The following is a 144,179-nucleotide window of genomic DNA, read 5'->3' as shown; positions in this document are numbered from 1 at the left end:
TTCCCACCCCCACACCTGCCACATCTCAACACCATCTTAAATGTCAACATTCCCACCTACAGTCTCCCTTTCTGTGTCATTGCAGGATAAACTCAACCACAGCAAGCATGAGTTGTTGCAACTGTCTGGAGTCATGATCAAGCTCAGAACCTTCACGCAGACTCCATAGGCTGAATGGTCTCTTTCTGCTCTATGGGGATTCTATGGTTCTACTATAAATTAGTCCTTTCATGAAGCCATACTGACTCTGCTTAATTAGATTATTATTTTCCAAATGTGCTGCTATCACTTCCTTAATAATTGATTCCAACATTTTTCCAAAAATAGACGTTAGGCTAATTGGCTTATAGTTATCTGTTTCTTGCTTCCCTCCATTTTTGAATAGAGGGGTCACATTGGCAGTTTTCTAATCTTCCGGTGCTTCTCCAGAGTCCAAGGATTTTCGGGAAATTACAACCAATGCATCCACTACATATATAGCTACTTATTTTAGGATCCTAGGATGCAAGCCATCAGGGCCAGGGGACTTATCTGTCTATAGCTCCATTGTTTTATCTAATACTACTGCTCTAGTGATGGTGATGGTACGTAATTCCTCCTCCGCCTGTAATATTCAGTATTAATGGAATGTTCAAAGTATCTTCCACCATAAAGACTGATGTAAAATATCTGTTTACCTCCTCTGCCATTTCTTGTCCCTCATAACTTTTTTTTTAAGGGGGGGGTCTATGTTCACTTTGACCTCTTGCTTCCTTTTGATATATTTAAAGAAATTCTTATTGTCAGTTGTTGTCTGGGTGGCTACCTGCAGTCACACATTTATATATCCAACCATGATCTCGTGGCCAATCTTTCAGCTTCCATTGCAGCACAAGCAGGATCGACCTAACATTTGAGTACTGCATGGAAGCTCAGACTGCTGCCATGATAGCTCCAGGTATCAATGTGCAGTGCAGCTTCCAGAACATTTTAGCACTCGTACAATCTGCTCTCTAAAAGATATGCTTATAATGTGCCTCTGCAGATACAGGCTGGAATTCCCCAACCTCACCTACGGCTGGGATTATCAGCTGTGAATGGAGATTCGGCTGAGCAAGAAATTCTCTGTTCTTACTGGCAGCAGTGGTGGGGGCATATGAGACAAGAGAATTTCCGGCCATAGTGTCTGATGGGAGTTTTTCTCCACCTCCTCCTCAGAAGTTTGTCCTATTCTGCATGAATCAATCATACTCAATACCATGGGGAATAACTCTTGCCCCACCCATTTCTGGAAGTAATTGATTTTTGCAGAAGGCTTCATTTCAGAAAAACACAGCAGTAACACCTACCACACCACTTCCTGTGCACCACTGAAACGTCAATCAACTATAGGAAGCACCCAATACTTTCAGAATGTTAGGGACAGCTGGAAAAAAAAAATCAATTAGCAATTTACTTGTAAGTGGTTGAATGTTCTTTAAAATGGTGCTGGTGGATGTCAGGTCTTACCTACTGGTGAATGTGTTTCCAGCTATGTGATTTCAGAGGGTGTTAGCTGGAGAAGTTAGTTCCAATACAGTAGCCTAGCAGTTTTGCATTCAAATTGACATCGTGATCTGTCTGCTCTGCAGTATCATTTACCATCCTAACTTGGAAATATATCACTGTTCCTTCGCAGCCGCTGGGTCAAAATCCTACAAGTTCCTCCCCAACGGCATTGAGAGCTAATCCACAGCACATGGATTGCAGATTTAAGAAGGCAGCTCACCACCATCTTTTCAAGGACAACTAGGAAAGAGCAATAAATGCTGGCCAGCCAGCGACACCCATGTCCCACATGTGAATTAAAAAAAGTACCCAATGGGTATTCATTACACACAGTAAAATTTCAATCAATATGGCATCCAGCTCAATTTGCATGGTCATTGCAGGTGTCATTTTGGAGTTTCTAAGGGTACTCTTAATCCCCCAAAAATGGGAGCTAATGAGCACAATTTTTCTATGCCTTCAAGTGAGTCTTCTCTGACTTTAATATGTAGGTTTGCATTTGTTAATGTGCTTCAGATAACCAACTGAAAAGCCAATCTGTTAATTATTATTAAGCTACTGGAATTAATGTAATGCCTGCACAGGATCTGTTTCCTCTCTGATAAATAAATAATGCATCTCATTGTTTGGATCCTGTATTCATTTTAAAGCTATGAAATAAACGTGACAAAATACATTAATATGATAGATATTTGAGTCAAAGTTCAAAACTGAAGCAACAGTTGTTCTCGAGTTTCACAATGGACTCCCATTGTCTTATAGAAATCATTCTACTTGACTCCAACAGTGAAATATCAAAAAGATTGCAGCTATAATTAAGTTCACCCTAAGTAATTGACTTTTATATGTGACCGGTTTATTTCTGTCAGTCATGTAATGCTGAACTGATCAATCATACAGCATTGTTAAAAGTTATATTTGTCAAAATGATTAATGTGTTAAGTTTGGTTCAAAGATTTGAACCCAAACCTGACTCCACAAGGTAAATAGAAATCATTAAACTTACTTTTGGATGGTAGCCTCCAGCATTCTTTTTCAGAACTGCTGATTTGTCTCCTGGGAACCTGAAGAAATTATATTGTGCATAGTGTAATGTTTCGTATACTGACTTCTCAAAGGGATCTGAAACAGGCAATGTCCTCTGATTAACATGTGTGCTGGGGCTAATATTAACTTCAAGCATTTGTCCGGGGCACCTACTGAGCAACCTAACCAATATGATGGATGGTGTACTTGCAGCACCTAATCAGCATGCAGAAACCACTCACCTTCCGCATTAGTTTCATGCCTGTAAAATGGAGGAACACCATTGAATTTTTCAGCTTGGTTAGCCTTGGAGGACCTCAGCAGAGGCAGGACACCCAAAAACACAATTTATATCAGGATCAGTCATCTTTTCAAAGGAATTAAAGTTGATCTCATTGTCTAGAAGTTGCATGTTTGTGGAAGCACTCTGGCCACGTCCTCTATTCTGGTTGGCAGTTGGTAACTAGTGGAGTGCCGCAGGGATCGGTGCTGGGGCCTCAACTGTTTACCATTTATATCGATGATCTGGAGGAGGGGACTGAGTGTAGGGTAACGAAATTTGCTGATGACACGAAGATGAGTGAAAAAACAAATTGCGTGGAAGGCACAGGGAGTCTGCAGAGAGATCTGGATAGCCTGAGTGAGTGGGCGAGGACCTGGCAGATGGAGTACAATGTTAGCAAGTGTGAGGTTATCCACTTTGGTAGAAATAATAGTAGGAGGGATTATTATTTAAAGGGCGAAAAGCTGCAGCATGCTACGATGCAGAGGGACCTGGGGGTCCTTGTGCACGAGTCGCAAAAACCCAGTCTGCAGGTGCAGCAGGTGATCAAGAAGGCAAATGAAATGTTGGCCTTTTAGGAGGTCTTGCTGCAACTGTACAGGGCACCGGTGAGGCCACAACTGGAGTATAGTGTGCAGTTTTGGTTGCTGCGTTTGCGAAAGGATATATTGGCCTTGGAGGGAGTGCAGAGAAGGTTCACGAGGCTGATACCGGAGATGAGGGGGTTAGCTTATGAAGAGAGATTGAATAGACTGGGTCTGTACTCATTGGAGTTTAGAAGGATGAGGGGGGATCTTATAGAGACGTGTAAGATAATGAAGGGGATGGATAGGGTAGAGGTAGACAGATTCTTCCTGCTTAGAAAGGATAGCAGAACTAGAGGGCACAGCCTCAAAATAAGTGTGGGGGGGGGGGGAGCAATTTAGACCAGAGTTGAGGAGGAACTTCTTCACTCAAAGGGTGGTGAGTCTCTGGAATTCTCTGCCCATTGAAGTGGTGGAGGCTACCTCGCTGAATATATTTAAGTCATGGATAGATAGGTTTCTGATAGACAAGGAAATTAAGGGTTATGGGGAGAAAGCAGGAAAGTGGGACTGATCCACTTCAGATCAGCCATGATCTTGTTGAATGGCGGGGCAGGCTCGAAGGGCTAGATGGCCTACTCCTGCTCCTATTTCTTATGTTCTTATGTTCTCTTTTGATCTGATTTGTTTGTTTTTAATAGGAATTTCTCTGGCGTTTCAAATTTCTTGCATGTTTCTTTGAGAGATTATAACTCCCCATGTTACAGCAATTTCTGTTGAGCATTAGCTGCCGTGTCACTTTATGTCATCTGGATCAGATTAGGTTGGTTCTTGTTAACACAGGGATTCCATGTCAAGTGTTAGTATTAATACTAAATTAAGCCATTCTGCCATTAGTATGACCCAGCACCAGTTGGGTGACCTCAAGGTAGATTTTCTGAATGGTCCATGCATCTGACTGTTTCAATCTGGAAATGTTTGATTCATTGTATTGCTTTCCACTTTTCTGCCAGTTTCTTCAATTTAATTTTCATAGCAATAGTGCGGAGATGGTAATCAGTGGCAATGTAAGTCCAAACACTGCATGAACATGATATCAAAAATTTATGAAAGCAGCAATGACCTATTGATTCTTTATGTTGTTACTAACTGATGTCCAGAATGCTTAATGCTTGCCTTTATGGATAAATAAGGTAGCTTCTTATAATTAAGCAGTTATGTTGAAATAGGTGTGGAAATATTTCACCATTTTCATTTCCCATGTTCAATTCTATGTGTTCCTATAACTTTAAAAATATTCTTAATTGAAGCTCAAGCTTTTGCATTCAAGTTCAAACCTGTAGAATTGAATCTCAACTTTCACAGATGGTCTCCCATTGTCTTTTGTGTTTTGTGCCATCATGTCTATAATATATTTAAATGATCATGGTGTTTCCCACAAAAATCTCCACCAACTATAGGTCCATCTGGAATCACCTTCCCCATTCACTTCTGGTTCATCTCCATTGTGAAAAGTGTGAGCATAGAGTCCTAGAGGTTTACAGCACGGAAACAGGCCCTTTGGCCCAACTTGTCCATGCCGCCCCTTTTGTTAACCCCTAAGCTCGAACCAATTGCCTGCATTTGGCCCATATTCCTCAATACCCACCTTACCCATGTAACTGTCTAAATGCTTGTTAAAAGACAAAATTGTACCTATCTCCACTACTAACTCTAGCAGCTTGTTCCAGACACTCACCACTCTGTGTGAAAAAAATCGTCCCTTTGGACCCTTTTGTTTCTCTCCCCTCTCACCTTAAACTTATGCCTTCTAGTTTTAGACTCCCTATCTTTGGGCAAAGATTTTGACTATCTAGTTCATCTGTGTCCCTCATAATTTATAGACCTCTATAAGATCACCCTAAGCCTCTTGCACTTCAGAGAAAAAAGTCCCAGTTTATCCAGCCTCTCCTTATAACTCAAACCATTAAGTCCTGGTAGCATCCTGGTAAATCTTTTCTGCACTCTTTCACTAATATCCTTCCTATAAAAGGGTGACCAGAACTGTACACAGTATTTCAAATGTGACCTTACCAATGTCTTGTACAACTTCAACAAGCCGTGCCTGTATTCAATGTTCTGACCAATGAAACCAAGCATGCCGAATGCCTTCTTCACCACTTTGTCCTCCTGTGACTCCAATTTCAAGGAACTATGAAGTTGTACCCCTACACCTCTTTGTTCTATAACTGTCCCCAACACCTTACCATTAACTGAGTAAATCCTGCCTTGGTTTCATAGAAATCATTGAAACCTTACAGTACAGAAAGAGGCCATTCATCAAGTCTGACTGACCACAATCCCACCCAGGCCCTACCCCCATATCCCTACATATTTTACCCACTAATCCCTCTAACCTACACATCTCAGGACACTAAGGAGCAATTTTAGCATGGCCAATCAATCTAACCTGCACATCTTTGGACTGTGGGAGGAAACCGGAGCACCCGGAGGAAAATCGTGCAGACACGAGGAGAATGTGCAAACTCCACACAGACAGTGACCGAAGCTGCGAATCGAAACCAGGTCCCTGGAGCTGTGAAGCAGCAATACTAACCACTATGCTACCGTGCTGCCCATGGATGGGTTTAGGATGGGTTTAGAACGATAGAACAGTACAGCCCAGAAACAGGCCTTTTGGTCCTTGTTGGCTGTGCCGAACCAGTTTTCTGCCTAGTCCCACTGACCTGCGCCTGGACCATATCCCTACACACCCCTCTCATCCACGTACCTGTCCAAGTTTTTCTTAAATGTTAAAAGTGAGCTCGCATTCGCCACTTCATCTGGCAGCTCACTCCACACTCCCATCACTCTCTGTGTGAAGAAGCCCCCTGCTTATATTCCCTTTAAACATTTCCACCTTCACCCTTAACCCATGTCCTTTAATTTTTTTCTCCACTAGCCTCAGTGGAAAAAGCCTGCTTGCATTTACTCTATCTATACCCATCATAATTTTATACGCCTCTAACAAATCTCCCCTCATTATTGAACCAATGATTTAGGATGATTGGTTGGGTCAAGGAGAAATATCAACAGACTGGTTGAGTCAAGTTGAACTATTTTTATGCTAGAATTTCTCTGGACTTCTATGTAAAACTCCCTGCACCAAATTGCACTCTGTAGGCTAGTCCCATTTTCTTGAGGCTAAAAGTATGTCAATTCAAATGGTGCTTGAGAATTTGCTATTGCTTTTACTTTCAACAGCTGCCACTTTTAATTTTTAAGATGGCTCTATTTAGGCCAATGAAGTATTGAATATGGATGCAGTATTTATAGAATCATGGAGTCCCTACAGTTGCAGAAAGAGGCCATCCAACCTATCAAGTCTGCACCAACTCTCTGAAAGAACATCCCACACAGGCCTTTCCCTCTGCCCTATCCTCATAACCCCGTATATTTACCATGGCTAATCCCGCTAACCTACACAGCTTTGGAAACTAAGGCATAATTTACCATGGCCAATCCACCTAATTGCACATCTTTGGAGCACGGGAGGAAACTGGACCACCCGGAGGAAACCCACACAGAGATGGGGAAAATGTGCAAACTCTATGCAGACAGTATCCCAAAGCTGGAATCAGACTCAGGTCTCTGGTGCTGTGAAGCAGCAGTGCCGTATTGGAATGGAAGATTTCATTGCTTACATTTCTCCTTCATTGAGTATGATTTTGCATCTTGATCCAATGATAGAACTGCAGACATCACATTTAAGCGCACAAGACAGAAGGAGACCACTCAATGCAAAGTAGTGGTTTTCTGATTTGTCATCTGGATGTAAAAATTGATGTTGTGGCTCAGTTTCTTGCAAAATAAATTGCCTATTTTCACTCTTGGATGAGAACAATTGGATTGAAAGTTGGATTGTGTCCAGAGCAGATGGCCAATCAACAACGTCAGTTTTGTGCCTAAGAAGCTGTTTAAAATCTGCGCTATCACTTCTTGACTCACCCTTTTCTCAAACGGTCAGGCAAATGAGGCCTGGGAGCTGTAATATGCAGGGCCACACTCACATACTTCTGGTCTTTCCCATTCAAAGTCGATAGGCGCACATAACAGCCTGTATCCCAGGTCAGCATCCTTTGCCTTGGCAACAGGTAATACTATGCTTGTTATATTGACCAATCTAACATATCTTGAGCAAGATTTGGTTCTGTTCACAATTTCTGTAAATCTCTTGTTGGAGCTCCTAACAGCATTTTGTTGAATGAATGCATCTACTGTTGGCTTCCTTAGCCCTTCTGGCAATCATTATAACTGTTTTGTTTCCAAAATTGTCTCCCTGTGAAATATTGAATTATAGAACCATGTATGTGGCATCCTGTCCACAATGGACTGTTGGTCCCATTACTTTAATTTTACCTCACAGCCCTGCAAACTCCCCCCTTTTAAATATTCATCCAGTTCCCACTTTAAAGTTAAAATAGAATCTGCTTTAAAAACACTTTCAGGCAGTGGGTTCCAGATTTTAGCTACAGGCTACATAAATAAATGGCTCCTCATTTCCCCATTGTACTTTTTCCCCAGTTATGGTACATTGCTGTCCTCTGATTACAGAGGCAGAAATCTATTTCATCAATATTTAAATATCATAGCTGTATTTCACTCTTTGGATTCCAGTACAAACCTTACTCTGGATCGCAGATGTGGTGCTCAGTGCTGGGACTGACAGTAAGGTCAAGAGGAAAACAGGATCATAACTAGAAGAGGTCTAGATAAGTTTAAGAATTTGCATTTTTACAGGATTTATTTGTTGGGCAGCAGGAACCAAAGTGTGTAACACATAAATTCTGAGCATTCCCTGCCCAGGTGTTATTGTTGCCACTCCCTAGCCACAATTCCCATCGGACACCCCCAAATGACTTGCCTTAATGCTGAGATTGTTCCTTGTTAGTAGTTTCCTACCAGCCAATGTCTTACTCCCCCCTTCAGTAGGAGATTTGGCTCCAGTTTGCAAATGAGGCCTAGAAGCAATAATCTGTCAGACTTCACCCTCACATACCTTTGGAACTTCTTTGCAGCAGAGTAGACAAACCCTTGCTGAGCTGAATCCATTGTCTATTCTTGGAGTTCAGCCAAGTATTCATAATGAGCCATCTGCAAAAACAGATAACTGGCCATCTACTCAACTGCTTTGGCTGATAGATTTGCCATTTGGCCTTATTAGGAATGCTTGACAGGGGAGATATGAGGTGATACGGAGAGATTTTAGAGCTATGGGGGGGCGCATGAAGGAGGTCTGGGGGCTTGATGGGAGTTGGAGGTAGGTGGGGGGGTGTAGGGGGAGGGGGCAGGGTGTGTGATGTGGGCTAACGGGTCTAAAAACTATGATTACAATTGGGCTGATATCCCAGTAAATGGAGACAGGCCTCCTACCCTGCTGGTCCTGCCATTTGCCTGCTCCCGTTTCTACATCAGGCCTGTCTCCAGCGACAGTAAGCCTGTTTCAGCATCTGTCCATCTCCAAGACATGAAAATATAGTGGACTGGTAGGCTCATAGAATAATAGAATCCCTACAGTACAGAGGGAGGCCATTCAGCCCATTGAGCCCACATTGACAACAATCCCACCCTAACCCCATAACTCCACATATTTACCCTGCCAATCCCCCCGAAACTGGGGTCAATTTAGCATGGCCAATCCACCTAACCTGCACACCTTTGGACTGTGGGAGGAAATCGGAGCACCCGGAGGAAACCCACACAGACAGGGATCCAAACCAGGAATCAAACCTTGTGAGGCAGCAATGCTAACCACTGCACCACTGTGCCACCACTCCTGTAGCATGGAGACAGGATTGTGTGATCTGAAAAATTGCTGAGTCCTGGTACCAGTCTCCTTGTCGAATATCTGGCCATTAATCTCTACTTCCTGATTTAACTATCCTAAATTTTAATCAACCATGCTTGATCCCTACATTGTGGGTCCTTTACCTTGGCTCTGCAATGTCCATTTTTAAAAAATATGTATGGTGGAATAAATATAAAAGTTATTGACTCCAAAGAACAGACACTGACTGGTTAATATATAATTTTATTGGTTGGAAGTACGACAAAAGAGAAACAAATGAAACTTCCAAAATGGAAAAAATAACTGACATCATCCCATTTCAAGTTAAACAGTGTAAAAAAGAAAATTAATGGAAACAATAATTTCTGATGGGACTGTTTTGTGACAAAAGTATCTTATTACAATCATTGTGCAGCCATTCATGAAATACCTCAAATCCGTGGCTGCATTATTCTAACTTGTGTGCTGTAAATCTGTTTAGCATCTGCCGCCATACTGACTTCACACTTCCAAGCAGTTCGATACATTATAGTTAGCAACTTGAAATTAAAAAAGTATATTTAATTCAGCAGCTGAAAGTGGAAATTTCATTGCCCACAACATCCTGCATATCTGGGCAAAATATCTGTGAATGGTACTCTCATGGCCAGTGACATTTTGTAATGTCTTAATAGATCTGACTTATTCCCAGGCTCTTGAAATTACCTACTCATCCGCACATGGCCACCAACTACCATTGAAATGAAGAAAAGGAGGTATAGAAGCGAATCTGATCGGTTTATAAAGAACCCTTTCCCACATTTTAGACATATTGTCATCTCCACACCAGTTCATGTAGGTTTTTTTTTTAAATTGCAGATCTATTACGTATGCTCAGCACTGGAAAGTTAATCATTTTCAAAGTGCTGTAGTGACTGCCAATATAGCATGCAAAAATGTTATAGCAAATAATGTAGACACTAGCTTCAAAGATATGAGTGGAAAATGAATGTTACGTTCTGTTACTTAATCTAATGTAATGTAGCTGTTTATCTGCCTGAACTGCAGCTTGGTAAATTCCTCTTCTTGGAGCTATTTTATTCACTTAATTCCTAAATTAAAAGAATAGAAAACACAAGCAGCCAAATATGTGTGTGCTGAACAAACAGGCCAAAGGTTTCCGTGTCAATTATTCTGAATTATGAATTATGGAGTAAAATAAATTAATCCATTGTACATTTACTTTTGATGCATTGAAAGTGTATTTTGTTACAAATAACATTCCAATATTAATGTTTGGTTTGGGGGCAGATTTCCTCTGTTAAGCACAAATGTTAAATCATTGTCTGGGCTGTGAGGAAAATTGAATGGAAAACATCACACAGCCATAATGAAACTCACCTGATTTTACATTGATTTTAATGCTTTAATGTCCAAGCCCAAGTGAAGAAATTTTCTCTGATCAATGTGAATCCTCAATACAGCACTTTGAAAATTCAATTTTTTCCAAAGGTGAGGTTGGACACTTGGGCCATTGAAATAATTGTGTCCTCTTCTTCAGTGGCAATCAGGTTGGCATGACAGAATGAGGTTTACAAGGTGGCCAGTCCTGACCGGGAAGCTGGGTTAAAGTTCAATGGTATCATTCCTCACAGTCACTATGCACCAATTATGGTCTCTGACAGATTTCTGGTGAATGTATCTCTTTCATTTCAAATATTATACGAGATCCAATTATGTTTACTCACCAGAAAATTCTTCAACAACTTTTGAGGAAAATACAATTGATTCCACAATTAGTAATGTTAGAGAATAGTAGAAAATATTGAGTGTTGTCTTCATTTACAATCAATGATGACATTTCTTAGCATTTCACTAACATTAAACTTTTCTTTCAACTTTACACCCAGAATGTGTACCCATACTAATCGCAGGATATTTTTATTGTTCTATGTTTAGAGTGATGTCCACGAATAATGAGGTTTGCAATTTCTGATTGATTCTATACTTTTAAGTAACTAACTGCATCAATGCTTGTCTAGTATTGATAAACCATTAAACAATGAAATTGCTGGTGTTATTATTCAGATTATAGAACCCATTAATCAATAATAATAGATTTTTCTTTTGATAGATATTTCCCTGTCATGCTAAAATTGTTACTAATACTTATATTGCAGGTTGGTATTGCTCGGAAATAATAATTACATTGACAGACCACTGCTTTACATATGAAAAGATTCAGAGTTTCATAAAAGTTTACAAAAATATTATTAAACAGACTGACAGAATTTTACAAACATATTAACATGCATATGTGAAAGGTAATACTGCTGTTAGCCTTACCACAGGTGCATAAAACAATATGAGATTCAGGTAGGATGTAAAAAAAACTGCTGTTTAGACTTTATCGTTGTAATGACAGTGAAACTGTTAGCTTTTGCTGTTGTTACTCTGTGAAATCGATGGCAACTTCTGGCATCCCCACATGCGTGGTTAAACATAGAAATCCGGAACTTGACGTCAGGGATACCCTGCTCCTGCACAAGATGAACTGTTTCTGTTTTCACAGATGCAATGAGCAAAGAGTCAATGACTAATGTTAACTTCAACTTTTTGCACCCTATTCTCACTACAAAAAGATAATGAAAATGTTACACCTTGTCGAGCAAGGTATAACTTGAGTTTTTAACGGTGGACCAAGTCATAATTTCTGATGAACAACCTCTCTGATCCTGAAAATCTGATTTCAGAAGTATGGAGGGAGTGTCATTGTCCCCATTTCTTAACAAAATTTCCATGGGGTATTAAAATTGAAAAAAATCTTTTTTGGAAAAAAGTTTGTGATCCTTCAGCTTCTACTTTAATCCCATTCTCTCTATGAATTGAATTACGAGTGATAATCTGTGCTTTTCATTTACTAGTTTGCTGTCTGTGATAATTCTTCCATCTGATTGAATGATCAGCCTACTCAATGACTTCACTGTTCTGGACATTGGAGGTTCCCCATAGCTGCAGTGAGAATGAAGCTTATTTTGTGATAGAGGAAATTGCTGCCTTGGCGCTTGATAAATCTTTGCAGGCAGATTTGTTCTCATTCAGTGTGAGCCCTGTTCCTCTGCCCTTGATAGCAAAATCTGACACTACAGATAAATGAAGGTAAGCAAAGATTGCCTAAGCTACTTACACGTTATTGAAGTGAGAACATTTTTTTGTAAAGTTACTACTTATCACTTGTCACTAGTCAATTTACACTAGTTTGTAATCAAGTAAGTAATAGTTAACTGCAGCAACTTGGGAAAGAAATTCTAACTGTTTGAAGCACTAAATATGTGTGTAGAATTTAGTATTTACTTCCAGGTGTTGAACAAAAGGTGGTATTAATAACATAATTTAGAGCCTCATAGGATGGTAACAGTAAAGAGTCCATTGTGTCCCTCTGCAGGGGAACTCAGTTAATATCTCTTCGATTTTTTTCCCCTTAGCCCTTCAAAATGTTCTGTGTCAAGTGTTTATCCAATTTCCTTTTTAAAGCAACAATTTAATCTTCTTTCACCACACCACAGGCAGTGCATTCCAGATCCTCACCACTCATTGCACAAAAATACATTCCCTCACTTTGGTATTGTTTCTTTTGCTATTCCCCACAAATCAGTTTCTTCTGATTGCCAACCTTTCACAATCAACTCTTCCTAGACCCTCCTATGGTTTTGAGCACCTCTATTGAATCTCTTCTCAAAGGAGAACAACTTCATCTTCTCCCATCTATTCTCATAACTGCAGTCTCTTATCCCTGGAACTATTCATAGAATCATACAGTAGGAGGCCATTTGGCTCATCGAGTCTGCACTGACCACAATCCCACCCAGGCTCTCACCCCATGCATTTACCCTATCTAGTCCCCCTAACACTAAGGATCAATTTTAGCATGGCCAATCCACCTAACCTGCACATCTTTGGACAGTGGGAGGAAACCGGAGCACCTGGAGGAAACCCATGCAAACATTGAGATTTCCTCAGGGATTCCTGTAAACCTTTCCTGCACCCTTTCCAAAGCCTTCACATCTTTCTTAATGTGCAGTGCCTAGAATTGCACACAGGGGGCATCTTGGCACTACCCACCAGGCATAGGGCAATGCCAAGGCTGTAGGGCCTAAAGGGAGTGGGGTCTCTGTGGGGGCAATCTGTGGGGGTGGAGGGTCCTGCTGCCACTCTGCATTTGGGCTAAGTGACAGAGGGAGATAGGCCAGTGATTGGGGCTAGACAATCAGGGGAGGGGGGAGATCAAGGTGGGCTGGTGCGCGGAAGGGTTGGGGAGGTCTAGGCTGGCCTGGACATGTTTGGGGGGGTGCCAGCGATCGGGCTGTGGAGGGATGGGAGGGTCAGCAGTATGGAGGCTGGCAGACAATGGCCACTACACATGTGCTGATCTCAGTGCTGACAGATTGGTACATGCGCAATGGCCCACTCAGTGCTATGCTGGGAATAGCCCCCGCCGACTGGATTTTAATCCACTGAAACTCTGCTGAAAAGAACCAGCGTAATTAATCCCATTTTTATACAAATTCGCCACTTAGAATGTTTTTGGGAGAATCACCCCCACATTCTAGTTTGAAGAGAAGGGATAAAAGACACTGTTGCTGGACAAGCTTTCAGTGTACAATTGTTATCACATGCAATGCGAGAAAGTGGCAGGATGACGGATGAGGGACAAATTCATTTCACCAGTGATAGGAAATGTTGATGATATCACTAATATCCCCATTAAAATGTGTGGACGTCTGGAGAAAACACATTGCTGGGAATAGAGTACAATATACAAAGTGCATATACAGTGCAGCAATGTGGTCATTGGTAGTCACAAGTGCATTTTACAAATAAAGAAAGGCAGACTTGAGTTTATACAGTGCACTTCATGTTCAGAGAACACCTCAAAGCATTTTACAGCCAATGAAGTAGATTTGAATTGCTGTCATTGTTACAATGTCAGAATAGGAGGTTACTGTAAAACTGTAACATATTGTTGTACTTGCCCTAATTAATTTACTTACATTTGCAAAAGTAAGCTATTTATGAAACTAGCTTTTGATTTGCAAATATCAATATCATATCTGTATACATTAACCTTGGTTTCAGGGATAATTAAATATTCAGTAGTTCATGCATTTGTGAAAATTACTTTAGGAATAGCTTTCTTCTAATGTGCTATTTGATGTCAAACTGCTCAACACACTTCATTTTAAGGATTATCTTAGTCTATGATAAGGTTTCTCAAAATCAATCATTGCCATCTAGCTCATTATTCTCTTCACTACCAATGTTTGACACAGTATGTTTCAAAAATGAATACCACTTACATTAATTCCCTTAGAAGGGATATTTCAGAAATAACCACAATATGTTAAGACCTTATGTCTTTTGGTTAATACAGCTAGTGCCTACTGCCATTCAAAACCAGGTAGAATGATAGACACAGCTCTGAGCAATTGTACCTGTGTTTCTGAAACTACTGTCTGTCTGGAATTGGATTATGGACAGATTAACATTTCCAATGACAGTAGCCAGAAAGAATGAGTTCCTAGACCCAAGCAGACAACCATCAAAGCATCCCTGAGGAGGTCAAACTCATCAACTCATTACTTGTGACCAACTAAAATGGAGAAGGCTTACGTAGGAAGGTGCTGAACACATTGAGAGAGTTTACCTGGAATGTGCAGGCATGAAACCCAAGCATTGAAAGGAGTAGAAAAGCCTCCATATAACCCATAAAACTCCATTTGCCCCACATGTGTCAGAATCTGCAGATTATGCATTAGCCTGATCAGCAATTTCAGAACCTATCAAAACAAAAGGAAAACAAGTTAGCCTCAATCTTGAGGGACTGTGTAAGCAGAGATGACACAAAGACACAAACCTCTGTGGCTCTCAAGTGAAAGAGGAAGGGAGGATTCACTATTGCTTTGAAGTCAAATATTGCAGCCAATTAAAGCACAGAAGATCAAATAAATACCAAATTAAATAAGTAAACAGCTAATCCACTTTGCTGATTGAGAGGGGAATATTGGGAGCCTCCGAGGAGGATATTTGATTTGGTTTGCAGCCGGTCTAGCTCTGACAGATGCTCTGAGTCCTATGGATACTAGTGTTCAAAGACGTTCTGTTTATTCCAACGCTGGCATATGTCCCATTCCAACTAAAATAGAGGATATTAAAGCTATGCGAGTTCCAAAGGTATGAATGATTTTCAAAAATGTCTAGGCCTCTTTAATTTCTTGTCTCCATACATCCCAAACTTTGCTCAAAATATCTTCATCACTAAAGGAATTGTTGAAGAAAGAAATACCTTTCCTGTGGCACAAAAGCCACCAATATTTCTTCAAAATATTGAAATAGTCATTATCAGAAAAAAATGACATTGCAATTTATGACCCTATGGAAACCTGCCTCACAGAAAGCTCTGGGAGCATGCAACTCCAAAAAAGCAAACCAATTGCTTTTGCTTCAAAATCTCTGTCCATAATTCAATCAAGTTGCTCCATCGTGGAGCAGGAGACATTAGCTTTAGCGTGTGGAACTATGCAGTTTCATATCTATCTATTTGGCAAAAGATTTGTGGTAGAGACTGGCCACAAGCCACTGGAGATGATTTGGTGAAAATGATTGACCAGTGCACTGCCAAGGTTGCAATCTAACTTAATAAAGATTCAAAGTTATGGAAGATTAGGCACTAGCCAGGTAACCTGATGATGACATCAGTTACACTTAGCAGGTTGGCTAACCTAGTGAAAGCAGTTGATATATTTTTAGAATTTCACGTTGACTTAGTTGACATTGAACTTGAAAATGTTCTCCATATTGATCTGGTACATTTTGTTCAATGCAAATGACAGCAGCTACAAGAAGATAGGGCAAAAGGTTCTGCGCTAAACAAATCACAGTAAAGCTTCATTGAACGATGTGTCCATGAACACAGGAGCCTATGGAACTGAGCCGCGACAGATCAGCCATGATCTTATTGAATGGCGGGGCAGGCTCGAAGGGCTAGATGGCCTACTCCTGCTCCTATTTCTTATGTTATGTTATGTTAAGTGAGATAACCTATTAGTAGGGTATGAACAATGACATGGAAGGTGTTGTCAATAAATGAGAGGCATACAGTCCAAAGATGTGCAGGCTAGGTTGATTGGCCATGGGGGACTAGCTGTAGTAAATGCATGGGGTTACGGGGAGAGGGCCGGGGTTGGATTGTGGTCAGTGTAGACTCGATGGACTGAATGGCCTCCTTCTACATTGTGGGGATTATACGATTCTAAGGTGACAATAATTTGTTTGGAACAAAGATCCTAAGATGTAATCCCACACAAAGATGAAAAATGTAAATAAGAAAAAATTAGATTCACTCCAGCTCCTTATCCACTCTATTGTCCTCTTATATTAAGGATAAAATTGTAAATGCAACCACGAATAATATTCCAGAATGACGATCCCACAAAGCACTGTGTGCAATTAAACAAACCTTCAGCTGGCGAGGGGTGGGATGATGGGGGGTGGAGGGTGGTGAGGAAGGTGCAATCTTAGGCCTGCTTTAACTATCCATGCAAATGACAGCAAAGGCTCAAAATCTGGAGGTTGCAGTTCTTGCCGGCGAGATTGTGATGTCGGATCTTACCCGGCCCTCACTGGTGACCTTCATGCCCATAACGTCCATACTTTACATGAAATTAAATGAGTTTTATTATCATTAACCCACACACTCACCATATATTGAACCTGCCATATAATAACACTGGTGCAGCCAACAACAGGTTCACCTAGACATGAACCTGTCACAGGAGTCACCCCAGGTGGGGAGGGATGTGGCCAGGTAGTGGCCCGGCAATGCACCCTGGCACTGCCCCTTGGCACAGGTTTGCACTGCCAGGTTGGCTCCATAATCCATACCAACCTGACTGTTTGTGGCCTAGAAGCAGTTGGAGAAGCAGGGCATGCAGAGATGCCGTTAGTGACGAGGGAGTTGGATGCCAACTCTGAGTTTGGGGTGAGGTGGTGGTGGTTGAGGGACCTGATGATCCTGGTGGGGGGAGGGGAGGAGAGAGAAGTGTCCTAAGACTGGGTGGGTGGAGGGTGGGGAGGTGGTGGGGAGTGCAGGCAGGGGAGAGAAGTGTCGACTTTGATTGAGGTGGAGAGAAGAGCCCCTGAGACCGCCATAGTGGGCAGAGGTGGAAGTTTATTCAGCCCTTTAGAGATGGTGCCCTGATCTCAGTCCAGCCGAGTTTTACAGGTATTCAAGGTCCCGGCCCCTGAATGACGATGTGAAACAAGACCCTTGATTTCCTTAGGCAGAGTGTCATAAGATCCGGAGAGAAATGTGATGTTTTTCTCTGGTGAGAAACACACCAGTTTTCCCAACAAAAAAACCTCTCTGCCCAACATTTGAGTGTGTGATCAGATTACATTTATACTTTAGGGACCTTTTGGGTGGGTTTCTCTGGCCTCCTAGCCATGTGTTTCTCAGCATCAGGAGGTGGCACACTTCTTTTCAGTGGAAGGGTCTTCTGGTCCCATTGCTATTAATGGGGTTTCCCATTGATTCCATCTCAGATCACCGGGAAACCCTCAGCAGGATCAGATAATCCTGCCAGCATGAATGGCCAGAGAATTCCAGCCATAGGTTCATCAATTCTAATCACTTATCTAATAGTAATTAATAGTAATTGTAAATCGTTATACTAACCCCTGATGAATTTGTCAAGCACAATTTCCCTTTCTTAAATCTGTGCAGACTCTGCCTAAGCATATTATGATTTTCTAAGTGTCCTGATACCATGGAGGCAATTCACAAAGAAATTTTAAGTGCCAAATTCAGGTGAAAACAGGAGTAACTCTTGCTGTTTTTTTTGTGGGATTTGCAGAATGAATCTCCTGCATTCTGTGCACAGCACAGTACCCCAGCGAGATTTGTTTTGAAAATCCAGGGACTGCAGGAGAGGTCAGCAGCATAGCGCTGAGTGGGCCGTCGCGCGTGTGCCGATCTGTCTGAGTGGAGATCAGCACATGCAGATTGGCCCTGCGCTGCCTACTTTCCGATCGCTGGTCAGCTCCATCGCTGGTCAGCCCCGTGAACCCACAGCGCTGCCACTCCGACCCCACCCCCCCACCACCCCTGATCGCAGCCTTCCTGGACCTCTCTGGGCAAGCCCTGACGTCCCCCCACACCAGCCAGACGTGATCTCCCCGATCACCCCTCTAGCAGTCCTGACCTCTCCTCCCACCTCTTGGCAACCCCAACCCCCCTGGCAGCCCAAGCAACCTCCCAATACATGGATCGCTAGTCCTGATCACCCCTTCCCTCCTTCTTCCAGCGATTCTCTGAGAGAGTGGCAGTGGACCCCCACTCAGACCATCTCCCCCATAATAGGCCCTGGCTCCCAATTGGCCCTGTCCCTCTGGCCTGCTCCTTTGACATTGCCCGATGCCTGGTGAGTAGTGCCAAGGTGCCTCTTGGACATTGCTAGTTTGCACCTTGGCCAGTGCCAGAGGGCCAGACTGGCATTGCAAATTTGGCACTGCTGAGGGGGCATCCTTCCCTTATTCCTGACCTCCTGGCAGGTCCTCAATGGCCTCTGTTCACTCCAGTGAGGCCAGACTGCCTGTTTTCCATTCATGGTGGAGGGGAACACTCCTGGCTTGGAGGGAGGTGGGGTAGGGGAGAAGCTAATGGGTCCAGAGACTTCTGTCCCGAGCCTGCTAATGGGATGCAAAAGAGAGTTTCAATATTTAAATCAGCTTTCCGCCGATTTACGGCACATTGCTGATAACTCCAAAAAAGTTAGCCATGGAGGTGCAGACATCTGGGCACCCAGTAGGCTGGGAAATCGTTCCTCCATGCTGCTGATTATACACTCTAGCATTTTCCCAAATACTATGTGACAATAATTGGTCTGAGATTTACCATTATATCTGTCTCCTTTTCTTGGACAGTGTGATTGTTTTGCTACCTTTCAATCCACGGGTCCATCCTATATTCTAGGGAATCTGTAAGATCAAAACCAATGCATTCACTACCTCTGTAGCCACTTCAATTTCAACTCTAAGATCAAGGCCATCAGGCCCAGAGATTTGTTGACTTCTGGTTCTGTTAACCTCTCCAGTACTATTTCTTTCATAACACTAATTTCTTTAATTTTTTGATTCTCACTAGAGCCTTGGATTCAACAGTTTCTGAAATATGTTTTGTGTGTTCTACCGTGAAGACAGATAGAAAATCATCTTGTTCCCAACTATAATTTCGCCAATCTCTGTCTCTAAGTGGCCCACATTTCTGTTGCTCATCTTTTCCATTTTACATACCTATAGGTTTTTACAATCTTTTTCATGTCTCCTGGTAATTTTCATACTTTCAATTTCCTCTCTCTTTATCAGTTTCTTTTTTTGCTAAATTCTAAAGACATCCCAAACCTCAAACTTATAATTCCTTTTGGCAACGTTAGAAGGCTGGTCTTCTAATTTAACTTGTCTTGTGTTGGGTAATCAACATTTGGACTACTTTTCCCATTGGGTTTTATTTCTTAAGGGAATGCATATACGTTGTAAAGTATTAAATATCTCTGTAAATATTTGTCATTGCTTACCTATCATCATTGCTCAAATTTTACAGCTGTTCATGTCCTGTTGCTATTGCAATTGAGGACAGATCAGGGGCAGGGGCTGGGGAGGTCAGGTAGGCTGGTGATCTAGGGTTGGAGGTGGCCTGCAAAAAACCAAATCCGGAGGTCAGTGATAAGAACATAAGAAATAGGAGCAGGAGTAGGCCAACTAGCCCTTCAAACCTGCCCCGCCATTCAGATCATGGCTGATCTGAAGTGGATCAGTTCCACTTTCCAGCTTTTTCCCCATAACCCTTAATTCCCTTGTCTATCAGAAATCTATCTACCCGTGACTTAAATATATTCAACGCGGTAGCCTCCACCACTTCAAAGGGCAGAGAATTCCAGAGATTCACCACCCTCAACTCCATTCTAAACTGCCCCCTCCCCCCCTTATTTTAAGGCTGTGCCCTCTGGTTGTGTTTTCCTTTCTAAGTGGAAAGAATCTCTCTACCTCTACCCTATCTAGCCCCTTCATTATCTTGTAAGTCTCTATATGATCCCCCCTCAGCCTTCTAAAGTCTAACGAGTACAGGCCCAGTCTATTCAATCTCTCCTTATAAGCTAACTCTGTCATAGAACATAGAACATAGAACATAGAACATTACAGTGCAGAACAGGCCCTTCGGCCCATGATGTTGCGCCGCCCAATTAAAAAAGCAATGACCCTCTAACCTAAACCAATCCCTTTCCATCCATAAACCTATCCACGGATCTCTTAAATGCCCCCAAACTAGGCGCATCTACAACTGCAGCAGGCAGGGCATTCCAATCCCTCACCACCCTCTGGGTAAAGAACCTACCTCTGACATCCGTCCTATAACTACCACCCCTTAATTTAAAGCCCCTCGTGCTAGCTTTCTCCATCCAAGGAAAAAGGCTATCACTGTCCACCCTATCTAAACCTCTAATCATCTTGTATGTTTCAATAAGGTCCCCTCTTAGCCGCCTTCTTTCTAGCACTATGCTGCCAACTTCTTGGGTGGAATGAATCCCTGCCCCCCACTTTCTGGCATGAATCTCTCTAAGGTGCTCTGTGAATGCCAGAGATTTGCTCAGCTAAATATGCCCAAAAAACAGGCAGGAAATCCTTGCGTTTTCCTGCCCATTGGGCACTTAGTCCTTTTTGTGAGGATTCCAACCAATATGTCTTGCAATAATCTGAACTAGGATGTTCAATCATCGATTGTGAGCACATTTTGCAGATGGTAGTCATGGATGGCGTGTCAGTGCTTGACACTTCCAGGAAACACTGGTACTTACAAAGTAAGGGTTGGCAGAGCAGGGGATGGGGAAGCTGACAACACACTCCCTTCTACTAAATGTCCTGTTAAGCCTCCTTGAGGAGCTCATTAATGGGTTGGGAAGAAGAAGAAGGTAATTTTCAATTTGCAAAGGTATCATTTCTTGACAATGCAATCACTAGATGGTGCATTACCAACACATTCGCAAATGCAGTATCATTGCCTGAAACACAAACGTGGAGTTTGCACATGTGCACAATTTACCTGGTTGTGTTGGCACGGCACACTTCAATTCGTAAATCACTTAATTACAGCAAATGGGTGCATGCTAGTACACAGTTGTCAGATTCAATTTGAGGAAAAAATAAATGTTTTTTATGAAGATAAGTTTTTCCAACTAGGGTTTTTTCCTGCGCTATCAGGCATAGTGAGGATCCTGGCCCTTTGAAGTCCTGCCTTTTCTGCAGCTCAGTGGCAGGTTCTGTCACGGTTGTTGCCTGCCTTTGGTGATCATGCTCAGCAGGCAGCTGCCACCTCCAATTAAAACTTGACACTATGAATTGGGCACCAAGCTTGCTCTCAACCCAATTAGGGCATCTGTATTTGACGATTACATTTAGTGAGCCGTGCAGATGTGGCATAGCGTCAGTGGACCTGGAAATGATATGGGCATTGGATTCCTGATCCTGGATCAAAAATAAAAGCCACTGTTCCTGGTCAACCTGGTAAAATTTGTACAGTGTTGAGATAATTTTCTCCAATGTAACTGAAATGGACTCTTTATAAAAAATGAAACTGATAGATTCAATTGAAACACAGACAGCAACTGAGCACGCTATGACTGAAGGCATTAATTTCAGTGAAGTATATAACCCTGCTCCACATTGATTAAATAATGAAAGACCAGAGATCCAATTTTCATTATAGATAAGAAATAAGTTTGTTATATTTTGGTAAATTGCATGGTAAGCAATTGGTGATGCTATTTATGAGAAACTTCATCATATCAGAGAGGAACATAAGATCATTGCTATCCTATCCATTTCAGTAATAACGTTATCTGTTACGAGATGACTATTAGTCATTTCTTTGCATTCCTTAAAGTAGTTGTTGAAAACAAATCATAAATTCTAGAAATACAGAGTAGGAGGGTACTGTTGTAGAGATGTAATAACACTACGGTGTGGGTCTTTCATCCAAAACAAAGAAAGAACCCACAAGTTAACATTTCTGGCATGTATTCTTTGTTAAAAACAAAGGCAGAATGAATGGACCCTTTGATAAAGGTTCCTGGAACATTATCCTATTTGCTAGGAATACAGCACCACAGTGGTTATGTTACTGGCCTACTAATCCAAAGCCCCAATCTCATGATCCACACATGTAAATTCATATCCTAGTGGCAACTAGGGAATTTAAATTCAGTTAATTAAATACATTTGGGATTTTTTTTGAAAAGCTAGTGATGGTGATGATGACATTATTATGTTGTCAAGGAAGCCTATTTGGTTCACTATATGTCTTTCAGGAAAGAAATCTGCTGTCCTTACCACATAGAGCAAAATGGTTGAGTCTTAATCACCATCTAAACTGACCTAACAACTGCTCAGCTGCACAGGGATGGGGAATAAGTAACCCACATCCTGCCAATGAATTAAAAAAGAGTTATGTTTCATCAACGTACGCTGTATGACCTAATGAGCATTATCAGCATTTTTTGCTTTTAGTTCAAATCTCCAACATCTGCAGCTTCCTGCTTTTAGCACTTATTACTCTTTGTTAATGTTCCTACAATATTTGGAATATACCTGCATAGCATTTGAAAATATAATTTTTGATGGGATTTCAACAGGAAAATAAGATTTTCATCTTATTTTTCAAGACTCATTAAATAATAAGCAAACTATACGGTAAAAAATGTTTGCAAGGTGTACGCAATTGACAAGATTTATAATACAATTTCTGCAAAATAATTAGAAATCTATGGTTTCAATTTTTAAAAAGTTGTACTAAAATAATGGCTGATTTCCTCTCACACAGACCTTGTGTATCAAGTACACATAATTCTTAAATGCCCTTTGGCTTAGTTACAAGAGGGATAAGGGTGCTCTTGTTGTTGTTGTCAACTGCAAGCCTCCAAAATTACTATTTCATGTTTATTTTACAGAAGACCAAGTAAATCTTCTTGACAACTTCATGAAAAAAAATGTCTGTGCATAAGGCTTTGTATTGTGAATGTTTTCTGATAACTAGCTTTTAGTCATTAGCAATTCTTTGTGGTGGTCCATTTGTTCATGCAAAGATATACTGTTTCCTATCGAACTCTCCCCAGTTTGTCCATCATTTCCCCATTCCAGTTCAAAAGAGGAAACTGCCAAAGAAAGAAGGTGGTGAGAAATAGTACATGGTAATTTTTTTTCCCTTAAACCTTCACATCATGATTGACAATTTACTAATTAATTTCAGTATTTCACTTTCATTGCACTCTTAGTGTCAGGTGGAACAGGTTTGTTCTTTTGAAATCATATTTCGATTGCCTGTTTAATGACAGAACATTTCAAATCACCCATGCTTCCTTAGTTCTGTCCTATTGGCCAGCCCAAGCTGTCAGGAGTGAAGTAAGCTCAGACCTTACCAGGGAGTCAAACCACCTGTTTTGTGGGTCTGTTCTGATGCAGATTTTTCCAGTGATGTCTTGTTCAGGTGTTCAGACTGTGGTGACGTGATCAACCATCCCTGAATTATCTCGTATCTCCACGCATTCGATTTCCTCTTTCCTTTCCACGCGTTTCTTTTTCTTGTGTCTTTTCTTGGATGGAGGAAAAAATGTTAGAAAGACGGGTAATATAACAAAACAATGTAGGAGTGTACAGGTGGCTGTGAGAAGTAAGCACTTAAACAGTGTGAAGGTCAAATTTGAAGGCACAAAAACCAGGGGCATCAACCCTAAAAGAAAACAAATATTACTCTGCAAGATGGCTGCTCCATTCCATTCTAAAGAGTTTTTGATACATTCAGTCCTGGTGCGCTCTTTTTCTAATACAAATGTAAAAAGCAGAGGTGTACAGTGGTCTATGGCATAGTTCAAAGAGTAGATAAGGCACAAGATTGAGATGCTGTCCATATCTACTTTCCATAGTGTCATCAATCCAACCACACCAAACTCCATTGATGTTACGCTAAGGATCACCCAAACATTACCCAATGCATTGATTACCAAAAAAACAGTCAACAGTAGAATGATCAAGACGCTTACACTGGAGTTCAGGATGGGGGAAGTGATGGAGGAGCTGTATCGATCCATGAAAACAAAGGTCGGATTGAACACTATATATTTTATCCTCGAAATGAGGGAGTGTTTCCGTAATGTTTCTAGTAAATCAATCATTTCTTCATGTATATTCTCTGCAGTTCTAGCCACCATGTACACCCGGGAGGCTATGATGTCTACTTCCTCAGATGTCTTTGAAAAAATGATATCATCCATGTAGTTTTGAAATTCCGGTTGCTTTAGAAATGAATTAGCCAGAATGTTGATAAAATCACTTTTGGTTAGTACTGTAACATTCAGTTTTTTCAAATACTGTAAATAATGCTCAATCCATGAGATTCTGATGAAACCCCTGCTGATTACTCGCAAGTCTTCCTGTATTGTTAAATTCCAATATTCTATTGGCTCATAAATATAAAAACCAATGACTGGGCTGTAGTTGCTGAAGTATTTTTGCTGCGTTATTGTAAAGGAAACACTTTGTGAGTCACTTGCAAGCAAATTAATGAGATTTGATCCATTACTGATTTGTAAACATCCCATGAAGGAAAATGACACATAAATCAGGTACAGTAACACAACAAAAGGCTTGACATATGTATTAATGATCCATTCAGTGTAGTGCTCTCTCAAAAAACGCTGAAGGAAATGTTTTTGATATGGATCACACTCATGAGAACCAGACTGCTGAAATCCATCGTTCATCATAGTTTTGAACCAGACTGGCTTCGAAGCCAGGTATTCAGGTGAAGGAATTCGACAGCAAAAGATACTGTGGTAGCGGTTTTGTTCCAATTGCCCAGCAAAGACCAAGCACGAGCCATAAAAGGAAACAACATAGAAATAGTTTACTAGGACAGTGACACACATGTTCTGACAGAAGATTTTAACAGACTCAACATTTGTGAATGGGCTGGCACCCATTCCGAAGGTAATGATATAGAGGGAGCTCGTCATAGTGTAGGACACCATTGCATCAGAATATGCAGCTGCTATTCTTTCCTTAAATGGCTGATCTTCTTTTGTTCTACGCCATCCAGCCAGTAGCTCAAATATTCCTTTAGTTCCATGACCTTACAGAAAGTAGAATAAGTAAAGTTAGCACATAAAAATTCAGTGTGTATAAGCATTTCTACTGATGTCTTCAACATTAGTGTCGCGTGGTTAACCTAGTGTTTCATGTCAGTACATTATTATCAAGATTTGGCCAGGAATAACTTTCAACACAAAAAAATCTCATCCTTCCATATCATTTTAGGGTAATATGTGTGCAAAGTGAATTGCTTATTTTGTGGTACAATGTGGAAAGATATGGTGAGGAACACCTTTGTTTTCAACTGAATCAATAGGATGTGCAGATTCATTATCAGCAAAACAGGGAAAAGCCTAAAGACAATTGTCTCAGCCCAGGACTTTGTGAAGGTAAATTTCTCATATCCATGGGTAACACATAATAGTTATCATATCTTTATTGTACAAAATTACAAGGAACATTTAATAAACTTGAGCTTCCAATACAGACTACACATATCTGGATTGCATTGTGGAAATTTAAAGATTGGGAAGGTTCGATCATTCTACTGGCTGGGGTGTCCTGTGGGGACTATTGACGTCCTCACCAAAACTCCTGATTTGTAATCCCAGTATGATTCATATATTTATTGTGACAAACTCTCTCCATCTATAACACATTAAGAATGGTGAGGGGTGAGAGAATCCCCAGTATACTGCGCCTTTGGACAATGCTGTCAATGTAATGTTATGATACGACAGGGTACCAATTGTATCATAATACACTGAGTGAAAGGTCATGCTCAGCAGAGAATGTGGAAGGACTTGAAATCAGGAAATGTCACCAGAGGTTGTTTTTTATTGGAAAAGAAAGCAATAGATTCCAGTCTTTGAAATTTATAGAGGAAACATTTATCTGTCACCCCTCTACTGAGCAAATTAACATTTCCTAAATCCCCCACTGAGAAAGCTTTTGGCTTCATTGCCCTGTCATTGAGCTATTACTTTCCCTTGCTAAACCTTCCCTCCCCAGAAAGTTTGTTCTCTGCTAGCAAATTTCTGACCACCAGTTCACCCCATTGAGTATCATTCTGCCCCTTGCTGAGAAAGTTAAAAGCCACTGAAGGGTCAAAAGACATTTTAAAAGATATATTTCAGTTTCTTTATATCCCCCTTTCTTTTCCTATCTGTCACACCCCCTCACCCTGCCCTCTCAGAGTGCAATTGGTTGAGATGCATAGAATCCCTACAGTGCAGAAGGAGGCCATTCAGCCCATTGATTCTGCACTGGCCACAATCGGCTATATTCCCGTAACCCCACATATTTACCCTGTTAATCCACCTGACACTCGCGTCAATTTTGCATGGCCAATTAACCTAACCCGCATATCTTTGGACAGTGGGAGGAAACTGGAGCACCTGAAGGAACATACAACAGATGTGGGAGAATATGCAAACTCCACACAGGCACTGACCTGAGGCTGGAATTGAATCCAGGTCCCTGACGCTGTGAGGCAGCAGTGCTAAACACTGTTCAACCTCCCCTTCTGTATGTTTACCTTTATCCATTTCCACCCTCCTGTCTTTTTCTCCTTCTCATCCACCTCTCCCCTACATTGGTTCTCCCACTTCAATTATTAGAACTGGGAGTTCCTCAAAAGATTTAAGGTAAAAATGGATAAGATAGAAAAGGCAGTAAGACCTATAGCAAAGTTCAATGTTATCTTAAAACATAGAGTTGAGCCATGTTATTATGATGACTGGGGACAGTTGGAAGGGAAAGAAGCAAAGATTTGAATATCAATGGGAAAAGTTTGGTTAGGAAATTCGGAAAGAAGAGGTTTTGAAATGTGTAACTTGAAGTAAAAGATCTCACTCACATCAGCTGCACATAATATCTGGGATCAGAAGGCTCTGTAATGTAATTACAGAAATGTATTGCAGAAGATTGAGATGCTGTCCACTACTTTCCATAGTGTCATCAATCCAACCATAGCAAGCTCCATTGATGTAACATTAAGTATCACCAAACATTAATCAGTCAATCTTAAAATCAACCTGGGCATTTCCATTAAATATGTTTTACTGGAATGACAGCGTCTCTACAACAGATCAAAACAACAGCGAGGATGGACAAAAGAGAATTCCCATTAGAAATGTTTATGCAGCATTTTTTGAAAGTATGCAACTCTATTAGAAAGAATTTCAAACTGTTATTGCCATAAGTGCCTAATTAATGAAATTCTGGAGATATTGCTCATGCACCTTTCCCTCACAACAATACCAAAACCTGTCACATGACATAATTGTAATAAGTACTTAGTCAACATTTAATAATCTGTCCATACAGCAATAGACAAAACTTGTACGACATGACAAATTACTCTTCCTGCAGAGACTCTTACTAAAACAATGGCAATTGATGCACCCTGCGAGCCACAACATTATACATCGCAGGAGCCACAAATCTGGCGCTGGGGTCTAAAAGTTCAACATAGGTTTTTGGTGCAACTTCATCTTTTGGTGGCAGTAAAGTGGGACAGAAGGCAGATTAGGCTGACTTTCTGCCTCAAAATTGATCCACTTGAATTCTCCTTCCAGCAATGCACTTGCCAGGCGCAGACTGAACTCATTTAGTGATTTTCTAACGAAGCCAGCAGTGCTGCAGCTCCACGATTTATAATTTGACATTTGCAACAGGTTCCAGATAAATTAGACCTAGAATTCTAAGGTGCAGTATTCCCCTTGGTCAGATAAGTGACGAATTTGTCAGAGGAGAAACCGGACTCCTACCTGTCACTTACTACATGAGAACTTGTAACAATGTAATGCTCTTTCTGTGGCAATAAAGGTGACCACTGTAATCAGCATTTATGGCAAAAGCTTATTCGGGCATGTTTTGGAATTTCAGAAGTACAGCTATGCTTTTGACTGTTTATGGACACACCTTATAAAGTTGAGAGTTGAGAAATTCATCACTATTGGCATCATAGTAAGACAGCAGCAAGATAGGACCATGCATGTTAACAGAAATGCTAGTTTTCCCAAGATCCAGGATACAATAGATAATGTCTACATTGTTTTGTGAACTCATATGGCAATCTCCTCACCTTCCTCAACAGATAGGGGTTCCACTCCCACGAATGCACGTCATATGTGATCTCACATCAGTGAAAGTTATGCTGCAAGTTGTTGCAATCTTCTCATCAATTTCTTCAGAGAAGAAATTTATGTTACTGAATAGCTTATGGGTGACATTGTGGTGATCAGTTCTGACACAGGGTCGTCAGGATCACAGAGCTGAAACACTAACTCTGTCGGATGATTTTGAGCCTGCACTCTCCATGGAGGGGATGATGGCATGTGCTCTCAATCTGGAGAGCGAGATTCACGCCAGCAAATTTCTGAGTTCTGATCTCACCGGCCCTTTACTGGCAGTGTGGTGTGAAACACACTGCGGGACCACAGAAAGCTCATTTCAATCCATTAGCATATCATTAGCAAGCACTCTCTCTTCGAACTCCCCCCTCACCCGTTAGTCAGAGGTGCTTCCATGCCGGCACCATCTACAAGGGGTTCACCAAGATGTGGGGGTCTCCCCGGAGATGTAAAGGTAAGTACAGCCCTCAGGGGAAAGGGACATGGCCAGGCAGTAGCCTGGCAATGCTCCCTGGCACTACCCATTGGCACAGGTTGGCACTGCCAGATTGGCACCATGCTCATCAGTGTGAATGGCTGGTCAAACTCTTTTGACCAGATACTTGAAATGGTCCAGACCATTTTAAACGCCGATCATCATACTGAAGTATAAATTTTATACTGCAGTCCAGAAGCCATCTCTGGTTTAGGGCAGCATGGTGGCACAGTGCTTAGCACAACTGCCTCACAGCACCAGGGTCATGGGTTCAATTCTGGCTTCAGGTGACTGTGTGGAGTTTGCATATTCTCCCAGTGTCTGTGTGGATTTCCTCCGGGTGCTCTGGTTTCCTCCCACAGCCCAAAGATGAGCGGGTTATGTTGATTGGCCATGCTAAATTGCTCCTTAGTGTTGGGGGATTTGCAGGATAAGTTCATGGGGTTAAGGGGATAGGGCCTGTGTTGGATTGTAGTTGTGGCAGACCTGACAGGCCAAATAGCCACCTTCTACACTGTAGGGATTCTATGATGTTTTCATGGCTAGATTCAAAAGGTTAGTAGAGCACTGTGAATTCAGCCCAGCTTAGCAGACATGTTAAGAGGCGACTTGCTCAGTGGAAGCAACAGCCTCACAATACAGAAAAAGCTGCTGGTTGAGACTAAATTCTCTGTAGAAAAAGCCATAGAGATGCCCAAGCAACTGAATGTGCCGAGCAGGGTATAAATGAACTGAGGCATGTTCAGTGAAATGAACTGTTTGTTGCAGGAAATTGCTGCAGAGGTGAACAGCCTGAGCGAGATGCAGGAGAGCCTGAAAGGGGTAGTATAGCACCGGGGGAGTAAGCTTGTTTTCATTATGGGGAAGATTACTCCCAAGAAATATGCTAGTGCAAGAATTATGTATGCCTCTGTTGTAAAAGGAAGGATCATTTACTTGAAGCTACAATGAGTCCATTTGACTGTACTACAGTACTCTGTTCCCTTTATGCTTTCAAATATCCAAGACTGCCACCTGATCAGACCTTTATCACCCAGCAGCCATTCCTTGGATTGACTTGGTGGCTAAAAGCTTGTTGGAATAGTTGAATGACATTGTAAACGCATCACTTCTGTCACAAAGATAGTGAACGTTCACAGCACAATATGCCAAGTGTAGTTGCCCATCAACGGCACATTCAGTGAGAGGTAACAATTGTCTTTGTGGCACACAATCATGTTAATACACAGCATCCACAAAGCCATGTGCTCAGCCATTAACACTCTGCCTGTTGGGGAAGTTTGCTACCTTGACTACTTCCCTATGTTTGGAGAGAAGACAATGAAGTCCTCTTTCTTGTTACGAAGAGCCTGTGTCACCTCTCTGATGCGGTGGACATGAACTCAGAAATGCCTGACATTTTGCCTGTTCCAGCCTGGAAGGACCACAAAATGAAGAAATTCAGAGCAATGGTCATCTTCATGACCGCTGCCCATTCTGAGACTGCAGGTCTGGTTCCAAGAGGTAATAGAGTGCTGTGACTATCTCTTCACAAAGCACAAACATTGAACACACTGCTTCTTCCTTAGTTGTATATAAGAGAAGTGCTTCTGGAAGACCGTGGGTTGCTAAGGCCTCTGACTGACAGCCCTTCTCCTTGCCCTTCCAGCATGAGGGGTTTGTCCATTCATTAATGGCCTCTGCACCATCTTTTCATGTTGCAGCCAAGGGTGTCTACCATCCATTTCCAGGAACCAAGCAGTGTGCTCAGTGTGGAATAAAGGGTTAACATCAGAAACACATGAAGCTGATGTTAGAATGATGTGATTAACAGATTTTTTTTCTTTATTCTTTCATAGGATGTGGGTATCACTGTTGCCCATCCCTAATTGCCCTTGAACTGAGTGGCTTGCCTGGCAATTTCAGAGGGCAGTTAAGAGTCAACCACATTGCTGTGGGCCTGGAGTAGGCAGACCAGGTAAGGAAAACAGATCTCCTTCCCCAAAAGGGCATTAGTAAAATAGATGGTCTTTTAAGACAATCAATGTTAATTTCATGGTTACCATTACTGAATCTAGCCTTATATTCCAAATTTTTTAATTGAATTCAAATTCTACCTGATGCCATGGTGGGATTTGAACCCATGTACCCAGAACATTAACAAGAGTCTCAGGATTACTAATCCACTACACCAATGTCCCCTCCGGAGGGAGGAGATGTTCTAATCTGATGCAGAGGTCCTAATATGCACATTGTAGTGGAGTGGTGAGAATCCAGGAGAGAAAACCTAGCTGTACAACTGGAGAGGTAGATGTCAATTATTACGTGGAAGCTGACAAAATATAAGAAGATTCTGATTTCATTACCAATACAATGGAGCACAATTTTGCGTCCAAAATATTTTATAAAGGACTGCTCACTTTTCTTAGAAAGAACATAGTAGTCAACAGGCCTGCATATTTCAGTTCCATGTAACCACTTCCTCAGCACTGTAATATACTTCTTGCATGTCTGTCCATATTTGCATAGCAAAACAAAACAATGGAAATATCTATAGATTCATTCTACACAAAATCTAGAACCCTACAGTACAGAAAGAGGCCCTTCAGCCCATTGAGTCTGCACCGACCACAATCCCACCCAGGCCCTACCACCATATCCCACTAATCTCTCTAACCTAAGCATCTCAGGACTCTAAGGGGCAATTTTAGCACAGCCAATCAACCTAAACAGCACATCTTTGGACTGTGGGAGGAAACCCATACAGACACAAGGAGAATGTACAAACTCCACACAGACAGTGACCCAAGCCAGGAGTCGAACCCTGGTCCCTAGAGCTGTGAAGCAGCAGTGCTAACCACTGTGCTACCGTGCCACCCACTATCACTTGGCATGTTTGTTTGATAGATAACAAAAACCACAATTGCTTGGTATAACTCATTTAAAATAAGGTTTGATCAATAAATGGCGTTAAAAGTTAAATCTTTTGTCTGAACAAAATTGCAGCTGTAATTTAACCAGGCTTTGTTTTAATTTAGATAAATGCCAATAAATGAATGGTGTATTTCTTTATTGTCCCACATCATCCCTCATGGAACGATTGTTATATTAATCATGTATATGAAGCTACTGACAAATGTGAGGGCCGTCAGCATTTTAGGCACACTTAGTCTGGCAGCATTTCAAGTACTGCAGTGCAGGAGGATGCCTAACAATCCCTTGTGTAGCAGTTCATTATGACCATGACTGGGTAAATTACCAATTAAGTTTGGCCCATAAAAGAGCATACTGTGCTCCCATTGCCAGTATTTTCTCACTAAGATTTTGTTGATCAACAAATGAGGTTCAGTGCAAATGATCTCAAATATTTTAAAATAGCTGCCTACGGATATTACCAGCACTCAGAGCTAGAGTGCTTTAACTCTATCAGCTGTCACATAAGAGCTTTCACATTAGTGCCTACGTGCTTGCATTTCATTTAAATTCATTCCTTGAGCCAAGACTAGATGACAGATGGCTTCTGAATTTTCCTTTACTTGTCACAACCCCGATTTTGATAGTGCAAAGTAATTGCGCTATCGAGATCAGAGCTGTGTCAAGTAAGCAGTTTTGAGTTTGACTGCACACACGTATTTCCATGTTAAAGAGGCTTTTCCCGAGGAGATCAACCCAACTTCGCTGGAAAAAGATGGACAGATTTTAAATATGTGTCGAGTGTGGACTGGGTGTGTAAGCTTGTGGGGGGGGGGGGAGGGTGAGATAGGGGGGTGGTGGGTGAGATAGGGGGGTGGGGGGGGCGGTGGGATGGGGGGGTCATGTCCACTATCGGAAAGGAAGACAGGGGTGGAGTGCCTGTCACCTTTCTGACACCTACCAATTTAGTAAGAAGTCTCACAACACCAGGTTAAAGTCCAACAGGTTTATTTGGTAGCAAAAGCCACTAGCTTTCAAGCCTCTGACCCTTCGTCAGGTGTGTGGGGAGTTCTGATCACAAACAGGGGATGTAAAGACACACATTCAGATTACAGAATACTGATTAGAATGTGAGTTTTTATAACTAATCAAGTCTTAAAGATGCAGACAATGTGAGTGGAGATAGCATTAAACATAGGTTAAAGAGATGTGTACTGTCTCCAGACAGGACAATAAGTGAGATTTTGCAAGCCCAGGCAAGTCATGGGGTTTACAAATAGTGTGACATGAACCCAAGATCCCGGTTGAGGCCATCCTCAAATATGCAGGCCTGCTGACTGATAGAATACTCTATGCTCTCTAAGGAAAGTGAGCAGTCCTTTATAAAACATTTTGGATGCAAACTTGCATTGGTAATGAAGGCAGAATCTTCTTACATTTTGTCAGTTTCCGTGTGATAACTGGCATCTACCTCTCCAGCTGCACAGCTACCAATTTAGTCAGGGGCGCGAAATGATGTGGAGATGCTGGCATTGGACTGGAGTGGGCACAGTAAGAAATCTCACAACACCAGGTTAAAGTCCAATGGGTTTATTTGGAATCACCAGCATTTGTTGTCCATCCCTGGGAGTATTAATCTTTATTGTTCATCTATTTAAGAAGACTGAAGAGAGAACATGCATCTGTGACATCCAATTCCTTTGTGGTCCAGACAGGCCATTTGTGATCTCAGGGCACCAGAAAAAGAGGGTCCTGCATTTATTCTGCATCACAGCATTCCCCAAGATATAGAGTATTATTACTGAGAACCATGTGAATATATAGAGATTGAATAGGTTAGGACTTTATTCCCTGGAGCGTAGAAGAATGAGGGGAGATTTGATAGAGATGTATAAAGATTTTGATGGGTATAGATAGAGTGAATGCAAGCAGGCTTTTTCCACTGAGGCTAGGGGAGAAAAAAAACCAGAGGCATGGGTTAAGGGTGAAAGGAGAAAAGTTTAAAGGGAATATTAGTGGGGGCTTCTTCTTGCAGAGAATGGTGGGAGTGTGGAATGAGCTGCCAGATAAAGTGGTTAATGCGGGGTCACTTTTAACATTTAAGAAAAGCTTGGGTGGGTTCATGGACAGGAGGGGTGTGGAGGGATATGGTTCAAGTGCAGATCAGTGGGACTAGGCAAAAAAAATGGTTCAGCACAGACAAGAAGGGCCAAAAGGCCTGTTTCTGAGCTGTAATGTTCTATGGTTCTATATCTACCATTCAGTGAGTTTCTTGAATCCTTATGAATCACAAATGTTTCTAATCCATCAAGGTGCAGATGATTCGAAGTTGGTCTAACCTCTTCCATAACTGCCTTTTGTTCAGCACGGGCAATACAACAGAAATCAAGGCATTCTAGGAACTTTAAGGTACGTATATTTTATGAGATGTGGGTGTCATCTTCTACAGTCTATATGCAGACACCTTCCTGAATGCAATGTGCTTGACTGTTCAATGACTTGGTTAATCTTGCTGTGCCCAAGAAAACATCTAAGGCAGTGCTGCATTTCCTGGAGCAGCACCTGCAATGCAGCATTTGGAAAGAGAGGTGTTCTGGAATGTTCTTCAGTCATCTGCTTACCAAAATCTCCTGGGCAGTGTTCTGTTCATTGCCCATAAAAAAGTACAAACCAATGGTCACAAATTTTTAAAAACAGAGTGGCTTGCAATGTCAAAATTCCTGCTGTCAGCAAATTCCTACTGGAAAGTTCAACTTAGGTAACAGTTTGCTATAAATATTTAATTAGGCCAAACTGCAAGATCAGTGCTTGCCTCTTCCAGAATAGATAGTCTGTCAGACAAGTTATCCAACATGAAAAGAATGTGGATACAAAATTCATTGGCATCGTGTCACTAGGGCTGTGCTTCATAAACATTGCTCCTTCCTGGGCATTGTGCTGACAACTGTTTTTGGTATGACCTCTTGAGAATAGTGTCCGTGTCAGAATCACCTGCATGCACCGGAAGCAACAGAATGTATGCTACCCCAACACCCCTCCTGACTGATGTGACAGTCTGAATTTGAACAACACAGATTGAATGCATTTGCATGTCTCTCCTCAAAGATCAAACATCAAACTGCAAGATAGACCCAGCAGTAGTGCTGTTTAAAGGAAGAGGTGCCCAACTTGCAGGTGAAGTGATTTTTTAGAACTTCTGCTATTGCAAAGTTTCTGGACGTTTAGTGGAGTGTTCTTGGAAATGTTCTGATGAGATTTTAGATTTGACAGAGATTGTTGCTACATGCTCACAGGAAGAGCAGGGAATAACCGGTCCATCTTAGCTGTTGGCTTTCCCTCGATTCTAGCAACCGTCTTCATGTGACTAAATTAACCACTTCCCACCCACAGATCCTTGGGGACATTAGGCAGGATGCACCATTAGATAGTGGGGTCCAGAGTGCAGGATTCACTTCCCTTTCTTTCCTTTTCTGCTGGCACTGTGCTTCATCAATACGATGTTGTGACTCCTTGGACAATGCAGCTTGATGGACAAATCATCACCATTTTGAATGATTGGTAGCAAGCTCCTCCCAGTCATTAATATCAATGCTGTTTTGGAGTATCTTCAAAGCATTTTCTTTTCTCCTCTCTCACCATTGAGAATTGTGAAAACAGGATCTGGTGGGGAGAGGTATTTTTTGGACTGCCAGACACAGTCCAGTCCATCATGATTGGTTTTGCATGATTTGAATGCTTGTGTAGCTGGCTTCAAAAAGAACACTATCAAACTGTCCACACAAGTGCTATGACAGGTAATAGGGACCACCATGCCTCTGTGTCTGCAGCAAGGCAAGGAGACAGACCAGATAAAACACTGCACAATACCTTCTGCCACCTTGGAGCCAGACTTCTCCATCCTCCTTGACCGTGTCAGGAAGTTGTCTGGCAGACCAGCTAATGAACCAGCATTCCTGTCCATGTCCATGAATATCTTCCTCTGAGTCCCCAGTAGTATACCTCATCCTTAGGCAATGTCCTCTGGAGGGCTGATAAACGAACCATCCTTTACCCAGCCTGGTAAGAGCCCACTTGTGTTCACAGATTCACAACTTTAGACTAGCTTCCAATGTACAAGCAACGTCAGTATCTGAGCCAGTGGTTATGAGTGTCAGATCAAGTGACAGGGTTCTGGTGCTGCTCTCCCTCTCTCTCATTCCCCTGGGGCTGTTGTTGCTGGGCAGGAAGCAGTCCTTAGGTTCCTGAAAGCAGAATATTGTAAGGAAGCAAAAACATAAAATGCTGGAGAAACTCAGCAGGTCTGACAGCATTTCTGGAGAGACAATAGACCCAACTTTTTGATTTTGGATGACCTGACTGAAATGTTGTTTTACTGAGAGCCACTGTAGGTCAATGACCAAGAGGGCGATAGGGGAACAGGGCTTGGTGCGAGTTAAAATAATGACAGCAAAGATAACTTCAAGTTTATGAAGGGTGAGAGATTTAATAAAACGTTTCTGGTGCTGACTTATCCATGTACAGTCAGTAAGTAAGAACTATTCTTTTTTTTAGGAACTAAAAATCCCTAAATCCCACATACTCCTACATCCTACATCCCATGGAGTAATCCTCCATGGCAGTTGGTGGAATTTGAATTCAATTAAAAATATCTGGAATTAAAAATCTAATGATGACCATGAAACCATTTGCTGATTGTCATAAAAACCCATCTTGTTCACTAATGTCCTTTAGGGAAGGAAATCAGCCGTCCTTACCTAGTCTGGTCTACATGTGACTCCAGAGCTCCTGCAATATAGTTGACTCTCAACTGCCCTCCAAGGGCAAGTAGGGATGGGCAATAAACAATGGCCAGCCAGTGATGCCCATGTCCCATGGATGAATAAAAAAAAAACTCAAACACACTTCTTTCCAGATGCTGTCATTGGAGATCAAAGTTTATGCCCTGTTCCACTTCTACAACCAAACAATTCCTTGTAACAGTGTAATCTTCAGCTCACTATTAGCAATGCAGTAGGAGATCTATTATTGTTAATATTTTTTCAAATTAATTCAGAATGGTTTTCTTCCTGAGAAGACAGATAGGTGGTTGTTTCTTTTTACTTTCTTTTGATGGTACTCTGTCACTGTTTCAGTTAAAAGAATGCAGTGTTAATGTTTATTGCTTTCACATTTTCTTCATACCAGACCAATGTGTAACACAGTAAACTGACCTGAGCTAAAACCAATGTCCTTTTCACTTCAGTGTTGCAATAAGAACATAAGAAATAGGAGCAGGAGTAGGCCATCTATCCCTTCGAGCCTGCCCCGCCATTCAATAAGATCATGGCTGATCTGAAGTGAATCAGTCCCACTTTCCTGCTTTCTCACCATAACCCTTAATTCCCTTGTCTATCAGAAACCTATCTACCCGTGACTTAAATTTATTCAGCGAGGTAGCCTCCACCACTTCAATGGGCAGAGAATTCCAGAGATTCACCACCCTTTGAGTGAAGAAGTTCCTCCTCAACTCCGATCTAAAATGCATCCCCCCCACACCTTATTTTGAGGCTGTGCCCTCTAGTTCTGCTATCCTTTCTAAGCGAGAAGAATCTCTCTACCTCTACCCTATCTATCCCCTCCATTATCTTATATGTCTCTATAAGATCCCCCCTCAGCCTTCTAAACTCCGAGTACAGACCCAGTCTATTCAATCTCTCCTCATAGGCTAACCCCCTCATCTCCGGTATCAGCCTAGTGAACCTTCTCTGTACTCCCTCCAAGGCCAATATATCCTTCCGCAAATGCGATGACCAAAACTGCACACTATACTCCAGTTGCGGACTCACCAGTACCCAGTACAGTTGCAGCAGGACCTCCTTGCTTTTATATTCTATCCCCCTCGCTATAAAGGCCAACATTCCATTCGCCTTCTTGATCACCTGCTGCACCTGCAGACTGGGTTTTTGCGATTCATGCACAAGGACCCCCAGGTCCTTCTGCACCGTAGCATGCTGTAGCAATAGACTGAGTTTTTATTACTCTTGGAGAACTAAATATTAGAATGATGTATTTGTGATGGTGAGGCACAGGGGATTGAGAAGGGATGTTAAAGAAGTGTTAAGGGGTTTGATTCAATTGAGCAAAGATTTATTTTTACTTTGTTATGATCATAGCCATCCTTAATTATAGGATTTCTTATAGGAAAATTATTCAGTGTAGTTTTATACTCTGAGATTGTTTTGAATAAAATCTTTGACTTCTGTTGTTCATGGTTACAGACTGATGAAATAACCACTCCAATCATGCATCTTTCTGTGAGACATAGTTTTTGTGAAATAAGCTGTCAGACAGAACTATTTCTCAATAGTTGCAATGCCAGATTCCCTTAGGTACAGTGCAAGATGATTAATTATGTCGGTATTCATATAGTTCATTTACAGTTCCCTAGTTCACAGAGAAAAACTCTTCCCCTAGTTGTCCAACTGCACTCCATGTTATTAGAAGATTGTTTAGTGTCAAACTAATGAATTTTTATTCCTCATAGCTTATAACCTTAGCCAATACACATGCACTATTCTTCACTAACAGGTTCGACTTCATACACAATCTATACTCACAGCTACTACTGCAATCACCAGTGGCTTTTGAATTAAAGACCAAGCAATCTGATATTTCAAATATCCACTAAATGTTGACAATGCCCAATGCAATTCATCATTATCTCTGACAACAGAAATTGAGTGAATTCCTTTTGGCAGTTGAATGTACCTTAAGCTATAGCATCAAGACACACTGATTTGATTCTTGGGCTGAGGTTTTGTCAACTGTGTGTCATTCCTGATGTTGTAACTGAGTGTGCATCATGGCGAGCCCACGCGAAAGAAGAAGAAACATAAAGACTATAGAGATGAGACTTGAACAAAAAGCGCAATAAACAAACTGCCATCTATCACTACAAATGAGGGTTCGATAAAGAGCAATTCAATACTGAAGAATGGATAAAGAAGGTGAAAAGGCTCTCAGACACCAGGACAATCTGTCATTCAACAAGGTTTTCCTCCAGCGACAGAGCCCACCACTCCTCCAATAGCAGTGAGAAAAAGAACTGGAAAGGTTTTAAAGCATCCAATCTATCTGAGCCTATGAACTCGGAGACTTGAGGAGAGGAGATAGGGTAGTAGTAATGATATAAATAAATGGGATAAACAGGGATAACTTGTAAATATATTGGATAAAGACTTTGGGGGAGGTGTAGTCTAAGGGTTAACGTGGGGCTGAGCACAAGACCACCAACACATGATGTAAGAGATCACGTGATATGCACTTAGAAGTCAGTTTGGTATTGGATAATGTCGTGTGTAGAAGTAAGTGTGGGAAAAGCTCCCATCTTGTGCCTTTACCATACCTATGTATATAGTTTCTAGCAATTAATATGTACTTACTGCTGAACTATTTAAGACTAAGAATACCTTAATAAGACCTACCAAATTATGAAAAACACCTCAACACAGCACCCTTCATTTTATTACTATGCCAACTGGGTATCCATGGGGCATTGTGATCCATCAGTGGCGGAATTGTACTCAATCGCAATCTGTAACTTCATTGGCCAGCGTACCATTCTCTCTACTATTTTACAGACAAATCAGGATTGACCCTGATTCAATAAGGAATGTAGGGGAGCATGCCATAAACAGGGATGGGCTTACCTAAAAATTAGGTGTCAACCTGTTAAGGCTACAACAGAGGACCATATACAGCAGAAGGTGCTTAGACAGAGCTAAGTGATTCCTAAACCAATGGATTACCCAGCCTAAATGATGTTGGAATTTGCAGCTAAATACTGAATTACCAAGTGGATAATCCATCTCACCCTCCTCTGGAGGCTCTCACTGTCATGAATGCCAGTCTTCAGACAATTCCATTCATTTAATGTGATGTCAAGTAACAGCTGAAGGCACTTACAGCAAAAGCCATGGGTACTAACAACATCCAAGCTGTAGGACTGAAGATTTGTGCTCTAGAACTAGCTATGCTTTGAGCCAATCTTTTTCAGTAGAGCTACAAAATTGAAATCCACTTGACAAAGTGAAAAATTGCACAGGTATGTCCTGTCCACAAAGAAGCGGGACATATCCAATCATGACGATTACTGCCCTAACAGTTTACTCTCAATCATCAGTAAAGTGAGGGAAAATGCTGTTGGCAGTGCTATCAAGCAGCACTTACTCATCAATAACCTATTCATCCCAGCATAGTTTGGGTTCTGTCAGTACCACTCAATTCTAGAGCTCATTAGACCCTTGGTCCAAGCATGGGTTAAAGAGTTGCATTCCAGAGGTGAGGTGAGAGTGACTGCCTTTGACATCAAGGCAGCATTGACCCAGTGTGGCATCAAGGAGCCCAAGCAAAACTGGTCAAAAGGAATCAGGGAGAAAACACTCAGACTTAACACAAAAGAATATAGCTGGGGTTGATGGGTGCCAATTATCTTAATTCTAGAACACTGGTCTGAGAGTTCCTCAGACCCTTAAAGCAAGCACCTCCAGCTGTTTTATTAATGACCCTGCCTCCATTATAACATCATCGGGGGGTGCTCCCAGGTGGCTGAACAATGCTCTGTTCCATTTGTAACTCCTCAGACATTGAAGTAGATCCTACAGCAAGACTGAAAGGCTCAAACTCACAAGTGGCAAGTTACCACTAATCACCTCCTGACTCTTTGAAGTCTGTCCACCATCTACAAAGCACAAGTTTGGAGTGTCATGGAATAGACTCCACTTGCCTGGATGAGTGCAGCCTGAGGAGTCACTAAGGCTGCACTCATCTAGAAAAATGCTGGTGTTGGACTGGGGTAAACACAGTAAGAAGCCTCACAACACCAGGTTAAAGTCCAACAGGTTTATTTGGCAGCACATGCCAAAGCTTTCAGAGCGCTATCCCTTCATCATGTGAGTGGGAGTTCTGTTCACAAACAAGGCATATAAAAACACAAACTCAATTTACAAAATAATGATTGGAAAGTCTTAAAGCTACAGACAATGTGAGTGGAGAGAGGGTTAAGCACAGGTTAAAGAGATGTGTATTGTCTCCAGCCAGGACAGTTAGTGAGATTTTGCAAGTCCAGGCAAGTCGTGGGGGTTACAGATAGTGCGACATGAACCCAAGATCCTGGTTCAGGCTGTCCTCATGTGTGCGGAACATGGCTACAGTCTCTGCTCAGTGACTCTGTGTTGTCGTGTGTCATGAAGGCTGCCTTGGATAATGCTTACCCGAAGATCAGAGGCCGAATGTCTGTGACAGCTGAAGTGTTCCCCAACAGCAAGAGAATAGTCTTACCAGGTGATTGTCAAGCGGTGTTCATTCATCTGTTGTCATAGCGTCTGCATGGTCTCCACAATGTACCATGCCTCGGGACATCCTTTCCTGCAGCGTATCAGGTAGACAATGTTGGCCAAGTTGCAAGTGTATGTACCGTGTACCTGATGAATGGTGTTCTCACGTGAGATGATAGCATCCATGTCGAAGATCCAGCATGTCTTGCAGAGGTTGCTGTGGCAGGGTTTGTGGTATTGTGGTCACCGTTCTCCTGAAGGCTGTATAGTTTCCTGCGGACAATGGTCTGTTTTAGGTTGTGTGGTTGTTTGAAGGCAAGAAGTGGGAGTGTGGGGATGGCCTTGGTGAGATGTTCATCTTCATCGATGACATGTTGAAGGCTCTGGAGAAGGTTTGTGAATGAACACATGAATGAACGCCATTCGACCACCACGAGGCAAGAGTGTTCTCTTCCTTTTGGGGAACACTTCAACGGTCATGGGCATTCGGCCTCTGATCTTCGGATAAATGTCCTCCAAGGTGGCCTTCACAACACACGACAACACAGAATCGCTGAGCAGAAACTGATAGCTAAGTTCTGCACACATGAGAATGGCCTCAAATGGGATCTTGGGTTCATGCTGCACTATCTGTAACCCTCATGACTTGCCTGGACTTGCAAAATCTCACTAAGTGTCCTGGTTGCAGACAATACACATCTCTTCAAACTGTGGTTAACCCTCTCTCCACTCACATTGTCTGTACCTTTAAGACTTGATTACCTGTAAAAACTCACATTCCAAATCATTATTTTGTAAATTGATTTTGTGTCTTTCTATGCCCTGTTTGTGAACAGAACTCCCACTCACCCGATGAAGGGGCAGCGCTGGGAAAACTTGTGCTTTGTGCTTCCAAATAAACCTGTTGGACTTTAACCTGCTGTTGTGAGACTTCTTACTGTGCTCATCTAGAAGGACAAGGGCAGCAGAGACCTCGGAACACCATCCCTTGAAAGTTTCTCTCCAAGTCACTCACCATCCTGACTTGGAAATATATCACTGTTATTTCACTGTTGCTGGGTCAAAGACCTGGAACTCACTCACTAAAAGCACATCAGGGACTGCAACAGGTCAAGAAGGCAATTCACTCTCACATTTTCAAAGGCAATTAAGGATGGGCAATAAAAGCTGGCCTAACCAGCCTGTAAATGAATAAAAAAAACAGCATTTAAAAACCTTGACATCATCCAGGACAAAACAGTTGATTGGCACCCCATCCACCACATTAAACATTCGCTCCCTCCACCATTGGTGCTTGATGACAGCAATAGGTGCCAAATGCAAGAGGGGCTGCATCAACTTGTCAAGCTTCCGTCAACAGCACCTTCCAAAACTGTAACCACAACCAGCGAGAAGGATAACACCACCACCTGCAAATTCCCGTACAAGACACACACTATCCTGGAACCAATGTGAAGCAGATTTTCACTGCTGCTAGCAGTCAGATCCTGAAACTCCCTTCCTAACAATACTCTGGGTATACCGGGACCACATGATCTGCAATGGGTCATGCCAGTGGCTCACCACCATCTTTTCAAGGGCAATTAACGCTAGCCTTGCTAATAACATTAATTCCCAAGAATTAAAGTAGTAATTTCCCTCTGTTCACAGGCATTACGTTCCCACAAAACTTTACAGATGGCAAAGTTGCAAGCAATGAACATGTTTTTCAAAGAGACTTAATTAGACATGTTCCAGTAAGTTGTGGTGCAGTATCTGTATAGAGCAGAGGGGGGAGCATCTGAGCCATACTGTCCAATGTTGTTCGTGCTGCACTTCAGCTCCCAATGTAGTAATCACTCAACCACAAAAAGGCTTAATTTCTACTTTCTTTTTCAAAAAAAAAACAGCATCAGCAATAAGACAAACCGTTGTTAAATCTGTGTCAGGAAGCTTCTTCCCGCCTGAATCCACAACTAACATTTAACCGGCTATAAGCCTTGGGGAAAAAGGAGAGAAAGGGTGTAATAAATCCTACCAAGGCCACCAGTCTTTTGCCACCAATCACTCTTCACTTACAGTGTGCTGGAAATACTGTTCAGCAGCTATAGAGTGCAGGTCAGCCCCGAGTCTTTCAAGGGCCGGCCTGAGTGGAACCAGCGGATTTTAAATGCTCCTCAATACGCCTCTATAGGAGAGCTTGTATTTTATGAGGGCAGATCTACTGATGACTCCCCTGTGACTAGCATAACATTCTTCCCCTTCAAGTCGGTTTCTTCCCCCCCTCCCCACCCCGATCCTTTTCCGCTGCTTAGTGATTGCCTGGATCGATTGGAGGCAGGACCAGATCAGGGGAGTGAAGCAGATTGGAGACCTTTGCTTCCAAAAGGAGCATCATAAAGCCACTGACTCCACTTCTTCTTGAGGTCTCACTTCACTCTCTTCCACTTCCACCTCGGAATCCGTGTCCTCGTTACCTGGAGGGGCAGGAGTAGTATCGACTTCCAGTCGTGATTCAAAGCTGGTAGTGGTTGTCTCCATGGCTGGTAATGAGGCTTGCACTGGCATGGGCTCCCTACCCCTAAGCTGGTCCAGGTGCTTCCTGACAATTTTTCCCTGTGCCTGGACATTATAAGAATGGGCACCATTTTCTCCATTATGATCCTGGGGATGCAACTGAGAATGTCCCTGAAGTTCCTCACGTGGACTATGTCGCCAGTTTTGAACCTTCATTCTGTCCTTGCAGAATCATAGTTCTTCTAGTTTTCTTGTTGGGACTCCAGTCTCCCCATCAGGCTTGGGAACAGTAAGCTTAATCTTGTCTGAAGCCTCTGTCTCATGAACAATTCCACTTGGGCAATTCTTGCCATTGTGCAAGGGGTAGTCCTATAGTCAAATAAAAATCATGCCAGTTTTGTCTCTACGGACACTGCGGGTTACTTCTTCATCCCAGATCGAAAAGTCTGCCAACCCATTCGATGATGGGGACAAGGTGCTGTCCTAATGTGTTTGATTTCATTGGAAAGCTTGAAGAACTGAAATTCAGTGCTTGTAAAAACAGTGTCATTGTCAGAGACAAGGACTTCAGGTATCCTGTGTGTGCAACTCTATTGTAGTTTCTCAGTGGTAACATAGAATGTGGTGGAACCCATGCAATGTACCTCCAATCATTTGGAATGTGTGCCAACTATAATTAAGAACATGGAGGCCAAAAGAGGCCCAGCGAAGTCCACATGCACTCACACCAATGGCCAACCAAGCCACATCCATGGATGCAGGGAGGATGAAGGAGAGAGTTTTTGATTCTCTTGGTATCACTCACACTGCCTGACCAAATTGATAATGTCTGCATCTCCACCATACATGGCTCGTAGCTTGCATACTCATCTTAGGAAACTCAGGGTGGCTATGGTGTAATTCCATAAGCATTGGATGTTGCCCTGGGTGAAGGACTACACATGAGTCCCAGAGAATAATGCCACCCTCAACACTGAGTTCATCTTTCTTCATTCAGTGGTGTTTCTTTCATTTGAGGGCTGTCCTCTGAATTCTCCCATACAGTATTATGCTTTTTAATTTATTCAGGATTGGGTCCTTTTGTGTCCAGTCCTTGATTTGCCTTGCAGATACCAGCAAGATGTCCAAAAAATTGAGGCTCATCCACATCTGGTAGCGAAGCCAGGCTTTTAAGAAATGGCAGACAACTCAGTGCATCGGTATTAACTATACGCACCCGGGGCAGTGATTTTGGATGTATTCATAAGCCACCAGTAATAAGGTCCAACGTTGTAACTGGGTGAAGGTAATGGGGTTATTGGTTTGTCTTTAAAAAAACTCAGCAATGGTTTACGATCAGTTACTATGATGAAGCATCTACTGTAGACATACTGATGGAATCTTTTCACGGCAAAAACAATAGCCAATCAGTCTTTCTTGATCTGGGAATACCTCCACTCAGCATCCGAGATGGTCCTAGATGCTTACACAATAGGCTTCTCTGTTCCATCTCTCCAGTGATGTGCCAGTATCGCCCCAATTCCATAAGGAGAGGCATTGCATGTCAAGATAAAGTCCTTTTTAGGGTCAAAATGGACCAAAGGTTGCTGTTTAAGATTGTTGAAAGCCTCCAGCTGGAGCACTCCTCAAGACCACCTTTGATGTTTCCATTGTAGAGTATGCAGTTAAAACACGAAATTAGGAATAAATTTCCTGTAATAATTCACTAGTCTGAGGAATAATTTCAATTCTGTGGGGCTCCTTGGAGTTGGCACCTCCTCAATAGTCCTCACCTTGTCCTGCACCAGATGAAGGTCCTTGCCATCTGCCTAATAGCCCGAATAGGTGATAGCACTTGCTTGGAAGACACATTTTTCGCTTTTCATGTGTACTATGAACTCCGAAAATCACCATACGACCTCTCCCAGGATCGGTAGGTGTTTGTGTTCCGAACTTATTGTCATCAAGACATCATCTACATACGCTATTACTTAAGGTAAAGCTTGGAGTAAGATCTCTGTGACCCATTGACGTCAAAGGGCAGGTGAGTGTACTTGTATGGGCCTTAGTGCATATCAATTGTCACGCACTTTTGGGAAGCTCATCCAATTCAAGTTTGACTTGATTTGGTTTAGTACTGTAGCATGTATTGGGATACAGTGTATTTTTTTTGCATGCTATGCAAAGCATACCGTTCATAGAGTAGTGAGAGGAGAAGGAAGGAGAGGGTGCAGAATAGCTAGAAACATTGAAACTCGTAGCAGGAGTAGGCCATTTGGCCCTTCAAGCCTACTCTGTTTGATCATGGCTGATCATTGAATTCAATATCCTGATTCCCCCATCCCCCCATCTCCCTTCAACTCCAAGAGCTATACCTAATTTCGTCTTGAAATCAGACAACGTTTTAGCCTCAACTACTCTCTGTGGTAGTGAATTCCACACATTCACCACCCTCTGGGTGAAGAAATTTCTTCTCACTTCAGTTCTAAAAGGTTTACCTCTTATCCTCAAACAATGAGCCCTAATTCTGGATTCTTCCACCTATGGGAACATTCTTTCTAAATCTATCCTGTCTAACCCTATTAGAATTTTATAAGTGTCTATGAGATCCCCTCTCACTCTGCTAAACTCCAGTGAATATAACCCTAACTGACAGTCTCTCCTCGCATGATAGACCAGCCATCCCAAAAATCAGCTTGGTAAACCTTTGCTGCACTCCCTCTATAGCAAGGACAGCCTTCCTCAACAAAAATGGTAAAAAGTCTGACAACACCAGGTTTTAGTCCAACCGATTTATTTGATAATATACTCACAAGCTTTCGAGGGGACTGCCTCTTCGTCAGGTGAATGGAGAGTTCTGGCCTCAGACAGAGCATATAAAGCACAGACAGTTTAGAGATTACTGATTAAAATGCGAATCCTTACACCTAACCTGCTGTTCAAGACCTGAAGTGGCTGATAATGTGAGTGGAAGGAGCACTGATCACAGGTTAAAGAGATGTGTATTGTCTCCAGACAGTACAGTAAGTGAGGTTTTGCAAACCCAGGCAAGTCACGGGGGTTACAGATAGTGCGACATGAACCCAAGATCCCTGTTGAGACCGTCCTCATGTGTGCGGAACTTGGCTATCAGTCTCTGTTCAGCGACTCTGCGCTGTCGTGTATCGTGAAGGCCGCCTTGGAGAATGCTTACCCGAAGGTCAGAGGCTGAATGCCCGTGACCACTGAAGTGTTCGCCAACAGGAAGGGAACAGTCTTGCCTGGTGACTGTCGAGCGATGTTCATTCATCCGTTGTCATAGCGTCTGCATGGTCTCCCCAATGTACCATGCTTCAGGACATCCTTTCTTGCAACGTATCAGGTAGACAATGTTGGCCGAGTTGCAAGAGTATTTACCATGTACCTGGTGGATGGTATTCTCACGTGTGATGATGGTATCCGTGTCGATGATCTGGCATGTCTTGCAGAGGTTGCTGTGACAGGGTTGTGTGGTATTGTGGTCACTGTTCTCCTGAAGGCTGGGTAGTTTGCTGCGAACAATGGTCTGTTTGAGGTTGTGTGGTTGTCTGAAAGCAAGAAGTGGGGGTGTGGGGATAGCCCTGGCGAGATGTTCGTCTTCATCAATGATATGTTGAAGACTCCGGAGAAGATGTCGTAGCTTCTCCGCTCCGGGGAAGTACTGGACGACAAAGGGTACTCTGTCCACTGTGTCCTGTGTTTGCCTTCTGAGGAGATCGGTGCGGTTTTTCACTGTGGCGCATCGGAACTGCCGATCTATGAGTCGAGCACCATATCCTGTTCTTACGAGGGCATCTTTCAGGGTCTGCTCGACTCATAGATCGGCAGTTCCGATGCGCCACAGCGAAAAACTGCACCAATCTCCTCAGAAGGCAAACACAGGACACAGTGGACAGAGTACCCTTCGTCGTCCAGTACTTCCCCGGAGCGGAGAAGCTACGACATCTTCTCCGGAGTCTTCAACATATCATTGATGAAGACGAACATCTCGCCAGGGCTATCCCCACACCCCCACTTCTTGCTTTCAGACAACCACACAACCTCAAACAGACCATTGTTCGCAGCAAACTACCCAGCCTTCAGGAGAACAGTGACCACAATACCACACAACCCTGTCACAGCAACCTCTGCAAGACATGCCAGATCATCGACACGGATACCATCATCACACGTGAGAATACCATCCACCAGGTACATGGTAAATACTCTTGCAACTCGGCCAACATTGTCTACCTGATACGTTGCAAGAAAGGATGTCCTGAAGCATGGTACATTGGGGAGACCATGCAGACGCTATGACAATGGATGAATGAACATCGCTCGACAGTCACCAGGCAAGACTGTTCCCTTCCTGTTGGCGAACACTTCAGTGGTCACGGGCATTCAGCCTCTGACCTTCGGGTAAGCATTCTCCAAGGCGGCCTTCACAACACACGACAGCGCAGAGTCGCTGAACAGAGACTGATAGCCAAGTTCCGCACACATGAGGACGGTCTCAACAGGGATCTTGGGTTCATGTCGCACTATCTGTAACCCCCGTGACTTGCCTGGGTTTGCAAAACCTCACTTACTGTACTGTCTGGAGACAATACACATCTCTTTAAACTGGGATCAGTACTCCTTCCACTCACATTATCAGCCACTTCAGGTCTTGAACAGCAGGTTAGGTGTAAGGATTTGCATTCTAATCAGTAATCTCTAAACTGTCTGTGCTTTATATGCTCTGTCTGAGGCCAGAACTCTCCATTCACCTGACGAAGAGGCAGTCCCCTCGAAAGCTTGTGAGTATATTATCAAATAAATAGGTTGGACTAAAACCTGGTGTTGTCAGACTTTTTACTGTGTTTACGCCAGTCCAATGCCGGCATACCCACATCATCAAAAATGCACAGAGTACACAGGTGTGGCCTCACCAACACCCTATACAACTGCAGCAAAGCATCCACATCCCTATACTCAAAACCTCTCGCAATGAAGGCCAACATACCATTTGCCTTCTTTACTGTCTGCTGTACCTGCGCACTTACTTTGAGCAACTGATGCACAAGGACATCAAAGTTTCGCTGAGTATCCATCTCTGTCAGTTTATACCCATTCAAGTGATAATTGTTATTATTATTGCTACCAAATTATTGCTACATATTATTGCTACCAAAGTGAATAACCTCACATTTATCCACATTATGCTGTATCTGCCAAGCATATGCCCAACAGTCAGCCTGTCCAAATCACACTGAAGCATCTCACCTTCACAACTCACCCTTCCACCCAACTTTGTGTCATCTGTAAATTGGGAGATAATACATTCAGTTCCCTCACAGATCCCTGCGGAACCTCACTAGTCACTGACTGCCAACCAGAAAAACACCTATTTATGCCAACTCTTTGCTTCTTATCTTCTAACAAGCTTTCTATCCATCTCAAGACATCACCTGCAATCCCTTGTGCTTTAACCTCACATAGTAGTCCGTTATGTGAGACTTTGTCAAAAGCCTTCTGGAAGTCTAAATAAACCACATCCACTGGTTCTCTCAGTTACATCCTCAAAAAATTCCAAAAGATTCTTCAAGCATGATTTTCCTTTTGTAAATCCATGCTAATTTTGTCTGATTATACACTGCTTTCCAAATGCCGATATATGAAATCCTTGCCAATGGCGAGGGTGTACAGAAAGATCAGATTAATATAGGTAGGTCCACTCAAAAGTCTGATGGCAGCAGGGAAGATATGCATGACTGATGTCCAACATTGAAAATGTTTGGCACCCTGTTAACCTAGATTGGGGGAAAGGCAAATTGTGCGGAGGGTGTGGAGAGTCTGCAGAAGGATCTAGATAGGCTGGGCGAATGGGCCAGGAAATGGCAAATGGAATTTAATGTTGGCAAGTGTGAGGTGGTCCACTTTGGTAGGAAGAATGGTAGGAAGGACTATTACTTACGTGGCGAAAAACTGCAGCAGGCGACGGTGCAGAGGGACCTCGGGGTCCTTGTGCATGAGTCGCAAAAACCCAGCCTGCAGGTGCAGCAGGTGGTCAGGAAGGCGAATGGGATGCTGGCCTTCATAGCGAGGGGGATTGAATATAAAAGTAGGGAGGTCTTGCTGCAGCTGTATAGGGCATTGGTGAGGCCGCAGCTGGAGTACTGTGTGCAGTTTTGGGCGCCGCACCTGCGCAAGGATATTTTGGCCTTGGAGGGAGTGCAGAGGAGGTTTACTAGGCTGATACCGGAGTTGAGGGGGTTGAGCTATGAGGAGAGGCTGAATAAACTAGGCTTGTACTCGTTGGAGTTTAGAAGAATGAGGGGAGATCTCATTGAGACGTATAAGATGATGAATGGGATGGATAGGATAGAGGTGGAAAGACTCTTCCCGCTCAAAAAAGACAGTAGGACTAGGGGGCACAGCCTCAAGATAAAGGGGGGGCGGTTCAGAACGGAGTTGAGGAGGAACTTCTTCACTCAAAGGGTGGTGAATCTCTGGAATTCTCTGCCCGTTGAAGTGGTGGAGGCTGCCTCGCTAAATATTTTTAAGAAGCGGGTTGATGGGTTTTTGATAAGAGAGGGGATTAAGGGTTATGGGGAGAGGGCGGGAAAGTGGAACTGAGCCACGACAGATCAGCCATGATCTTATTGAATGGCGGGGCAGGCTCGAAGGGCCAGATGGCCTACTCCTGCTCCTATTTCTTATGTTCTTATGTTCTTATGTTCTTCAACACAACGCACAGGGTATCTGTCACATTTAAAAATCCTATTGACAGTAAGCTCCTGTCTCCACAAAATCAGACCAATTTATCCAGCTTAAGGATACGATCACCAGGTACAGAACACTCCGTGAATTGTATGGGTCTTATGCCCAGCTTATCCAGACATTCCAGTCCTGACTCTGCTTTTTCCAGTAGGGAGTATGGAACTGGTCTCACTCTAAATTACTTAGGCATAGCATTGGTGTTGATGTAGATCTTGCTTTGGCTCCCCTTATTTTCCAAAACCTTCTTGGAAGACTTCAGGCCAAGCCTGAAGATCTCCAGCCATTTCGGTCAGATGTGTTGAAGCAAATCTCTCTCCATAAGGCTCGGCTTTTATCTCCATGCAATAATGAGTGCGAGTTGAATTGACTGCTGCCTATAAGTCACTAGGGTTGCTATGATGCCATTTATCTGCAATGGTTCTCTCCATGTAAGTGGCCAGCGTGGCCTTTGTGTTTTCCAAGTTCAGGAGCTGAATATCAGCTCGAAGATGATCATAAGTCTGCTGCCTGATAAGGGAGATTACAGCCCCTGAATCCACTTGTATTTTAATGGATTTACCATTACCATTTACCAACAACTCCACTATTATATGGCAACCTTTGTCATGAAGATACAATTTAATTGCAATGCCCCTGTTGCTGGTTGTGGGCCTACCTGCAAGGTATGGTCTGGAACTGGCCTTGGCCTTTTTTGAAATAGCATGCATTTTGGCTGTCCCTATATCTTAGCCTCAATTGTCACCTGCAGCAGTTGCAATAGTCCACGGTCAGGCATCTACTAGCTTCTGAAAAATGCTCCCCAGGAGTCTGAAGGATGTCCCTGATCCTCCTTGACTTGGGCCCCAACACTGTAAGGGATTCTGAGATATTTTGAGATGCCCTTGCTCTCAGTTGAGGGATGCACATTGCTTGAGGCCCTCCCTCTATTTGGCAAACATTGCTATCTGATGTCCCCTGTCATTCCTAAATCCTTTTTCAACATTCTCCAATGATAGAATTATCTCAACAGCCTTTCTTAGATTTAAGTTGGGTTGTGTCAATAATTTATTTGGACTTTCACATTGTTAATTCCTCAGACCAGTCTATCTTGCAATATATCAATCAGGGGTGACCTGAATTTACATGGACTCTGCCAATTTTCACAATCTGGTCGGAAATTCAAGTTCAACCCGCCATGTTAAAGTGGTATCGCTGGAGGATTATAGAAAGTTTTTGATTATAATAGCCTTTAACCAAGTCGTCCAATTCATGGAAGGTTTTGGAGTCAGGGACAACTGGGTAGGTCTGGTTTTTTTTTGTGCTGAAGGTGGGGACCTCGCAAGCTGTCAACAAGAAGACTTTCTGCTTCTTGTCCCACTCAATATTGTTGGCCCAAAAAAAAATATTGTTTGCAATCTGTGTATTGGGCCCAGTCTACTATACTTGCATCCGAGGCTTCAAGTTTACCAAAAAAAGACATTTTTCTGACTAGGAGATTACTTATCTTGACAGTTAATAATCCTGCTGAGGCCTTTCTTCTGTCACCCTTTATTTACAGTGTAGTTGGAATCCATTCAGTGTCTGCAGAGTGCAGGTCAGCCCTAAGTCTTTTGACTGCCGGCCTGAGTGGACCCAGCTGGTTTTGAATCCCCCACTGCTCCTTTCCTACTGGGCGAACTTCCACTTGCCTTACAGGGGATCTCATATTCGATGAGGGCTCTGGGGAGATCTATTGATGATCCTAATAATAGCGATCATAATAGAGAGGGGAAAACTTTGAATGAGCGTTTATTGCTCCCACAATGGACGATTCAGTGCAAAGTGTGGGTAAGTGAAAGTGCAAACAAGGAAGTCACACAAGACAGATAGAAGAAACTTACATACCACACATTCCCATGGAAACTTGATCACATGCAATCCCTCCCCAAACCCCTCTCCACCCTGCCCATATCCAAATTCTTCTATCCCGCCAGCTATGGGAATCATAGAGTGCAGGGGGTGGACCGTGCAAAAGTCCATTATCTCGGGTGGAATTTTGGGACGAGCGTAGATGGAGAATCCCACCCATTGATTTGCAAATATATTCTCAATTTTCCATCATCACTGATTCAAATTCCTAAGGCTTGCCAATAGCATTGTGGGAGTATTTACATCACGTTGTCTGCAGAAATTCAGGATGGTGGCTCATACCCACCTTCTCAAGGGCAAATAAGTTTTGGCAATAAGTGCTGGTCTTGTCAGCCATACCCACATTCCCTGAGCAAATAAGAAGTGACTCGAAGCGCACGTGAAATACAAACAGTAAAAATATGTTATGACTGGTTGCTCACCCTTTTCCCTTTGACAAACAAGGAATAATGAAAAAAATTGGAAATATAGAAAATAGGAGCAGGAGTAGGCCGTTAGGCTCTTCAAGCCTGCTCCACCATTCATTTATGATCATGGCTGATCATCTAATTCAGTAACCTGTTCTTGCTCCCCTCACCCTTTTGATATCTTTAGCCCAAGACTTTTTATCTAACTCCTTTTGAAAGCATGCAATGTTTTGGTCTCAAATGCTTTCTGTGGTAGATAATTCTAAAGGCTTACCTCTCTCGGGGTGAAGGAATTTCTCCTCATCTCAGTCCTAAATGTTTTACCCATATCCTCAAACTGCAATCCCTGGTTCTGGATTCCCCTGCCTTCGGAAGCATCTTTCCTGCATCTATCCTGTGCAGTCCTGTTCGAATTTTATTGGTTTCAATGATATTCCACCCCTTATTCTTCTAAACTCCAGCAAATATAATCCTAACTGACTCAATCTCTCCTCATGTGTCAATCCTGCCATCTCAGGAGTCAGTCTGGTAAACCTTTGTTGCATTCCCTCAATAGCAAGAACATTCTTTCTCAGATAAGGAGACCAAAAATTCTAGGTGTTGTCTCACCAAGGCCTTGTGAAGCTGCAGCAAGACATCCCTGGTCCTGTACTTGAACCCTCTCGCTATGAAGGACATCATACCATTTGCTTTCTTCACCTCCTGCTGCACCTGCATGCTTACTTTCAGTGACTCGTGTACAAGAACAACCAGGTTGATTGCACATCCCCCTCTCTCAATCTATAGCTATTCAGATAATCTGCCTTCCTATTTTTGTTATCAAAGTGGATAATCTCATGTTAAACTGCATCTACCATGCATTTACCCACTTGCAGAACTTGTCCAAATCATACCAAAGCATCTCTGCATCTTCTTCACTGCTCACCCTCCCAGTTAGCTTTGTATCTTCTATAATTTTGGAGATTTTACATTTAGTTCAATGGAGAAAATAAATCAACTTCAAAAGTATTCAGCAACAAGAAAATATCATTAGAGCAATCAAATTTCAAAATTAATGTAGTCAATTCCTGTTCTGAATAAAGAACATAAGAACTGTTCTGCCATTTAATAAGGTCATGGCTGATCTTTCTGTGGACTCAGCTCCACTTACCCACCCACTCATCATAACCTTTAATTCCTTTACTGTTCAAAAATATATCTATCCTTGCCTTAAAAACACTCAATGAGGTAGCCTCAACTGCTTCTTCTGAGCCATTGAATAACATTCCATTCACACCCTGAATTTTCAAAGACCTATACATTCTCAGAATAGTCTGACAAGAAAGATAACAGAGACAAAACACTGGGATATAGAATTTGATTAGATGCTATAATGAAGAATTGTGTAGTAGGGAGATGACCTTGATGGATTGTGTAGACTTTGCTTAAATCTATGTATTAATTGCGTAGTAGATGTGTTAGTGAAATCAACTCTGGCAATAGTTAACATAATCACTCTGCTGCCTTCTATATATAAAACCAGCAAAGCTTAGTAATGGAGCATAATATTGAAATGTAAACGACAACAACAATCTATAAATAGTAAAATGTCCCAGGGCCTTTGCAGCAGTGATTATCAAACAAAATTTGTCACTGAGCTAAAGAGATATTAGGATAGATGGTGAAAAGGTCAGAGAAAGTGTGGTTAGGCTTAAAGCGCAACTTAAAGAAGAAGAGAAAGGTAAAGAGGTGATAAGCATTCAGAAGGATAATGCAGAAATTAGGTCTTAGAGCCTAGGCAGTTGAATCAAGGCTGCTAATAGAGGGCGTAAGAGATTTGATGTGCACGAGAGACCAGAATTGAAAGAGCACATAAATTTCTGAGTGAGACAGCTCTCCCAATTTTGGCACAAGCCAAAGATGTTAGTAAGACTGACTTTGGAGGATCAACAGAGTTGAGTCTGCAGCTGTTGTTGACTAGGTAAGTGTTGTGTGGTCCCTCCAATTTCATTCCTTATTGACTTGTTTTTAGATGTTTGACACAGCTCAATAGCTTGTAAGGCCATTCCAAAGGGCATTTAGAGCTCAACCACATTGCTATGGATCTGGAGTCACATGAAGGCCAGACCAGATAAGCATGGCAGATTTCCTTCCCCAAACAACATTACTGAACCAGGTAGGCTTTTCCAACATTGGTTAATATTGGTTTCATGGTCATCATTTGACTTATAATTCTAGATCTTTATTGAACTCAAATTCCACCACCAGCCCTGGTGCAATTTGAACCTGGAGTGGCAGACCATTACTCTGAGTCTCTTGGTTACAAGTCCAGTGACAATATCACAGCCCCACCACCTACCCCAAACCAGGGGGCACAGATTCAACGCAAGGGATCTCTCATTTAGGATGGAGATGATGTGGAATTTCTTCCTTCAGAGAGTGGTTGGAGTTTGGAATTCTCTTCTTCAGTGAGCAGTGGAGGCGAGGTCATTGAATATATTCAAGACTGAATTAGATAGAGTTTTAACCAATAAGATAGTCAAGTGTTATGAGAGACAGTCAGGAAAGCATAACTGAAGTAATTTCAGACTAGCCATGATCTTATTGACTGGGGGAGTGGCCAAATGCCCACTATTGCTCCTGTTTCTTATGTTTTTATGCTCTTAAATATATTCCCACCTCCCATGTTTGAATAGGCCAATCAGTATACCATCTCGATCACGTCTGAAATAGCTTTTACCAAAGTCACATTTGACATTCGAAGTGACTGCAGCAAAGTTAAACATTGCTTCCATTTCCTTCTCAATCAGTCTACAACCTTTAATGCACCATCCTCCTCCAACATCTCTCCACTGCCATCCAGCTGGGTGGGACTGCTCTTATCTAGTTCCATTCTTATCTACCTAATCATAGCTAAAAAAAACCCATTTACAATGGATTCCTCCTGTTCCTGCATCTCTGCTATCCTCCAAGGATCTATCTTTGGCCCACTCCTATTTCTCATCTACACTTTGTCATTTGATGATATCATCTGAAGGCAAAGTGTTGGTTTTCACATGTACAGTGGTATCACCTTGTTCAATCTCCCCAGCAGCTCTCTTGACTTAGAGTCATAGGGCCCGATTTTACCATCAGATTGTGCCCATTTTCAGGCACAAAAACTTGGTAAAATTGGGCGTGAGCTGACTAGTGCGATCTGTGTCCACCTCTGCATGAGTTCTCACTTTACCAAAGCCCAAAAATGGCTGCGATTGGGACCATGCCCAAAATGGGCACGACAGCCATTTAAATTCATTTGTCAGCATTTCAATTGACTTAATGGGCTGCATGTCCAACCTTATCCTTTACCGTGTTTGCTTGTCCAGAATTAATGAGAGATGTTGTGAGCCTAATCAAAGAGAAAAAGGAAGGATTTGTCAAAGCTAGGAGGCTGGGAACACACAAAGCAAGTGTGGAATGCAAGGAAAGTAGCAAGGAGTGAGAAGAGCTAAAAGAGGTCATGACAAAGCACTGGCCAGCAGGATTAAGGAAAATCCCAAGGCTTTGGGATAAAGAGCAAGAGGATAGCCAGGGAGAGGATCGGCCCACTCAAGGACAAGTGAGGGAATCTATGTGTGAAGCCAGAGGAAAAGGGGGAGGTATTAAATCAGTACTTTGTGTCAGTATTCAACAAAGAGAAGGACTTGGTGGATGATGAGTCTGGGAAAGAATGTGAAGATAGTTTGAGCGATGTTGAGATCAAAAAGGAGGAGGTATTGGGGTTCTTGAGAAACATCAAGGTAGACAAGCTCCCAGGGCCTGATGGGATATACCTCAGAATCCTGAGAGAGGCAAGAGAGGAAATTCCTGGGGCCTTGAGAGAAATCTTTGTATGCTCACTGGCTACAGGGGAAGTCCCAGAGGATTGGAGAATAGCCAATGTTGTTCCTTTGTTTAAGAAGGGTAGCAAGAATAATCAGCTAATTACAGGCCGGTGAGCCTTACATCAGTGGTAGGGAAATTATTGGAGAGGATTCTTTGAGATAGGATTTATTCCCACTTGGAAATAAGTGGACATATTAGTAAGAGAAAACATGGTTTTGTGAAGGGGAGGTCGTGTCTCACAAACTTGATCGAGTTTTTCGAGGAAGTGATGAGGATGATTGATGAGGGTAGGGCAGTGGATGTTGTCTACGTGGACTTCAGTAAGGCCTTTGACAAGGTCTCTCAAGGAAGACTGGTGCGGAAGGTGAAGTCACATGGGATCAGAAGTGAGCTGGCAAGTTGGATACAAAACTGGCTCGGTCAAAGAAGACAGAGGGCAGCAGTGGAAGGGTACATTTCTGAATGGAGGGCTGTGACAAGTGGTGTTCCTCAGGGATCAGTGCTGTGACCTTTGCTGTTTGTAATATATATAAATGATTTGGAGGAAAATGTAACTGGATTGATTAGCGAGTTTGCAGATGACACAAAAGTTGGTGGATTTGGGGATAGCAATGAGGACCATCAGAGGATACAGCAGGATATAGATCAGTTGGAGACTTGGGCAGAGAGATGGCAGATGGAGTTTAATCCAGACAAATATGAGGTAATGCATTTTGGAAGGTCTAATACAGATAGGAAATATACAGTATTGATAGGCAAAGGCATCTGGGTATATGGGTATACAGGTCACTCAAAGTGGCAATGCAGATGGAGAAGGTAGTCAAGAAGGCATACAGCATGCTTGCCTTCAATAGCCGGGATATTGAGTTTAAAAATTGGCAAGTCATGTTGACGTTTTACAGAACCTTAGTGAGGCCGCATTTGGAATATAGTGTTCAATTCTAGTCGCCACACTACCAGAAGGATGTGGAAGGTTTGGAGAGGAAACAGAAAAGACTTACCAGGATGTTGCCTGGTTTGGATGGCATTACCTATGAGGAAAGGTTGAAGAAACTTGGTTTGTTCTCACTGGAGCAACGGAGATTGAGGGGCGACCTGATAGAAGTCTACAAGATTATGAGAGGCATGGACAGAGTGGATAGTCAGAAGCTTTTTCCCAGGGTGGAAGAGTCAATTACTAGGGGGCATGGTTTTAAGGTGAGAGGGGCAAGTTTTAAAAGAGATGTACGAGGCAGATTTTTTACACAGAGAGTGGTGGGTGCCTGGAGCTTATTGCTGGGGGAAATAGTGGAAGCGGATACGGTAGTGACTTTTAAGGCGCTTCTTGACAAGTAGTGAATGAGATGGGAATAGAGGGATATGGTCCCCAGAAGCGTAGCTTTTAGTTAAGTCTAGCAGCATGGTCGGTGCAGGCTTGGGCCTGAAGAACCTGTTCCTGTGCTGTAATTTTCTTTGTTCTTTATTCTTTGAAACAGACATGCTCTACAAAAGTCTCATTCATGCGCTCCAGCTAGTGAGAAGGTAAGTGCCAAGTGTCTGAGGGCTCTCAGCTTGGGATAGGAGGAGGGGGGGGAGGAGCGTGGATCCACTGCCACTCTGCCCGTGATCAGTGAGGGGGAAGGGAGGGGGGGTGGTTGCTGCCAATCTGCCTGTGATCAATAAGGGGGAAGGGGAGGTCTACTATCAACCTGCCTGTGATCAATAAGAGGGGAGGGGTACACAATCGGTTTGGATGGCCGGGGGAGAGGGATGTGAAGATAAGGGGTTCAGTAATATTGACGGGGTGGGGCAATGTCTGTGGAGGCCAGAGGGGAGCATTATCCAGCCTAGGAGGGATATGGCAGGGAAGTTGCATTCTATCCTTTTTTATTTCTGCGCAGTCGGTGGCACCAATCAGAGCTGCAGGATTTTGGGCACATTAAGCCCCGTCCAAAGGTTTCTGCAGCGATTCAGAATTGCTGATATTTTTCAAGCAGAGAATGTATGTAGGTGTCTGAGAAAGGATTTAAAGGATCTGAAACACTCCCAGTTTCAAGTCCACCCAACACTTAGAATGAAAATGGTAAAATAGGGCCCATTGAGTCAAGGAGGTTTATAACATGGAAACAGGCCCTTTGGCCCAACTTGTCCATGTCGCCCCTTTGTTTTTAAGCACTAAGCTAGCCCTAACTGCCTGCTTTTGGCACATATCCCTCTATAGCCGTCTTACTTATACAACTGGCAGAATTCTTTTTAAAAGACAAAATTGTACCGACCTCTACTACTACCTCTGGCAGTTTGTTCCAGACACTCACCACTTTCTGTGTGAAAAAAATTGCCCCTCTGGACCCTTTTGTATCTCTCCCTTCTCACCTTAAACCTATGCTCTCCAGTCTTAGACTCCCCTACCTTTGGGAAAAGATATTGGCTCTCTAGCTGATTTATACCCCTCATTGTTTTATAGACCTCTATAAGATCATCCCTCAGCCTCCTACGCTTCAGAGAAAGAAGTCCCAGTCTATCCAGACTCCTCTTATAACTCAATCCATCAAGTAGCATCCTAGTAAGTTTGTTCTTCACTCTTTCTAGTTTAATAATACCCTTTATATAATAGGGTGACCAGAACTATACACAGTATTCCAAGTGTGGCTTTAACAATGTCTTGTACAACTTCAACAAGATGTCCCAACTCCTATATTCAATGTTCTAACTGATGAAACCAAGCATGCTGAATGCCACCTTCACTATTCTGTCCTTTTGTGACTGCACTTTCAAGGAATTATGAACCTGTAACCTTAGATCTTTTTGTTCTATGGCACTCAACACCCTATCTATAACATTCAATATCCTACTATTAACTGAGTTAAGTCCTACCCTGGTTCAATCTACCAAAATGTATCATCTTGCACTTATCTAAATTAAGCTCCATCTGCCATTCGTGAGCCCTTTGGCCCAATTGATCGTGATCCTGCTGCAATCCAACATAACCTTCTTCACTGTCCACTATGCCACCAAGCTTGGTGTCATCTGCAAACTTACTAACTATGCCTCCTATATTCTCCTCCAAATCATTAATATAAATGACAAATAATAGTGGACCCAGCACCAATCCCTGAGGCACACTGCTGGTCACAGGCCTCCAGTTTGAAAAACAACCACCCCCTCCGTCTTCTGTCATCCAGCCAATTTTATATCCTTTTGGCTACCTCACTCTGGATCCTGTGAGATTTAACCTTATGCAATAACCGATCTTGTCAAAAGCCTTGCTGAAGTCCGTGTAGACAACATCATCTGCACTGTCCTCATTGACCTTCTTGATTACACCTTCAAAAGGCTCAATCAAATTTGTGAGACACAATTTTCCACTCACAAAGCTATGCTGATTGTTCTTAATCAGTCCTTGTCTTTCTAAATGCCTGTAGAACTTGGCTCTCAAAATATCTTCTAACAATTTACCCACTAGAGATATGAAACTCACTATCCTGTTGTTCCCAGGCTTTTCCCTGCAGCCCTTTTTAAACAAAGGCACGACATTTGCCACCCTCCAATATTAAGGCACCTCATCTGTGGCTGTCGATGATTCAAATATTTCTGCTAAGGGGCCTGCAATTTTCTCCCTCTTCTCTACTATTGCTAAATTATTAGCCTCCTATCCAACATCCAGCACTGGATGAGCAGAAATTTCCTCCAATTAAATGCTAGGAAGTGTTAAGCTATTGTTTCAGTCTCCAGTCCAAACTCCATTTCCTAGCTATTGACTACAGACCTCATGATGAGCACCAGTGTCACATTCATGATTTCACTAAGACTGTCTACTTCTACCTCTATCAGATTGCCCAACTTTGCTCCAGTCTCAAATCATCTACCCGCTGTTACCTCTAGACTTAATTATTCCAATGCACTCCTGGCTACTCTCCCTTCTTCTACATACCATAAACTGAGGCCATCAAATGCACTGCTGCCTGTGTCAATTCCCATTGCCCTAACATTTCCCTCTCCAAACCTCTTCCCTTAGCTCTCAGTTAAGTAACACTTTGATTTTAAAATTCACAACCTTTTTTTCCAAATTCTTCTGTGCCCTTGCACCTCTTTATCTCTGGAATCTCTTCCAGTCACACAATCCTCTGAGATATCTGCGCTTCTCTAACTCTGATCTTTTGAGCATTCGTATTTTAATTGTTCCATTGGTGGCTGTGCCTTCAGTTGCTTGAAGTCCAATCTCTGAAATACCCTCCTGACACACCTCTGCCTCTCCAACTTGTCTTCCTCTTTGAAGACATTCTTAAAACCCATCTGTTTGATCAAGCTTTGGTCATCTGACCTGATATCTCCTCATGTGGCCAGGTGTCATATTTCGCTTAAGCGTGCTCTTGCAAAACGCCTCAGGACATTTTATTATGTTAAAGATGCAATTCATGTTATTATTGTTTCCCAGTGGCAATGTGCTTCCTTTGGCAAAGAAGGCTGCAGTGATCTGGCCAATACATAAAAATCTATTCAGCTTTACAATCTAGCAAACATCACCGGTAATAACTTGAAATGAGCTAATAGCATAAAAAATCAACCCTGTGCTCTGAGATATGGGGACAGAGTCAATGGCAATGCTGTGATGGTAGAAGGAAATAATGGTAATGGTGTCAGTAATGGTAAAGGTAAAGGTTGCTGCAGATAAGCAGGGTTTCCACACTCTCTTAGCAAAGGTTTGGTGATGCAACAGGAGTGGGTCCATGGAAATTCCAGGTTTACAGTTTAGAAATCGTTGCTGGTAACATTAACTAATATTTGCTCTCTAATTTCGGATTATATTCCCCTGGAAGCTTATTTAAAGTAAATGAGTTACCATTTTGATTCAAATAATATTGTACCAGAAGAATGCCAAATGAATATATTAAACACTTGACCAGAAATAGCGCTGACAGTAAAACCCAAATCATTGATGATCCAAAACAGTTACTTCAAAAATAATAAAGCTTTGCTTCCCATTAATTAAATAAATGGAAACCAGAGCCTAGTGAATTATGGCTTCCTGAAAGTGCTCAGACATCACTATAAGGACCCTTTTAGGGTAATTCTAGACAATGAGAACAGTAGTAATTGGATTACTTAGAGATGAGATTTGCCTTCTGATCCCGAGTGACATATAGTCTATTAAGCCGGTCCCCTCAGTCAAGCTCTTCAGATAATTACTACTTTATCATTACTTTGGACTACAGCTATTAGAGTGACATCAAAGCACAAATACATATTATTACTGCACCCTTCCTTGCAAATGCATATTGAACTTGCACTTTTCAAACAATAGAACATCGTTCAAACCCTCTTCTGCGGTCTGGATATATTAAACTAATTTCCCCACGTTAGATCTGGATGATTCATGTGAATATTAATGAATAATATAACTTTGTCATTATGAAACAATTATCTTTCTCATGTTATATTGCTGCTTTCAGATTCACAAATTGTGTGAATCCTTCAGGACTTCCAGTCCTTGAAACATCGATACACAAAAAAAGAGATACAAAAAAACAAATAAACTTTGATGTCTTGCAATATAGATGAAACAATCAGATTTAAACTTTGGTTCAATGTTTTAAATCTATCTTAGGTGCAACATGTGATGAGTATATTAAATGAGAGGTGTGGGAGATAGATGATGGTGAGGTGCTTGAAGGAGAAGAAGGTGCCAGAGGAGTACAAAATACAGCCAGTTGCCACGTAGAGAAAACAGCTACTTCAACATCTTGACAGTTTCGGCACAGTCAGTGGTGAAAAGTACAGGGAAGCTTCTTTAAGTAGGAAGGGGTTGACATGCATGAGACATGTTTCTGTCAATGGCGACACAATTATCCACAATAAGATCATGTACCCTCTTTTTGAACAAGTGGACATAGAAACATATAAACATAGAAAACAGGAGCAGGAGGAGGCCATTTAGCCCTTTGGGTCTGCTCCACCATTCATTTCGATATGGTTGCTTGACCCCCCCCTGCCTTTCCCAGACATCCTTTGATTCCCTTTGCCTCAAGTGCTATAGAACATTATGGAGGGACCCACTGAAAGGAAAATAATTGGGAGGGGTGAGCAAAATTTATTAGTTGGCATTAGGTGGTGCACCTTTCTCTTGTGTGAAAGAGAAAGAGGAAGTTGCTCTGAAAAAAAGGTTCAAATCAGTGTCTATGACTGGTTGCACTTTATCTGAGCTTTATTCAGGAATTTTATTTCAGCTTATGTGGAATATTGTAGCTCCACAGCCAGGGTGAGTTTGTTCCAAGAATGCAGAGGGCTTGCAGCCATATATGTGTGGTTACAGAGTTTATTAAATGGGTAACAATCTAACCTACTCCTCTTATGTACAATGAGGTTTCGGAATCTATAACTTCATGGACAGTGCCTGCCTCCCATTTTGATCTTGATTCTGAATTGATCTGCTATTCTTTGTGCAAAAAAAAGAAGGAAATAGTAACAACAGATTTCTTATGGATGAGGAAAGCAATAAAAAAAGCACAGCTACTACAAGGAGTGAGTATTGATCTGTATGACATGGTGCTAGTGGTCACTGACCAGCTGTACATTCATGGCATCAGATCCTTTCTGGTCATATTGGCTATTGTATTGCAGCAAGGGACCAACATGACCATGAGTGCATCACACCCTGTATTCCTCAAATACCTTGCAAAGTTTTTGTGTTACAAAACACCCAAAGATAGTATAGTAATTCAGCAAATCACCAGTTTCCCATCACCAAGCACCCTTTATTGTGTACCAAGAAAGGAACAGCTCTTGTGGCTTACAGCTAGATAGTTCAACACCCCGGGACCAACAACCTGCTCTGGGTGAAACAACAGGTTTAAAAACCTTTGCTAAATACTTCCTCTTGGCTAAGCTTCCATCTACTCAATAAGGGAGCTCATACTCATACACAGCGTGATCTATCAATGATGCCCCATGGTCTTTGTGGCCATCATAACATCCTTTGCCCCTTCAGACTGAGTCTCTCCCAGCACCCCCATTACAAGAAAGTCCTTTGCATTGTTTCACGATCGGTCGGAGGACCTTTGAAGGCAGGGCTGGATCAAGCAATGTAAACCAGACAGGGGACATTAATTTCCAAAGGGATCATCAAAGTGTTACCATAGCAGGTTCCTCCTCAGGCTCTGTTTCAGCCTGGAAGCCCACTACTTCAGTCTCCGTCTCCAAGTTCGCACCTTAACTATCTGGAGGAGCTAACACTGAATTAGCTCCAAGCTGAGGACTGGCACTGACAGTAGCCATCTCCATGGCCAATAGTGGAACCTACTATAGCATAGACTGCCTGGCTCTCAAATGTTCCAAGTGCTTCCTCAAGGTTTTACTCTGGACTTTGACCTTACATAATACCAGTCCTGTTTTCTCCATAATGATCCTAGCGACCCAACTGGGACCTTCCCTGAAGTTTCTCATGCGAAACAGATCACCCATTGAGAAAACTCTTTCTGTCCTTGCGGAATCATAACTTTTCTTGTTGAGTCTCCATCCTCCCTGTGAAGTCTGGAAATACAGTAAGAAGTCTCACAACACCAGGTTAGAGTCTAACCAGTTTATTTGATAGTAATCTCACGATCTTTCAGAAATGGTGTTCCTTCGTCAGATGTGTGGAACCTTCCACATACCTGATGAAGGAAAACCATTTCCAAAAGCTTGTGAGATTACTATCAAATAAACTGGTTGGACTTTAACCTGGTGTTGTGAGACTGCTTACTGTGTTTATCCGAATCCAACACCAGCATCTCTGCATCAAGTTTGGGAATACCAGGCTTAATCTGGTAAGAAGTCATTAGCTCGTTAACAGCTCCGCTGGGGTAACACTCATTGTTGTGTGCAATGTGGTCCTGTAATCAAAGAAAAATTGTGCTTCTTCACACTATTTTTAAAGGTTCTGCCAGTCCATTTGATGATGAGGTTATAAAGTGCAATTTGGACATGCCGGATGCCATTTGAGAGCACAAAGTACTGGAAATCACTGCTAGTAAAGGCCGAGCCATTATCAGAAACCAGACTTCTGGCATTCTAAGTATATTGAAGTTTTGTTGTGATCTCTTGATTGTAGCCTAGGAAGTCGGAGAACTGATGTGGTGAACCTCCAACTACTTGGACTGTGTGTTATTAAAAGCATGAACCCATAAAAGGGCTCATGAGCTTCACATGCACCCACACACCTGAAGCCTGTCTGCCACTCCCATTGGTGCAGGGAGGCTGAGGGTGGGAATGTTTGATTTTCTTGGCACAGGCCACATTGCACCAAGTCTGTGATTACATGGTCAAGACTAGGCCACCAGATGTAACTCCTAGCCAACATCCTCATTTTTGATATTCCCGGGTGGCCACTCTGTAGTTCCGTTAATATTGGATGTTATCCTGGGGACGGAACAAATTCGAGGATCATGTCCTGAACACTAAGTTCATCTTTCTTATTGAGTTAGGGTTTCGTTTTTTCAGACGGCTGTTCATGGAATCCCACATGCAGAATCATGTGCCTAATTTTAGATAGGGTTAGGTCATTTTGGTCCAGGTTTTAATCTACCTTGCTGACACTGGCAAAGTTTCCCATAAATCAGGGTCATCACAACCTCTTTCACTGCTGATATGGAGCTAGGATTGTGGGCAACAGGAGGCAACTCAATACATCAACATTAGCTCTTGGGATTCTAGGACAGTGTTCAAAAGAATAACAATAACGAGGCTCAACACTGATACAAGTGGAGGTGATGTGGGGATTGCGTTGTCCTCTTCAGAAAGACCCCATATGGTTTGTAGTCAGTACCTATAAAAAAGCATCTACCATAGATATATTGATGGAACTTTTTGCACCAAATACAACCATCAACCCTCCTTTCTCAATCTGAGAATACCTTCGCTCCGTGTCCAAGAGGGGGATACGTGATGGGCTTTTCTGCCCTGTCTTTCCAACAATGTGACAGCACCACTCTAACCCAATATGGGGAAGATTCACAAGTTAATTTAAGTTCTTTCCTAGAGTCAAATGGACCAATAGGTTAGTTGGCAGTAGCTAATATTTAACTTACATTTAACATTCAAAGCTCTGTTTACAGAGCTTTCCAGGACCATCTCTGGTACTTTCACTGTAGGGCATGCAAGGAGGCCAGCAAGGAAGTCAAGGATCAATCTTCCATCATAGTTTACTAGATCCAAGAAGGATTTCATCTCCATGGGGTTCAAGGGATTGGTGCTTCCTTGATGGTCTTTAACTTACCCTCTCAGGAAGTAAGCCCTTGCCATCTACTCAGTAGCCTAAATAGGTTACTTAAGTCACTTTAAAAATGCATTTCTATCTCTTCAGGCAAACTCCAGCTCTGGAAAACCTCTGCAAGACTTCTTGTATGTTGGCCAGGTGTTACTCTTCTGAAGCCTCCATGACCAAAACACCATGTAAGTATACTGCAACCATGATGGCCCTTGGAGGATGTTTTCCATAACCCTTTGGAAAATGACATACTGATGAGACCCCAAAATGAAAGCGGGTATATTCAAATACGTGTTAATTATTACATATTTCCAGGAGGACTTATCTAAGCTGAATATAGGTGTGGCTCATGTCCAATTTGGAGAACATCTTGCTGTCTATTAACTTAGTGTACAAATCTTTGACTCGGGGCCCAGAGTACCTATCAAGCTTGGAGATCCAACTGACAGTTTATAATCCCCACAAACTGATTTGTTGGCCTTAATAACAAGGACTACAGGGGCAGCTTATTCTGCAAATTGCATGTATCTTATATCTAGACTTTCAAGGTATTTAGTTCAGCTTCCACCTTCTGCAGCATGGAGTAAGGGACTGATCTTGCTCTTAAAAATCTGTAGTGTCAGGGCCAACATAGTTCTTGGCCTTGGCTCATCTTATTTTTTGCAAACCCTCTAGGAAAACTCCAGAGTATCAACTAATAACTGCACACATTACTCCCATGCCTAGCCTGAAGATCTCCAACCTGTTCAGCTGGATCTGCTGGAACTAATCTCTCCCAAAAGACTTTGTCTTCAGCCTTGTACAACAAGTGGTGGGAGGCGAGCTGATTGCTTCCATTAAGTTACTGGGTCAATTGTGGTGTCTTTTAACTGTAAAGTTTTCTCTGCGGAGTCTGGTTTGTCTGACCTTCATATCTTCCAACATCAGGAGCTGGATGCTAGATTGGAGATGCATATACATTTGTTCTCTGATAACAGAGTTTGCATCTCCTGTGTCCACCTCCATTTTCAAGGGATGGCTATTCACTAATAATTCTACTAATATTGGAGCACCTTTTGTTCTAATGATACAACTCAATTGTGCTGTCCCTGTTTTTAGAAGAGAGGATACCTGCATGGTACCAGTTGGTCCTGGCTTTGGACTTTTCCCTAGGCACCACACTTTTTGCCTGTTACTGAAACTTTGCGTCGGCTGTGTCCTTTGCAACTGCTTACAATAATTCATCATCTGGCAATTGTACTTTTCTGGAGTATGTTCACTTTTACGCTTAGGGTGGTCACTGCCTTTCCTTGACTGAGAGGTGGTGACATTATGATTCCTGTATCAAGAGGGGCACTTTAACACCTGACTTAATCAAGCATTCTCCACTGAGGAATGATTACATGAAGTCTCTCCCCCTATTTGGAAGACATTGCTGCCTGATTCTGCCAGTAGTTCCTGAATCCTTTTTCGGTATTCTCAAGTGATAATGCTATTTCACAATGGCTTTTCTTAAATCCAAATCAGGTTCTGCCAACAGCTTCTTCTGGGTTGTTTGGTTATTTATGCAGCATACCAATTTGTCTCACAACATTTCATTACAGGGGTTCCAAGTATTCAGCCAATTTCTGCAACCTAACTAAGAATTCAGTGATAGGTTCCCCAGGAGTTCTCCCAGCCGTGTTGAAATGGTATCTCTGGAGGATTACAAAGGGGTTGGGTCATAGCATTTTTTTTAACCAGGTCCACCAGTTCCTGAAAAGTTGTGAAAAATCTAGATAGGTCAGACTTTTCATTACGCTGGAAGTTGGGGCCATCAGCAATATCACCTTTTGTTTCTCCTTCAAGTTATTAGCATGGTATAAGTTACGCATGCGTGCAGTATACTGGGCCCAGTCTTCCCCACTGGTGTTATAGAGTTAAAATTCCTGAAAAGAGGCATAATGCTTTTCCTTACCGGAGAAGGTACTTGGTGTAGGGAGGTTGTCTGAAGGAGAGGAGATGGAGAGAAAAAAAAAATCCTTGTGGCCAGCATAGTAATTCAGTCAAACACTGGTTTCCTGTCACCAGCACCCTTTATTGTGTATCAAGAAAGGGACTGCTGCCATGTCTCACTGCTAGCTAGTTCAACACCACGGGAGCTAGAAAACAGATCTGGTTTGAGCATCAGGTTTAAAAGTCCCCACTGAACCTTTCCTATTGGCAAGCCTCCACTCAGTCAATAAGAGAGCTTATACTCCACAAAGCTAATGGGGAGATCTATCAATGACCCTTCGTGGCCTTCATGGCCATCATAAAAATAAAAATTAGGCAATGCCTGAAACTGGATGCAATTCTGCACGTTAGAAAGGAAAGCTTGAAAAACCAAACTGATAAATTGGGTTTTGAAAATGAGACACTAGGAATTGGAATTACAGCCTTGTCATTATTATTCCAGCAAAGTATGAACATCAATTGAATGCTTTGTCATAATTTGTCAAGCAGGGATTCACCAATTTCTGTTTATGCCGAGGTTCACAGGTAAAGTGAGGGGATGAGGTGTTGGTGAAGGAAATGGTTTGGTAACAGCCCTTAGTTTTATCATAGCTTCAGGCAAAGCACTCATGTTCCTTCCAAACACAGAATGTCTTAAAGTTTCACAGCCCATTTTTTGTGAACAGTTTCTCCTGGACTGTTGGCTCAACCACTCAAGACCTAGAAATTTGTGGGATATGCAGCTAACGATTCAACAAGTCTGACCAAGTGGAGTTTTAGAATTTAAAATGAGATCTGTGCTGCTGCCAGACTCACCAAAAAGAATGGCTGCATGAGTGATCAGCAGTGGCCTGATCACTCATGCAGATCTGGCGCAGTCCTCTGCCCTGCTAAGTTGGTTTACATTGATCTGTTTTATGCTTTGAAACAGATGGAACAATACTGGAACTATATCTGCCATCTGGGCCTGTGATAAATTTTGAGATCCCTCTTCAGTGAAGTTTGGGGGTGAGATGGTGTCACAATGGCTAGCACTGCTGCCTTACAGTTCCAGGGACCTGCCTTGGGTGACTGTGTGTGTGGAGTGTGAACCTTCTCCCCATGTCTACGTGGGTTTCCTCCAGCTGCTACAGTTTCCTTCCATAGTGCAAACATGCTCAGGTAAGGTGGATTGACCATGCTAAATTGCCCCTGAGCTTCCCAAAATGTGTAGGTTAGATCGATTAGCCATGTTTAATGTGTTGAGCTACAGAAATAGGGTGGGGAGAGGGCCTGCTTAAGATGCTTTGCCAGGGAGTTGGTGCAGACTTGATGGGCCAAGTGGCCTCTTCTGCACTGTAGTAAATCTATGATTGTATGATATAAAGGGAGTCTCCTTAGTTTTAATGAATGGAGATAACTTTTCAGGACAGTATCCACAATCAGCTGTGTGGGGCTCTGCAAAGGCACAGAACTAATACTGACACTGCTGTCTGCACCTCCTCACATTTGCTACTTTTAGATTAGATGTTATTATTGGTCAAAAACACCTTTGGATGAGAGTAATGAGTGAAATCCTCATCCCATTCGGTCCGGACCCTCGGTCTTTCAGTGGTAAAAGCAAATTGGGGAAAAGATCAGCCATACACAGGTAATTTTACATGTTCAAATTCCCTACTTATAGCCCTTTTATTTGGGGCTATATCCCATGATACCAGTGTGGATCCCAGAAGGACTCCACTTACGCTGATGGTTGGTACTGTACACCCGGTAACTGACTGCCGACTCTGTAAGAGGTAGGAATGAAGGAAATCTCGACGTAAGGAACCTGTGGTTCTGGCCCAACTTCCTCACACCAATAACTTTATTTAGCACATGCACATTAATCACACTGAAGTTATGAATCCTTCAGTGCAAACTTTATCACGCAATAGTTCTTTGGAGTGTTCTGGTCATTGATTTACATCAAGAAACTGAAAAAAGTGAATAAGCCAAGTAGGTCTAAGATACATCAAAATAATCACCTCCTCTGGAAGTTCTGTTGATGCCATAAATCCCAAGAAGAAATGCCATTGTAGCACCCAAAATGAAATGCACAATGTTACATGAGCAATTAACTGTAGGAAAGTGGCACATTTACTTTAGCCTAATGGAGAGAACACTTTAATAATATTGATTGCTTCATTCTTTACTGTGCATCCTGTATGCCTTTTATGAAGACCAACAGGTAGCAAATAGAGGAGATGATAGAATGTAGGGCAAGAGTTTGCTGATGATGCAAAAAGATTTAGTTTTAACTTTCTGAAGCCATCATCAAATTTAAACTACTCTAAATGATTTTGGATGATGTGCGGTACACCAATGAAATGTTTCTCCTGCCATGTTTGTGATGTTGTCTATGCAAAGTTTGATGATTGTGAAGAATTGCCAAAATACTAATACTAAGTGAATGCCATGTTCATCATTCAATATTGGTTCTAAAGCAGATATTAGCAGAGCCACTATTCATGTTTAGCAACAATTTATCACCATCAAAATTATATATTTTCATTTAAATACAAGATGAGTTGGTGACAGATTAAAACCAATTATGCCAATGTTGCAGTTACAGTAAGCACAATTTTCAAAACTGCTATACAAATTACCATTGAATAATGTTTAGTTGGCTTAAAAATAGCCAATATCTAAGTGCAGTTGCTTATGACAGTCGACATTTGGTGAGAATTTCAGTTTCTGTGAGAGGGAGTTCCACCTGGTGCAGGATGCAACTATTGCTATGTAGCACAGGAGCAGAAGGCAGGCCAATTTCGGCATAGCTTACATTCACTGCACCACAAAAGCTGCATAAAGCAGATGGTAGCAGTAAAGCACATCAAAGAGTCTGATTTAGTCAGCAGGATCAAGTTTACAAGATTGACAATTTAAACAAATTAAGAGGTTAAAAATTCAAACATTTTTTCAAAGTTTAAAACTTAAATAATTTTTCAAAAGTGCAATAAATTTGATCAGATAAATAATTTTTAAAAATTTAGAATGTCTGATAAATCATCCTAAAACGTTTAAGGTTTTACTTAACACTATTCAGCAGAGTTTTAAAAGGTTAAAAAATTCAATTCATTTTAATTTCTAGATTGGCCTTGTCCTCCAATTTAAGTATTTGGGAGGAAGCCCGTTTAACCTTGGTACAGGTGTAATATTTTAAAATGTAATTGATTTGTAATTAACAGGCAATTAACCCAAATTCACATGGGTTCCATGCAAATCTGTTCTGATTAAAATAATAAACATTCAGAATACAGCACTGTTTGACCCACTCCAACTTTCAGATTTGTACGCTACAGGTCTGCATATCTCAGGAGCTGGGGAACTTCTCTGACATACAGTGGCAGTGAACACCATTACTGGCATGTCAAAATCTGGCCCAGTGTTCTTTAAGTAGACTTTCCAAAAGTCTAATCTTGTCACAGTGCCATTATTTATATTTCATTGATGCACTGTCAAGTCGTGATAATTTGCTAATCTTTGGACCTAAAGGAGGCCAAAGATTAGTGAATTATCACGACAGTGCATTTATCAAATCAACTGTGCATTTCAAATTCTATAAATTTTGTACAGTACTGGCGTCATAAATGTGTCCCATGAATTGTAACCATGGCCTGAAGTTTTTTAAAAAAGTACTTACTATCCTTTGGGCATATTGTTATCTCAAACAATTATAAAATGCATGATTCTCATCCCCAATCCTACAATAAACCTTTACCATGATGCCAAAAGGCTGGTAATATGAATAACAAATTGCCACAGATTGAATACAATGAAATCATACGTTTGCTTTCCAGGAATTACTGTTGTATTTTTTCTAGTTATCATGTAATCATTTCATTATTTTTCAAACCTCAAATCCAACTAGTAAAACTTTGATTATTTCCACATAATTCAATGTTAATAATGGGGTCACTTCATTACAAAAAGGTGAATGATAGAAGCCCACTGCAAGGCCACAAAAATTAGTGAACAATGACAACTGATTCTGAATCTAAGAGGCAAGCAGACACTCAAAACTCTTGGATGATTCCAGGCCAACATTCAAAACACTTGGCAGAATAATGTCACACATTGAGAGATCATTGTTGATAGCTGGCATGAATAATTCTAAATGAATACTTCCCACGTGTTCTAAATTGATTTGAAAACATGTCAGTCTGTCAAGGGGATGAAGAAAGACATTAAGTGGGATGTCGTGATACCCATATATCAGGAGTTTGTGATGTGGAAACCCACCCTCTGGCAACACTGCTGGCTACAATTCACTGGGCCAAACAAATACAGTGCACCATTCTTTCTTCCAAGACACTGCATGTGAAAATGGACTGTGTGTGGGGTCCTATTGTCCTGTAGAATTCAATAAATTGAATGAAACTGTAAGAATGACCTTCCAACTTTTCATAGGTTATTGGTGATTTTGTTTCTATTCACTAAATTAAATTGCTTCGCTGAGCTAGCAAGATTGTAGCGAATCCTATTGGATACGATGTTGTGCAATAAAACATGCTAAACCTGATTTTGTATGCATTGCTTTATAAGTACCCATGGGGAATTTGTAAAGTTACAAGGTAAGGGCAAACAATTTTGGAAATAATTTGATTCTCTAATATATCTGTGCAGTTGTTTTGGTGATGCAAAGATCCTGAAGGCTGAGCGTTAACCTCCTATCTCAATCTCTGTGAACCACACCACACAGCAGGGAGTCTCCTACTGCAGAGGCCTGAGAACTGAGAGTAACAGCCAGAATTTTCTCATCTCCTAGGTTGTTCTGCTGCTGGCACTGAAGGCAGGCTGCGTGCCCGCATTGGTGAGCAGCAGGGTCCTGGATTGCATTTTATCAGTTGCACCTACTAAGAGAGCACTGCCAGGATTACTGTCCAATTGAGGATGGAGGCCAGCCTCTCAGAGCTGCTGGCTCAATGAGAGGGGCTGACAGGCTAGCAGCCGACACATTGTCACATTTACTCCAAAATCCAATTACTTGTCGACCAGTGGTCACATTTTATAAAAAAGCAGCAGTGAGACAATTGGTCTCAGTAGTTTAACTGGTTTGATGAACCATCACTTTGACTATTGTGTGGTGTACCTTTCAGATTTTGAATTGATTTGGTTTTAAAATCATCATCCATTTTAAAATTAATAAAGCATCGGAAGTGGTCACTGCTGAGAAGCATCCACTTTGAAGCACCCTCAAAGGCCAGTTTTTTTTTCATTTAATGTGCTGGGACCAGGCAGGCAAGCCTGGTGACCAGCGGGCCAATCTCTGCGGGTGCTTCAATGTGGTATCAGAGGGAAGCAGCAGGGGAAAGGCCCTCCAGTGGCAATGGGGCAGACACATAGAAAGGCCACGTCAAGGAACTCACAGGAAGGATGCCTTGGTTTACATGGTCATGTTTCCATGCACCAGGGATCCATCCCGACACCAGTAAAACGGCAGTGGAAGTGGAAAATTGCCCTGAATTATCCAATGAATTGGTTTAATCAGCTGTCTGACTCCAGTTAGTGGAAGCTGTGCCTCTTCCCTTTCCACCACTCAGAATATCCTGTGGCGAAGGGAAAATGAGAGGCTTTCTCCCAGTGCTTTCTGCTACCAGCATCCGAGGCCTCCCACTTCCCAGCCTGCTGTCAGAGGGCTGGTAAAATCCAACCCAAATCATCTTATAAATACACCACTTGGCAAATGGCATGAATTTGGTAAATGTCTTACTTTTATTTATAAGGTTACTGTTTAAAAATAAGGAGTCACCTATTTTACTTATGGACATAAAAACTAGGAGCAGGGATGGGCCAATCAGCTCTTTAAACCTGCTTTGCCATTCAATAACCTTGAGCCAAATTCCTTCCTACCCCCAACAATCTTCCACCCTCTTTTTAGTCAAGAATCTATCTAGTTGTACTTTAAATAAAATCAAATACTCTGTCTTAATCATATTTTGAGCAAGAGAAGTTCAAAGACTTTGGAACTCCCTTTCTCAAAAGGTGATTGAAGCAGATGCCAGAATTCTACTGCCCCGCCCACCACAGAATCGGACCAGGCGAAGGACGGACAACAGAAATGTTCATTGACTGCGGGCGGGAATCTCTAGTCTCGCCCTTTGTCTTTGAGTATTTTTAAAGCAGAAGTAAATAGATTCTGGCTAAGCAAGGGGGTGAAAGGTTATCGGGGTAGGCAGGAATGTGAAGTTGAGATTAAAATTACATCAGCCATGATCTTATTATATGATAGAGCAGGCTCGGGGGTTCAAGTTGTTTATTCATGCTCCTAATTCTATGTGTAAGATAAGAAATCAAATTCCCACTAACAAAATGTGCTGAATGTATTTGTTTAGTGATACCACAAGGTTTCCATGAATTCTGAGTTCCCATGGAATCCAGTTACAGATTATCTCTGAAGTTATTCCAATGGAAATGGAGTCTTTCTTCGTGCTTAATGTTACTGCACTTCTCCTATAGGTGGGAAGATATGTCCAGGGTGGTAGCACATGACAGCTGATAGTAAATCAGTAGTCCATGGAAAATCATACAAGTGTACCAGATTGTTGATTTACTATTACCCAAGACAAATTTCAGCCCAGGTTTTCTGTGATACTTAAAATGGAATTCTTTTAAATTGATACCCACACATGTTTTGTGCTGTCTCCTTTATCAAGCCCCTTCTGAATGCAGAAGTCATTTCTGAAACAGTTGTGACTTTTACTCCGAAATCCAATTACTCTTCTACCTGTGGTCACATTTTATAATTACACAGGAAGAAAAAAAGCAGCAGTGAGACAATTGGCCTCTGTAGTTTAACTGGTTTGATGAACCATTACTATTGTGTGGTGTACCTTTCAGATTTCGAATTGATTTGGTTTTAAAATCATCATCCATTTTAAAAGTAATAAAGCATTGGGAAAAAAATCCAGTTAAGATCTGTGTAGAACAATTATAAAACTTTCCCATTATCTGATCTTTCTTCGTCAGTGTGTTAACTATCTAAATGTCAGTCTGAATCTAGTCTAGTACAGAAAAGTTAAGCTTTTCTGTAAAATGCACATACTCAAACATTCGTAGAAATAGTCAGAAACATTCCAGTACATTTAATGCAGCTTTGTTAATTTTGCATCATATCAATTATAAAGGAGATATAAGCTTCACAAATGTATCCTTGAAAATGAACACTCTAAAACTATAGTTTATTAAAGAGAGGTTTTGGAGCAATAGTTACCCATGGCAAAGAAAGGGATTCCCAGTAGAGTGGAGTTGTATTTGCCATCAGTGCTGATGAATATCCCTGCTGCAGTGACAGTGGAAAGGCAGATTGTGATAACTCCTAGCAGTCCTAGAAAGGGTTTGCTGCGGAGGCAGTCCCTCATTGCGCTGGTGAGAGTGGCAGCAATCAGAACCAACACTAGGCTCACCACCACCTCAGTCCTGGCCACAGTATTGGTCTTATAGAAGTCCTTCCACAGACCAGAAGATGTCAGGGGGTACAGCTGCAGACCACTGTGCTCCTGTTGAAATTTAAGCATGAGCTTGCAGAATTCAGCTTCCCATTTCTCTGCAACATCTTGTAAGGCAGACCCGTAGCTTTGCAGGTAGTAGGTGATCTGTACTGCACTGGCTGATTTAACCTGGTGTTCTCTACTGTTGGGGATGAAGATCACTCCTCCAAGCTGATGTCCGATAAAAGTCACCCTACCGTCCTTTAATGATAAAATGATTATGTTCATATTAACTTACAGTTCACAAAAAATTTGGTACAATTTTTTCATTAAATATATTTGAACTAAATCATGCAGCATTATACCACTAAATAAAACCTGATAAGCATTTAATGTTGTCATGCTGAAAATAAAATAATCAAAATAACTCCTGTCGTTTGGGAAGATGATAAATTCTGACTGCACAGCCCAGTGAACCTAAAATGTCTGCACTGTTTTTAGTACGAATTCGTATAATTTGGGTGAACGAGGAATTTAGGGAAGAATCCACTTCCTGTGGTATTCTTCCCTTGCAGGTCCCATTGATAAATTTTAATGAGATAAAGAAAGAAGTTATCTTTTGACCCTACTGCCATCGTGATCTTACTTTCACCGGTAAGGTGCCAAATCTAGCTGGTTCTGTCCACTGAATAGTAAATATGCTTGCATGAAGCAGGCATAGAAGGACTGTTAGTGAGCTCTGTAGAAACAAATCTTAATTGGAATACATCTTAGGTGGACTCATTGTCATTAGGGGATTGATAAGCGGCTGAAGAGTCACTCAGTAAGGTAAGTCAGACTGTAGAACTCAGACTGCTCCTACCGTCACTAGCCCACCATTGAGTGACACGATTACACGCTGACATTCTTTATGATTCCACTGGATAAATTCTCTGATAGTATGTGGGTGGCATGGGAACATGTTTGCATTATGCAAAATGGTTTTGTCCCAGAAATTCTATTCAAGAGAGTAGCAAATGGCATATGGAATTCCTATCCTACCACACTTGCATTGACCGAGTTGGACCTCTACTTTATGTGCAGAGAGAAAAAAATCCTTATTTGCAGTGAGAGTTTAGGATATCAGGAATGTCTTTCCTGAGGGTGTGATGGAAGCAGATTCAATCGTGGTTATCAAAAGGTAATTGGACATAGACCTGAAGAGGAGCATAAAGTACAGGGCCATGGGGAAGGGTGGGTTAGTTGACTTGCTTTTGCTGTGAGTTAGCACAGGTATGACAGGCTGAATGACCTCCTCCTATGCTGTAACTATTCTACAATTCTACATAGTAGCTGAACCCAAGATAATCTTCCACTCGCACATCACTAAGATAGCCTACGTCCACCTCAGTAACATTACTTGGCTGTACCCTGCCTTAGCTTATCTGCTGCTGAAACCCTTACCCATGCCTTTGTACTCTCTAGATTTGGCTATTCCAATGTGCTTCTGGATCACCTCCTATGCTTCATCCTCTGTAGAAATGTGAACATTTAACCCTCTTCTGTCCATGTCCTTACACACAGCAAATTGTATTCACCCATCATCTCTGAACTCACTGACTAACATGCATTTCCACTGGTGAACTGCGGATTTTAAAATTCCCTCCTACTTTTCAAGTCACACCATAGCCTCAGCCTTTCCTACTTCTATAATTTCCTCCAGCCCCACTTCATCCATGTGTGGAATTCACTACCACAGAATGTAGTTGAGGCCAAAACATTGTCTGATTTCAAGAAGTAATTAGATAAAATTCTAGGGGCAAAAGGGATCAAGAGATATGGGAGGAAGGGGGATAAGGATATTGAATTCAATGATCAGCTATGATCAAAATGAATGGTGGAGTAGGCTCAAAGGGTTGAATGGTATATTCCTGCTTATAGTTTATATGTTTCTAGCCCTCTATGATATCTGCGCTCCTCTATTTGTACTCTCTTGAACATTGCTGATTCTAATCACTCAAAAACTGGCAGCCATGTCTTCAGTTGCCTGGGTGCTAAGCTGCATGATTCCCTCCCTTTACCAAACCTCTCTATCTCTCTTGCCTCCTTTAAAATGTTCCTTAAAACCTAAGCCTTTGACCAACCGTGTGACCTAACATGACACAGTGTCCTATTTTGTCTTATAATTCTTCCGTGAAGTGCCATGGGACACTTTATTAAATTAAATGTGTTCTTAATATATACAGTTACCTTCTGAATAAAAAGTGTTGTTGATATTAGTGGACATTCCTGTCTTCACTATTTTAATGTCAGTGTTAAAAATATCAGAGTGGTAATGCCATTAATAAAATGAGGTAAATAAATATACAAAAGAAATAAGACTTTTTTCTGCATAATTTACTATCTGTAATTGTTGTAGAATTTTAGTGAAAGCTATATACTGGTTATGTTGTAAATATATGTAATGTGGCCTGCAATACAGTAATATCATTTTGCATATTAATGTAACAAATATTACCAATAAAATTGTAGATACCATAGAATTGCAGTTAGTAAGCAGTTGTGTTGACATAGTATATTTTGAAGGTTAACAAGGATGTACTCAGTTCTAGATCTTTTATAATTAGGTTAACAAAAGTGCTGCAGCACACAAACACAAAATTAAGTTTTAACTATTGTGTCGTTCTCAATGAAGCTTTCTCACAATCTCACGCAAACTGATTATTGATGGTGCTGCCAGATTTACCAAGTGGCAAGTTCAAAATTGTCAATAATTTATTACAACGCTCAAAAATTTCCAAAGAGATGTATTTTCTTTGCTGTCAGTTGATTTCTAAGGGGTATGGACTCTCAGTTTAATTCTGACATGATACAGCACTAAATTAGCAATCTCATGCAAAGGGAGCACAAAATTGTTGCAGTGAGAAATGAGACAGTGTTACTGTGGTGAAGGAAGAGGTGTTTATCTAAGGATGGAATTAAGACACAATTAGTTACGACAACAAAGCATTTGAGTGTCAATGTTTCAATCTATCTATGTAACTGAAATCTCAAGTCTTAAATCATTGTTAGGGATCTGTGCTGCTCTTTCTTAAAGCCGCCCAAAGCTGGATGGAATATTCCAGTTGAGATCAAACCAATGTTTTATATAGATCTGACATAGCCCTCTTGCTTTTGTACTCTATGCCCTTATTAATAAAGTCCAGCATATTTTAAAAAATTATTTACAGGACATGAGCATTGCTGACTGAGTCAGCATTTATTGCCTGTCTCTAACTGTCCTTCACTCCAGCGGGCATTTAAAAGTCATCACATTGCTGTCGACCTGGAGTCACATCTAGGCCAGGCGAGGTAAAGGTGGCAGATTTCCTTCCCAAAGGACATTTGTGAACCAGATGTGTCTTTGCGAAATCAACAATGGTTTCATAGTCATCATTAGTCTTGTAATTCTAGATTTCTTTTCAGGATATTGAATGCTTTATTAATTGCTCCTCCAACTTGTCCTGCCAGCTCCAATGATCTATACATGTATATACTCAGGTCCTTCTGCTCTTGCACCCTTTAAGAATTGTTTCCTTTGCTTCATATTGCCTCTCCAGTTTCTTCCCACCAAAATGAATCATTTCCTCACATTGAACTTCACCTGTCATTTTTCTGCCTATTCAATCAATTTATCTATGTCCTTTCAAATTTCTACACTATCCTCTTCATAATTCACACTGCTTCCAAATTTCATGTCATCCACAAATTTTGAAACTATCCCTTTTGCACCAAGGTCTACATCAATATACATTTGAAAGAGTAAGTGTCCCAACACCTACTCCTGGGAACTCCACTACAAATCTTTCTCCAGTCCAAAAAAAAACACTAGTCCTTGTTTCTTGTCACTCAGTCAATTTTGTATCCATATTGCTACTGTCCCTTTTATTCTAGGAGCTGGAACTTTTCTCACTGGCAGACTGTATTTGCTCTGCTTCTGCCAGTAATCAGTATGTTTTGTATGGAAAGAGGTGCATCTATTCTTACCTTTGGAGTGTGTATTCCAATTAAATAATTCAGCAGCAAGTGTTAATGAGTCAAAAATAAAGCTGGTTATTTATTCCCATACTTGGAATTAATACAATGTCACACACTCAATCTCTCTCTCACTCTCTCTGTCATCCACACAAACGTACACACATGAAGATTGGTCACTGATACAAATAGTGTACTTTTGTAGCTTGTAGTTAATTCAGTCTCTCTGATTTCTGGTTTCACAAGTGGCAGACCGGTAGTTTCTGAAATCAACTTGGTAATTTAAAGTTGAGCTGAAGGTATTGTAAATCTTGTTCACAGCTGGTTCTGAGGTTTTATGCAGGTAAATGGAGGCCAGTGCTCAGGTGAACTTTAAAACTGGAACAAGTTAAGTATTTTGGTTGTTTAATGATTTGCAGCTAGTTTTAAGGTTCTCAGACCGCCTGCCTACTTGGTTCTTAAAAGATAAAGATGGCATAGCCTTTTTCTGCAGATGTTGCATAATTGATCTTCTTATGTAATCTCTTCAAGTCTCTTTTGGGTCTTGGAGCGATTAAAGATCTTAGTATCAGAAGTCAGTTTTGGTAACATGGTCAACAGCCATTATCCATGCAGAACAGTTTAAAACCAAAAGGCCATTGATATACAATAGGAGATAGAAGCTTTCACACCAAATCTGTGGATAACTGGTCTTATCACTTTTTCTTTATTGAACTGCAAACTTGGAGAAATAGAGTATAAAAGTCCATTGACTCTGTTTTAAGTAAACCTCAAATAATGCCAGGTTTGAATTCCATAAATAACATTTGTCTTGTTATGTACATTCCATGGGGAGATGCACTCTGTGGTTATTCAATTTGAAATTCTCTGAATGCTTGGTCTTCTGCGTTGAATAAGCAAAGGCCACCTGACCTCTTGACAGCTATCTTAACAGTTCAAAAATATCCATTTCAAATGTATAAAAGGCCATTCCAAGTGCTTCCGTATGAGCTCAGTCCATGCTTCAAGCTATGAATTTGGCCTTTACTGGGAATGATGCACCTACGTTGCATGGAGGAAAAAATGAATTATGATTACTTTTTTTCTACTATTGCTTTCTGGAGCAAAAGAATAGGATCACACATTCTGCATTCATTCTATGATCCACATATTCATCCTAGACTACAATTGTCTGTTCCAGTTTTCTTTTCAATCCTACATTTTTCATCATCTCTCTTGAGATGAATGTTTGACAGGTGTTAGGGACTGTTTTGAAGAAGGCTTGTATTTCGGACTCTGCTGCCTTCTATTCCCTTTTACTTTTAAAATTTCTAGATTACATTTTATCTAGTGGGCTAGGACTTTTATTAATATTTGGGAGTGCCAGGGAAACTTTATCAGCAGCAGACGTGTGACTTCTGATGAGCTGTGGAATAGTGGTGTCCAGTTTAATTTTGACTGCTGGATATAATTGGTTTTCACAGGGTGTTGCAAGTACAATGCAAATTCTTCTTACTGCATAGCTACCCTGTTTGTACATGTGGTGGCACAGTGGTTGGCATTGTTGCCTTACAATGCCAGGGATCCAGGTTTGATTCCTGGCTTGGGTCACTGTCTGTGTAGGGTCTGCACATTCTCCCAGTGTCTGCATGAGTTTCCTCTGGGCGTTCCGGTTTCCTCCCACAGTCCAAAAGACGTGCTGGTTAGGTGCATTGCCATGCTAAATTCTCTCTCAGTGTACCCGAACAGGTGCCGGAGTATGGTGACTAGGGGATTTTCACAGTAACTTCATTGCAGTGTTAATGTAAGCCTACATGTGATACTTGGGGCAAATGGGATCAAAGTTTATGAGGAGAAAGCAGGATTAGGCTATTGAGTTGGATGATCAGCCATGATCGTAATGAACGGCGGAGCAGGCTCAAAGGGCCAAATGGTCTCTCCCTGCTCTTATCTTCTATGTTTCTATGTTTCTAATAAACAAACTAATAAAAAACTTAAACAGTGGCTTCAATGCTATTTGTCTTAGGTTGCATTGTCTTTCTGTTACCATTTACCTTGGGCGTGGATTTTACTTAAACCAATCCCATGTCCTCTGGAATACTGCTGTCCTCGGGAGGTGATCTGGAATTTCCTCTGGCATTTCAACTAGGTGAGATACCTTTCACATTTTCTGTCTGCCTTCTTTGGAACTCTCTTAGTTCCTGTTTAAATCCTGGCAAAAGATTTCTACCACCCACACCTTGTGTGCATTCCCTTCAACCTCTGCTGCTTCTGTTCCACCACTTACCTCTGGCTCTATAGAACATAGAAAACCACAGCACAAACAGGCCCTTCGGCCCACAAGTTGCACTGATCGCATCCCTCCCTACCAGGCCTATCTATAACCCTCAATCCCATTAAATCCCATGTACGCATCCAGAAGTGTCTTAAAAGACCCCAATGAGCTCGCCTCTACCACCACCGACAGCAGCCAATTCCACTCACTCACCACCCTCTGAGTGAAAAACTTACCCAATATCTCCTCTGTACCTGCTCCCCAGCACCTTAAACCTGTATCCTCTCATAGCGACCATTTCAGCTCTGGGAAATAGCCTCTGAGAATCCACCCTATCTATACCTCTCAACATCTTATAAACCTCTATAGGTCACCTCTCAACCTTTGTCTCTCCAAGAAGAAAAGACAGAGCTCCCTCAACCTATCCTCATAAGGCATGCCACCCAATCTAGGCAACATCCTTGTAAATCTCCTCTGCACCCTTTCAATAGCTTCCACATCTTTCTTGTAATGAGGAGCTATTTTGAGCTTTTAAGTTCTACAGGCCCTATTACAACCTCTGTAAATTTGACAGCTTTAAATTCTATGGACTCAAGCTTAGCTCTGTAAATTCTAAACATAGAAACATAGAACAGCACAGCACAGTACAGGCCCTCCAGCCCTCAATGTTGTGCCGAGCTATGTCCCATCCCAAGATCAAGCTATTCCCTCCCTATAATTCTGGTGTGCTCCATGTGCCAATCCAATAACCGTTCGAAAGATCCTGAAGTGTCTGACTCCACTATCACAGCAGGCAGTGCATTCCACACCCCAACCACTCTCTGAGTAAAGAATCTACCTCGGACATCTCTCCTATATCTCCCATCATGAACCTTATAGTTATGCCCCCTAGTAACAGCTACATCCACCTGAGGAAATAGTCTCTGCATGTCCACTCTATCAATCCCTCTCATCATCTTATAAACCTCTATTAAGTCTCCTCTCATCCTCCTCTGCTCCAAAGAGAAAAGCCCCAGCTCCTTCAATCTTTCCCCATAAGACCCACCCTCCAAACCAGGCAGTACCCTGGTAAATCTCCTCTGCACTCTCTCCAATGATTCCACATCCTTCTCATAATGAGGTGACCAGAACTGAACACAATATTCCAAATGTGATCTCACCAACGTCCGGTATTTTTGCAGCATAACCCCACGGCTCTTAAGCTCAAACCCCCTGTTAATAAATGCTAACACACTTCTGTTGGCTGGTTTTGCTTCTTTCACCCTTACTGGTTCAATGCAGTCCTCCCTCTCCTCCAAAGATGTTGGGATTTTCTCAACCCTCTGAAGCTGAGCAGCATTTTGCTTGGTCCCAACATTTTTCCCAGCTTTGACGAACTAATCTTCACCCATTAGACACAAAGCCTAATTTCCAGCTCAGTAAAAGTAAAATCGCCATAATCAGTTCTCCCCTTTGAGGGGGAGAGCTGACTGGTGGTAATTTAACCTAAGTATCACCACATCTCAAACGAAAAGCAACGTTACGGAGACAAAGCCTTCTTGAATAACCTCAGCCAGTACAGGAATTCAACCTGGGCTGCTTGAGTTGTTCTGCATCACAAACCAGCCATCCAGCCAACTGAGCTAACCAACCCATATACCCAACTATAGGTCATCTCCAGCATTGGCAAACTCAGAATGACGCTGGCAGTCACTACGGAGAAACTGAAAAAAATTAGTATTAGTAAAAAGGTAATACTGGAAAAATTAATAGAACAGAAAGTTGATAAACCACCAGGGCCAAATGATTTACATCAGTGTTATGAATCATAGAGTCATAGAGGTTTACAGCATGGAAATAGGCCTTCAGCCCAACTTGTCTATTCCGCCCTTTTATTAAACCACTAAGCTAGTCCCAATTGCCCATATTTGGCCCATGTCCCTCTGTTGAAAAAAATGGCTGCAGAAAATTCTGGAACTTCTGCGATGGCTCCTGCAGATTGGAGATAGCAGATGCAACCGCACAATTTAAGAAAGGAAGGAGAGAGAAAAGGGGAAATTACAGAACTATTGTTAGCCTGACATCAGTAGTAGGAAAAATGCTAGAATCTATTATAAAAGATAACTGGACATTTAAAAATAACGGCAGAGTCAACATGGATTATGAAAGGGAAAGCGTGATTGACAAATATGCTGGAGTTTGGTGAATATGTAGGAATATGAGAATAGACATCAGAAAAACTAGTGGATATGGTGTATTTGGATTTTAAGAAGGCTTTCGAGATGATCCCCGATAGAAGGTTAGTAAGCAACACAAGAGCACATGGGATTGTGGGTAATGGCATGGATTGAGAATTGGCTAATTAACAGAAAGCAGCGAATTGGAACAGGTCATTCTCAGGTTGGCAGGCGGTGACTAATGAGGTATTGAGCTTGAGTTCCAGCTATTCACAAAGTATATCAATGGCTTTGATGGGTGGACCAAATGTAATGTTTTCAGGTTTGCTGATGACATAAAACTAAGTGGAAATGTGAGTTATGAGGAAGATGTGGAGAGACTACAAGAGGATTTAGACTAAGTGAGCAAGAAGATGGTGAATGGAATATAATGTGGAAAAATGTGAAATTATCCACTTTGTTAGGAGAACACAGAAAGACACGGTACTCCTTAAATGGTAAGAGGTTGGCAAGTGATGCCCAAAGGGACCAGAGTGTCCACTGAAAGCTAATATGCAAGCGCAACAAAAAATCAAGAAGGCCAATGGTATGATGGCTTTTATTGCATGACGCTTTTAACATAGGGGTTAAGGATTCTTTCTGCAATTGTACAAAGTATTGGTGAGATTATACCTGGATATTGTGTGCAGTTCTGGTCTGCTTAACTATGGAATTATCAAAGAGGGAATGCAACAAACCTTCTCCAGATTAATCTCTGGGAATGCAGGATTGTCCCATGAGGAGAGATTGAGGATATTGGGTCTTTATTCTCCAGAAGAATGAGGTGATTTAATTGAAGCATACTAAATTCTTACAGGGTTCAACAGGGTAGATGCAGGAAGGATATTTCTTCTGGCTGGGTTCTATAACTAGGAGACATAGTTTCAGAATTAGGATTCAGCTAAGGATGAACTTCTTCATTGAGACGCTGGCAAATCTTGAGAATTTTCTATCCCAGAGGACTGTGGAAGTTCAGCCATTGTTTATATTCAAGACAGAGATTGAAAGAGTTCTAAATACTAAATATTTCAAGGTACGTGGGGATGGTGTGGGGATAGGTGGGAGCAGGGTCAAGGGGCAGAATGGCCTACACCTGCTCCTACTTCTTAAACTGGGTGGGACAATGGCACAGTGGTTAGCATTGCTGCTCCGCAGCACCAGATCCAGCCCTGGGTGACTGTGTGGAGTTTGCATGTTCTCCCCATGTCTGTGTGGGTTTCCTCTGGGTGCCCCTGTTTCCTCCCACAGTCCAAAGATGTGCATGTTAGGTTGACTGGCCATGCTAAATTGTCTCTTGTCATCCAAAGATATGTAGGTTAGGGGGATTAGCAGGATAAATACGTGGGATTATGGGGATAGGGCCTGGGTAAGATGCTCTGCCGGAGAGTCAGTGCAGACTTGACGGGCTGAATTGCCTTCTTCTGCACAGTAGGTATTCTATAATTCCTATGTACTCAGTTGACCAAATACTCTGCAGGTAAGCTTTAACAAAGCGTTTGCCAGTAAGCTGTTTTATGAACACTATGATATTTATTCTGTTTCAGGTGGCAATTCCCTGCAACTTTTGATACAAGCAGTGTTTGAAGGCAGCCAGTGTCTCCAAGGATAGTTATCTTATTTCTTGGAGCCTGGGATAGATAGGGACCATTTTTGCTTTGTGTAATAACTGATATTTATCTTGGTTCTCTCTGACTATGGTTCAGCTCAAGTCCTAACTGGCCTATCTCATGGCTATAAATACTGTCCTGATTGCAGTCCTGCAGCCTGTTTCTTGACATGCCAGCAATTTTCTTTATTATGCTCAGATTTTCCACAATAAAAACACACAGGGTGAGATCTGACTGGTTTCCCATCCAGGTTCTTCTAAAAATGGACGACTCTTATAGTTTATCTTCCCTTCTGTCCTTTTCATGGTGGTTTGTTTCCGTTTCACCCACCTCTTCTCAATTGATCTCTAGATAATAGGTGTTAATAAACCCTGGTTTATTCTGAGTTAGAGGTTTGTAGTTCAGTTCATAATCATCTGCTATGATAGTTATATCTCTGGCTTTTGAAACCAGTTGTTCCCCCATGTGGGTTTTAAGGTTTGTATGAGGGGCACTTTTTGAACTCCTCTCGGAGGATTACTTCCGTCAACTACTCATATTTATGGTCATTTTATGGCACGCATGGCACTCACACCTGCCATGAGTCAGATGAGTTCCAAAATTGTGGGTGGTCCACCTCCAGTGTGGGTTCATAGGCAGTCAGGGTGGCAGCCTGAATCTGTTCATCATTTGCAGACATGTCTGCAGGCAGCATGGAATAAACCTCACAAACAGTGGTTAGCATTGCTGCCTCACAGCTTCAGGAAGCTGGGTACAATTCCCAGCTTGGGTCACTGTCTGTGTGGAGTTTGCACATTCTCCCTGTGTCTGTGTGAGTTTCCTCTGGGTGCTCCTGTTTCCTCTCACAGTCTGAAAGACGTGTTAGTTAGGTTCATTGACCCGAACAGGTGACTAGGGGAATTTCACAGTAAGCCTTACTTGTGACTAATAAATAAACATTAACTTTCCCAATCAGCTAGTCTTGCGTTTGGAGAGTCTGGGTGATGCTGGGAATATTTTAAAGAATCAAAACGTGTTTCTGAGCTAGTGGTAGTTGAATTACCAGCAGTGTTCCCACTAGGTAAAGACAAGTTCTCCCTAAATGCTTCAGTCTCCCTTGGTATCCTATTCTTTTGTGGCCAAAATACTTTACGCAGTTGGAAAGATTACTCCTGTTCTTGTTCCTGGAATATCCTCTCCTCCCTTTCCTTCTGAAACTCTAACTGCAGCCTTTGTTCTTCTAGGTGAATTTTGGCTAAGGTGACCTGGTCTGTTTCAGGTTCTATATTTTCTGCTTGTTCCAGGCCTGGAATGAGGCCAAGATTCTCAGGCAGCATCTTTAACAGCTCAGGCTTCTGTGTTTTATGGTTTTCAGCTGTTCTTTGATTAGGGACACTAATTTCACCCAAGTTAAGGCCTGCTGCTGCATGAATTCATTTACATAGAAATCAGCTATCTTACTTTCCAATGTTAGTATTCACATAGCTTACTGCTGTAAATGCTTTTGTTTTTGTTTCATCAAATTTAACGACTTCTACTTTTCCTTTAAAGTCAGACATGGCTCATTCACTGCAGTGGCTTTAAATCATGGATGCAGCTCCCACTTTGGTTATGGACAGAAAGTATTTGCCCTCTCACTGCCCGGAATCAGAATGTTTTGTATGGTAAGCAATGTGTCCTTTCTTACTCTTATTTTCTTACTAATTCCAATTAAATAATTCAGCAGCAAGTCTTTGTGAGTTTAAAATAAAGCAGGACATTTATTCTCAAACACTTATCCCAAATTAGCACAATGTCTCTCTCACACACACACACACACACATACACACACACAAAGGGTACAGATAAAAACAGTGTACTTTTAGAGATTACAGTTAACTCAGTCCCTGACATCTGATGGTGGATTACCCACATGGCAAGTTTTTGGATGGATTTGATGATTTAAAGTTGAAGTAGGGGGCCTTGTAAAGCAAAGGGTTCATTGCAGGCTGTGAGATTTCGTGTAGTCAAATATCAAGGAAGTTGTTGCTTAGGTGAAATTTGAAACTGGGGCAGGTTAAAAACTATGGCTCCTTGATGACTTGCAGTCAGTTTCAGTGTCTGATTGTCAGATTGGCTGACGATTGATAGTTCTGAAAAGACAAAGATGGCACAGCCTTTCTCTGTGTTCTCCTGCAGCCTGCCAAGTTTCTTCTGGGTCTCGAGATAATAAAGGTTCTCAGTATCAGAATCCAGTTTCAGTCATGTGGTCCATTGCCATTTTCCACATAGATGGATTTCAGCTGGCTATTCATATACCATAGGACATGGATGATATTTCACACGTATGTTGTGGATAACTGGTCTCCATTAGTTTTCCTCTGTTGAATTGCAAACTTGGAGGTATGGCATCTAGCAGCCCATTGACTCTGTGTTTTGAGTAAGCTTCAAACAATAGCAGGAATGAATTCCATAGATAATATTCATTTTGATATGTCCAGTCCAGAGGTATTCAATTTGGAACTTTCCAGAAGCTTGGTTGCCTCTGTTGAATAATCAAAGGTCACTTGGCCCCAAAGCAGCCACCATAATAATTCATCAGTACCAATTTTGAACAAATAAATGACAGCTTAAGAAGCTTCCATGTAAATTAGTCCATGTATATAGTTATGGATATGATATACACTTTACTAGACATGATATTTTACTCACGCATAAGTTGTGTGGAATTTTATCATATGGAGGCGATTTCCCAAAAGTGCTGAATTGGCAGTAAAACTATTCTAGATTGTGCCGTTCTCACCCGAATCTCTGCACTCTGTGCAATGCAAAGGGCCCAGTCACGAATCTCATTACAAACCCGGAGGGGTGGGGCCCAATTGCACCGGAGTTTGACAGTTCTGGAGATCTGTGAATGTGCACTGGCCCCAAACTGTCAAACTCCCGTTTGCTGGCCAGCCCGGGGCCCCTGCAGTACTGCCTGTCCAGATCCCCCCCACAGCCCAATCATGGGCCCAACAATTCCCAGACCAGCCCTGACCCCCCTCCCAATGTCAGGGCACTATGATGCCCAGGCTCCACAACAGCCCAGCAGTGGTGATCCCCCCACCCTCCTCACCCCAGCAGACTCCCCCCCCGCCCCCCCGAGGTTAGATCCCCCCCAGGATCAGACCGCCCCTCCCCAGAGGCAGACCCACCCTGGAGGCGGGCCCCTTTGCTGCCCTCCCTCCGTCCCAGACCAATCCCAATACAGAGTGGCAGTGGGACCCTCCACGCTCACAGATTGCACCCAGGCCCCTCCTACTATAGGCCCTGCCTCTTTGGCAATGCCCGATCTCTGATGGGCAATGCCGTAGTGCCCCCTGGGCAAGGACACTTTGCTGCTTGTGCAGTGCTGGGGGGCATAGGATGGCACTGCCAGGGTGCTCATGCCCAGGGGGCACCACCCTGCCACAGCCCGACGCCCATGGGGAGGCCCTGATTGCCCCCCTTCATTCCAGTAGGGTCTCCCACTAGTTCCCCAAATGTGGGGAGCTAGTCTGAATGCTGCCGGAATGAAGCACTCCTGGCAGGGTGGGAGATTCAATTGGAACCTGAAAGGTTCCAATAATTAACTAATCTACAGATCCAAAATGGATTAAAAAAAGATTTAAATTACTTACCTGCCTTCCCACCGATTTCCAGCACGGTCTAATGGGTGACTGCTCGCCAGCTCTGGGATATGCACGTGTTCCCCACGCATGTGCAAATCCCCGTTCAATGCCACAGATGCATGTCTCCCGGCTGGGCCTGCCAGAAAAGTGGCGGGCGCAGATGGGAGAATCGCAGTGGCACATTAACAGCATTTCCCTCTTCAGCCCTCTCTGTTATTTCTTCAAAAAATCTAGCAGATTATTAAAAACATGATTTGCCCTTAATAAATTGATACAGGATTTCTTTAATTAACCTGCATTTGTCCAAGTGACTTAATTTTGTCCTGAATCTAGAAACATTCCTGCTACTGAAGTTGAACTGATTGGCCGTTTCTGCTTCTGCTTTGGTTATGTCAACATCACAGGCTAACATCTGCATTCCACCAATATTTACATGGCTAGCTCTAGGTAAACCAGATATGATCTGCTGGTATGGTAGTCATGACGGTGAAAATCTTATAAATGGCAATAGTCATTGCAAATTTCAAGTGATGACTCTGTGAATATTTCCTTTAGCAATTTATTCCACTTATAATTGCTGGGTTTATCCTTATGGCCTTTTCTGAAGAAGGCCGTAACATTTGCAGTTTTCCAGTTTAAACAAGACTGGAAAATTATTTCCAGTGCCTCTGCAATTTCCACTGTCACTTCCCTCAGTATCCTTGGATGTATTTCATCTGGTCCTGGTACTTTATCAGCTCTAAGTATGGATCCTCTAATCAATGCCTCTTCCTTATCAATTTTTAACTCTTCAAGTGTCTGAATTACCTTCTCTTTTTTCATGACCTGGAAAGCATTTTCCTTTGTAAAAACAAAGGTGCAGAGTTTACATTTAATACATCAGCAATGCACCCACCCACCCCCACCATCTCCATACATCATTCTCTTTTCTGGTCCCTTATCAGCCTCATTCCTCCTTTTATCACCCTTTTACTATTTGTATGCCTGGGGAAAACTTTGGGATTTCCTTTTACGTGAGCTGCAATCACTTTTCATCCTCTCTCTTTACTTCATTTACTTGCTTTTTCACTTTGCCACTGAACTCTTTACATTCAACCTGGTTTTTGGTTGTAGTATCCACTAATCATAGCACATTTCTTCTTCTTCATCTTAATCTTTATCGCTTTTGTCATCCAGGGAACTGAGGATTTACTTGGCCTACCTTTCCCTTTCATGGAAATACACCTTGACCTTTCCTCTTCTTTAAATGCAGCCCATTATTCAGTTACTGTTTTGCCTGCCAATCTTTGATTCCAATTTATCTGACCCAGATCCACTCTTACCCCACTGATGTTGGCTTTCCCCCAGTTAATTATTCGTACTCTGAATTGTTCCTTGTTCTTTACCATAGCCAACCTAAACTTTATGATATAATGATCATTGTCCCCCTAATTTTCTCCTATTTACACTTAATCCTCTCAACCTGCCTCATTTCTAAGAATCAGGTCAGGCAGTTCCTCATTTGTTGTAGGACTGGAAAGATAGTGCTGTAGAAAATGTTCCTGAACACAATCTAAGAACTCTAACCCCTCTCTGCACTTTCCACTGTTACTATCCCAGCCTGTATGCAGATAACTGAAGTCCCCATTAAAACTACTCCATAATTCTTGCAATTCTGTAATTTTCTTGCAGAGTTGTTTCTCTGTATCTTTCCCACTAGTTGGTGGCCTATAAATTACCTTTTCGTTGTTCCTTAGCTCTAACCAAATAGATTCTGTCCTTCTGGGACACCCTCTCGCTCCAGGACTGCAGTGTTTTCCTTAAATCAATTCTGCACCCCTCTCTCTTCCCTTCCTTTCCAATCTTTTCTGAACTCCTTATATCCAAAGTAAGAAGTCTCACAATGCCAGGTTAAAGTCCAGCAGGTTTATTTGGAAGCATGAGCTTTCAGAGCGCTGCTCCTTCATCAGCTGCATCAACATTTACCTGATGAAGGAGCAGCGCTCCGAAAGCTCATGATTCCAAATAAACCTGTTAGACTTTAACCTTGTGTTGAGAGGCTTCTTACTGTGCCTACCCCAGTCCAATACCTCTATTTTCACTTCATGGCTACCACTGACTCCTTATATCCAGGAGTATTTTACATCCAGTCCAGACCTTCTTTGAGTCAAGTCTCTATTAGTGTCACAGCATCATATTTCCACATAGCATATGAGGTAATGCATTTTGGAAGGTCTAATACAGATAGGAAATATACAGTAAATGGCAGAACCCATAGAAATATTGATAAGCAAAGGAATCTGGGTGTACAGGTACACAGGTCACTGAAAGTGGCAATGCAGGTGGAGAAGGTAGTCAAGAAGGCATATAGCATGCTTGCCAAGGTATTGAGTTTAAAAATTGGTAAGTCAGGTTGTAGCTTTATAGAACCTTAGTTAGGCCGCACTAGCAATATAATGTTCAATTCTGGTCGTCACACTACCAATAGGATGTGGAGGCTTTGGAGAGTGTACAGAAAAGATTTACCAGGATGTTGCCTAGTATGGAGGGCATTAGCTATGAGGAGAGGTTGGAGAAACTTGGTTTGTTCTCACTGGAGCAACGGAGATTGAAGAGAGACCTGATAGAAGTCTACAAGATTATGAGAGGCATGGACAGAGTGGATAGTCAGAAGCTTTTTCCCAGGGTGGAAGAGTCAATTACTAGGGGGCAAAGGTTTAAGGTGTGAGGGGCAAGTTTTAGAAGAGATGTACGAGGCAGATTTTTTACACTGAGAATGGTAGATGCCTGGAATTCGTTGCTGGGGGGGGGCGTTAGTGGAAGCTGATACGATAGTGACTTTTAGGGGTTGTCTTGACAAGTACATGAATGAGATGGGAGTAGAGGGATATGGTCCCCGGAAGTGAAGGGGATTTTAGTTAAGTCGGGCAGCATGGTCAGTGCAGGCTTGGAGGGCCAAAGGGTCTGTTCCTGTGCTGTAATTTTCTTTGTTCTGTAACAATCTGCACCTGCAATTCTCCACTTTTATTTATCACATTCAGTGCATTCACATGAGGTTGGGAACAGAAGTCATGTCTCAAGGTAATTAATGTTCCAATGGATACTAAATCACTATGGATGTTATGCCCACTTCCGCATCCGCCAACAGGCTCTGCACACTGGATATAAATCCAGTACTTAATATTTGTTGTATAGATTGTAATACTGCTGCTATTATTTAGTTCTTTCTTATTAGTTAGCATCTAAGAAGTCCAATACAGAACGTTTGTTGCTTTCCTATGTCAAGGACCATTGCATGATATAACCCAATAGCTCAAATAAATGGACATAGGTTCTCTATTTGATCTCTGGGCATGCTATGAAATTGTCATATAATATTTAGGCTAGTGACAGCACTCCATGAAGCATAAAGAGGTGTCACTTGCGCAAGTAACCTGAGATACAAAAGCTAAAAACAAATAAATCCTACTGTAAAGAATAAAGAAACCAGAAAAGAGAACAATCATTTTCACTCTTCCAGTTATGTACAAACTGAACATCAAGGTTTAACAAAATAAACTTTAAATAAATAAACAATCAATGTCCTATTTTAAAAGAAAGTTTTTCATTTTCTTCACCTGTTTCTTGTCTAAGGTGGAATTGTGACTTATTTTAGAGATAGGGAAGGAGCTCCCTGTTGTAAATGCTGGATTTATTTGAACCTTCCTGTCACTGCCCCTCTGGACTTGCCAAGGTTGGAAATACATTGGGGTGTAGGTTTGGGGGTAATAGGCTTAATGCAATTTTTAAATTTATGCCAATATTCCTATGTTTCAGACTTTACTGCAACCTATTGACATGACATGCAATTTAGATCCGTGCCCTAATTGTGGGTGAATTTTAGCATCTGGTTGTAATCTCAAACTTTAAAAATTATTTTCACTTTGTTTACATGCTTTTGGTGGATCTTAATTTGTCGCTGTATAATACTGGTAAACCCAATATAACAGTGGTCAACAACGATTGGGGAATTTACTTGATGCTCAATAACAGCATGGCAACTTTCAAACCTCAGGCTAGAAGCTATCCATTAGATCCACCCGAGTAAATTGAAAGCGGCTCCCTGCACAAACTTGTGCAATCATGTGCTTTTCAAATTTAGTTTGCTTTGAATGATTACAGCATAGTTAATAAAATATAATCTTTATAACAGAATTGTGAAAACATTATAGATGAGAATTTATTGTTAGTAATTATCATTACTTGAAATTAGTAATATGCTCACAACATATCTGTTTATCAGCTATGAATAGGTACAGAGGATTAGTTAGTACTGTGTTTAGTTTCTCCAGAAATAAGTTAATGAAATTATTATCATTAGATGAAGATAGCTGTGAAAGGAGCCATGGTCAGATGAGGGCTCTGCAATAATGGGAGGGCAACTAGTTAGAGATTTAAAATCAATAACTATTCTTCAGAGATGTCTTATGTTTTTCATTTAATCTTGTCTAATTAAGACAGCTGAAATGCAAATGTTAAATAGTGTGTGGAGGTAGAATTGAAATTACTTTAGTGAATCATCCAATGCTTCAACAGCCTGCTAAGAAATAAGAATGGTTAGGCTAGGTAACACTTTTGAAAGCTTATTAACAGCCCCAATGAACAGCTCTGAACTGATAACAGGCGAATATGAACAATGAGGCCCCTGAAGGCAAGATTACAGGTTGAAGATCATATTCAAGGGAGTTATGAAATAGATCGTGGGAAACAGAATTGGAGGGGATAAGGAAAACAGTTTTGGAGATGCTTTAAGTACATGGCTACGGAGACCCATAAAGGTTGGGTGGTATTGTAGGCATGGGCAATTATATTATAGTTCAGACAAAGAACAGGACATATCTTTGTGCACCTTATACATTTTTTTGTACAACAAGTTATGATCTTCTGCACTTCCTGAAAGAACAGTGGAAACTCATTCAATAGTAATGTTCAAAAATGAATTGGACAAAATAATTACAGCGAACCAAATTACAGAGTCATGGGAATAAAACAGCAAAGTGGATAACTCTAGCGAAGAACTGACACAGCCATGACGCGCCAGTTTGTTTATTTCTATATCATTCGATGATTCAATGATCCTGTGGATAACTATTGTCTAGGACACTGGGAGGACTCCTATCCTCTTTAACTAGTACCACAGGATCTTTTACATCCATGCTGAAGGAAAGTAGAGCTTTGGATTAGCATTTACCTGAAAAATGGGACTTCCAACAATATAGCACTCATTCTGTACTGCACTGAACTAAAGGGACACTTTTACAGGACAATTAATCCTGACAAGATAGCATCAGGGTCTGCCCCGAAAAAGGACATCAAGCGTAAGTTTTGAAGCAAGCTATTGCAATAGGCTGTAAAAAGGAGGACACTCTATACTGGAATCATTCTGACTTCAGCCAAAAACCCCTGGGTAGATTGGAAGACTTCAAGAAGGACAATGAGAAAAGACTGAAAAGAAAAGAGAAAGGACGTTTGGAAATGCCAGCTATCCTGTCTAATCTGAGCTGGCATGGTAGTGTATTTCGTTCTGTCTTAAACTCTGATTAAATTCAGCTTCCATACCATAATGATTGTGATTGACCTGATTGATTGATTAAATAATTGACAACAAGAATTAATTGGGATTAAATAGAAATATAAACAAATTTGTGAATTTAAAATACAACATCATGGTTAGTAGTCAAACTTTAAAAGATATCCATATTGTATTTCCCTGCCCAGCATTTTAACAGAGGCATTGTTGTGTTTCAAGATTTTTAACTTTATGGCTTGAAGAGATTTTACAGAATAGTTCTGATATCAAGAGTTAATTCCCAAATGTCCAACATCAGGAAACACTTCAGCATCGCAAAACCTTGTCTGTCAACCTTGGTCAGTGTAGTGCTGCTCACAGTGCCAAGGTCCCGGGTTCAATTCCAACCTGATGTGACTGTGTGGAGTTCACATTCTCCCCATGCCTGTATGAGTTTCTTCTAGGTGCTCCTTTCCTTCCACAGTCCAAAATTGTCCAGGTTAGGCTGATTGGCCAGGCTAAATTTCCCCTTGGTGTCCCAAGATGTGTATGTTAGTGGGAATTCTGGAGTAAATATGTGGGGTTACAGGGATAGGACCTGAGAGGTATGCTTTGTTGTTACACACTCAATGGGCCAAATGGCTTTTTATACACTCTAAGGATTTTATGATTCTATGAAAAGATTTATGCCCCATTCCAGAGGCTTAAACAAAATCTAGGCTAATAGAGAAAGAATGCTGCACTGTTGGAGGTGCTATCTTTCAGATAAAATGCTAATCCAAGGCTCTGTCTTCCCTCTGTGTGAACGCAAAAGATCTTACATTTAAAGAGGGAGAGAGTCCTCCCAGTTTCCTGGACAATATTTATCATGGTTATACTAGTTCTTTGGTAGAACTATTTATTTTGCTGTTTTTCTCCACAGCCCTGTAATTTGTTTTGCTGTAACTTTTTGTCCAATCCCTTTTGAACATTACTTTTGAATCTGCTTCCATATTCTTTCAGGAAGTGTATTCCAGATCGTAATAGCTATCTGCACAAACAATGTTTTGTCATGTTAGCTTTGTTTTTTTTACTTTTCTTCCAATCACTTTCCATCTATTTACTGAACCTATTGCCACTGGAAAAGATTTCTCTCCATTTATTTTACCAAAACCATTTATGATTTTGAAGACACAATCAAATCTCCTCCTAATCTTCTTTGCATTAATGGCCTTTAGGGAAGGAAGTCTGCCATCCTTACCTGGTCTGATCTACATGTGACTCCAGACCCAGCAATATAGTTAAATGCCCTTTGAAATGGGCAGAAGAAATCATTCAGTTCAAGGATAATTAGGGATGGGCAATAAATGGGGGCCCAGCCAACGACACTAATGATTAAAAAATGAGAAAACCCTACGTTTCTCCGGTCCCCCCAAGTAATTGAAAAGCCTAATCACTAGTGCCAACCTGTAAATCTGCCCTGTATCTCCTCTCTCCAAAGCCTTGGCATCCTTCCTGAAGTGTAGTGTCCAGGATTAAATACAATATTCTAACTGAGACCTAACTGGTGTTTTATTAAAGTTCAGCATAACTTCTTTGCTCTTCTAAGATGTTCATCTTTTACTAAAGCCAATGGTCTCATATGCATTTAGCAACCCTCTCAACTTGTTCCGTCATTTCCAAATATTTACGTGCATATTTCTGCAGGTCTGTTCCTGCATCTCCTTTAAAATTGTATCATTACATTAATTTTGTTTCTTCTCATTCTTCCGACCAAATATGTCACTTCTCTGCAGTAAATTGCATCTGCCAAATGTCTGCCCACCTCACCCATCTACATCCTCCTGAAGTCTGTTGCTATTCTCCTCATTGTTTACTACATTTCTGAGTTTGATATCCTCTGTAAAGCTTCAAATTATGCCCTTTAATGAAATCCAAGTCACAAGTAAGCATTGTAAAGAACAGTGATACCAACATTGGGCAGCACGGTAGCACAGTGGTTAGCACTGCTGCTTTACAGCTCCAGGGACCTGGGTTCGATTCCCAGCTTGGGTCACTGTCTGTATGGAGTTTGCACATTCTCCTCATGTCTGCGTGGGTTTCCTCTGGGTGCTCTGGCCTCTTCCCACAGTCCAAAGATGCATGGGTTATGTCGATTGGCCATGCTAAAATTGTCCCTTAGTGTCCTGAGATGTGTAGGTTAGAGAGATTAGTGGGTAAATATATAGGCATATGGGGTAGGGCCTGGGTGGGATTGTGGTCGGTGCAGACTTGATGGGCTGAATGGTCTCTTTCTGCATTGTAGGATTTCTATAATCTGTTGAACACAATCATATACTTCCCCCCATTATGAAAAACATCCATTCGCTGTTACTTTCTCACCCCTTTTGGTCTTTAATTTTACTAAGGCTATTTATAACAGCTTATTGAATGCTTTAGAAAGTTCATTTATACATCAATCACTTTGCCTTTATCAAACTTTGCTGTCACTTTACTAAAATTACTAAACACAGGAGAGCCAAATAATAAAGGCCCAAGAATATCATGACATTTGTTGTTCATGATTTATTTAAATAATCCAGATGAGATGCTGGTGCCTCTTGCATTTCCGAGCAGTTAGTCCAACAGAAACATGCAATTCAGGGTTTGTAGTGGATGGCTACTAGGTGAAAACCAGAGAAAGGGAGGAAAATGTTGGAAGTACTCTGGAGCCAGGAGAAGCATTCTTCTTTCTCCTGGAGCCACAGTAATAAAGAAAAATGTAATTTGCAGATTTTTTTAGTGGCAGCTGCTGGTTAGGCCATGTCCCGTGAACCTGATTGAATCAGGTCTCGAGGCAGCTCAATTTCTGGTACAGGCTCTCCATCAGACATTTAACCCCTCTTTAATTCATGCAAGGAACCTAATACTTGTTTTAAGCAGCTAACACAGATGCTTGAAAATTTATCACACCCAATTTCTGGTCTGGTTGACATTTTCTAAGCATCTTTGAGGACATTGGTCCCTTTTGTACTTATTCTACAGCTGTGAAACTGATGCAACACACACCAATTTCTACCCCTACACGTGGTTATTTATCACATTGCTGTTTCTGGGACCTTTCTGTCTGCAAATTGTCTTCTTATTTCCACAGTTCAATAATGACTACATTTCAAAAACAGCTTTGACATCCTTTGGGACCTTCTGAAGTGGTGAAGATATTATATCAATGCAATTCTTTCGACAGGCTACTGGGCATATCTGAGAAAGATCTTCTGATGAAGGTTAAAAGCTTTATAGAATTGGATTTTAGCAGTTTATTTAAATGCTGGTCTGGCTGGAACAAAAGAGGGCCAACTGTCATACTATCTTTCAAATCATAATGACACTGCCACAAAAATTATTGTTTAAAACAATGGTTAAGCCATTAATATGTTCCAACAATGACAATAACAATGGTATGCGTCAATAATTGCAGTCAAACAGCAGTTGACCTGCAGAACTCACTCCCAGTTGAGTGTTTGCTGCTTTGATCGACACTTCAAGTAACCAATCCTACGACATATTGGATTGAGGGAAGGTGGGGCAGGGAAGAAGCCAAAGTGCTGGTCTTTCTATTCAACTGTGGAAAAAAATAATCATGTGCTAAGGCGGGGTGGGGGGAGGGGGGGGCGCAGTTATTAATCAGCGACTAAGGTTTTAGACAGAATATATAAGACACTGACAAGAGCTAAATGATTCTTAAAACAAAGTTAATAAGTTAATGAGATAAATGGTTTACAGAGGTATAAATGTAGTAAGAGAATCAAGCAAATAAGTATGATTTTAAATTAATACTGATACTTTAAAAATGTATTTTAAGTATTGTATGAATCTCTGTTCATTCCAGCTAAGAGCAGGTTGCCGAAAGGGATGATGGTGAATGTGAAGAGCTCAGAGCCGAAGGCCAGGGAACCCTAACAGTTAGCAAAATTCATATCTGAAAATCCCTGGTGAGTGAATACATTTTGCTACTTTATGAATAGGGACATTCATTGCCCAGACCTAGAATAGATTTGTACCTGGACACAGGATTACATGTTCATTCAGCTTGGCAGTGAGCCAGTGGGACTGTTCACTTTGACCTCTATGATGAGCATCAATAGGCGAACAAGGAAGTGAGTTCAGCCAAATTGGAAGTTAGTGTCTGGGTTGAAAGGACAAATGAAATATCATTATGCTGAATGGTAAAATGCAATTGGTTGAGGGAAAATGTCTGAGATTATTATTGATATATGTTTATTGAATATAATTGATTTTAAACTAATATAAGGCAGTAATGATCAATAAGAAACTCTATAATTGATCAGTTTTTGATTGTACATATTAAATTCATCAGGGAAGTTCTGCTGCTCTATTCCAAAGCTGCTTAATCCTTTTGGTGATCTCTGAGCAGTTGCTTGTTGTGCTTTTGTTTTAAATAAATGTTGCGTCTTTATGCAGAGACACTTGCCTTGTGAGTTTTACATTGTTTTAAGTTAAAACATAACTGGCCATCTCAAAATACCCACAACACGTGCTCTTCAAGAACAGTTTGTGAGGTAAAGATTTCAAATTTAGAGAAAGAAAGTTTTGCATACTGCTAAATGGATTCAAGAAGAACATTAACCTGTAAGTCTATTTTTCTCACTGATACAGCTAGTGTAATCTGATTTGTTATTTTCTATGCTTTGAGCATTGTTACAAGACAAGTTGATGTTTAATGTATTTGTTTCTCTATTGCATGTGAAGTCACATATGAAAGGTTGGTATCTGTTTCACACAACATTGAAAAATTCTTGTTATAATCCATAAGATTTAGCAGCAGAATTAGGCCATTCAGCTCATCGAGTATGCTGTGCCATTCAATCATGGCTGATTAGTTTCTCAACTCCATTCTCCCACCTTTTCCCCATAACCTTTGATCAAGAACCTATCTATTTCTGTCCAAAATACACTCAACGACCTGACCTCCACAGCCTGCTGTGGCAATGAATTCCATAGATTCACCACCCTCTGGCTGAAGAAGTTCCTGCTCATCTCAGTTCTAAAGGATTGTCCCTTTATTTTGAGGCTGTACCCTCCGATCCTCCGGAGTTGAGGGGGTTGAGCTATGAGGAGAGGCTGAATAAACTAGGCTTGTACTCGTTGGAGTTTAGAAGAATGAGGGGAGATCTCATTGAGATGTATAAGATGATGAATGGGATGGATAGGATAGAGGTGGAGAGACTCTTCCCGCTCAAAAAAAGACAGTAGGACTAGGGGGCACAGCCTCAAGATAAAGGGGGGGCGGTTTAGAACGGAGTTGAGGAGGAACTTCTTCACTCAAAGGGTGGTGAATCTCTGGAATTCTCTGCCCGTTGAAGTGGTGGAGGCTGCCTCGCTAAATAATTTTAAGACGCGGGTTGATGGGTTTTTGATAAGAGAGGGGATTAAGGGTTATGGGGAGAGGGCGGGAAGGTGGAACTGAGCCACGACAGATCAGCCATGATCTTATTGAATGGCGGGGCAGGCTCGAAGGGCTAGATGGCCTACTCCTGCTCCTATTTCTTATGTTCTTATGTTCTAATCTCGCCTACTAATGGAAACGTCTTTCCCACATCCATTCTCTCCAGGCCCTTCAGTAATCTGTATGTTTCAATGAGATCCCTCTCCCCCCATCCTTCCTTCTCCATCCTTCTAAACTCCATCCAGTATGTCCACCTGGGTGACTCTAGCATATGATTAGATAAAGGTGAACTACTGCTATAGGGTTCACTAATGGGAGAACTGGCAACTGAACCTAAAGCAAATCTAATCCAAACCCTGGTATTTTGAGTTAAACAATAATGTCCACCTTGATGGTCAAGAACAATTTCAAGTCTTATGTATTTAAAGCAGAAAATGTTTGAAACGCACAACATACTGACAACACATTTAAAGCATTTTTTAACATTTCTCTTAACTTCAGGTAACTCACCTCCCCACCACTCGACCCTAATTGTAGCCTGTAGCCTTTTCTATCTCTCTTCCCTTCCACACCACCCCAGGAGGAAAAATAAGTTGAAACCAGTTGAAGTCTGAAACTATACCTCCCATTTGAAAGGAAAAAAGAGTTCAAGAATAAGAAAAGGGCAGTGAAGAAAAAATGATAAGGAGCAACAGAGGAAAGAAGAAAGAAAGAGAAGGGCCAGCAGAGGGAGAATCTGCAACATAAAGACTTCAGAGTGGGTAAGGAAGTGACAATTATTCTCTGTTTTACTGGACCCAAAATCATACGAGATTGACTGAGTGTATTTGAATCAGAATGGCATACCTCATGTGCAATTGCATGTATTAAAGTTCTGAGTTGGAAACCTATCACCTATATGATTTATGCAGGTAATTGAATTACAATTACACAGAGATTAATAGTAGGGAACAAAGACAATTGCTTTTATCTTCCGACTATTTAGCTGAAGGAAATTGCTGCTTATCCAAGCAGAATGTCAGACAAGCAGTCTTACAGTACAAAGACAGCGAACAAGTTAAGAGAGGTGCCAGAGAGTTAAGGATGGGTATTATCAGCACGCATGTGGAATCTTATCCCATATCTACAAACAATTTTGGCCAAGAAGCAGAATTAGCTGAAGAAAAGGCAGAGGCTATAAATTGATCCTTGGGACCATTTGCAGCTGACAGCACAAGAGTGGAAAACCATTGCGGAAGAAATCTTGGTCATGGTCAGATCATATGATCAGTGAAAACCTCAAAAAAGCTGTTGAAGGAGGATGATTATAGTTGGCCATGGTAATAGAGGTTAAGGGCAATGCAGTTGAATAGCTAGCATTCTTCAATTTATTTTTATTTTATTTTCCCCGTGGTTTAAACACTGCTTAATATCTGTCGAAGAGTCATCCAGATTTGAAACGTTAGCTGTGTTCTTTCTCCACAGATGCGGTTAGACCTGCTGATATTTTACAGCATTTTCTGTTTCTGTTTCAGGTTCCAGCATCCACAGTAATTTGCTTTTAGCATAATATCTGTCGTTGAGTTAGCTGGTTTGGAGGAGGTATTGTACCTATCACTGAGAAAAAATGATTAGAAGTACTCAAATGGAAAAGATAAGGTTGCTGAAGTGGTTTTAGTATATATCCCACATGCCAGTATGCTCAGTATTCCATATTAACCAGTACACCATTGCTATCATTACAATCACTGTTTAAATGCAGTTTTTCAATAGAAAATGTAATTGGTTAATTGAAGTCATATGTAGCTAATTTTGAAATTTATTTGGCATTTCTATTTGCTCCGTAAAACTATTGTTACTGAAAAAATCCTGGGGACAACTCATCTGCTTCTTTTTCGATACGACTAAGATTCTGATAACACTCCATACCAATCTTTTACATGGCGTAATTCTTCACTTCTACAGCCTGCTTGGAAGAATATTTAACACAATTGAAGTGATGTTTCCTACATGTACTACAATGCCTTTATTTTACTGATATTTTAATTTGATAAATGATACCAATATTTTATTGCCTCTGTTACCTTGAACTTGATAAGAAGTCTCACAACATCAGGTTAAAGTCCAACAGGTTTATTTGGTAGTAAACGCCGCTAGCTTTCGGAGCACTGCTCCTTCGACCTGACGAAAGAGCAGCACTCCGAAAGCTAGTGGCATTTATTACCAAATAAACCTGTTGGACTTTAACCTGGCGTTGTGAGACTTCTTACTGTGTTTACCCCAGTCCAACACCGGCATCTCCACACCTTGAACTTGACCATCCCGATGAACCCTTGCCTGGTTTGCAATGTCTACTCTCAGTAAGGATGAAGTTATCCAAAAATGTCATCTCTAATCAAACTTACGCCAAGTCCCGTTCACCTGTCGTGATTGTCCTTGCTGACCTAAATAGCTTCTATAAAATCAATTTAAAAATTCCCATATAAATAAAGCAAAATAAAGCAGATGTTGGAAACTAAAACAGACAATGCTGGAAAAGCTCAGCAGGTCTGGCAGTATCTGTGGGAAGAGAAACAGAGTTAACATTTTGAGTCCAATATGACTTCTTCAGTGCTCATTTTTGTCTTCAAGTCCCTCCAAAGCCTTGTTCTTCTCTATCTTTCTGATCTTCTTCAGTCCCACAACTGAAGGGCCTTTTCTGCACTGTATGAATATAATTTTATGGCCTTACTCGGATGAGACTGGAAATTCCCACCAAAGGTCAACGGAGATTTCTGTTGTCGGACCGTTGCCCGCACTGATTCCATGGCGAGGACTATTATTCAAGGATATGGGACAAGTGGTAAATTAGTGGTAAATACTGTCAGTGCAGATTCTATGGGCAAAGGGCCTTTTCTGCATGACAACTCTCCAAGATATCTGCTCTTTTCCAGTCTAATCTCCTGAGCACCCCAATTTCATTTTTTTCTGCCATTGGTAGCTGTGTCTTCAATTGCTAAGCCCCTAATCTCTGAAATTCCCTCTTTTGATGCTTCTCTTCCTTCTTTCCCTTCAGGATTTTCCTTAAAACATACTTCTTCGACCAACTACCCTTATGCTTTTGTACATAGTTTTGTGTTTTATAAGACCCATCTGAAACATTTGCAATATTTTGTTATGCTACATAAACATAACTTGCTGTTGCACTTACCTTACTGAAATTTATTTAATTCAAATCATTCCAACATATGTATCTTTCCATAGATACATAAATTCCCACTCCCCAACTTGCATTGGTAATTAGAGTCTTTCAAGCTGAATTAAGATAACACTTTTTTAAAACCTTACTTTACTTTGCAGGTGGATTCATATTTAAATTTATCAGCATCCCTGTACACGGGCATGTAATGCAAAATATGCCTCCTGGTAATTCATGCACTGAAAAAATGTTCCTGGTGGCACTTTCACATAACACAAACATTAGCCCAATGACACATTCACCCACCACCAAGATGCGCAATGATGAATTCATGCAAACAGCACAAAGAAACTCCCAACAAGCTCTTCATGTATTGCAGGATGATACTTATTAGCCCTTGAACTTATTTTTTTCCCCACAACTTCTGTTTGTACCACAAGTGCAAAAACTACTGTACTAATATAATAACTAGTGAGTCAGCTTCTGGGATCAGGTTGTTCAAGCTGACTATGGCAGGAATTCCTTGTTTTCTATTGATTGTAGGTTTATTTCCCAGGATTATCAAAGAGTATTAGAACAGTTTTAATGTCCTAAATGAAAAAACTCACACTGAAGGGCTCTCTTACAAGAATTTATGAGGTGCTGTCTCAATGTGAGCAGTGCTATTACCTTGATCTAAAGCCAATTCACTATTGTGTTCAGCATACAATTAAACATAAGAGAGGAATTTCCAAACATGATTTCTCAATGCTACAAAGTGACAACCATCATATCAGCAAATTTCTCCACTCTATATACAACCTGCAATCTGGTCCATTTATCTATTTGAGAACATTTAACACACCTGACTATACTGAATGTGAAATATAATCGAATAATTAATGGAAAGTTAACACAGCAACTCTCAAAGTGTAAGTTTCCCTATTTCATTAACTGCTGTCATTAAACTAGTAAACTTTTCATATACTTTCCCTAACTAACTGATTTACATGTTTTCATATTTTACACAGATACAGGACAACAGCTGGAAGGGTGCCCATTTCATTCCACAATTATATCCTCAAATTTGATTCATCCAAACTGTCCGTTAGGTAAAGCGATTTTAATAAGCAATTTCTTATTACCATCATTATATGACAGTGCAGATAAATCACTGTGTAAGCATTTTAAGCTAATAATTATCTTTTGATATTCCAATAAACACAATGTTAATATATTAGGAGGGCTGTCTGAACAGCTATCATGAGTTAATACTTTAAAAGGTAAACTTCATGCATTCCAGCTGCACCAGAACCTTGTGGCTGCTCTGATGATCTTTCTAATATGTTAGCACCACACTCTTCTCTGTAACAGTCTACCAGGAACAGGGAGAGATATTTGAGCGTGGCTCACAAAGTTCAGTAAAATTAGAGTTCTAGTGAATGAAAGAAAATAATTGACTTGTTCTCTACACCATAAACACTAACTTCTGAATTTTAGAGAAACAAGTACCTAGATTATTGAACAGCAAGTTGGGAATGAAACCCTATAAACATGGGGATGGACTTGAAGTCATTTTTTAAAAATCTATACAGCTATTGTTTTATTCTGGTTGATAAAAACCACTGAGTTTCTGCAACACGTCATTTAGCTGCAAGGATGCGTCCAAAGATGCACCTCTTTAAGCATGAGCTCCTTCAGTGTTCTCATTGCTACTTGAGTACTGCAGGTTAACCCTAGTGTCCAATACTGTTCCCGAGCGACTTACATCCTTAGAAGTATCACCAACTTCCCGTTCAGTTTTACAATTAGCACATTTTACCCTCAATTTAGTCGAGTACTGCTTTGAAACCGTCGATTATGGAGAAGTGTGTTTTTCAGATAAACAATTTCGTGACTAAAAAGGAAGCGAGAAAAGCCCTCCCGATTTTTCTCACAACCCTTGTCTACAAATGAAGCAATGACCCCCCCCACCCCCGTCCGCGGTGTGTGCAGGGTTCGAAGCAATCTCGTCAATCCGGTAAAACTCGGCATAAAGCAGCAGCATCAGCATCGAGATGTGAGGCGGGGAGGGGGGAGGTGGTGGAAATGAAATGAATTAAATAAATCACTGTCTTTGGAAACGACAATCTTCCCAACAAATAAAACAATGAACGTTAGGTTTCACCTTTAATTTAGTATTAGGGTAGCGCAGTGACTTCCTCGGTGCGGTATTGTTAGACAGTGCGGCTTGACTAAGATCCTCCAACACTTCGATGATATCGTCAAGCACGCACCTCTTGTCGCTGTTCCGCAACATACAAATATGAGAGAAAGAATAACTGAAGCCCGAGCCGTTGACTCGCATCTCCAGCACGGCTCTGTGCATCTGCAAAATCTGATCCGCTCTCTCCAAGATATCAGCCCCCGATAGGGAGGTAAGTACCACCCGGCCGTATCTGCCCGGGGTATGCAGGTCCGAGTACAGGTTGTTCTTGGACTGGTTGATGGAGAAAAGACTGTTCACCAGGGTCCTCTCGATCTTGGCCAGGCTGTGCTTGGGCGCCACCAGCAACTCCAGGTCAGTTTCACGCTGAAATTTATTAAGGAAGGTCGCCCCGAACAGAATGGACAGGACGGAGGGGACTGTCAGGAAAAAGACGGGATGCCTGCTCACGAATAATCCCAACCAGTAGAAACATCCCTTCAGCCCTGAGTGCACGACTTGTGGCAGCATCCTCCTCCAGCTCTTGCAGATCCCCCAGACCTGGATCTTCCTTCCTGTAAAGCTCATCTGACATCTGGCTTTGCCCCGTTTACATGTTATTCCACACCAATCCCTTTTGGGTCTTACCCTGGAAACACTGCAGCAATTTGCACCAGACGGCCAACTATTGATCATTCAGGGCTTTTTCCTCTCTCTCTCTCTCTCTGCTAAAGGCCAGCCCTCGTTTCGCCATTGAGCGGTAATAGTTGTATTATTTTCACCGCATCGCCCTCCATACATATGTGCATTAGGGAGCAGTATAGGACTGTTGGAAGTGTTCTATAGGCGTACTCTAATTTATCGACCTACTGGAACCAAGTGTGTGGTTCTGAATGGGGGAGGACGCCGGATGTCTATTTATAGAGCCTTGCACACACTACACTGGATCCCGACTGAATGGAGCACAGGCTCTGGACTGGAATCGTTCAAATGACGGGCAAGGATTTTGCTGCAATTTACTGAACTCTGCTTCAAAATTGCACAAGTTGCAGCTTGTGTTCCCCCCCACTCCTCTGCCCTCTCCCCCTCCGTGTGCTGTCGCGGGGCCTCGGGGAAGTCCTGTTCAGTGTTTGAATTTATCTTCGTAGACGAATCTTTAAAGCCGATAGAAAATGAAACACCTTCTGATTGTCTTATCCGGCATCACCGGGTGTCCGCAATCGGGAATCAGAGGATTGAGAGAGAGAGAGAGAGAGATCGCTTTGAGTTCAGTCTCTATCACTCTGTCTATTGTATGAGTGGTTTAACCCGATAGGCAGAGGGCTTTTTTTTACAGTTACAGTATTTCCTACAGCCTGTTTATTTATAACTAAGCACAGAATGTGTCTAAAATTATGCATGATTCCACGGGAACTGAGGAATCTCTTATTTTCTGTGTATTGCTGACTTTTCAATTGCCCTCGAATGAAATATAGATTTTATAACTAAAAGTAAACGATCTCAATGATCTGAACAAATGAATAAAATGCATTAAATCCACTATCCAGGCTGACATGAGAGAAATGTTTTTAACATATTAACCCCGTATTGATAACTTTTCAATCATCTTTGCTGATGTGTTTAATGGGATTGAGTGAGGCTGGAATCAAGATAAACTTGAAAGCTTTCCCCTGCCTGCAACCTCTCATTGGCTCAAAATCTTTCTCAGATTCTGGCCTTCACTCCCAATGTGAAATGACTGGCAGCGCAGCGGAGAGGCCACTTTTCCAACAGGACATGGGCACTAGCTCCAGTTCACTGCCCACATGTGTTATGATGGGGAATTTCAGAGGGTGTTTGGTGTGGGTGAAAGTTGGCCACTTCAAACAAGGCAGGTTGGCTCACTCAGATGCTGAGTGCCCAGTGATTTGAATTCTAACAAGATCCCAGTATCTATGACAACACAAGGGGAATGCAGCTGGGTCCCAATGGGATTTCTAGGCTAGTGCCCTGGCCTAGAAAGCCACAGAGCAGAGATAAAGGTTGGGGGATTGATATCAAGGAGTGGAAGCAAATGTCTTAAAATTACCCAATGTAAAGAGCAAGTTAAGGTAGCACAGAGTGGGGAAAGAGCAGGGAAATGGAACCAAATTGATAGATTATTTGGAGAACCAGTGGAGCAAGGTGGGCCAAGTGGCCTTGTGCTGTAAAATCTTGTGATTGCACAAGTCTATGAAACATACTTTGGGCTCCATGTGTGCCACCAGATCAAGGGGATTAAGCTATTGGGTTGGATGATCATACTGAATGGTGGAGCAGGCTCAAAGGGCCTCCCATTTTCTACGTTTTTAAATTATTGCAGAAGTGAACTGAGGATTGTGTGTTAAGCCACAATATAGCAATGGAGGAATGGATATGGATGCCAATGCAATTCCTCAAAACTACCATCTACTGCAGTGTGTGAGAGGGCCAGGTGATGCTAATTCATTGGGCATGCAACACCCAACAATTTATTTACAAATTTGATTCTACCTGGCTAATGGGAGGGCTGTGTTTTTCGAAGTGCATTGCTACACAATCTATGGGTGGGTCTCTGCACTTAGACAATCTCCGAGCAATTTGGGAAGGTACAGTGAACTCAGTGACATATGTGCTTGACGGAAAAAAATGGTAATGAACTTTTGGAAATATGCAAGCTAATGTAACAGTCACTGCTCACAGCAAGTTGTGACAAATTTCAGCCCTCCAAAAACAAAAATGTGGATGAAGCACTTGTGTGATATACACATTTCAGAATGGGTATGTACAGAAGCTATCAGATTTCTGGACATATCCTATCCTGGAAAATAATTCAGTCCAGACATCGCCGTCTAGACAACCCAATTGATGCCAGGACGATAAGAGAGAATCAATACCAACCACAGTCACAAGCTTTCAACAATTTTGTTCTATCTGAGTGGACACTAAATTCCCAAAACCTCACATGGGGTAATAACCCAATCCTGAAAGTCACTCTCCTCTGCCTCTCAGAACAGTTCAACCTGAATGGTATTACCAAATTACCCATAGCAACAGCAAAAGCTATATTTATATCACACCATTGATGTAATGAAATGTCCAAAGGTGCTTCGCAGGAACCTTGTCAAACAAAATTTGACATTGAGTCACATTAGGAGATATTAAGATTGATGGTGAAAGAGGTAGTGTATAAGGAGCATCTCAAAGGAGGAAAGGCGCATGGAGAGGGGGGCAGATTCAGCAACATAGGAAAAGGAGTAGGACAAAGAACAAAGAACAACACAGCACAGGAAACAGGCCCTTCGGCCCAACGAGCCCATGTCGCCATTTTAACATTGTGAGTGCCCTATTCTACCTATGACCTTTGTCTATGCCTATTGGACTCCCCAATAAAGGAGCCATAACCAGATTGAGGGACAATTTGTTAACACCAAAGGGCTTTCAACTGCTTAAATCTGCTCCACCATTCATTGAGTCTATCACTGATCTGCAACCTGACACCAACATAACTTGTTATATTATTCACTTGTGGAACATGGGCATCACTGGCCAGCATTTATTGTCCATCCCTGGTTGCCCAAGGGCAGTTGAGAGTGGCTTCAGAGTCACATGTTGGCCAGACCAGGTAAAGGTATTGAATCATAAAGTCAAAGAGGTTTACAGCATGGAAACAGGCCCTTCAGCCCAACTTGTCCATGCCACCCTTTTTTAACCCTTAAGCTTGTCCCAATTACCTGCATTTGGCCCATATCCCTCTATACCCATCTTACCCATGTAACTATCTAAATGCTTTTTAAAAGACAAAATTATACTACTACGTCTGAAAGCTTGTTCACTACCCTCTGGAAAAAATTGCCCCTCTGGACTCTTTTGTGTCTCTTCCCACTCACCTTAAACCTATGCCCTCTAGTTTTAGACTCCCCTACCTTTGGGAAAAGATATTGACTAGCTGATCTATGCCCCTGTTTATTTTATAGACCTCTGTAAAATCACCCCTGAGCCTCCTACACTCCAGAAGAAAAAGTCCCAATCTATCCAGCCTCCTTATAACTCAAACCATCAAATGCCAGTAGCATCCTAGTAAATCTTTTCTGCACTCTTTCTAGTTTAATAATATCCTTTCTATAATAGGGTGATCAGAACTGTACACAGTATTCTAAGTGTGGCCTTACCAGTGTCTTGTACAACTTCAACAAGACGTCCCAACTCCTGTATTCAAAGTTCTGACCAATGAAACCAAGCATACCGAATGCCTTCATCACCATTCTGTCCACTTGTGACTCAGCTTTCAAGGAGCTATGAACCTGTACCCCTAGATCTCTTTGTTCTATAACTCTCCCCAATGCCCTACTATTAACTGACTAAGTCCTGCCCTGGTTTGATTGACCAAAATGCATCGCCTCACATTTATCTAAATTAAACTGCATCTGCCATTTGTCAGCCCACTGGCCCAATTGATCAAGATCCTGTTGTAATCCTAGATAACTTTCTTCACTGTTCACTATGCCACCAATCTTGGTGTCATCTGCAAACTTACTAACCATGCCTACTAAATTCTCATCCAAATCATTAATATAAATGACAAATAACAGTGGATCCAGCACTGATCCCTGAGGCACACCACTGATCACAGACTTCCTGTTTGAAAAACAACCCTCTAAACCACCCTGTGTCTTCTGTCATCAAGCCAATTTTATATCCATTTAGCTACCCCACACTGGATACCATGAGATTTAACCTTATGCAACAACCTACCATGCAGTACCTTATCAAAAGCCATCAACTGCATTGCTCTCATTTACCTTCTTAGTTACCAGTTCAAAAGACTCAGTCAAATTTGTGAGAATGATTTTCCATTCACAAAGCCATGCCAACTGCCCCTAATCTGTCCTTGCGTCTCTAAATGCCTGTAGATTCTGTCTTTCAAAATATCTTTAACAACTTGCCCACTACAGATGTATAGTAGATTAACTTCCCTAAAGGACTTTAGTGAACCAGATGGGTTTTCCTGACAAGCAACAATGGTTTCATGATCATCAATAGATTCTTAATTCCAATTTTATTTTTGATTGAATTCAAATTCCACCATCTGCTGTGGCAGGATTCAAACCCAGGTCCCCTGAACATTAGTCGAGTTTCTGGATTAATAGTCTAGTGATAATACCACTAGGCCATCGTCTCCTCCTTTCCCCCTTATGCCTTTATACCTTTGGATATTACAAACCTCGCAATCTTAGATTAAAAGTCCAGGATCAATTGCAGTTTGTGGAAGATGGTTCCAATATTCTACCATCCTTTCTTTGCAGAACTGTTTCCTATTTTCTCTTCTGGAAGATCTAACTCTAATTTTTAGACCATAGCCCCGAGTCCTTGACTCCTCAACCAGTGCAAATAGTTTTCTCTACCTATTCTTAATGGAGAGCTTAAATCAAGATGCTAATTGTGGAGCAATTAAAACCAAAGATGTGCAAGAGGCCAGTATTGAAGCACTGCAGATATCTTGGACAATTATGAGGTTGGAAGAGATTACAGATGTAGGGAGGGGTGAGGTGACTAAGGGATCGGGAAACAAAGATGAGAATTTTGAAGTCAAGGATTCTGTTTCATCAACATACATGTGGAAGCAGACACAGTAGCCCAGATTTTTTGGGAGTCAGGGAAGTCTGGAGACTTCTAAAATAACATGTGAGCTCTGGATATGGAGATCCCAACCCCATTTCTGATTGATCCTCTTTTTGCTGATAGGGGAAAGGGTTGAGGTGAGATTCAACACAAGGAAATCCTGAACTCATCTGGACCATTTGAACACAGTGCTGAGTTAAACAGACTCAATTTTGACCGTAGCAAGGATCTTAACCCACAGTGTGGGGGTAGAAACTTTTAGGATAGACATGAGTGCTTTTGGAAGGTGAATAAGGCCCGAAGAACCGTTAACCTGTGAAGTTATTTAAGTTCCCAGCCCTTTAAATAAACAGACTGCCTACACTAGTGAGAGTTAGGAAAATACTCTATTCTGGAAGTTGCAATAGCTCTTTGTTGACATTACCCTAAGAGTTCTTTATGAATGCTTGGCTACTTACAAAAAACTATCATTATCTCAGTAGGCATTCTAAGTTTACAGCTCAAGGATGTTATTAAAGGATTACTTGCCTTTGATAGGAATTTGCTTTTGTAAGGGTTTAAACAATTATGGAGATGTAAATGTTTTGAATGCACTTTCATGAATGGGAATTTTTATATATAGTGAAGGCTGCAGTAGATATTTAGACCTTTTTTTTATCCCAACATGGCTCCTGAGATCTGTCCTTGGTGGCTACTGGGTGAGTTGGCAGGGAGTGTATAAGGGCCAAGGCTAGTGGGTGAGTTGATATGAGTTGGCATTAAGTTGACATGAAGAGTACCAAGGGCCATGGGGTTTATGAGACACATGAGATGGATAGGGCATGGAAAATGTAGAAGTGAGAGGATTGTGAGGGATGAGGGCTCAAGAACCTAAAATGTATGCAGACAACAGAGACAAAGTTCAAGAGAATCCAGGCAGGCCTTTTAAACAGTTTGTCTCAGCACTTGAAAACCCTTGTGGCTGTCTCCTGGGGAGATTATTTTCAGGATATGTTTAGATAATTAAGTTGTGCGCAATTCCCAGAAGACACAAAATTGCACCATTTTGATGATTTTCCCATCCCAAGCTATTCCTCGAACTATTTCCTCAAAATGATATCTAAGTTAAAATTGGCGGAATCATATATGCAAAATATTAGCTTGGCTAAGTATTACTGTTCACCTCTGGATCAGAAGGTATTGGTTTAAGCCATACAGAAAGAAGTCTCACAACACCAGCTTAAAGTCCAACAGGTTTATTTATAGCAATCACCACAAGCTTTCGGAACAGGCTGTCCCTTTGTTACGTTGGTGGGAGTTCTGCCAAACTCCAGAGACATTAGCACATAACTTAGGTTGATATTTCAGTATTGCACCATTGTAGGTGTGGTATTTCAGATATTAGGGGTATTGATACTATTCTCTGAAACCAGGATTGAGAATCCCAAAGATTGTGTTGCCTGCCTGGTGCTCGGGTGCAGGATGCAACCCTTAGGGAGCTGCGACCACAATATCATAGGACTTACCCTGCAGTTTGAGAGGGAGTTAGGGAGTTTTTTGGGGGTTATTTGGGAGGCACAACAGAAATTCATCCCAAGGAGGAGGAAACATACTTAAGGGGAGGACAAGGCATCCATGGCTCATCAAGGACAGCATAAAAGCAAAAGCATCTGGGCTGCAGAAGAACTTGGAGAGGGAGGGTAAAGATCGAGTTGAGGTCCATGTAAGTACCAACAACACAGGTAGAACAGGAACAAAGGCTCTGCTAAGGGTGTATGAACAGCTAGGAGCTAAATTAAAAAGCAGAACCAAAAGGGTAATAATATTGGGATTACCACCTGAGCCATGAGCTAATTGGCACAGGGTCAAGAAGATTAAGGAGGTAAATGCATGGCTCAGAGATTGGTGTAGGAGGAATGGGTTTGAATTCATGGGACATTGGCACCAGTATTGGGGAAGAGGGGATCCTTTCCACTGGGATGGGTCTTCATCTGAATCATGCTGGGACCAGAGACCTGGCAAATCATATAACTGGGGCTATAGATAGGGCTTTAAGCTAAATAGTGGGGGTAGGGGGGGCAATGAAAGTTAAAGGAGAGAGTAGAAGTGTAGGTTATTGGAGCTGAGGGCTCAGGAGAGGTTAGTAAAGTTTCCAGACCACGTAATAGAGCAGAAAGTATAGAAGGTGGCAGGAATCTAACCTCAGGCAGAGCAAATAAGGTGACAAGTATGAGAAAGGAGGTAGTCAATGCAGGACTGAAGGTGTTGTACCTCAATGAGTGCAGTATACAGTACAAGGTAAATGAGCTTGATGTACACATTGAAATTGGTCGGTACGATGTTGTGGGCATCATGTGACTGTAAGGGGATCAGGGCTGGGATCTAAATATCCAAGGATATGTGTCCTATCGAAAGGACAGGCAGATGGACAAAGGGGGAGGTGTTGCATTGTTAGTGATGAATGAAGTTAAATTGATAACAAGAAGCGATGTAGGATCAGAAGGCATAGAATCTCTGTGGAATTGCTGAGGAATTGCAAAGTTAAAAATACCCTGATGGGAGTTATGTACAGGCCCCCTTGCAGAATCAGAATGTGGGGCAGGAAATAAATCAGGAGATAGAAAAGGCATACAAAAAAGGCAATATCAGAATAATCATGGGGGACTTCAATATACAGGTGGAATGGGAAAATCAGGTAGGTAGTGGATCCCAAGATAAAGAATTTGTGGAATATCTAAGAGATGGTAGTTTGGAGAAGCTTGTGACAGTACCCTCTAGAGAACAGGCAATTCTGAATTTGGTGATGGGTAATGAGGCAGACCTGATTAAGGAAATTAAGGTAAAGGAACCCTTAGGGAGCTGTGACCACAGTATGATAGAATTTACCCTGCAGTTTGAGAGGAAGAAGCTGGAATCTGATGTACAATTAAATAAAAGTAACTACAAAGACATGAGGGAGGAGCTGGCTGGAGTTGATTGGAAAGGGAGCCTAACAGAGAGGACAGTGGAACAGCAATGACAGGAGTGTTTTGGGAGTTATTCGGGACACACAACAGAAATTCATCCCTAGAAGGAGGACAAGGCATCCACGGCTGTCAAGTTAAGTCAAAGACAGCATAAAAGCAAAAGAAAAAACATACAAAGTGGTGAGGATTAGTGGGAAGCCAGAGGATTGGGAAGCCTTTAAAAGTGAGCAGAGGACAAATAAAAAATCAACAAGGGGGGAGAAGATGAAATATGAGTGTTAGCTAGCATGTAATATAAAAGAAAATAGAAAGAGTTTTTTTCAATATATGAAAGGTAAGAGAGAGGCAAAAATAGACATTGTACAACTGGAAACTGGGGCTGGAGAAATAATAATAGGAAACAAAGAAATGGCAGAGGAACGGAATAGGGGTAGAGATGAGTGCAGTAGCCATCACTAAGGAGAAGGGCTGAAGGTGGATAAATCACCTGGACCAGATGGACTACAGCCCAGGGTCCTAAAAGAGATAAGGAGGCATTGGTGATGATCTTTCAGGAATCACTGGAGGCAGGGAGGGTCCTAGAGGACTAGAAAGTAGCTAATGTAACACCACTGTTTAAGAAGGGAGGGAGGCAGCAGACAGGAAATTATAGGCTGGTTAGCTTCTGTCATTGGCTAGATTTTAGAATCCATTATTAAAATAGAACATAGAACATAGAACACTACAGCGCAGAACAGGCCCTTCGGCCCACGATGTTGCGCCGACCAGTTACAAAAACAATGACCCACTAGCCTATACCAATCCCTTTTCGTCCATAAACCTATCCAGAGATCTCTTAAACGCCCCCAAACTAGACGCATTTACAACTGCAGCAGGCAGGGCATTCCAATCCCTCACCACCCGCTGGGTAAAGAACCTACCCCTGACATCCGTCCTGTAGCTACCCCCCCTTAATTTAAAGCCATGCCCCCTCGTGCTAGCTTTCTCCATCCGAGGAAAAAGGCTATCACTATCCACCCTATCTAAACCTCTAATCATCTTATATGTTTCAATAAGATCCCCTCTTAGCCGCCTTCTTTCCAACGAAAACAACCCTAAATCCCTCAGTCTCTCCTCATAGGACCTCCCCACCATACCAGGCAACATCCTAGTAAACCTCCTCTGCACCCTCTCCAACGCCTCCACATCCTTCTTGTAATGCGGGGACCAGAACTGCACACAGTACTCCAAGTGCGGCCGCACTAGAGTAGTGTACAGTTGCAACATTACACTGCGACTCCTAAATTCAATCCCCCTACCAATAAACGCCAAGACACCGTACGCCTTCTTAACAACCTTATCTACTTGATTCCCAACTTTCAGGGATCTATGTACACACACACCTAGATCCCTCTGTTCATCCACACTATTCAAAGTCCTCCCGTTAGCCCTATACTCGACACATCTGTTGCTCCTACCAAAGTGAATTACCTCACACTTCTCCGCATTAAATTCCATCCGCCACCTCTCGGCCCAGCTCTGCAACCTATCTAAGTCTCCCTGCAGACTATGACACCCTTCCTCACAATCTACCACACCTCCAACTTTGGTGTCATCAGCAAATTTACTAATCCACCCAACTATACCCTCATCCAGATCATTAATAAAAATTACAAACAACAGTGGCCCCAAAACAGATCCCTGAGGCACACCACTCGTAACTGTACTCCATGATGAATATTTACCATCCACCACCACCCTCTGTCTCCTATCTGATAGCCAATTCCTGATCCAACTTCCTAGATTACCCACAATCCCATACATCTGCATTTTCTGCAGAAGCCTACCATGGTGAACCTTATCGAACGCCTTACTAAAATCCATGTATACCACGTCAACTGCCTTGCCCCCATCCACCTCTTTGGTCACCTTCTCAAAAAACTCAATAAGGTTAGTAAGGCACGACCTACCCGCTACAAAACCATGCTGACTATTTCTAATCAATTCATTACACTCCAAATAACTATAAATCCTATCCCTAATAATTTTTTCTAAAACCTTGCCCACAACAGAAGTAAGACTCACCGGTCTATAATTCCCGGCAAAGTCTCTGTTCCCCTTCTTAAACAATGGGACAACATTCGCTATCCTCCAATCCTCCGGGACTACACCAGAGACCAATGACGACCTGAAGATCTGAGCCAGAGGCTCTGCAATCACCTCTCTAGCCTCCCAGAGAATCCTAGGGTAGATCCCATCCGGACCAGGGGACTTATCTATTTTCAGCCCCTCAAGAATTTCCAGCACATCCCCTTTATCAACCGTAATACTGTCTATTTTACACCCCTGCAACCCAATGTCCTCCTCAGCTATATTCATGTCCCCCTGCGTGAACACCGAAGAGAAATATTGGTTCAATACTTCTCCAATCTCCTCCGGTTCCACACACAACTTCCCCCTGCTTCTGTAACTGGCCCTAATCTTGCCCTGACCAACCTTCTGTTCTTGACATACCTATAGAACGCCTTAGGATTCACCTTAATCCTATCAGCCAAAGTCTTCTCATGTCCTCTTTTAGCCCTTCTCAACTCACTCTTCAACTCCCTCCTAGCCAATCTAAAGCTTTCTAGTGCACTATCTGAGCCCTCCAATCTCATCCGAACATAAGCCTCCTTTTTCTTTTTAACCATCGACTCAACTCTTTTAGTGCACCACGGTTCCCTAGATCTACCAAATCCACCATGCCTGACAGGGACATACCTATCAAGGACTCGCAGTAGCTGCTCCTTGAAAAAACTCCACATTTCAGACGTTCCCAGTCCCTGTAATCCCCTAATCCAATCCATGCTTCCTAATTCACTCCTGATAGCCTCATAATCGCCCTTACCCCAGCTAAAATTGCTGACCCGAGGTTCATGCCTATCTCTTCCCATCACTAAGGTGAACGTAACCGAATTGTGGTCACTATCACCAAAATGCACACCAACTTCCAAGTCTAGCACCTGGTCTGGCTCATTTCCCAGCACCAAATCCAATATAGCCTCACCTCTAGTTGGCCTGTCTACATACTGAGACAAAAAAGATGAGATCACGGAGTACTGGAAGTGCATGATAAAATAGGACTGAGTCAATATGGCTTTGTCAAGGGGAGGTCATGTCTAACAAATCTGTTAGAGTTCTTTGAGGAGGTAGCACAGAAGTTAGATAAAGGAGAACCAGTGGACAAGATTTATTTAGATTTCTACAAGGCCTTTGACAAGGTGCTGCATAGGAGGCTGTTAAATAAGTTAAGAGCCTATGGTGTTAAAGCTAAGATCCTGGCATGGGTAGAGAATTGACTGACTGGCAGCAGGTAGAGAGTGCAAATAAAGGGGTCCAAGGATATGTGTCCTATATGGGTGACAGCTGGTGACTAGTAGTATGCCTCAGGGGTTGGTGCTGGGACCACAACTTTTCACAATATACATTTACAATTGGGAGGAAGAACTGAAGGCACTGTTGCTAAGTTTGCAGATGATATAAAGATATGTAGAGGGGCAGTTAATATTGAGGAAGCGGGGGGCTGCAGAAGGATTTGGACAGGTTGCAAAAGTGGGCAAAGAAATGGCAGGTGGAATACAATGTGGAAAAGTGTGAGGTTATGCACTTTGGAATGAAGGCTTAAACCATTTTCTAAATGGGGAAATGGTTAGTAAATCAGAAGCACAAAGGGACTTGGGAGTCCTTGTTGAAGGTTCTCTTAACATTAATGTGCAGGTTCAATTGGCAGTTAGGAAGGCAAATGCAATGTTAGCATTTGTGTCATGAGGGTTAGAATATAAGAGCAGGGATGTACTTCTGAGGCTAAAAAAGGCTCTGATCAGATCTCATTTCAAGTATTGTGAGCAGTTTTGGGCTTTGTATCTAAGGAAGAATGTGCTGGCTTTGGAAAGGGTCCAGAGCATGTTTACAAGAATGATCCCTGGAGTGGACAACTTGTTGTATGAGGAATGATTAAGGACCCTGAGTCCGTACTCATTGGAGTTTAGAAGGATGAGGGGGGATCTTATTGAAACTTACAGGATACTGTGAGGCCTGGATAGAGTGGACATGGAGAGGATGTTTCCACTAGTAGGAAAAACTAGAATCAGAGGGCACACCTCAGGCTAAAGGGACAATCCTTTAAAACAGAGGTGAGGAGGAATTCAGCCAGAGAGTGTTGAATCTGTGGAACGCTTTGCTGCAGAAGCTGTGGAGGCAGGTCATTGAGTGTCTTTATTAATCAAGAACCTATCTATTTCTGTCTCAATGGGATCAGGGGTTATGGGGAAAAGGCAGGAGAATGGGGATGGGAAAAATCGTAGTAAAAAGTCTGACAACACCAGGTTTTAGTCCAACCGATTTATTTGATAGTAAACTCACAAGCTTTCGAGGGGACTCCCTCTTCGTCAGGTGAATGGAGAGTTGAAATCAGGTGAATGGAACTCTCCATTCACCTGACGAAGAGGGAGTCCCCTCGAAAGCTTGTGAGTTTACTATCAAATAAATCGGTTGGACTAAAACCTGGTGTTGTCAGACTTTTTACTGTGTTTACCCCAGTCCAACGCCGGCACATCCACATGATGGGAAAAATATCAGCCATGATTGAATGGCAGAGCAGACTTGATGGGACGAGTAGATTAATTCTGCTCTTATGTCTTACGGTCTTATGGAGACTATAAATCAAAGCCCTTTCTGCCCTCTAAAGCCCCTAATTTTGAATAACGACAAATTAACAATGTATTTTCTTATAAAATGCTTTTTTTTATTGTATACATGAACAGGGGTAGGTCACTTAGCCCTTTGAGCCTGTGCCTCCATTTAGAAAGATTAGGGCTTATATGTGACTAACTCCTGATATCCACATTTCCTCCATGAATTATCAGTTGTAGAGGAGAGCTCCAAAATTCTGCCACTCCTTGTGAGAAGAAATGTTTCCTAATTTCTTTCTGATAGACCTAATGTGTCATTCTGGACTACCAAGCTGTGGAAATCTACTCTAACTGTCCTACATAATGCCTGCATTTTAGCAGTTAGTTACAAAAGATACAAAGTGCTCAGAACATAAATGTAGTTTTAAAAGCCAGGAAGATACATTTTGGTAATAACTGACTTTCCAAATACAAAGTGATCTCTGGAGTGATTTACTCTCAGTCCCCTTTATGCAGTATAAATGCATCTAAGTGAATGATTGTCATTGGCTGTCCAAAATGTGAAGTGCTGTACTTCCATGCTCCGCATTTAAAATAAAAACAAAACAATCAGACAATAATTAGAATGCTGAATTGTGAGATTTTAGCCTATGTATAAATATAGATGACTGGATTTTTAAAACTTCCCACTTTCCTAATGAGGTTAATTTGCTCAACTGTTCAACAAAGGCACACATTACAACCATGAAAATAACACTGGTTATCTTTATCTGTATGAAGGAAACAAAATACCATCATAGAATTATAGAGACATGGAGACAGCATGGTGGCACAATGGTTAGTACTGCTGCCTCACAGTGCCAGGGTTCAATTCTGACCTTGGGTCACTGTCTGTGTGGAGGTTGCACATTGTCCCTGTGTCTACATGGGTTTCCTCCAGGTGCTCCGGTTTCCTTCCACAGTCCAAAGATGTGCGGGCTATGTTGATTTCCCATGCTAAATTAACCCTAGTGTAAGGGGGATTAGCAGGGTCACTCCAGGAATAGGGTCTGGGTTGGATTGTGGTTGGTGAAAACTCAATGGGCCAAATGGCCTCCTTCTACATTGTAGAGATTCTATGAATTGTGTCTGAAAGCTGGCTAATATCTCTGCAGTTCCTCTGAAAGAAACATCTGTCAGCACCATCAGCACTGATCAATAGATGATAAACAACAAGTACATAGAACATAGAACACTACAGCACAAACAGGGCCTTCGGCCCACAAGTTGCGCCGATCACATCTATACCTACCAAGCCATAGACTATCTGTAACTCCCAATCCCATTAGATCCCATGTACTCATCCAGAAGTCTTTTAAAAGACCCCAGCGAGTTCACCTCTACCACCACCGACGGCAGCTGATTCCACTCACTCACCACCCTCTGAGTGAAAGATTTACCTCTAACATCTCCTCTATGCTTGCTTCCCAGCATCTTAAACCTGTGTCCTCTTGTAGTGACCATTTCGCCCCTGGGAAATAGCCTCCTAGAATCCACCTTATCTATTCCTCTCAACATTTTATAAACCTCTATCAGGTCGCCTCTCAACCTTCATCTCTCCAGGAAGAAGAGACCTAGCTCCCTCAACCTATCTCCATAAGGCATGTCTCCCAATCCAGGCAACATCCTTTTAAATCTCCTCTGCACCCTCTCAATAGCTTCCACATCCTTCCTGTATTGAGGCGACCAGAAGTAGTTGTGATAATAAGTAGTCTTTTCACTTATGCTGAAATTTGATTAGCGTTTACTTGCTGTTTCAGAAATGTTAAATTAATTTTCCAAATAACGCGGGGGTGCACTGCTGACGGGACCTGAGAAGCCCGCTGTCATGAACGGCCAGAGAATTCATGCCGATATCTGATATTGGTATACCCGTAAGTAGAAACCCTCAACTCTTATATTATCCACTTTGGTGCATGTCATCAAAGTTAATTAAAAGAAATATTTGTATTTATATAATATCTTTCATAACTACCAGATATTTCAAAGTGCTTTATGGTCAATGAAATACATTTGAAATGTAGTCACTGTTATAATGTAGAATACCAATGTCCAATTTGTGCAGAGAGGTTTGAGAAACAGCATTGTGTTAATATTCAAATAATCTGTGGTTGTCATATTGATTAGGTCATAAAATATAGTTTCCAGGGCTAAAACTGTAGAAACCATAGAATCTTTACAGTGCGGAAGAAGGCCATTTGGCCCATCAAGTCTGCCCAGACTCTCCAACAGAGCTTCTTAGCCTGGTCCAACCCCCATCCTACTCTATCGCTATAACCCTGCATACTTACCAAGGTCAATCCACCTAACCTGCATATCTTTGGACTGTGGGAGGAATGGAGGAAACCCATGCAGCCACAGTTAGAATCAAACCTAGGTCCCCGGCACTGTGAGGCAGCAGTGCTAACTACTTTGTATTGTGCCGCCCACATAACTCACTTAGAAAGGCACAGATTGATCAGTGATAGCATGTTTTTATTAGGGGAAGATTGCGTCTTACTAACTTAGAAATTTTTGAGGAAGTAACAAAGAGGATTGATGAGGGCATTGGAGTGGATATTGTCTAAATGTATTTCAGAAAGGAGCTTGACTAGGTCCCACATAGCAGATTGGTCAGAAAAGTGAGATCTCATGGGATACAGATGAAGGTGGTAGGATGGATCTTCATTGACAAGGAGAGAGTCCTTTGGGAACAATATGGCAGCTTGTTCAGAAGCCATTTGTAGCAAGTTTATACTTTAATCCATAGAAAGCTTTTTTCTTGGTGTATATGTTTGATTTAACAAGCTGAAAGATGTCAGTTTACTTTAAGTGGAGGACAAAGCTCATTTGTGAGGAAGTTATATTCACCTGGCCCAGATAAGCAGGTAGTTGTTAATATAGAAACTTGCTTTTATGCCAGGAGGCATTTAATCTCAAGAGAACTTCTATAATTACACTGAAATAAACATTCTAAAATAAGATAACAGTACAAAATGCATATATTCAAGAGGAATACATGTTAAATTATGTGCCCATTTCTATTCCTATTCAGCAGCAGCTTTATAATATGTTTTAATTTCATTTCCACCCAAATGATGCGTGAGCAGAGTCCCTGTTTGTCCTTGGGAAATAAATCCTCTTCTGCCGTTGGCTAACCTTTATGAGGAGCAAACTTCTCTTCAAAATGAGGAATTGCTGGCCAGCAAAATCTGCAGCTCCACTGCCTCACCAATGTTAAGTCATTGACAGTAATGTGAGAGTCTGTCTCAAGTTTTATCATCTACCTCTTTAAAAAATATTGTGATTGAACGAAGCAATCTCACTCCACTGCCATGGCTATGAAGACTAAGTTCCACTAACATACCCAGGGAAGTATGTTAAAAATAAGGGTAGGAGGGGAAACCCCTCAGAGGCCCAGGCTGGGGTGAGAGTGAAGGGAAGTTGGGGAGAATGGAGGGGCAAAGTAGGAGAGTATGAGAGGGAGGGGTGCGAGAATGTGAGGGGGAGGAAAGTGTGTGGAGTGGAGTGGAGAGGCAGGGGGATAGAGTGTGTGTGTGTGTGTGTGTGTGATTGGTGGGGAGGGGGGTTGGGGTGGAGTTGTTGAGTGTGTGCTTTTGCATCCCAAAGTTAATGTCACAATGGCTGGGTGCTGACATGTACATAACATTAACACAAGGTTCAATATACCAGTTCTTTATGCAGAAGTCTTAATGGTCTGGGTTTTCACCACTGAGGCTGATGGTATGAGTTGTGAAATTTCCCAACTTGGTAAAAAGTAACTCAAATTGTGTCCTTTTCACCCCGACAGGGAGAAGGATGGATGTGGGATGGAATCAGACTTGCCAAACTCAGTAGCAGAGTGTAAGCAGCCACAAGGATGGGTATATGCCATGCAGGCTGGATAGAAGGCCTGTTCCAGTTCTCTGAGACTTCATGCCAGTTGTTTCAGAACCATTTCAGCCTCTCAACCTTAAAGTGTCACACCTTCTCCTTCATGCCCATCCCCCCTGCCAAATTCCAATGGCCGCTCATACTCTCCGTGTCAACTTAATGCCAACTCATGATCTCATTCACCCCAACATCCTTCATACCCTTCATGCCAACTCAATGCCACATATGCCTTTACCCATCCCCCATTTTCCATCATACACTCCATGTCAACCCCAGAACCACTCCACAGGGGAGACCTTAGGAGCCATGTGGAAGTGAAAAGATCATAGAATCACAGAATCCCTACAGTGCAGAAGGAGGCCATTTGGCCCATTAAGTCTGCACTGTCTCTCCGACAGAGTAGCCCACCCATGCTGTATCTCCGTAACCCCATGTATTTATCCTGTTAATCCCTCTAACCTTGTAACATCAAGGGGCAATTTAGCATGGCCAATCCATCTAACCTGCACATCTTTGGAGTGTGGGAAGAAACTTTAGCATCCGGATGAACCCCACAGAGACACCGGGAGAATGTGCAAACTCCACACGGACAGGCATCCATGGTCAGAACTGAACCCGGGTCCCTGGCGCTGTGAGGCTGCAGTGCTAAGGATTGTGCCACTGTGCTACCCTAAATCAACAATTCCACTCCTATAATCTCAATAGCAAAAAAACTCTCATTCATAGAACCCATTCAATGCTTTTAGATCTCTTGAAGGTTAATCTGCTATAAAAACAATAAACTTCTAATCAGACCTCACAACAAAGATAACAGCCTTTTAATAGTCTTCTTGAACTGTCAACAAAACTCAGGCTTCTCTGCTGAGAAAATTGTAGCATTTGAAACTCAGTCAAGCCTTCATAATGACATAATGATAACTCTTAGGGAAATGTCAACAAAGTAGTCTATTGAAACTGCATGACAGATGTTACTATTTTACCTGCTGCAGCAGATTTCCTATCAGTTGAAGTAGTCCAGCAGAGAGTATTTTTAACTCTCAATGACAGCTGTAGCCTACATTTTTACATTTAAAGTCTCTTGCAACAACCAAAAAAGTATTTGTTTGAATTCAGCGCTGAATTCAAATGGCCCTGCTGAGTTTGTGTTTCCTACCAGTGTGAGTCACACCCTGTCCCCTGTTCCCGACCAACAAATATTGGATCTTTTGGGAGTGGGTTAGACTTCCACATCCAGCCCGCTATTTTTAAAGGTGGAATCTTCCTTATTCTGTTAAAATCAAGCCTAATGTATTCAAAATAATAGTTAAAATATGATTTGTAACAAATGATCTAGGTTAATAAGAAACTTTAAAGTGGCTGATCATTATTTATAAAGGTCAATTTATTTCCGACTAATCAATTGTTGTTTGCTAAATACTTAAATTTCTATTAATCATTCAATGCGACTCTACTCACATATCGACACACCACTGAGTGCAGCTGTGCTGTAATGCTGCACCTACTCAATCTGAAAATATTGACAAAACATAAACTAATATCATTCGCCGCGCACACCATGATATACGGTACATAATATTGACCAGTTGAGGTGAATTCAAAACTGCCTGTGGAATTGTGCTAATGGTTCTATTGATATTTAAATAATGATCCAGTTAACATTCAGTTGTTGTACACAATGTCCAGTCTGTTTAAAAAAAGTTTGGCACAACTTGGTGCATGTTGTTTATCCCTGAGCAAGGCTTGCACGATGCTCCTCAGGTAACCACGTGATTGTCAGCTTAGCAACAACATTGCTCAAGATCTCCAGTGACTCAGTGAGTGAATGTTCCTTCTGATACAGAGACCCAGAAGTTTTGATGCAAAATTATTTGACCTTAGTAACGTAATGACTTCAATCAGGCCATTGAGGTTAGCCTAGTGGAGTATGAACTCCCTGATTAAGAATCCAATTGGGGAGTCTTTGCCTTGTATTTAACTGGGAGTGTCAGTTCCTCTGACACCCTAGGGAATAGACTGCTGACTGATAGCACTCTGTGCACTGCTGTTAGAGTTCATAAATAAAGGGATTTTGGTGAAGGGACTTCTGCCTCGCAGACATATTACACGTACGGACAATGGGCTTGATAGTACCATTGTCCTTAAAGTATTGAGCTGAAATGCTGCTGGAAATCTGAAATAAGAAGAGAAAGTTCTGCAACAGTCTGCAGCTGCTGTCAGATTGGCTGATGGTTTCCAACATTTTCTGTTTTTATTATTGCCCACTGCCTCCCTGGTCCAGGGAGAGGGAAAGAGGGCAGGAGTTGCAGTTTCTGGTTGTAATCTAGAGAGTGTTTATGTAAGAAGATTGCTTAAAGCCTCTGCTGTGAGGTTGTCATGTGTGACAGATACTGAAGAATTTCTGTCTACTTTGGTTTGGTAGTTTAGATTCAATTACAGACTTTGAGGGGGTGGGGAAATGACTTGTGGCAAGGTGCTCAGTTGGGTGTAAGGGGCTCCTTAAGGAAACAGCTCCTCCCCCATTCCCCCGACCTGCCATCAACCTGCAGGACTGGCTGGGGGGAGAGAGATCCTCTGCCTGGACTCGGAGTCCAGCCTCTGATACCCTGTGAGACTGACTGGTAGGTACGTTGAATAAAAGCAACAGAATAACCCAGATTCGTTCCCAACTTCCAAATGGTTAAACCAATTGATCCAAGTGTGTGGAAGCGACGCAACTCAGAGAGTCAAAGACACACAGAGAAAACTTTACTGGAGAGCCTCTCAAAGGGTGAGTGCTGGCCGATGTCTCCCAGCTTGCTGCTGCCAAAAGATCTGAGTGTGACTCTCAAGAAAAAATGTAAATTAAGTAACTATTCGAGTGCTTCACTGCCAAAGAAGCTTCAGCCTGTGTCTCAGACTGGCTCAGTTATTCTAACTTCCCAAGTATGCTAGTCCAAATGATCATTGCTCAGCCCTGCAATGGTCTTTAGCAAAAGATTAACAGGAGCTCCAAGGAGGATCCACATTCCCTTCCTGCCATTTCCCCATTTCAAACCAAATGCTGAGAAAGAAATCTTTCCATTCCGTGCTGTGATCTGTTTTTTTTAAATAAAAGCCCGCTGCAGAACGGTAAGGATGGAAATCAAATACAAATGGGAAATGCAAGCAGAATATGTTGGAATTGCACAGGGCAGGTTAACTTGAAACTGAGGAACAGTGCCCGAGTTCCCCCCACCCCCCCACCCACCTTAAAGCAGCACAAGGAATGAAACCTTCTCATTTGAGTTAATACAGTCAGTATTCACCTCTCGGAATTACAAGGCAGGGATTTTAACTTCTGTAAGGATGTGTCCACAAATTCAGAGAAAACAAATCGTTCTTATGAAACACACAGCGGGAGGTGGGGTGCTTCTCAATTTTAATGTTATAGTGGTTGATATCCCCATGTTTCCCCTGTGTCAACTGCAGTGAATGTGCCTATGCCCTATGTAGACCACAGCCCTCCTTGTCTTCAGGTCCACTGCACCATCACATATAGGGACTTCCCCAACCCCCAACCCCCATGTGTCCATCGGCACTACCCAATGTACAAGCTGCAGATCCATTGAATCTCTACAATGCAGAAAGAAGCCACTTGGCTCATCAAGTCTGCACCGACTGTCGAAAAGAGCATCCCACCCAGGCCCTCCTTCCCCTCCCTTCCACACTATTTCCATAAACACACACATTTACCATGGCTAATCTATCTAATCCACATATCCTTGGACACTAAGGGGCAATTTAACATGGCCATTCCAATTAACCTGTAAACCTTTAGACAGTGGGAGGAAACCGCAGCAACTGAAGGAAATCTACACAGACACGGGGAGAATGTGCAAACTCCACACTGACAGTAACTCAAGTCAGGAATTGAACCCAGGCCCCTGGTGCTGTGAGGCTGGAGTACCAACTACTGTGCCACTGTGCCGTGCCACTGTCAGTGGACTGAGATGCTCTGCCACTTCCTGGACTGGGACGAAGTATTTTCAAACTCAAATCTCTACTTAAGTGCTTCATAAGTTGGCTGTCTTACCACTCTGCCTGGAACTCCCTTGAGACTGCTGCCTCTTTACCATCTGGCCATAAGGTTTCTTTTCTCCCAGTCTCTCCATCCACCCTCAGCCATGTATCTGAGCTCAATATTCCCCAGGTTTCCTTCCCCCACCCTTCAGTCAAGCCTTTGCCCTCCTACTCCTTCCCTGGTCATTGTCTTGTCTCCCCCAACACTAGTCAAACATTTAACCCTTAGCACATTAAAACCCATCCCATCTTTCTGCTTGTCTGGTAAATGGAGCTTTGCTTGAACTAGCCCAATAATTTTTTAACTTTGGTATGATTTATGCTGGTGCAGAAATGACCTAAATCAATATATTAATATTTATTTAGTAATATGAGCCTCTGTATTGCTTACCAAACCAATTTGTTTTAACAGCACACCCTCTTTCTCTTAGTTAATTATAGAGGTTAGCATCTTTATGTAAAGATGTTTAATGACAAGAGTGTATTCAAATCTCCTTACTCCACATGTGTTGTTACTTATTAATTATACAAAACTGCTTTTTATGCTGATGTATGTAGAAAAAATGTATTTAAAAAACTTGTCCAAAGGACATGGTGCTCTCTTGGTTTGGAATTTAATCTAAATTTCAATGATTTCAGGAAGAATATTCATTTATCTTCAAAGCCAGGAAATATAACCACCAAATTCTACTAATACCTCTGTAAGTTTATTCAATGTGTTATTTAAGGTAGGAATGTTTCAGTGTAATCCCCAGTCTGATTTTAGTTGGGACTGTGCAACTACTGTCAGCATTCTAACTCCTAATCACTGTCCAGCCATTCCCAGAGCTTGTTAAAAACAACGCAGGGGTCTACAATGAGGCCTCTGTAGTTGAAAGCTTGGCTCATTAACCATTAAGGCACCCACATGTATTACACATACTTGAGCGAAACACAAATGACAGCCAGAATTTCCATCCTCTCATGAGAAAATAATCATGAGATATAGGCAGGAAACTTAGTTAGAAAACAAATGTTGGGGAAACATTAGAAAAATCAAGTAAATAACATCTCATTATGTTAGATTTTTAGTCAATCTTGCTTCCTGTTAACATCATTGAAGTATTTTGTTTAAAGACTAACTTTTTTTTGTGTTCTATAATATCATCTGCAACTATTGATCTGAATGCTTTCTAAATCCTCTGCCAACATTTGCCTTTTTGGCACTTAATATCATTATAAACGACCACATTGCCAAATTCAGGTCTCCAAACAACACCAGCCATCTGCTCCAAGTTTATTAGTTTCATGTTGTGTTGTGTAATTACTTCAACTATATTTGATACTTGAAAGAAACATCCAAACATTGGATATATTTATATCCTGACTTCTTTAGTGCAAGCATAATATTTCTAAACATCTTAATGAATTAATTTCACTTAAGCATTTGACAATTTTAACACAAAATATATTTGCAGTTTTACCATGAGGATTATTGCAAATATGTCAAAGCTTGGAAAGGAAATAAGGGTTTTGAAAAAGCATTGTGTTCAACGATTGGATAGTTGAACACTATGGCTGGAATTTTCTGGCCATTCACGCCAGTGGGATTCTTTGGTCCTGCTGCAGTGAGCAGAGGTTTGAGCTAAGCGCCTAAATTCTCCAAACTCGCTTGCGGCATCAGTGGGGCATGAATGGCTTATATATATTAGCCAGTCAGTGCCATCCACGAATTTACATTTTTATACAACATGAAAAATAGTTCTAATTAAAGGTGTAAATTGCTAACCTTCCAGATACTTGGCGCACTGTTTAACATCCCCCTCTAGCCCTACATACATGCTCCATCTACAGTTTATACTCTCCGTCTCAGGCTCCGTGAATCCCTGCTAATGTTAGTTACCCAGTTAGCAGCTTTAAACGTATTTTTAAACTAATTTCACAAAGTTACTTTACTGTTCCATCTTTCAGATGAGATGTTAAATAGAAGCTCTTCAGGTGGACAGTAAAGAGTTTATGATGCTATTTCAAAAGAAAGATGTCTGAGAGTCCTTTCTCCATTCTCCTGGCCTATAATTATCCATCAATCAACATTGCACAACACAATGGATGATCACACTGCTGTTTGTAGGCCCTTGCTGAGGCCAAGTTGACTACCACATTCTGTACATCACAACAGTAGGGACAATTGTGATCCTGTGTTATCCATCAGCATTAACAGCAATGTGGCCCAAAACCTCACAAGAATCAGAAAATTAGATTCTTGCTGGAGAGATCTTGTTTTGCAATTTTCCCCATCCCTCACCCATACATTAATTTAAATGTATATAACGGGCTTCCCATATATTGCCCCAGGTAAGAAATCATCCCCTCGCCAATGTGATGTCATATCGGCGAGTTTTACAACAGCTCTTGCAAATGGGAATCAGTCAAGGAGATCCTACTAGGGGTATAAAGGTAAGTATTGCCCCTGGAGGGGGGGTGTTGAGGGACATGCCCAAGTAATGCCTAGGCACTGCCCCTCTGGAAATCTGGGGTGACGCTGCCAGGAGGCTGTGACAGGGGCGGGCCCTCTGGGAAGTCCCATTGGGGAAGGATTTACCTTATATGTTGGGAGGGGTGCTTGTTTGTGGGGGAGGGAGGGGAGGGGTGGCTTCTCCATTGCTTGGGTGGAGGAGGAGGAGACATGACCCTGTGCTTGTGGGTGGGTCCCTTTATGCACGGGGTGGCATGTCCTGGTTCTTGTGGGGGGTCCCCCTTATGTGTTAGGGGAGGGGGATTGCCCTGGAATGGGGGGTTTGCCCTAATGCTTGTTGAGGGGTCACCCATGTCCTTTAAAAAAAGATGCCACGATCTCTCTGGAACTGGCATTGCCACCTCTATTGGGCTCCCCTCCACCAGTATGGTGGCAGAAACCACATCCTCAGACTCTATGCCAGAGAATCTGGAGGGAAAACTTGACTGTGGAGCTGGAGAACTGCATGCTGGTTTTCTCACTGAAGCTGAAGCTCTGAAAAAGCTCCAGAAGATTTCAACCAGTAACTACATTTTAAAAATACTTAATTGATTGTAAATTCTTTGGGGTGTCCTAAAGTTATGGAAGGCATGAAATAAATGAAAGTTTTTATTTCCTATTGTAATAAATTTCCAGGGAAATGAGAGGCTATATTTTGAATATACAGTAAAGTTGATTTCATTGAGGTCATGATTCCAAAGATAAAGATGCTAAATAAAAGGGAATATAAAAACAACCAAAAATGGCATTGCAATTGAAGCTGCAAAAAGTAATGTTTTATCTAAATTGCCCTGACAGCTTGTGAGCACCATCATGGTTTTGATTTGATTTGATTTATTCCTGTCACATGTTTTATCCTACAGTGAAAAGTATTGTTTCTTGCGTGCTATACAAACAAAGTATATAGTTCATAGAGAAGGAAAGGAGAGCGTGCAGAATGTAGTGTTGCGTCCATCACTAGGGTGTGGAGAAAGAGCAACTTAATGCAGGGTAGGTCCATTCAAAACTCTGATGGAAGCAGTTCTTGAGTCACTGACTGCTGACCGTTCAACAAAAAGAAAACATACCCAGGACTTTTTGTTTGGATTTTGTTTTGCTCCGGCTCTAAAAGTCAAGTGGCTTTATTGATGAATCATTCAAAGGAGAGAATATTTTGCCTCCTTAAACAAAAGTCAATGTGCTTAAGTTAAACTCAATTTCAATTTAAATCCATTCAATATTGTACTTTGAAATTTATTAAATAGCGTTAATAAGAACTTCTGCCGTTTGAAGATGAAATACTGAAAAGGTGAAGTTGCCCTTCACTTAATGTGTGTTGATGAAATATCAGCAATCTGCTGAACATTGTGGGCATTGATGTATTAATCAATGTAATGGGTGGAACAAACCCAGAAAAAAACTGATCTTGATGAATAGAATCTGTACATAGGAAATTTTGGAAACCTGCTCTAATAAAGCCATTATCCTTTTATAGTTATATTTATTATCAGCACCAAGTTAGGATTTTCTTTGGCCTTATTGTTGTAGGTACTTAAAATTATATAGAAACTACAGTGCAAGAATAGCCCAGCCAGTCCACACTTGTGCATATGCTCCGCACAGTGGCACAATGGTTAGTACTACTGCCTCACAGTGCCAGGGACCTGGGATCGATACCTAGCTTGGGTCACTGTCTGTGCGGAATTTGCACATTCTCTACATGTCTGCGTGAGTTTCCTCCGGGTGCTGCAGTTTCCTCCCACAGTCCAAAGATTTGAAGGTTAGGTTGATTGGACATCCTAAATTAACCATTGGCGTCCTGGGCTGTGATAGGTTCGAAAGATTAGAGGGATTAGCAGGGTAACTAAGAGGAGATAAGGGCTGGGTGGGATTGTTGTCAGTGCAGACTTGATGGGCCAAATGGCCTCCTTGCACACTATAAGATTCTATGATTCCTATAGCCTCCTCCTGTCCTTGCGTATCTGCTTCTATCAGTATACCTTCTTAGAAATTCTTTCATCGCGTACGGACTTTGCCGGCTGTACTTGAGAAGGCCACCTTCTTTAAAGGGTGAGGGGCTGCTTCCTGCCAATAACCCATATATGGTACTCCTGACCAGGCCAGCTCCATTGCAGAGATAGATACCTCCCACTGTGCAATTATCATAGAATTGGCCAGGTTTATTGAGAAAAAAGCTGCATCAGGGAAATGTCAAGTCTAGTGTACTTAAGGGGACCTTTTAAGAAATAAGTTAAGAAGTCCACCGCGTGTCTCCTATGCAAGTAACATCCCCTAACACTCTCACAGACCCTTCATGTTCCTCTTTCTAAGCTCTCCCTTCCATCCTTGATGTCCTCTTTGCCAAGTTTTGCCATTCTACTCATTATCCATGTCTTCTCATGAGTCCTATGCATTGTTCTACTTTTACACCTCTGTGTCCCCTAATGCCTCCTATGCCAAGTTCTGGCACTTCCATTCCTATTGAACCACTATATACTTTCTGAACCAATGAACACCATCGTTATAGTGGAATCTGTGAAAAAAAAGCTCTGAAAAAAAGTAATCCTTGACAATTTTTTCCAATGAGAAGGAGGGCTAGACTAAGCTAACAAAAATGTCAATCATCCAAGCCATTTAAAGTTTCAAAAACCACAAACCATAAAAACCTTTGGAAACCTTTTAACTAAAGCCAACAAACACCATGAAATTGACTAGAGATCAGACAGCCTGTGCTGTCAATCAAACACTGTTTCCTCCCAGGAGTAATTGTTCTGATACTTAGTGATGGATGGAATGGCAGTGCTTGGTATTTGGTCATAAAAGGACATAGAGAGTGGGTGGTGAACTGTGAAATGGCATGAATGGGGCATGGGGAGTATTTAGAGAGTGAAGAGATAATGAAGAGTGGGGGCCTTTGTGTCTTCTTTTTCATTGGGACAAAGAACCACAGCACTGAGGTGGGCCTTTGAAACAGTTCACCTCCAGACCTGGGAACTCCTGTGCCTGCCTCTACGGATTTCTCAGGTCAACTGGCCTGACCCCAGACCACCCCAGACCCCAGAAATGAAGGTCCTGCCTTTACAGGCACTTCTTTCTCAGGTGGGCAGACTCCTCCTACCTTCCTGATGATGAAAATCCAAGCCAATGTTTAAGATGTGCATGGGGAACCGATCAACCATTTGTTCCCTTATCCCACATATATTTGTCTAATCTTCCCTTAAATGCATCTAAATTATTTGTGTCAACCATTTCCTGTAGAAGCAAGTCCCAGATTCACATCACTCTCTGGGTAAAGAAACTTCTCTTGAATTTCCTATATGGTTCCTTGGTGATGACTTTATATTGGTGGCATGTTGCTTTGTTCTTCTCCACAAACATAAACTCTCTCCCTCTCTGTACTCCATTAAAACCTTCCATCATTTCACAGACTCTTTTCGGTCACCTTCAGTCTCTTCTCTTCAAGAGAAAAGAAAGTTATCCCATGTGTTAATGTTTTCTGATGGATATAACCTCCAACTTTTGATACCATCCTTGAAAATCTCTTTTGCATTTGTCCCAGTGTCTCCAAATACTTTTCATGCTATTATAGCCAGAATTGTACATAGTATTCCAAAGTTTGAAATAAGTTGAATATAATGTTTCTACTTCTTAATTCTACTCATTTGGAAATAAACCATTGCACGATGTTTGCCTTTTTTAGGGCCACATCAAACTGTCCCGGCTTTAATGATTTGTGTAATTGTACTCAAGGACCCTCATAATTTAGATTCCTTTCCATTTAGATGATAAAATGTGACCTCACTTTTCTTACCAAAATGTAACATTGCACACTTATTAAAAGAAAGGCTGAATCTTTAAATCCAACAATCTACTGGATTTTTCATACTTAAAAACTGTCCTTTATGAACAAAAGTTATTGTAGGATGAATTGCCTGATTACAAAGAACAATGATCAAAGAAAATTACAGCACAGAAACAGGCCCATCGGTCCTCCAAGCTTGTATCGACCATGCTGCATGACTGAACTAAAATCCCCTACCCTTCCAGGGACCATGTCCCTCTATTCCCATCCTAATCATGTATTTATCAAGACACCCCTTAAAACTCACTATCGTATCTGCTTCCACTACCTCTCTTGGCAGTGAGTTCCAGGCACCCACCGCCCTCTATGTAAAAAACTTGCATTGTACATCTCCTTTAAACCTTGTTCCTTGCACCTTAAACCTATGCCTCCTAGTAATTGACTCTCCCACCCTGGGAAAAAGCTTCTGACTATCCACTCTGTCCATGCCTCTCATAACCTTGTAGACTTCTATCAGGTCGCCCCTCAACCTCTGTCGCTGCAATGAGAACAAACCAAGCTTCTCCAACCTCTCCTCATAGCTCATGCCCTCTATACCAGGCAACATCCTGGTAAATCTTTTCTGTACCCTCTCCAAAGCCTCCACATCTTTCTAGTAGTGTGGCGACCAGGATTGAATATTATATTTCAAGTGCGGCCTAACAAAGGTTCTATAAAACTGCAACATGACTTGCCAGTTTTTAAACTCAATGCCCCAGCTGATGAAGGCAAGCATGCCACATTCCTTCTTGACTACCTTCTCCACCTGTGTTGCCACTTTGAGTGACCTGTGTACCTGCACACCCAGATCCCTCTGCCTATCAATATTCTTAAGGGTTCTGCCATTTACTGTATATTTCCTGTCTGTAATAGACCTTACAAAATGCATTACCTCACATTTGTCTAGACTAAACTCCATTTGCCATCTCTCCGCCCAAGTCTCCAACCGATCTATATCCTGCTGTATCCTCGGATGGCCCGCATTGCTATCTGCAAATCCACCAATCTTTGTGTTGTCCGCAAACTTACTAATCAAACCATTTTCCTTCAAATCTTTTATATATTTAACAAACAGCAAAGGTTCCAGCACTGATCCCTGAGGGATGCCACTTGTCACAGCTCTCCATTCAGAAACACACCCTTCCACTGCAACCTCTGTCTTCTATGACTGAGCCATGTATCCCTCAAATTAAATTAAATTAAATTTTTGATCAAAATTTGCATCCGTGGTGTTATACTGGTGGCTTTTGAGCAAGGTTTGCAAGTGGAATGGCCTGTGTCTATGTTTTAGCAAATTATTATTTTCTGGAGCAGGAAGGATGGGAGATGCCCAGAGACAACTCCAGTCCACAAACATATGGTTTCACACAGGCAACTCTTGCCATTGGGGTATGAGTGTGCATAGTGTTGGATAGGTTTGTGAAGGGTGAGGGCCAGAGAGCCTAACAGCCTTTTACACAACTGGGACGAAGGCCTAGGTTTTCAACAATTCTGGATGAATCAAGAAGCCTATTAAAAAGAGTTGGTCAGTCCCAGTACTGGGAACCCTGACCCCATTCCCAAGCTATGTCATTTTTGGAAACATTTTTAAAGGGTGCGGACTATTTCCTGTCAAAAGCCTGCATCAGGCTAACTGACTCCACTGCAGAGATAGGCATGTCCTATTCCTATGCAAGTTGCATGAACTCCGGCCATGTTTTTACAGAGTCGAGTCATGTTCCAGAATTCATCAGAGGGGTCCAGGAATTCAAAGAGAAATCAAGAGATCCACTTCATGCCCCCTATGCCAAGTTCTACCCTTCCACTCACCACCTGTGACACCTCATATAATCAGTGCCAAGCTATGGCACTTCAATGCCCATTGACCCACTATACACTATATTGAACCAATGAACCCTATGGTGACAGCAATATGTGTGAAAGAAAAATGCTTTCTAAAAACTGATTCATTCATAACTTCCTACTAAGTTGAAAAAAGCCATTTCACAACAACCAATAAAAGTGTAAATTATCCAGACCCTTTAAAGTATTAATAACAAAAAACGCAAATGGGACGCATGAGTTTCAGCCAAGCCTCATTAGCTATGCTTGGATGAGAACCAAGATAACTATTAGTCTTGTTGAAACTCTTTTAGAGGAGACAGGCCAGTGAAGTCAGAAATTTCCCAACATGAGCTTTCTACCTCAATGGTAGAAATCCTGCCTTGATTTTCAGCATACAATCCATTTGACCAATGTATTCTGAATCTAAACAACAAACCGCAATGTAAGAACTATGTTTGCTTATATCTCTACTAGTTCTGATATGTTGATGCAGTAAAGTATTGTAAATATTTTATTAAAATACTGAAAAACAATTAATATCCAATTTTTCCGATGCATTTCCTTCAACTGAGCTCTTCCAATAATGCAAATTATTTCAATGATGCAAGTTCTTGCAATAAAATCAGTTGAAGTAATTTGTAAAAATCATTGAAGATCATACACAATTTTGGTGAAATTGGCAAATGTACGTTAGTACAAAATTAGGAGAAAATCTAATTAAGTAGATTATAGTTAAAATTCTACTCTCCTAAGGGGATTGTTAAAATAACAAGGGATTCTATGGTGTCTAACACTGAAGGTTGAAAAAGGTCAGGGTCAGGAATAACCAGATTATGGAAGAAATCATAACGAGCTTGCTTACCTGCTTTGCTCCAAAGTTAGATAATTTTTTGAAATACAACCAATCGTCAAAGCTTAGTCAGACTTCTAGGTTCCAGGACAACCTTGGAGATCCCAAATAGAAGCAATTAAACTGGCTGGGATGATTCATTACCCAAAAAACAAAATCCAGTAATTTATCAATGATGACAAGGTAGTTATTTAATTTCCTGCAGGAAAGTTACACAGATGTTTTTCCTCTGTCCAAAAATTGCCTTCCTGCCAACATGAACTGTCTTGGGGCATTTTAATATGTTAAAGATATTATATAAATATGAATTATTGTCATGGCTGTTGCTGAAAAAGACATGAAACAAATACGAGTTTTCTTTTAAACTGCCATGCTGGGGTTTGTATTTGAAAGTGGAATGTGTTGAAGTTTTGGTGGGTGACATTTAATCAGGTGGGAGGGAGACGGGTGGAATCCATGTTTGCCTTCCCCATCTTCACTCTGATGTTAGTGGTGGGAATGCTCATAGATGGCCATCTCATCTACAAGCATGGGGAAGGCTCACTGCTCCAGCTGGCAAGTGAAGCCCCTATTGCGATCAGCAAATACTGTCTGTGTTCACTGGATTACTAGCCCAGCAATATAAGCATGCTACCATACCAGTTTCAATAATGTGCCCATCAAATCCTGTGTCAATGTGGCAGTATCAATGTGGCAGGGAACCTCATGGGGGAGAGGGTGTCCTATTATATAGGGGGAGGGGTGATTTTGGAAGGGGTTGTGCCTGCATGGTGGTGAAGGACGGACACTGGGAATTAGTGGGTGCCCCAATGCTGGCAAAGATGAGGTTGGGGGGAAGTAGTTGGGTAACCCTGCATGGTTTGCGGGGTGTGTCGACCCAACTATTGAGTGATGTGAGATGGGGAGGTTGGCCTTTGTGTTCAAGGTTTGGTGAGGTTCCCCTTGTCTGCCAGCTGCCCAATGTCTGTTGGGGAGGGGGGAGTCAACAAGAGGCCTTTAATTGTACTTTGAGCTTGGGGTGCTCTTTTTTGCCCTGTCCCATTCAGATGACGGTGCCAAACATTGTCCCCCTGCTTTTTCTTTTGAGAAAATGTCAGAAAATCTAGAGTGAAAATTTGGCTGTATTTTTGGGGAGAAACATGCCAGTTTTCAGAATCTGACACTGGCTGGAATTCTCTGACCTCGCCCATGGCTGTGATTGTCCGGTCCTGCTGCCCTGAGTAGAGTTTTGGCTGAGTGTTAAATTCTCCATTCTCACTGGCAGCAATGGCAGGCCCTATGAGACCAGGGAATCCTGACTTTTACCACTTTTTTGGCACATTCTGCCCAGTGTTTATTGAATGCAATGTGGAATAAAATTGTTCAGGGTATAAAGAGACATTTGACCCAAACCTGTCTCATTCTCACTGGGCTGGTTAAGACTAAACCTAAATCTTTCTGTCAGGTTAAATTATCAGGCAAACTTTGCATAAATATATCGGTTGAAATAGGAGACTGGGGAACATTATGCAACTGCATTCTGTATTTAGCTTTAATTTTTATATAAATGCTTTTTTTTCTGCTTTCAATCATCATTCATGGACCACATTGCCATTTTTTATGAAAGATGGGTAGTTGACCAGTTTCAGGTAGTTCCACGGTTTCGTAATTGGTCTATCTGGTATTTTGCTTGCTAGCTGTTCATGTTCTATTATTCAAAATGTTTTGTACAGGTAATAGCAGCTTTAAAAGTAGGAAACGTATTAACAATGGGAGCATTAGACAAATGCAAAAAAAAGTTTCAATGTCTGATAATGATGCTCTGCTTTGGCAAGCCTCGCAATGTTGAATTCAATTCCTATTCCAGCTACAAAGGTTCAAATAAGAACTCACATGCCTATCAGATTTTGTCCCTGTAGTCCTGCCCTTCCTGCATATCAATGTATTCTTAATGTTGTTGCAACAGCTTCAATTATCCAAGTAATCTAACATGGGCGAATGGGCCAGGAAATGGCAAATGGAATTTAATGTTGGCAAGTGTGAGGTGGTCCACTTTGGTAGGAAAAATGGTAGGAAGGACTATTACTTACGTGGCGAAAAACTGCAGCAGGCGACGGTGCAGAGGGACCTCGGGGTCCTTGTGCATGAGTCGCAAAAACCCAGCCTGCAGGTGCAGCAGGTGGTCAGGAAGGCGAATGGGATGCTGGCCTTCATAGCGAGGGGGATTGAATATAAAAGTAGGGAGGTCTTGCTGCAGCTGTATAGGGCATTGGTGAGGCCGCAGCTGGAGTACTGTGTGCAGTTTTGGGCGCCGCACCTGCGCAAGGATATTTTGGCCTTGGAGGGAGTGCAGAGGAGGTTTACTAGGCTGATACCGGAGTTGAGGGGGTTGAGCTATGAGGAGAGGCTGAATAAACTAGGCTTGTACTCGTTAGAGTTTAGAAGAATGAGGGGAGATCTCATTGAGACATATAAGATGATGAATGGGATGGATAGGATAGAGGTGGAGAGACTCTTCCCGCTCAAAAAAGACAGTAGGACTAGGGGGCACAGCCTCAAGATAAAGGGGGGGCGGTTTAGAACGGAGTTGAGGAGGAACTTCTTCACTCAAAGGGTGGTGAATATCTGGAATTCTCTGCCCGTTGAAATGGTGGAGGCTGCCTCGCTAAATATTTTTAAGAAGCGGGTTGATGGGTTTTTGATAAGAGAGGGGATTAAGGGTTATGGGGAGAGGGCGGGAAAGTGGAACTGAGCCACGACAGATCAGCCATGATCTTATTGAATGGCGGGGCAGGCTCGAAGGGCCAGATGGCCTACTCCTGCTCCTATTTCTTATGTTCTTATGTTCTTATGTTCATAGCGCTCCCTTGCCAAGAGACGAGTCATCTGTGATTCAAATATCACTGCTGTTCAAATGCATTAATATGAGTTTATAAATAATTGTTAACTTATTAAATAATTGTTAATTTATTAAATAATTGTTAACTTATTAAAATGAGTATTGGCTATTGCTAATGCTGCACCTACTTTTATGTCTCGTATTTTCTTCAACTTTGAGGCAGCCTAGTGGCACAGTGGTTAGTACTGTTACTTCACAGCGGCAAGGACTCGGGTTCAATTCTGACCTCAACTGACTGTCTGCTGGCTTGTCCTACTCATTGATAGGCAGAGTGAGCTGGTAAAATCTCACCAGAGCCAAGAAATCAGGATCATGCCCGATTTCTCAGCTTTTGCGATTTTACGAGATTTGTGGCGAGGTTAGGAAATGGGCGAAAGGCTGAATAAATTAGTTAATTTATTATAATCTTAATTTACATGTATTTAGTGAGCCCAGTGCTCAGTTGTCCAGACTCAGTTGCCTTTATGGCCTCGTTGGGAGAGGTTCTCTCCAGCGAGGAAAACATCTGCTCCCCATGAATGGGGAACATTCATGTTGGCCCTACCAATACTGAGAGGCCAAGGGCAAGGGGGTGCCCCTTGGGCAGTGCCAGCCTGACACCTTGGCACAGCCCACCGGGCACCTGGGCAATGCCATGAGCATCTTGGCACTGCCCATTGGAGAGTGCTGGGGCTGGGGGCTATGCGGCAGGGCCTATGCAGTGGAGCCTATGGGAGTGGGGCAAGGCCTATGGGACAGGGCATGAAGAGATAGCCCAATTGGATGGGGGGGGGTGGTGAAGGGGGACCCGCTGTGCACTCTGCAACAGGGTCACATTGGGGGAGGGGGTGTGTGCTACACTCTCTGTAATAGAGTTGGATCGGGGAGGGAATGCCTCCTGCCGCTCTGCAATGGGATCGGCAGGGAGGGGGCCCGCTACACCCTCTGCAATGGGATTGGAAAGAGGGGTTGGCCTGCTGCCACTCTGCAACAGGATCACATGGGGGGGGGGGGCGGGGGGCAACTGGCCTTGGCAGTGAGGTGGGGAGGGCAGCGGAGGCTAGATGCCCATGCACTGTCGTGCTTATGATCAGCCACAGGTTCCTGCGATTGATGGAGGGGTCGGGGGAGCTGATTGAGGCTTCTTGCAGTAGCATAGGCCTGACAGACCTCTGTCTGTCTGACCCCTGCTGTGCATGTGAAGAATCAGAGGTCTGCACATGCGCAGTAGCTCCCTCTACAGGCTGGCTGGTGAATTAATTCCAGCCAACTGCCTACAGCAACTTGAAAGGGTTTAGACCATTTTTTCAATAACTAGGTGCATAAAATTGGGTGTGAAAACTCATCCAAAAAACAGATGAGGAACTCTCCTGTTTTCACACCTCCTAGACACTTAGAATCAATCTCATAAAATTCCACCCCATGTCTGTGTGAATTTCCTCCCACAGTGCAAAGATGTGCAGGTGAGATGGATTGGCCATGGTAAATTGCCTCTGAGTGTCAGGGGGATAAGCGAGGTAAATATGTGGAGTTGGTGGCTGCTCACTCCTGCCACTCAGTTTAGCTGAAAGCAGGCATGCATTTCCATTGCTTTTAACATTTTTTATTTGGTTTATGTCAGTACTAAAAACAATTGTGTGGAGTGGACTTGACTAGAGTAAGCTCTCCATTGATTTGGGAACAGCAGTGTTGGCCACTGCTACTGAAATTGTAATCAAATTATCTGGATTAATATGGACTAATTATTCAGGTTCCTGAGTTTAAGTCCCTCATGACAAGTTGTGAATTTTGAATTCAGTTTCTTCTTTAAGCAAAAAGAAACAAAACAAAATCACTTGTATTGTTTTAAAAACAGTTTCAGTAATATTATTTAGGAAAAGAAACCCACTGTTCTTACTTGATCTAGCTTACATGTGACTCCAATTTTAACTTTGGGACCTAATGCAAAATTGATGATGTCAGCTGTCAATTACGTATCCTTTGCAATTGAAATAAATGTGAATTGAAAGCAGGAGATTTCAAATAGGCAGCTAACCTGATGACACTGTCATTCAAAGTCAAAATTAATCACTTTGACTTGACTGTCCTCTGAATTGTTTGCAGGTAAGGACCCCCACCATTTCCTCTGGGCAATTAGGAATGGACAACAAATCCTGGCCCAGTAATACATCATGCAACTTTCATCTCAATGGAATAGACTTTGAGCGTGGATTGTAACAGCTTACAAATATGGAGATGCTCCAGTCGACGTTGCATTTGTCTGCTCATTGTCTGTGCGCTAGCAATTTCTGCATGACACACCACAGCCTATATGTCTGAATGGCCAGATTTACACACACAATTCTGCCACAATAAATGGGAAAATTCAAAAGCCTTGACTGCTAATGACACTTAAAGAATAATTCTAACTTTCGGTATCATTATACAGTTATGCAACCCACCAATTCTTTCCCTTTTCATTTACCAAACTGATTTGCCAATTGCATGCATCAGCAACATTTCAACCTTATTGTGGATGCAATGTTAGACCTTATGCCAACCAAAAATAAGCTTGAAGCATAAGAATTTGGAGTTGTAGCAAATCACAGAGCCACAAACAGACCTATATGACTGAGGATTGGCCCTTTAGCACAGGTATCTCAAAGAGTTTCAGTTCTAGCCATCTCCCTCAGGTGTTGTATGTGGTTCCATTCTTTCAGTATTAGGTAGTTGGAATGAAATGGGAGGAAGGATCTCATAAGTCTGTTCTCCCATTTAGCCTTCTGTCTTCCAGGCCTCTGTGTTAAGTGCAAACGTCTGCCGAGCTGCTTATTTGACAACAGTATAGCAACACTGCAACTATTTCTGTTCCAATTTAAAATGAGGGCAAACAATGATCAAAGTCTTTAGTACAGCTCAGTAAAGGCAACACAACAACAATGCCAACAATAAAAACTTGCATTTATAACACAGCCATCAAGGGAGGTATTGATTTAGATTTCCAAAAGCTTGGTCAAGGATGCTGCTTTTAAGGAGATCCTTAATTCAGCAGAATAAGAGAGAGACATGAGGTTTAGAGAGAGAACTGCAGTGTTTAGAGCCCAGACAGATACAGGCACAGCTGCCAACAATGCAGCAAGAGACCAGAATTGGATTCATGTAGGGATCTCAAAGGGTACTAGAAATAGTAACAAAGGGCAGTGTAAGACCATAATGCAATTTACAAACAAGATTGAGAATTTTAAAATTGACGCATTGTCAGACTGGGGTCAGTGTAGGTCAATGAGCACAGGGATGATAAGAATATAAGAAATAGGAACAGGAGTACACCACATAGTGTCTTAAGCCTGCTCCGCCATTCAATACGATCATGGCTAATTTTTTTTGTCTCAAGTCCACTTTGCCACCTGCTCCCTATACCAGGAGGAAAGATTTGTCTACCTCAACTTAAATACATTCAACTTTAAAACATTGAAGCATCAACAACACTATGGGTTAGAGAATTCTGAAGATTCACAATGCTCTGGTGAAATAAATTTCTCATCTTAGTCTGAAATGATCAGCCACTTATTCTAAAAGCTGTGCCCCCAAGCTCTAGGAAAAGATTCTTTCAGTGTCTACCCTATAACACCCCTGCAGAATCTTGTATACATTTCAATGAGAGCACCGCTCACTTTTCTAAATGAATAGGTGAAATGACCTCAGTAATTGCAATCCAGTACAATTGGGCAAAGAGTTTGGAGGCAGGAGAACACACCAATCTCCAGGTTCTACGGCACTGCTGCAAATTCATTTTTTTCTGCTTTTGGTCACGTTTAGCAATAACAGCAATGATTGTGAGCTTAATATTGGAGAGAAGAAAAGCTAAAAGCACTAGGGAATATTTTGGGTTTTATTTAAAGGATGGAATATTAATTTACAGGAATCAGTCATTTATGTTTACTGAACATTTTACTGGATCCTTTTGACGCGATTGCCATCAGTTGTCCATGTTTGTGTTACTTGAATTATCACAGAGGCAGTTTACCTGATCGATTATCTTATCGATCCCTGTGAGATGTCCCTGTATGCAACTGACATCGCAACCAAAGCTACCTTCTCAGCTGTAATTTCTTTAGCTATCCTGAAGTCATGAAACTGAGCTTTATTTAAAAAAAATCTTTCTTATAAGCACGTTGTGTTTGTGGTAAAATCTTGTCTCATCACTGTCACTTTTTGGATTGTCTTTAATTCCCCAGTTTGCAGAATCCCTGGCTCAGTCTTAATCCAACTGACAGAAACGGAGTGAGTGAGCATTTAAAATTTGCGTAAACCAATTGCCCTTTCTCAGCTGATGATGCTTTTGTAGCAGTTAATGCTACAAAAGCTATCTCCTGGCAGATACATCTCCCTCCAGCAGCATGTCTTCATGAAATCATGTATGTGTAAATTATGCAGACCCATTGTAAAGAATAAAGTGGGTGAGAGAACATCAGTACCATGTGCTTAGCACATAAGCTTAGTAGCATTTATTTAACCAATCAATTTTTTTTTTTAACTCAGTGATCTGCAATGTTGTGCCTCACAGAGAGGCAGAAGCAGATTCAACAGTAATTTTGGAAAGGAAATTGGAAAATTACTTAGAAAGAACAAATTTGCAGGGCTAAGGGATTGAATTGGATAGCTCCTTCAAAGTGCCAGCACATGTATGATGGGCCAACTGACCACTTTCTGTGCTCTAACATACTTTGGTTCTATGATGATGCTATGGTCCTGACATATACAGGGTGGGATCAGGATAGAATGTGCAGCATTGGAGCATGGGGTTTCTGGAGGTTCTATCAAATTTAATGGAAGGACTTAATTTAAATTGTTAAACAAAAATGCAAAAGCAAAATACTGCAGAAGCAGGAAATCTGAAATAAAGACAGAAAATGCTGAAAATACTCAGTAGGTCAAGCAGCACCTACGGAGAATGAAGCAGAGTTAATGTTTCAGGCTTGTGATTTTTCATTAGAACTAAGAAAGTTAGAAATGTAATAGGTTTTAACCACGTGAAAGAGGATGGATGAGAAATAGAACAAAATTGGAATTTGATAGGATGGGGGGAAAGGAAAGAAAAGGATGGAATTCTCTGTTTTCACATGCCATTACCACTGCCAGTGAGGAATGGAGAATATGGCTAAATCTCCATTTACAGCAGCAGGACCAGAGAATCCCAGCCGCATCTATTCTCTCTGGAGGCAGTGGTGGGACGTACAATATAGGAGAATTTAGGTCTAAATCAGAAATGTAATGTGGCAAAGCCAAAGGGATTGATAATGAGACAAATAAAGATAGAAATAATGTGTCCGGCACAGCACAAAATGGGGGATGAAGTTTGGATCTAAAACTGTTGAATTCAGTGTTGAAATCAGAAGGTTGTAAAGTGCCTGTTGAAAGATGAGGTGCTGTTCTTTTATTTCCTGGTCAGTAGCCAACCAAATCAGAGGCCTGAGAGACCATGAATGATGTGGCTGAAAAAAAGCAGTCAGGGTCTGGAAAGATGGGGGTGTGCCATTGCAGAAGGAAAACATCGGAGCATTGGGAATGACAGGTACTAGTCAAAATGATCTTATATACCTCGTCACAATGATATGACTTGTGTGTGAGTGATATTAATCTTTAATTTCATCAGCTGATCAAACATATATTGAACTGTTTAAAAAGGATGTTTAAAAAAAACATGCAAAGGCATTGACTTAAGATGGCGGATGCCTGTATTAACAGTTGACTGGTTTTCAGGAGGATTCAAAAGTAGAACACAATTCAGAGATTTCTAGACATCCTCATGGAATTTCATACCTGTTGATGTCAAAAACTACTCTGAAGGGATTTACTGAAAGCTCACCTTTTGACCTCACATTTGCATTCAATAAGGCTGCCTCTCAAGCAGAGACAACGTGTTTACCAGGAGAATAGCAATATGGAAAGATATTTCTCCTACAGTATCTCATTAAGATGGTTATTGAATCATTAAGAAGCCAATAGCCAGGACATTATTGGCCGTGCGACAATAGCCACAGCCATTTCAGACATCAGCTAAGCAAAAACTTTCTGAAAACATT

The 144,179-nt window shown here is 41.8% G+C and overlaps 1 protein-coding gene across 1 annotated transcript; it reads right to left on the bottom strand.

Moving 5' to 3' along the window:
• Positions 1-23,763: 23,763 nt before the first annotated feature.
• On the bottom strand, positions 23,764-105,637 carry ptchd4 (patched domain containing 4). Its single transcript, XM_080193285.1, has 3 exons — positions 105,089-105,637; positions 74,957-75,434; positions 23,764-25,400 (listed from the first exon to the last, which is right to left on the bottom strand). The coding sequence occupies exons 1-3, from the start codon at positions 105,635-105,637 to the stop codon at positions 23,764-23,766; spliced, it is 2,664 nt and encodes an 887-aa protein (XP_080049411.1).
• Positions 105,638-144,179: the final 38,542 nt, after the last annotated feature.

Source organism: Carcharhinus amblyrhynchos, chromosome 7 (genome assembly GCF_965287045.1).
Source record: "Carcharhinus amblyrhynchos chromosome 7, sCarAmb.v2.hapA, whole genome shotgun sequence".
Taxonomy (NCBI): Eukaryota; Metazoa; Chordata; class Chondrichthyes; order Carcharhiniformes; family Carcharhinidae; genus Carcharhinus; species Carcharhinus amblyrhynchos.
The sequence above is the reverse complement of the archived record's forward strand: the minus strand, read 5'-3'. Positions and strand labels throughout refer to the sequence as shown.

Bases quoted from the DNA above. Each gene is read 5' to 3' on its own strand.
- ptchd4 (XM_080193285.1), bottom strand. From the start codon at position 105,637: ATGCTGCCACAAGTCGTGCACTCAGGGCTGAAGGGATGTTTCTACTGG. The intron at 75,435-105,088 runs GTGAAACCTAAC...TTATCATTAAAG, and splicing joins ACCCTAATACTAAATTAAAG to GACGGTAGGGTGACTTTTAT. The intron at 25,401-74,956 runs GTAACTATTGCT...ACTTTCTGTAAG, and splicing joins AATCCCTTTCTTTGCCATGG to GTCATGGAACTAAAGGAATA.